The 101,211-nt window shown below is 41.6% G+C and overlaps 1 protein-coding gene across 1 annotated transcript; it reads left to right on the top strand.

Moving 5' to 3' along the window:
* Window positions 1-1,179: 1,179 nt before the first annotated feature.
* LOC106576893 (phospholipid phosphatase 4-like) lies at window positions 1,180-72,754 on the top strand. The gene is made up of 7 exons (XM_045701753.2): window positions 1,180-1,187; window positions 3,157-3,265; window positions 14,067-14,157; window positions 52,369-52,432; window positions 52,928-53,052; window positions 63,582-63,752; window positions 70,395-72,754. Exons 1-7 carry the CDS (start codon window positions 1,180-1,182, stop codon window positions 70,604-70,606), a joined length of 780 nt encoding a protein of 259 aa, XP_045557709.2. The 3' UTR covers window positions 70,607-72,754.
* The last annotated feature ends 28,457 nt before the right edge of the window (window positions 72,755-101,211 follow it).

Genomic DNA, 101,211 nt, shown 5'->3' on the forward strand with positions numbered 1-101,211 from the left:
TAAAATATTATATTGTCATTTAAAGAATTATAGATTTACATCTCTTGAACGCAATCAACTTGCCAGATAACCTTACTGGGAAATCACACTTTGCAATAATCTGAGCACTGCGCCCAGAAAAATACGCGTTGCGATACAGACTAGCCGCCATGTTGGGGAGATCTAAAATCGAAAATACTATGTAAATAATCCATTACCTTTGATTCTCTTCATCAGATGTCACTTCCAGGTATCACAGGTCCATAACGAATGTAGTTTTGTTCAAAAAAGCTCATCATTTATGTCCAAAAATCTCCGTCTTGTTAGCACATGATCTAAGCCCGCCGGACTTCACTTCATGAACGAGGGGAAAAAATATATTTCCGTTCGTTCAAACATGTCAAACGTTGTATAGCATAAATCATTAGGGCCTTTTTTAACCAGAACATGAATAATATTCAAGGTGGACGAATGCATTCTCTTTTATAACGTATTGGAACGAGGGTACCCAACATGAACTCGCGCGCCAGGTGTCTAATGGGCCATCATCGTTCCATGGCTCTTGTTCGGTCAGATCTCCCTCCAGAAGACTCAAAACACTTTGTAAAGGCTGGTGACATCTAGTGGAAGCAATAGGAAGTGCCAAAATATTCCTCAGCTCCTGTGTTTTTCAATGGCATAGGTTTAAAGGTAATACAACACATCAGGTATCCACTTCCTGTCAGAATCTGTCTCAGGGTTTTGCCTGCCAAATGAGTTCTGTTATACTCACAGACACCATTCAAACAGTTTTAGAAACTTTAGGGTGTTTTCTATCCATATATAATAAGTATATGCATATTCTAGTTACTGGGTAGGATTAGTAACCAGATTAAATCGGGTACCTTTTTTTATCCAGCCGTGCAAATACTGCCCCCTAGCCCTAACAGGTTAAGTCCGCAAGCTAGATCCCTGCAATTTCTCATTGAAGATCTATATAGCTTTTCTGTACTCTCTGGACTTAAACCTAATTATGTGTGTGTACAATATTACGTATTGGATCCTAAAAAAATACAACTTTTACATTACCCTGCAGTTTACCTATAAAATGGGCTGATGGTGAAGTAGACATACTTGTTATTCATATCCCAAAATATATAAATAAGCTCTCCACAATGAATTTCAATAGTAAACTTGTAAAATAGACAGCATCCTGCAACCATGGAGAGGTAAATAACTGTCTATTTATGGAAAAATTGCCCTGATTAACTCCTTAGTTATATCTCAGTTTACTCACTTATTTATGGCGCTGCCTACTCCTGATGATTCGTTTTTCAAATCATATGAGAAAAAAACACTTTGCTTTACCTGGGACGCTAAACCAGACAAAATAAAACGTGCCTATCTATATAATGAATATGAATTGGGTGGGTTGAGATTATTAACCTGTTGTGGTATAGGGGGCAGTATTTTCACGGCCGGATAAAAAACATACCCGATTTAATCTGGTCACTACTCCTGCCCAGATACTAGAATATGCATATTATTAGTAGATTTGGATAGGAAACACTCTAAAGTTTCTAAAACTGTTTGAATGGTGTCTGTGAGTATAACAGAACTCATATGGCAGGCCAAAACCTGAGAAGATTCCATGCAGGAAGTGCCCTGTCTGACAATTTGTTGTCCTTCTGTTGCATCTCTATCGACATTACAGCATCTGTGCTGTAACAAGACACTTTCTAAGGCTTCCATTGGCTCTCTAAAGCCGCCAGAAAGTGGAATGGGGTGTCTGCTGTCTCTGGGCAAAGTACAGCAGCAGAGTTTGTAAGTGGTCAGCCTGGGGACAGTGAGACTGAGATGCGCTTTCACGAGACTTCTCCATTTTTTTCTTTCAGTCTTTGAATGAATACAACGTGGCCCGGATGGAATATTATCGCTATTTTACGAGAAAAGTAGCATAAAAATTGATTTTAAACAGCGTTTGACATGCTTCTAAGTACGGTAATGGAATATTTTGACATTTTTTGTCACGAAATGCGCTCACGCGTTACCCTTCGGATAGTGACCTGAACGCACGAACAAAACGGCGGTATTTGGATATAACTATGGATTATTTGGAACCAAAACAACATTTGTTGTTGATGTAGAAGTCCTGGGAGTGCATTCTGACGAAGAACAGCAAAGGTAATCCAATTTTTCTAATACTAATTCTGAGTTTAGGTGACCCCGAAGTTGGCGGATGTCAAAATAGCTAGCCGTGATGGCCGAGCTATGTACTCAGAATATTGCAAAATGTGCTTTCGCTGAAAAGCTATTTAAAAATCGGACATAGCGATTGCATAAAGGAGTTCTGTATCTATTATTCTTAAAATAATTGTTATGTATTTTGTGAACATACCCACCACTTTTCCGTTTTTATTTTTTAGAATGTTTTGAAAGAAGTAATTTTTTTCATTTCACTTCACCAATTTGGACTATTTTGTGTATGTCCATTACATGAAATCCAAATAAAAATAAATTTAAATTGCAGGTTGTAACGCAACAACATAGGAAAAACACCAAGGGGGATGAATACTTTTGCAAGGCACTGTATATGTCCAAAATACAAAAATATTTACTCAGCTTTCTTAAATCTCCTAGATATAGGACAGACACTTCGAAACCTTATTCTTTATGATACATTTTTTGACTGTCTGTTTATCCATTTTTGAATGTGTTACTTAATGCGTTTATATGGGCTATTGTAGTAAAGGTCAACGTCAATATTTTATCAAATAATGTTCTAATATTGAAAATCTAAAATTCAAATATTCAAAATCAACAGCTAAATGATCTATGGTATGACCATCTTAAAACGATTTAATATGTTAGCTTAGTAGAACCCCCCCCCCCCCCCCCCCTAAAGGCTTAGACTTTTAGAGATTTGAACAGTTAAAAGTGTAAAATCGTGTTAAGTCCAGTAAAAAATATTGAATCCTTTTCAAAGTTCTGTACATACAATGTTGGAGCGCCAGTTTTCTGTCTAATGTATCAAAGAACAAAAAACTTGGTATTACCGTAAAGAGATCGTGTGGTCCTGTAGAGCATGGGGCTTGCAAAGTCAGGATTGTGGGTTTGATTCCAGCTGGGGCCACCCATATGAAAATAAATGTATTGTGAATGACTGAGAGCTAATGTGCATATGTGTGTCTCCCTCAGATTCACAGAGTTCCTGGAGCCTTTTGAAAGAGTAATCCAACCAGAGGAGCTCTGGCTCTACAAAAACCCCTTGGTGGAGTCAGACCACATCCCCAAGAGGGTCATGTTCGTAAGTGACACACACACACACAGACAGATGGCCGCACACACACAAGAGCACACACCATCATCATCACCATCATCCTCATCCCACTCATTCGATTACCTCTCAAGTGAGACTCAAATGCAAGATTTCAGATGGTCTGTGAACTGGAGAAATTAGTCATTCAGGATAATCAATTACTTGTAAGGCGTCAAATTCTCTATTCGCATATGTTCTAAGCATTAATCAAAAGATATGAAAAGTTCCTCACAGAGCCATATTGATCAATCGTCCTTAAAGAAATTGCCTGCAAGTCTCTACGGAAAGAATACGGGCAGTGGAGGTCCATGGAGGACATTGCCAATCAATTTTCACAAACATAACGTAGCAAAATCTCCAGGACATGTTTTTCAGTTGGAAGCATATAAAACATAAGAAAATCAACTACTGTAAATCAACAACAACAAAAACTCCTTAATGCTGATTGCCAAGCAGAGACGCATCGGGTCCCATTTTTATGGTCTTTGTTATGACTTGGCGCCAGGGATTGCACTCCAAACCTTCCAATCTCAGGGCAGAACATAAGGCCACTGAGTTGGCTCTTTCATGTGTATGTTAGTGCTGTCTTATTGTTGAGGGATATGTTGTACTTTAAGGTCATGTACAGTCATGGCCAAAAGTTTTGAGAATGACACAAAAATTAATTTCCACAAAGTTTGCTGTTTCAGTGGCTTTAGATATTTTTGTCAGATGTTACTATGAAATACTGAAGTATAATAACAAGCATTTCATAAGTGTCAAAGGCTTTTATTGACAATTACATGAAGTTGATGCAAAGAGTCAATATTTGCAGTGTTGACCCTTCTTTTTGCAGACCTCTGCAGACCTCTGCAATCCACACTAGCATGCTGTCAATTAACTTCTGGGCCACATCCTGACTGATGGCAACCCATTCTTGCATAATCAATGCTTGGAGTTTGTCAGAATTTGTGGGTTTTTGTTTGTCCACCCGCCTCTTGAGGATTGACCACAAGTTCTCAATGGGATTAAGGTCTGGGGAGTTTTCTGGCCATGGCCCCAAAATATCTATGTTTTGTTCCCCAAGCCACTTAGTTATCACTTTTGCCTTATGGCAAGATGCTCCATCATGCTGGAAAAGGAATTGTTCGTCACCAAACTGTTCCTGGATGGTTGGGAGAAGTTGCTCTCAGAGTATGTGTTGGTACCATTCTTTATTCATGGCTGTGTTCTTAGGCACAATTGTGAGTGAGCCCACTCCCTTGGCTGAGAAGCAACTCCACACATGAATGGTCTCAGAATGCTTTACTGTTGGCATGACAGAGGACTGATGGTAGCGCTTACCTTGTCTTCTCCGGACAAGCTTTTTTCTGGATGCCCCAAACAATCGGAAAGGGGATTCATCAGAGAAAATGACTTTACCCCAGTCCTCAGCAGTCCAATCCCTGTACCTTTTGCAGAATATCAGTCTGTCCCTGTTGTTTTTCCTGGAGAGAAGTGGCTTCTTTGCTGCCCTTCTTGACACCAGGCCATCCACCAAAAGTCTTAGCCTCACTGTGCGTGCAGATGCACTCACACCTGCCTGCTGCCATTCCGGAGCAAGCTCTGTACTGGTGGTGCCCTGATCCCACAGCTGAATCAACTTTAGGAGATGGTCCTGGCGCTTGCTGGACTTTCTTGGGCTCCCTGAAGCCTTCTTCACAACAATTGAACCGCTCTCCTTGAAGTTCTTGATGATCCGATAAATGGTTGATTTAGGTGCAATCTTACTGGCAGCAGTATCCTTGCCTGTGAAGCCCTTTTTGTGCAAAGCAATGATGACGGCACATGTTTACTTGCAGGTAACCATGATTGACAGAGGAAGAACAATGATTCCAAGCACCACCTTCCTTTTGGAAGGTGGTCTGGAAGCTTCAAACTGGAAGCTTCCAATCTGGAAGCTTCAAACTCAATCAGCATGACAGAGTGATCTCCAGCCTTGTCCTCGTCAACACTCGCACCTGTGTTAAGGAAATAATCACTGACATGATGTCAGCTGGTCCTTTTGTGGCAGGGCTGAAATGCAGTGGAAAGGTTTTTTGGGGGATTCAGTGACAAAGAGGGACTCTGCAATTAATTGCAATTCATCTGATCACTCTTCATAACATTCTGGAGTATATGCAAATTGCCATCATACCAACTGAGGCAGCAGACTTTGTGAAAATTAATATTTGTGTCATTCTCAACATTTTTGGTCAAGACTGTAGAATAATAGTGAAGACATCAGATAATAAAGATAATAGTGAAGACATCAACACTATGAAATAACACATGGAATCATGTAGTAACCAAAAAAGTGTTATTATTAGATTAAACGAATTAAAGCCACCCTTTGCCTTGAGGACAGCTTTGCACACTCTTGGCATTCTCTCAACCAGCTTCACTTGGAATGCTTTTCCAACAGTCTTGAAGGAGTTCCCACATATGCTGAGCACTTGTTGGCTGCTTTTCCTTCACTCTGCTGTCCAACTCTTCCCAAACCATCTCAATTGGGTTGAGGTCGGGTGATTGTGGAGGCCAGGTCATCTGATGCAGCACTCCATCAATCTTCTTCTTGGTCAAATAGCCATTACACAGCCTTCTGGTGTGTTGGGTCATTGTCCTGTTGAGAAACTAATGATAGTCCGACTAAGCACAAACCAGATAGAATGATGTATCGCTGCAGAATACTGTGGCAGCCATGCTGGTTAAGTGTGCCTTTAATTCTAAATAAATCACAGACAGTGTCACCAGCAAAGCACCCCCACACCATCATATCTACTCTTCCATGCTTCACGGTGGGAACCACACATGCGGAGATCATCCTTTCACCTACTCTGAATCTCACAAAGACACGGTTGAAACCAAACATCTCTAATTTGGACTCATCAGACCAAAGGACAGATTTCCACCGGTCTTAATGTCCATTGCTTGTGTTTCTTGGCCCAAGAAAGTCTATTCTTCTTATTGGTGTCCTTTAGTAGTGGTTTCTTTGCAGGATTTCCACCATGAAGGCCTGATTCACGCAGTCTCCTCTGAACAGTTGATGTTGAGATGTGTCTGTTACTTGAACTCTTTGAAGCATTTATTTGGGCTGCAATTTCTGAGGCTGGTAACTCTAATGAACTTATCCTCTGCAGCAGAGGTAACTCTGGGTCTTCCTTTCCTGTGGCAGTCCTCATGAGAATCACTTTCATCATAACGTTTATGGTTTTTGGGACTGCACAATTTTCCAGATTGACTGACCTTCATGTCTTAAAGTAATGATGGACTGTTGTTTCTCTTTGGTTATTTGAGCTGTTCTTGCCATAATATTGACTTGGTCATTTACCAAATAGGGATATCCTCTGTATTCTTCCCCTACCTTGTCACAACACAACTAATTGGCTCCAACGCTATAAGAAGGAAAGAAATTCCACAAATGCTAAAAACTTGTTAAAAACAAGGCACAGCTGTTAATTGAAATGAATTCAAGGTGACTACCTCATGAAGCTGGTTGAGAGAATGCCAAGAGTGTGCAACGCTGCCATCAAGCCAAGGGTGGCTACTTTGAAGAATCTCAAATATAAAATATATTTTGATTTGCTTAACACTGATTCCATATGTGTTATGTCATAGTTTGGATGTCTTCACTATTATTATACAATGTAGAAAATATAAAAATGTAAGAAAAACCTAAGAATGAGTAGGTGTGTCCAAACTTTTGACTGGTACTGCATACCTTTTTTTGCATATATTTAACCCCTTATTTTTGTTTGCAGAAAACTACCTCCATACTTCAATTAATTTCAATGGGTTACCTTTAGACGAGTCCATTGACACTTGTGGAGGTTGTAGAGCAAAACGGAGAAGAGGTTCTCTTTTCTATAGAGTGGTCATAGTTTTTCGTAGGCCAAACCGTTTGAATGCTACAGACATTTTCGTGAGAAGACCGATTTTCGGGATGTCTGCTGGTCTGTAGCTCTCCCACTTTCCACCGCAGATGCAGGAGGGAACATAGGCAGATGCAGTGAATTGATACCATGCCAAAAATCAAATCACTCTAGATTTAACTTACATATTTTGATGGGGATTTTTTTATTATGTTACTTAGATTGATGCATGGGTGCCTCAATAGACATGTCCATCTTATCTCCCATTGGCACAAAATACTAGGCTACTTGCCTGCTTGCAGTGCAATACACCCACCACTTGAAACTGTGTGTACGCATGGTCTGAAGTTTATGTACATTCTTACATCAAGTTCAATTTTTATAAATGACAACTTTGCATTACAACTTGCACATGCATGTTTTGGGATTTATTTTATGCCCACGCATGGTTTATAAATGTGACCCGTTTCAGGAATCTAGAAGTGTGTATCGGGTCATTACTTCACAGAGCCGTTTGAACGGAGCCGTTTGAACATCATTTTTTTTATCATGACGTTACTACCCTGCATGAATCTGCAGCCAGTCAGCCTACGTTAACTAGCTAACAGTACACTTTAACTTGAAATTTAACCACTTTCTGTCGAAATTACAAACGTGTAATATCTGAAAATGACTATTTTACCTGTATACATCATCGATGGACAAGTGTTTTCTCCATCTCCTTAGCTATCATACTTGAATTCCACTGATTTCAAAACTTGGTCCTGCAGAAAGTGGAGAGCATACACATAATGTTAGCTAGCGAGCCAGCTAACATTAGCTAGATAACAGTACACTTTAACTTGACAGTAGGCTTATGCAGTTTAATAGTAATAGTTGGCATTATGGTTCATTGTTTGGCTAGTTAGCTAGCTAGCTACATGTCTTAACAACAAACTCCACTATGCAAGTATCCCTTTAAATAGAATGTCACTGCAACAACTGTTGACAGACATACTAGCTGGTAAATTTGCTCTGGTTATCTACTGCAATTTCAGACCACAGGTAAGATAGTCTAGCTGACTACATTTTCAGATATTACACGTTTCAAATTTTGACAGAAAGTGATTTCATTTCAAGTTAAAGTGTACTGTTAGCTAGCTAGCTAACGTTATCTGGCTGGCTCGCTATCTAATGTTACGTGTATGATCTTCTTATTCGTATCTCAGACCCATTTGCTTGACTAGTTATAGCCTAATGTTAGTTAGCTAACATTAAACCTGGTTGGTAAGCTACCTGCAGATTCATGCAGGGTAGTAACGTCATGAGTTAGGATTATGGTTCATTGGTTCAACTAGATAGCTACATGCCTCAACAAAAGACTCTTGTCAGAGTGTGCAAGAGTGCAGAATAACTGATGAATTTACGAATGCTCAACACCCGTTGAATATGGCCGGTGTCAGTAAACGTTGGCAAAAAAGCGTAATTAAAATTGTGGATAACATGGATAACATGAAAACAGCCTAACCAGCTCTACTTTGGTGAGTAAAATGGTCAGAGCGGGGTGTTCTCTCATTATGGAAGTAGCTAGCAAGCTAGCCAATGTTAGCTATTTAGCTGTGGTGCAGCTGCATGTGTGACATAACTCCACCAATCCTATTTATGATATCATTCACTAGAATTATACCTTTTTTAAAATATTCTTCATAAAAATATGTTTTTTTAATCAATTAGCATATTTGAGTTTAACGAAAATATTTGTTGTATTATTTGTTCTGTCTTTTCAGGTGGATTAAATTGAAATTGCAACCAACTTTCTAAGGCTTGTTTAAAAAAGAAGGATATTTTGGAGATTATTTCCTTTTCAAACAACTGAAAGTAAGGAGGTGTAATCTGAATAAAGAGGAAAAGGCCATTCTTGAACATAGGATGAGACATTCCTACCAATTTACTAGAGACCAGTTTGGATTTAATTATAACTTTTGTATGACTGATGCCTTTAGTGAGGTCTAATATTTAATCATTTCTGCCCTCCGAATTCATATTCGTTATATAAATAGGCACTTTAAATTTTGTCTGGCTTGCCATGCCAAATAAAATTGAATATTTTTTGTTCATATAATTTAAGAATTTAAGAAGCAGGTCACTATGCGGAGGTAAAACCATAAGCAAATAGGTAAACTGTGATATGACTAAAAAGTTAATCAGGGTGATTTTTCCACAAATAGACAGGTATTTTCCTTTCCATGGAGCAAGATCTTGTCCATTTTTGCTAACTTTCTATAAACATTTATTGAGTGAAATAATTTCTTTCTTTTGGGATTTGTATACCTGTCACGGATCCTTAAGGGCAGGAGGAAGGGGCAGAGTCAAACGTAGGAGACTTATGTCCAGTAGTGCCGAAGTTAATTTACACCGAACACTCGGTGGTCAAAAAGGCACAGTACCCAAAAGGGAAAACAGGTAATCCACGAATGAAAAATACGCACGGGGCGCAGCCCGGCAATAATAATAATTCAACGTGTTCCGCTACTGGGAACACACAACAACAGCATACACAAACACTGCCCGCTGACATACAATTAATCCCGCACAAAAAACAAACCCAAAGGACCAAACTAAATACCCCCCCCCCCCCACTAATGACAGACAAGAAACAGGTGCGGACCTAGACAGACAAAAACCAAAGAACACAGAAACATAGATCGGTGGCAGCTAGTAGACCGGCGACGACGACTGCCGAGCGCCGCCCAACCGAGGAGGGGCGCCATCTTCTGTGGATACTGTGACAATACCGAGTATGTCCACATCTCCGTCAGACCATTTAATTGGTAAACTACACGGTAAAGTTAAATTTGCATTTTTTAGGGTTACAATACGTAATATGGTACACATCATAATTTGGTTTTAATCCAGAGAGGATAGCAAAGTATCTAGATCCTCTATGAGGCCGTGGAGAAATTATAATCGTGGTTTTAAAAGAAAACATGAATCATCAGCATACAATGACACCTTAGTTTTTAACCTCTTACATCTAGACGTTCCGCTAGCGGAACACCTGCTCCAATATCCAATGATAGGCGTGGCGCTAATTACAAATTCCTAAAAAATACAAAAACTTCAATTTTTCAAACATATGACTATTTCACATCATTTTAAAGACAAGACTCTCCTTTATCTAACCACACTGTCCGATTTCAAAAAGGCTTTACAGCGAAAGCAAAACATTAGATTATGTCAGCAGAGTACCAAGCCAGAAATAATCAGACACCCATTTTTCAAGCTAGCATATAATGTCACCAAAACCCAGAAGACCGCTAAATGCAGCACTAACCTTTGATGATCTTCATCAGATGACACACCTAGGACATTATGTTATACAATACATGCATGTTTTGTTCAATCAAGTTCATATTTATATAAAAAAAACAGCTTTTTACATTAGCATGTGACGTTCAGAACTAGCATACCCCCCACAAACTTCCGGGGAATTTGCTAACAATTTACTAAATTACTCACGATCAACGTTCACAAAAAGCATAACAATTATTTTAAGAATTATAGATACAGAACTCCTCTATGCACTCGATATGTCCGATTTTAAAATAGCTTTTCGGTGAAAGCACATTTTGCAATATTCTCAGTAGATAGCCCGGCATCACAGGGCTAGCTATTTAGACACCCAGCAGGTTTAGCACTCATCAAAGTCAGATTTACTATAAGAAAAATGTTCTTACCTTTGTTGTCTTCGTCAGAATGCACTCCCAGGACTTCTACTTCAATAACAAATGTTGGTTTGGTCCAAAATAATCCATCGTTATATCCAAACAGCGGCCTTTTGTTCGTGCGTTCTAGACACTATCCTAAAGGCTAAATAAGGGTGACGATCATGGCGCAATTCGTGACAAAAGAATTCTAAATATTCCATTACCGTACTTCGAAGCATGTCAACCGCTGTTTAAAATCAATTTTTATGCCATTTTTCTCATAAAGAAGCGATAATATTCCGACCGGGAATCTGCGTTTAGATAAACAGACAAAGGAAAAGAAAGCATTCGGTCGAAGCGGGCACGCGCCTAAGCCCATAGTACTCTGAGTGGCCACTTGCCAAAAGCGATAAAGTGTTTCAGCCAGAGCCTGCCTCGATATCGTTCAACGTTTTCCCGGGCTCTGAGACCCTATGGACGACGTAGGAAGTGTCACGTTATTGCACAGATCCTGAGTCTTCAATAAAAAGAGCCAAGATTAAACACTACTTCTCAGACAGGCCACTTCCTGCTTGAAATCTTCTCAGGTTTTGGCCTGCCATAGGAGTTCTGTTATACTCACAGACACCATTCAAACAGTTTTAGAAACTTTAGGGTGTTTTCTATCCAAAGCCAATAATTATATGCATATTCTAGTTACTGGGCAGGAGTAGTAACCAGATTAAATCGGGTACGTTTTTTATCCAGCCGTGCAAATACTGCCCCCTATCCCCAACAGGATAATTGAACAATGAAAAAACTGCAACATGTCAGCTAAAGCGATTGAATTCACAAATGCATTTGACTGTTTTTAATATTGGCTGTCAAACAAAAACACAGAAGTTGGCTTGAAAACTATGTCAATTTTGTCTGTTCTCTTTGGTCGCAATGTCATTTTATTTTAGATAACACAGTTCCCATTCAAAAACGAGCTGTTTAAGAGTGGAGTTTTGTGCGGGTTGATGAGTACTGGAAAGGTGTGACTCCAGGTTACTATAGGCCATAAATATACAGCAGATCGCCGATTGTCCTCACCTTGATTATGCTGTAACAACATACTGTAGCATGACCAGGATCTCTATTCATTTAAGTGAACAGATTATGGCTTTCAGGAGGAAAGGAAAATCTACTGGAGACATTTCAAAAATACTATTATATTGGGGGATTATGTAGCTGAGATGTACAGTAGTTGAAATAAACATCTGCATTTTGTATTTTTATCATTCTTTTATTAACAAAAGCATAAAGATGTTGATGAAAAAATACTGTACATTATATGCTTGATCCAACATTTTATCTCATTTTAATGCAGGGTTAATAATAATATAAATAATAATAATAATAATAATAATCGTTGGATAACAGATCGGCTCTCGGAACTCATTAAGAGGCAGCATCTATCCACCATCTACCATTAATGGTCGTAGCATAAACTCAAAACTTTTAAAGGAAGAACCACTGTAGTCTAGCTCTCCCCTCACTTGAGAATATCAATCACCTCCAGCTCATGGCTTCAGCCAATCAGACTGACCCCATGCACCCCACACTGGCCCCATGCACTTATCATGCATCCTGTGATTGGTCAAATGCTCCTATCAGTCTAGTCAATCTAGTCCTTTGCATGCTCCCTCAAACGTATAAGTATTAGCCAGGCCTGAACCATGTTTTCTGGTCTGAGAACGTGAGTGGACATGTAGGCATGGGATGTGTACTCAAAGTAAGTTGTTGTCGATGTTGTTGTCATTGCAGTATGTGCAGAGTAGCATTATTCTATGTAGTTCTCATTCCTGTTATTACTACGTTACTACTACTGATATTATCTGCAATGATTAGTCACTGTTTACTACTTCCTATTTCCTATAGATTTAAATACAGTCCTTGCTCTTGAATGTTGGTGTGCAATAGCCTACTATATGCAATATACAGTCCTTGCCATTATTCTTACTGTCCTATTGCCATGCTAGTCATTAATCTGGTGTTACTATGTAATACATGGTAATTATTAGGTCAATATTAGATACAATCCTTGTTGTTCTATCCCATATCCCACTCTATCGTACTGCATATTTCCATTCAGGCCAGTGTATTTATCTCCTGTATAGCATATTCATTCTACAGTATCTCTGTTTCTGTCCGTTACAGAATCATCCCCATGCATATGCCCATGTTCATCTCCAGTGTGTTTAAATAAAGTTCCTGTGTGTGTTAATTCTTTGGCTGCCCCCATCTAACTGGGGACGTGTGTCACAGGTCAGCAAATACGCAGAGTGACAGCGGCTTACTGCTGTCCCCTGATACACATTGAAGAAGGTTAACACCATAATGTCTGTGTAACTTCCTCCCCTGCCTTCTATAAAAAGCAAGGGAAATTATATTGAAAAAACTAAAAAGGAACTCTCTCCAAAAAGAAATGTTATTGTCATGACAAAATAACATATTTGTATTGACAAAGCACTAATACACAAACTTTGCTTCTCCATCTATCGCTTTTGTGCTTCACACAGACAGGGCTGTGCCTATCCTGTATCTAATCCATAGTCATCCTTCATCCCAGAAGTTAAAGAGCCCTACTCAGTCTGACCTCTTATAGACCCACTATGATCTCCTGGGTGAGGTTATAATTGCCAGAGAGCGATAGTGATTTTGATACAGATTGCTTAACTGATACGATACATTTGAATTTAAAGACTTAAATGGTCCAATTATTGCTATCTCAAGGGAAATTCGATGTGCTGTGAACATCAATGTGCTGCACATCTTATGAATCAAGTGTTTGCAGATTTTGAAGGAAAAACAGGATTATTGAATTGGGTCTGAAAGTAATTAATTAACACTTTTTGAAGCAGAAATAATAACCTGGTATCTGCGATGGCCCAAGTCTCCTATGGAGTGACAGCCACTGAACACCAAACAGAATGCTCCCTTTAGTGCAAGAGATTCCAGAGCACGATAAAGAACCTTGTCGGTGGCAGCTCATTTTGCACTATTTTGATTAAAACTTTTAACGGTAGATTCCACACTGCACACTCCCAGTGGAAGGAAAAGTAATTTTGTATCAAGCCAGGAAAATCGCTCTAGTGGACCTCTTTGGGAAATGATTAAGAGTTCCTGTAATCGACAACAATGTCAGTGATACTGTACGTAAGTGTGTTGTTGTATGTCTTTAGATTGTGTTTCTTCTTGTTTTTGTCACAGGCAATTTCGTTTCTCACTCCTTTGGCTGTGATATTCGTGGTAAAGATCATTCAGCGGACAGATAAGACAGAAATCAAGGAAGCGTGTCTAGGTATGTATGTTTTGGACCCTTAAAATGACTCATCATTTTCTTGAAACTATTATCATTATTTACATCCTGCAGAAATGCTGTGAGTATGATTAAATAAGTGGTTGTAATGCAGGCCATACCACATCTCAAATCCAATAGGAGGAATAGTAGTTGGTAAGCTAACATCTAATGGGGATCCGAATAAACAACTTTAATAAGGTTAATTACATCATCCTCCTTTCGTTCTTCATATTCACCATTATCCTGAATCTGTGTTTTATTATGCCAATTGTTGGTCACACTATAAACAAACTACAACTTATAAAGGCTTTATATAGCATACATAAAGTCATCAGAAGCATGACAAATTCTTCACACATCATCTATAAGCTTATGTCATACTATGTATATATGCTGTATAAAGTGTGACATAACAGTGATGTTTCCTAATGCGGACTTGATGTGAAAGAAATACGGTAGGGTGCTTGAGTTGTGATGACTGGTCTAATGTATGGGAATGAAATCAGTGAGTTGATATGTCCATATTAAGTGCATATCATGTATTTTGCATTACTGATGCATAGAAATTGTGGGGGGGGGGGGGGGGTGCTAAGCTGACATATGGAATTGTTTTACGATGGTAATCCTATGGATCATTTAGCTATTTGATTTGGAATTTTAGGAACCCTTTAGATATCACTAAAATAAATATGGGGTGGCGTTGGACTGGTAACCGAAAGGTTGCAAGATCAAATCCCCAAGCTGACACAAGGTAAAAATCTGCCGTTCTGCCCCTGATCAAGGCAGCTAACCCACTGTTCCTAGGCCGTCATTGAAAATAAGAATTTGTTCTTAACTGACTTGCCTAGTTAAATAACGTTAAAAAAATTATTTGATAAAATATAGATTTTTTGCTTTTACTATTAAAGCCCATGTAAAGCATTGAATAACACGTTCATAAATGGCATAAAGGACAGTCAAAAAAGGAATAATAAGAAACAAGGTTTTGAAGTTTCTGTCCTAAATCAAGGATATGTATGTACAGTATTGTCATGGGAATTGTTCTATCCCAATGATAATAATTAACAATCAATAAGCCTTGACTAATCCCCAAGGTTTGTAAGACACTGGGTTAATAATAATTAGGCAAGGACTCAGCTTTCTGCAAAAGGTCTGTACAGTTTATTCAGAGAACGTTCTGAGGTCCAAATAACAATGACATTAATTTTATGCTAACTCTCCACTTACACACATACCTCCACACAAACAGTAGGTGAGTTGTATCCCTCCCTGGAGTTCCCATCACTGTTAATTACTACCTAGTGCTGTCTGTTCCTTTCCCCGGAGATTAGAGAAACCCCTAGAGTTACTCCCTTTCTCCTCTAAGTTACTCCAAGTTCCTCGGCTGCCGGGTCAATCACAGTCTACTTGTTGTTATCTTAGGCCCACTAAAACACACACACACACACATTTTGTCCAGGGCCTCTACTAGACCTTATGGGCCTGTCGATTAGTACTTTAATTATTCATTATACATGCTACATAACTACTAATTACTAATTGGTTACGTGACAGGATTGGATTCTTTATTCATTTACCTTTATTATATAATTCCCTTATCAAGTATATATATGTATATGTTTTTACAAATATTTAACCCCTTTTTTTGGGTAGGCACAAAACTACCTTCATACAGTACTCGTTTTTAAAAAACGGTACCGGTTACTTTCAGACGAGTCCCGTGACACTTGTGAGAGTTGTAGAGCAAAACGGAGAACGCATCAGGTAACACTTTACATCAAGTGCACATTAATTAGTATGAAACTAAATAGTAATAAATGTACTCATAACATAGTAGTTACATGTATATGTTTTAGAACACCTACACATTCAATGGTTTTTCTTTATTTTTACTATTTTCCACATTGTAGAATAATAGTGAAGACATCAAAACTATGAAATAGCACATGGAATCATGTAGTAACCAAAAAAGTGTTTAACAAATTCTTCTTCGAGTAACCACCCTTTGCCTCGATGACAGCTTAGCACACTCTTGGTATTATCTCAACCAGCTTCACCTGGAATGTTTTTCCAACAGTCTTGAAGGAGTTCCCACAAATGCTAAGCACTTGTTGGCTGCTTTAATTTCATTCTGTGGTCCGACTCATCCAAAACCATCTCAATTTGGTTGAGGTCGGGGGATTGTGGAGCCAGGTGTATGTAATAAGGGTTAAGCAGTATAGGTTATTACACAAGTGGAACAAAGGTATGTAGTTACAAACCAGCTTGTCTGAGATTATTCCACATGTGTAATTACTCATGATTTATGTAATTACAAGATGTCTTGTTCCAAATGTAACTAACATGTTCTGTAATTACACTTTGCAGTCCCCTGTGTAGCATATGTAACCTTGTTACATGTAACTACATAAATCACTCCCACCAAAATAAGCTAGGCTAGGACTCCGCCAGCTACTGTAACAATGCACACCCTATCATTAACTAAAGCTAGAGTTATCTTATTTCCATATTATTTGGCTTAAAGGATGTATTGAATTAAACCTGGTCCCGACTGAGTCCGAACGCTCCTTGGTGACAACACCACCAGGCTCCAGAGCATCGAAGCTGTAAAACAGGAAATAAAAAACAAACAAATTGAAGACATTACAACCTTGCATAACATCAATTCACCTCCCAAGTTTAGATAGGAAGAATAACCTCATACAATGCAATGAAAATGATATTCACCTGAAGTGCTGGTACTGCTTGATCTGTGGCAGCGGCCTGAAGTACGGAGTCAGGTGTTGTTGCCAGCCATAGCTTTCCACCAGTACCGTACCATCCTCCAGTCCAATCAGCTGTAGGATGTTGATCCCTGTCACAGTGCTGTCCTTCACAACACCAGAAATCTCAGACAAAGTGTTCACTCTGGTCTTTCTGGAGCACTGCTTGATGAGGCTGAAGCACCAGTCGGGGGCAAACATGGTGTGGCCTGTGATCAGGAAGTGAAGGTCCAAACTGTGCTGGAGCTTGTGCATGGTCCGCCAGGCACAATACCAGAGCACAAACTTGTTCTTGCTTTTGCCACTGCAGTTATCACAATTCAGGTCCACACGTTTCCCCTATTCCGTGGTTGGTGAAGAAACGGCGCATGTAGTTGATGACTGCGCTGCTGCCTTTGCTGGAAGACATCAATCAATGAAGTAGTTGACTTGTTGTGGTATTCCTTCACAGCAGACACCAAACAAGCCACACTTGCAAGGAGTTAAAAAGTAGATGGGACATGGCTAATTGGGGTCAGAATGATAGTGCACCTGCAAACAACAAAAGAACATTAAGATACATTACAATTAATTGTCTCACCCCTGTCAATCTGTCTTTCCATCTCTCAGTGAAAGGTATTTGCCTGCCTCCCATATACAGACGTGCTCAAATTTGTTGGTACCCCTCCACAAAAAACAAAGAATGCACAGTTCTCTCTGAAATAACTTGAAACTGACAAAAGTAATTGGCATCCACCATTGTTTATTCCATATTTAATAGAAATCAGACTTTGCTTTAGATTTTTTATTAAACATTATATTGTAAATAATAAAACAAATGAAAATGGCATGGACAAATATGATGGGACCCTTAACCTAATATTTTGTTGCACAACCTTTAGAGGCAATCACTGCAATCAACATTTTCTGTAGCTCTCAATGAGACTTCTGCACCAGTTAACAGGTAGTTTGGCACACTCTTCCTGGGCAAACTGCTCCAGCTGTCTCAGGTTTGATGGGTGCCTTCTCCGGACAGCAAGTTTCAGCTCTTTCCATAGACGTTCGATAGGATTCAGATCACGTCTCATAGAAGGCTACTTCAGAATAGTCCAATGTTTTGTTCTTATTCATTCTTGGGTTCTTTTAGCTGTGTGTTTGGGGTCATTATCCTGTTGGAGGACCCGTGACCTGCGACTGAGACAGAGCTTTCTGACACTGGGTAGTACGTTTCACTCCAGAATGCCTTGATAGTCTTGAGATTTCATTGTAACCTGCACAGATTCAAGGGACTCAGCAAAGCAGCACCAAAACATAACCGAGCCTCGTCCATGTTTCACTGTAGGTATGGTGTTCTTTTCTTTGAAAGCTTCATGTTGTCGTCTGTGAACATAGAGCTGATGTGACTTGGCAAAAAGCTCCAGTGTTGACTCATCTGTGCAAAGGACTTTCTCCCAGAGGGATGGTGGTTTGTCGATATGCATTTTAGCAAATTCCAGTGTGGCTTTTTAATGTTTTTCTTTCAAAAGTGGAGTCCTCCTGGGTCTCCTTCCATGGAACCCACTTTCGCTCAAAAAACGAAGAATGGTGCGATCAGAAACTGACGTACCTTCACCTTGGAGTTTAGCTTGTATGTCTTTGGCAGCTATCCTTGGTTCTTCTTCTACCATTCGCACTATCCTTCTGTTCAATCTGGGGTCGATGTTCCTCTTGCAGCCCCACCCAGGGAGGTTGGCTACAGTTCCTGTCACGTCCTGACCAGTAAAGGGGTCATTTTGTCATTGTAGTTGGTCAGGACGTGGCAGGGGTGTGTTTGTTTTGTGTTGTTGGGTTTTTGGGGTACTGTTCTATGTCATGTATTTCTAAGTTTGTATTTCTAGATAGTCTATTTCTATGTTCAGGGTTTTGGTTTGGCCTTCAATTGGAGCCAGCTGTTATTCGTTGCCTTTAATTGGAGGCCATATTTAAGTAGGGGTTTTTGTTTTGTGGGAGGTTGTCTCCGTGTATAGGTAGTGTACCTTACAGGACTGTCGTTTGTTTTCTTGTTTTGTTTCAGTGTTCACTAGTAAATAAAAGTATAAGTATGGACACTTACCACGCTGCGTATTGGTCCGATGATTTCTCCTCTTCAGTCGACGAACTTTATGACAGTTCCATGTACCTTAAACTTCTTAATAATATTTGCCACTGTTGTCACAGAAACATCAAGCTGCTTGGAGATAGTCTTGTAGCCTTTACCTTTACCATGCTTGTCTATTATTTTCTTTCTGATCTCCTCAGACAAATCTCTCCTTTGCTTTCTCTGGTCCATGTTCAGTGTGGTGGACATAATGATACCAAACAGCACAGTGACTACTTTTCTCCATTTAAATAGTCTGATTGGATACATGTGTGAAACTACTTAATTTACATCTAGATGTTCCGCTAGCGGAACGCCTCGCCAATATCCAATGATAGAGCGTGGCGCGAATTACAAACTCCTCAAAAATCAAAAAACGTAATTTTTTCAAACATATGACTATTTTACACCATTTTAAAGACAAGACTCTCCTTTATCTAACCACATTGCCCGATTTCAAAAAGGCTTTACAACGAAAGCAAAACATTAGATTATGTCAGGAGAGTACCCAGCCAGAAATAATCAGACACACATTTTTCAAGCTAGCATATGTCACAAAAACCAAAACCACAGCTAAATGCAGCACTAACCTTTGATGATCTTCATCAGATGACACTCCTAGGACATTATGTTATACAATACATGCATGTTTTGTTCAATTAAGTTCATATGTAACGGCCGTCGTCAGAATTAGACCAAGGTGCAGCAGAGGATGTGTTCATCATTGGAATTTTATTTCAAAAAACAAGAGAACACTACAAAAATGAACAAAAACGACAGCAAACAGTCCTCTTAGGAAAATACTCAAAACAGAAACAATTACCCACAAAACCCAAAGGAAAAACATGCTCCTTATGTGTGACTCCCAATCAGCAACAATGACCTTTAGCTGTGCCTGATTGGGAGCCACACACGGCCCAAAACAAAGAAATACAAAAACATAGAAAAAGGAACATAGAACGCCCACCCAATGTAACACCCTGGCCTAACCAAAATAAAGAACAAAAACCCCTCTCTATGGCCAGGGCGGATATAATATTTATATCAAAAACCAGCTTTTTACATTAGCATGTGACGTTCAGAACTAGCATACCCACCGAAACTTACGGTGAATTTACTAAATTACTCACGATAAACGTTCACAAAAAACATAACAATTATTTTAAGAATTATAGATACAGAACTCCTTTATGCAATCGCAGTGTCCGATTTTAAAATAGCTTTTCGGCGAAAGCACATTTTGCAATATTCTGAGTAGATAGCCCGGCCATCACGGCTAGCTAATTTGACACCCACCAAGTTTGGCCCTCACCAAACTCAGATTTACTATAAGAAAAATTGGATTACCTTTGTTGTTCTTCGTCAGAATGCACTTCCAGGACTTCTACTTCAACAACAAATGTTGTTTTGGTTCGAAATAATCCATAGTTTTATAGAAATAGCTCCGTTTTGTTCGTGTGTTGAGGTCCCTATCTGAAGGGTGACGCGCGGGCGCATTTCGTGACAAAAATATTCCATTACCGTACTTAGAAGCATGTCAAACGCTGTTTAAAATACATTTTTATGCGATTTTTCTCGTAAAATAGCGATAATATTCCAACCGGGCGAAGTTATATTCACTCATAGACTGAAAGAAAAACATGGAGTCCTCTCGTGGATGCTCACTCCAGTGTCACTGTTCTCAGCCTGACCATTCATAAAAACTCCTGCTGTTTTTCGCCCAGAGACTGCAGAGACGTCATTCCACTTTCTGGCGCCTTCTGAGAGCCAATGGAAGCCTTAGAAAATGTCACATTACAGCAGAGATGCTGTATTTTTCATAGAGATGCCCCAGAATGATAACAAATTGTCAGACAGGGCACTTCCTGAATGGAATCTTCTCAGGTTTTGGCCTGCCATATGACTTCTGTTATACTCACAGACACCATTCAAACAGTTTTTGAAACTTTTGAGTGTTTTCTATCCAAATCTACTAATTATATGTATATTCTCATTTCTGGGCAAGAGTAGTAACCAGTTTAAATCGGGTACGTTTTTTATCCGGCCGTGAAAATACTGCCCCCTAGCCCCAACAGGTTAATGCAGACTGAGAAGAGCTCCAACTTCTTAATCATAGCCTCAATTTTGTCCCGCACATTGAATATATTTCTATTTATTTTTTATTTCAACTTTATTTAACCAGGTAGGCCAGTTGAGAACAAATACTCATTATCAACTGCGACCTGGTAAAGATAAAGCAAAGCAATGCGACAAAAAACACTACACAGGGTTACACATGGGAAAAACAAACGTACAGTCAATAACACCATAGAAAAATCTGCAGTTGAAGGAGGAAGTTTACACACACATTAGCCAAATACATTTAAACTCAGTTTTTCACAATTCCTGACATTTAATCCTAGTAAATATTCCATCTTAGGTCAGTTAGGATCACCACTTTATTTTAAGAATGTGAAATGTCAGAATAATAGTGGAGCTAATTATTTATTTCAGCTTTTATTTATTTCATCACATTCCCAGTGAGTCAGAAGTTTACATACACTCAATTTGTATTTGGTAGCAATGCCTTTGAATTGTATAACTTGGGTCAAATGTTTCAGGTAGCCTTCCACAAGCTCCCACAATAAGTTGGGTGAATTTTGGCCCATTCCTCCTGACAGAGCTTGTGTAACTGAGTGAGGTTTGTAGGCCTCCTTGCTCGCACAAACTTTTTCAGTTCTGCCCACACATTTTCTATAGGATTGAGGTCAGGGCTTTGTGACGGCCACTCCAATACCTTGACTTTGTTGTCCTTAAGCTATTTTGCCACAACTTTGGAAGTATGCTTTGGGTCAAAGTTCATTTGGAAGACACATTTGTGACCAAGCTTTAACTTCCTGATTGATGTCTTGAGATGTTGCTTCAATATATCCACTTAATTTTCCTGCCTCATGATGCCATCTATTTTGTGAAGTGCACCAGTCGCTCCTGCAGCAAAGCACCCCCACAACATGATGCTGCCAACCCCGTTCTTCACGGCTGGGATGGTTATCTTTGGCTTGCAAGCCTCCCCCTTTTCACTCCAAACATAACGATGGTCATTATGGCCAAACAGTTCCATTTTTGTTTCATCAGACCAGAGGACATTTCTCCAAAAAGTACGATCTTTGTCCCCATGTGCAGTTGCAAACCGTAGTCTGGCTTTTCTTTGGTGGTTTTGGAGCAGTGGCTTCTTCCTTGCTGAGCTTCAGGTTATGTCGATATAGGACTTGTTTTACTGTGGATATAGATACGTTTGTACCTGTTTCCTCCAGCATCTTCACAAGGTCCTTTGCTGTTGTTCTGAGATTGATTTGCACTTTTCGCACCAAAGTACGTTCATCTCTAGGAGACAGAACGCATCTCCTTCCTGAGCGGTATGACACCTGAGTGGTCCCATGGTGTTTCTACTTGCGTACTATTGTTTGTACAGATGAACATGGTACCTTCAGGTGTTTGGAAATTGCTCCCGAGGATGAACCCGACTTGTGGAGTTCTACAATTTAATTTTCTGAGGTCTTGGCTGATTTCTTTTGATTTTCCCATGATGTCAAGCAAAGAGGCACTGAGTTTGAAGGTAGGCCTTGAAATACATCCACAGGTACACCTCCAATTCACTCAAATGATGTCAATTAGCCTGTCAGAAGTTGCTAACGCCATGACATAATTTTCTGGAATTTTCCAAGCTGATTAAAGGCACAGTCAACTTAGTGTATTTAAACCTCTGAGTGCCAAATCAGGATGTTTTAGCCATTTGCAATATGATTTCATAGGAAGTCAAAAGTCGAATTCAAAAGTCATTGAACCATTGCCAAATGCCATAAGAAATGTCCAAATGCAATATGAAAGTAGTGAAAGTGCCAAATCTGGATGTTATGTCCATTTGCCATGTACGATCATAGGAAGTCGGTTTCCAAACCCAAAAGTCAGTGAACCATGTCCAAATGGCATTTATACTGCCCAAATGATATATAGCACTATGTTAACCTCTATGGGCTAGGTGGGACGCAAGCGTCCCACCCGTGGTGCACTCCATCAACAGCAGGTGCATTTCAAGAGCGGCAAATTTGAATCCAAATAAATGTCAAAATTCAAATTTTTCAAACATACAACTATTTTACACCCTTTGAAAGATAAACATCTCCTTAATCTAACCATGTTTTACGATTTCAAAAAGGTTTTACGGCGAAAGCATACATTTAGAGTATGTTAGGACAGTACATTTACAAGAGTTGTGTGTAATGTTGTGCCAATTCAAAGACAGGCGTCACCAAAACCATAAATCAGCTAAAATGATGCACTAACCTTTTACAATCTCCAACAGATGACACTCCTAGGACATTGTGTTAGACAATGCATGCATTTTTACTTCTATCAAGTTCATATTTATATCCAAAAACAGCGTTTTACTGTGGCGTTGATGTTCAGGAAATCGTTTCCCTTCAATAACCGGCAGTCAAGTCAGCACCACAAATTAAATAATTAAAATTCGAAAACATTGGTAAAATATTATATTGTCATTTAAAGAATTATAGATTTACATCTCTTGAACGCAATCAACTTGCCAGATTTAAAAATAACCTTACTGGGAAATCACACTTTGCAATAATCTGAGCACTGCGCCCAGAAAAATACGCGTTGCGATACAGACTAGCCGCCATGTTGGGGAGATCTAAAATCGAAAATACTATGTAAATAATCCATTACCTTTGATTCTCTTCATCAGATGTCACTTCCAGGTATCACAGGTCCATAACGAATGTAGTTTTGTTCAAAAAAGCTCATCATTTATGTCCAAAAATCTCCGTCTTGTTAGCACATGATCTAAGCCCGCCGGACTTCACTTCATGAACGAGGGGAAAAAATATATTTCCGTTCGTTCAAACATGTCAAACGTTGTATAGCATAAATCATTAGGGCCTTTTTTAACCAGAACATGAATAATATTCAAGGTGGACGAATGCATTCTCTTTTATAACGTATTGGAACGAGGGTACCCAACATGAACTCGCGCGCCAGGTGTCTAATGGGCCATCATCGTTCCATGGCTCTTGTTCGGTCAGATCTCCCTCCAGAAGACTCAAAACACTTTGTAAAGGCTGGTGACATCTAGTTGGAAGCAATAGGAAGTGCCAAAATATTCCTCAGCCCCTGTGTTTTTCAATGGCATAGGTTTAACCTCTATGGGACCGGCGGGACGAATTCGTCCCACCTACGTAACAGCCACTGCCAGCCTGTGGCGCGATTTTCAAAATCTTCAAAATCCTATTACTTCAATTTCTCAAACATATGACTATTTTACAGCCATTTAAAGATAAGACTCTCGTTAATCTAACCACACTGTCCGATTTCAAAAAGGCTTTACAACGAAAGCAAAACATTAGATTATGTCAGCAGAGTACCAAGCCAGAAATAATCAGACACCCATTTTTCAAGCCAGCATATAATGTCACCAAAACCCAGAAGACAGCTAAATGCAGCACTCACCTTTGATGATCTTCATCAGATGACAACCCTAGGACATTATGTTATACAATACATGCATGTTTTGTTCAATCAAGTTCATATTTATATCAAAAACCAGCTTTTTACATTAGCATGTGACGTTCAGAACTAGCATACCCCCCGCAAACTTACGGGGAATTCGCTAACATTTTACTAAATTACTCACGATAAACGTTCACAAAAAGCATAACAATTATTTTAAGAATTATAGATACAGACCTCCTCTATGCACTCGATATGTCCGATTTTAAAATAGCTTTTTGGTGAAAGCACATTTTGCAATATTCTAAGTACATAGCCCAGGCATCACGGGCTCGCTATTTAGACACCCGGCAAGTTTAGCACTCACCATAATCATATTTACTATTATAAAAATGTCATTACCTTTTGTTGTCTTCGTCAGAATGCACACCCAGGACGTCTACTTCAATAACAAATGTTGGTTTGGTCCAAAATAATCCATCGTTATATCCGAATAGCGGCGTTTTGTTCGTGCGTTCCAGACACTATCCGAAATAGTAAAGAAGTGTCGCGCGCTTGGCGCAATTCCTGACAATAAAATTCAAAGTATTCCATTGCCGTACGTCGAAGCATGTCAACCGCTGTTTAAAATCAATTTTTACGTCATTTTTCGCGTAGAAAAGCGATAATATTCCGACAGGGAATCTCCTTTTCGGCAAACAGAGGAAAAAATCCCAAAGGCGGGGGCGGTCGGGGTCACGCGCATAAGCTAGTGTCTCTTGATGGGCCACTTGAGAAAGGTGATAATGTGTTTCAGCCTGGGGCTGGAATGACGACATTCTCTTTTTTCCCGGGCTCTGAGAGCCTATGGACGACGTGGGAAGTGTCACGTTAGAGCAGAGATCCTTAGTAAATGATAGAGATGGCAAAGAAGTTCCAGAAATGGTCAGACAGGCCACTTCCTGTAAAGGAATCTCTCAGGTTTTGACCTGCCATTTGAGTTCTGTTATACTCACAGACACCATTCAAACAGTTTTAGAAAATTTAGGGTGTTTTCTATCCATATGTAATAAGTATATGCATATTCTAGTTACTGAGTAGGAGTGGTAACCAGATTAAATCGGGTATGTTTTTTATCCAGCCGTGTCAATGCTGCCCCCTAGCCCTAACAGGTTAAAGGTAATACAACACATCAGGTATCCACTTCCTGTCAGAAAATGTCTCAGGGTTTTGCCTGCCAAATGAGTTCTGTTATACTCACAGACACCATTCAAACAGTTTTAGAAACTTTAGGGTGTTTTCTATCCATATATAATAAGTATATGCATATTCTAGTTACTGGGTAGGATTAGTAACCAGATTAAATCAGGTACATTTTTTTATCCAGCCGTGCAAATACTGCCCCCTAGCCCTAACAGGTTAATCAGGACAACAGTAAACAGCTGTGCTAACATAATTGCAAAAGTGTTTTCTAATGATCAGCCTTTTAAAATGATAAACTTGGATTAGCTATCACAACGTGCCTTTGGAACACAGGAGTGATGGTTGCTGATAATTGGCCTCTGTACGCCTATGTAGATATTCCATAAAAATCTGCCGTTTCCAGCTACAATAGTCATTTACAAGATTAACAAAGTCTACACTGTATTTCTGATCAATTTGATGTTATTTTAATGAACAAGAAATGTGATTTTCTTTCAAAAACAAGGACATATCTAAGTGACCCCAAACTTTTGAATGGTAGTGTATGGGTTTTGATTTAGAATCCACCATTACCATGCACCTGTCTTGAAACAGTGGAAAAAATACATGCCATCTATGCACTTAAATAGCGAATGGAGAACGCTTTTCCTGTGGTTCATTTTCATGCCAGCCAGGTAGGCTATACTCCTGTTGTAAAGATAAGCTATAGATATATTAGGCCTAGCCTATAGAATCCAATTGGATCCTCCTCTTTTAATAGAGGCCATCACTCTGTTTTCTTATGCAATTGCGTAGCCTATAGAAATGTTGCACAATATAAGCTCATGTGCTCTCATGAAGTGTTTGATTGCTGAGTACCAGACAGTTGGCAAGTTTGGTAGGCTACTAATGTCCATCATCAGCAATAGAGAAGCCTAATTTCCATGATTTAACAGTCACATGGAAAATGACTAACTTCATGACAGGTGGCCACTGGTGTGGAATTAATACGGTTACCGCAACAGACCTAGTCATGGGTGGGTATCTCTCACCTTCATTTGAAAGGCATGCTGGGGAAATATGTAAATAAGGATTTTCAACCTACAATATTAAACAACAGGAAAGGGAGTCTTTCCTAGTTTATGTGGGATTCAATGACATTATAAAGGGCAGCTCAGAATAGCTGAATATGAATTTTAAAGCTCTGATTGTGTCACGCCCTGACCTTAGAGAGCCTTTTTTATTCTCTATTTTGTTAGGTCAGGGCTTGGGTGGGCATACTTATGTTTATTTTTCTTTGTTGGCCTAGTATGGTTCCCAATCAGAGGCAGCTGTTTATCGTTGTCTCTGATTGGGGATCATACTTAGGCAGCCCTTTTTCCCACCTGTGATTGTGGGATCTTGTTTGTGTGTAGTTGCTTTCTGCACTGCATGTAGCTTTACATTCGTTTTTGTATTTTGTTGTTTTTTTCCGGTGTAATTTTTAAATAAAGTAAAACGTATGCCTACCACGCTGCACCTTGGTCCATTTCTAACGATGACCGTGACAGAAGATCCCACCACCAAAGGACCAAGCAGCATGCCCAGGAAGAGCAGGGATCCTGGGCCCGGGAGAAAAGGGAGTGGAGGACATCCTGGACCTGGGAGGAGGTAATGGCAGGGGACAAGACCCTGCCATGGAAGCAGGCAGAGGCAGCGAGAGAGGAACGGCGATGAGACCAGGAATCAAGGAGATGACGGAAACCCGAGAGGCAGCCTCAAAAAAATTTTGGGGGGTGGGGCACACGGGGTGGCGAGCGGAGCAAAGGTGGGAACAAGAACCAACTCCCTGTAATTAAGATGAGGAGTTGGTCACGGTTCAGATACCATGCTTTGCGGAGATACGCAATGTGTCTCCAGTGCGCATCCACAGCCCGGTGCGTTCTGTGCCAGCTCCTCGCACTTGCCGTGCGAGAATGAGCATCCAGCCAGGATGGGTTGTGCACTCCTGGTCAGCACTCCTAGTCTCCAGTACGCCTCCTCGGTCCAGGATATTCTGCGCCGGCTCTACGCACTGTGACGCCAGTGCACCTTCACAGCCCAGTGCGTCCTATGCCAGCGCTCCGCACTTGCCGGGCTAAAGTGAGCATTCAGCCAGGACGGGTTGTGCCAGCTCTACGCTCTAGACCTCCAGTGTGCCTCCACGGCCCAGTATATGCTGTGCCAGCTCCGCACACCCAGCCTCCAGTGCATCTCCCCAGCCTGGTATGCCCTGTGCCGGCTTCATGCAGGAAGCCTCCAGTGATGATCCATGGCCCGAAGCCTACAGTGATGATCCATGGCACGAAGCCTCCAGTGATGATCCATGGCATGAAGCCTGCAGTGATGATCCATGGCACGAAGCCTCCAGTGGTGATCCATGGCACGAAGCCTCCAGTGGTGATCCATGGCCCAAAGACTCCAGTGGTGATACATGGCCCCGAGCTTCCAGTGGTGATCCATGGCCCAGAGCTTCCAGTGATGATCCATGGCCCGGAGCCTCCAGTGATAATCCATGGCCTGGAGCCTCCAGTGATGAGCCAAGGCCTGTAGTCTCCAGGAACGGTCTGCAGTCCAGAGCCTTCAGCGACGGTCTGCAGGCCAGAGCCTCCTGCGACGGTCTGCAGTCCAAAGCCTCCAGCAATGGTCGGCAGTCCAGAGCCTCCAGTGGCGGTCTGCAGTCCAGAGCCTCCAGAGACGGTCGGCAGTTCAGAGCCTCCAGTGGGGTTTCCCAGTCCAGAGCCTCCGGGGACGATCTACGGTCCGGTTCCCCCGGGGATGATCTACGGTCCGGTTCCCCCGGCAACGATCCACGGTCCGGAGCCTCCGGCGACAATCCACGGTCCAGTTCCATGGAAATGGGGGGCGCCTCAAGCGGAGCGGGGTCTGCGTCCCGCCCCCGGAGCCTCCACCGAGAGGAGATGCCCACCCGGACCCTCCCCTATAGGTTCAGGTTTGCAGCCGGAGTCCGCACCTTTTGGGTGTACTGTCACGCCCTGACCTTAGAGAGCCTTTTTTATTCTCTATTTTGTTATGTCAGGGTGTGACTTGGGTGGGCATATCTGTGTTTATATTTCTTTGTTGGCCTAGTATGGTTCCCAATCAGAGGCTCTGATATCTCAATCGTTATCTCTGATTGGGGATCATACTTAGGCAGCCCTTTTTCTCACCTGTGATTTTGGGATATTTTTTGTGTGTAGTTGCTTTCTGCACTGCATATAGCTTTACGTTCGTTTTTGTATTTTGTGTTTTTTTTCCAGTGTCATTTTTAAATAAAGTAAAATGTTCGCCTACCACGCTGCACCTTGGTCCATTTCTGACAACGAGCGTGACAGATTGGGTCACTACTTGACACCAATAAATGCACCATAGTATCGGGCCCTCTGCCCTCCCTAAAACGTGGCATTGAACAATTCAGCAGACTTTTAGCTCTCCATAACTCGCTACGAGACTATTGCAGGTCTGTGGGTCAAACATTTATTGACAATTTTTATATCTTCTGGAAACAAAGCTCGTATTATAAGGAGGATGGGATCCACCCAAATAATTTGGGTTCCTGGATCCTTTCACAGCATTATAAGGCTGCGTTGAGAAAATGACTTATCAATGACCCAAGCCCAGCTCATTTAATCCCTACCATTGTGTTGCTGAATTGTCATAATGCTTCAGCAAATGTACATTATCCCAGGGGCGTTGGAAGACACAATGTAAGTAACCTAATTGATGTCCCTCTTACTGCCCTGCATGCCTCTCCTGATCCCACAGCTATTGTATGCAGTAATCATGTGCCTATGAACCAGAGTCATACTATTAGCACTGAGGTGATGTGCTCTAGTAAGAGGTCCACTGTGTGCAGCTCACCCTGCACTAACATAAATAACATGAGCATGTTTACCTCTGCTAAGCTTCCCAGTAAAGCAATAAAAACAATCAAGCATCCCAGAAAAGTGCTAAAAATAGCCCACGTTAATACATGACATCAATAAATTGCTAATAACAGATGGAGTTCATATTCTGACTGTCTCTGAAACTCACTTAGATAATTTGATGATAGATTGGTAGCAATACATGGTTATAAGATCTACGGAAAAGACAGAAATGCCAAAGGTGGAGATGTGGCAGTTTATATTAAGAACCATATTCCTGTAAAGCTTAGAGAGGATCTCATGTTAAATACTGTTGAAGTAATATGGCTACAGGTTAATCTGCCTCACCTAAAGCTCATTCTGGTGGGAAGCTGCTATAGACCACTAAGTGCTAACAGTCATTATCTGGATAAAATGCTTGATAATGTGTGTGATATCAACAAAGAGGTATATTTTCTGGGTGATTAAAATATTGACTGGCTTTCATCAGGCTGCCCACTCAAGAGAAAACTTCAAACTGTAACTAGTGCCTGCAACATGGTTCAGGTTATCAGTCAACCTACCAGGGTAGTTACAAACAGCACAGGAATGAAATCATCAACATGAATTAATCACATATTTACTAATGAAGCAGAAATGTATTTAAAGCAGTATCCAAATCCATCAGATGTAGTGATCACAATATAGGAGCGATATCTGGGGAAACAAAAACCAAACCTAAGACAGTGTATTAGAGGTCATACAATACGTTTTGTAGTGATTCCTATGTTGTTGATGTAAAGAATATTTGTTGATCCGTGGTGTGTAATGAAGAGCAACCAGACGCTGCACTTGACACATTTATAAAATTGTTTATCCCAGTCAGTAATAAGTATGCACCCACTAAGAAAATGACTGTAAAAACTGTTAAATCCCCGTGGATTGATGAGGAATTGAAAAATTGTGTGGTTGAGACGGATGAGGCAAAATTAATGGCAAATACAGTGAGGGCAAAAAATATTTGATCCCCTGCTGATTTTGTACATTTGCCCACTGACAAAGAAATGATCAGTCTATAATTTTAATGGTAGGTTTATTTTAACAGTGAGAGACAGAATAAAAACAAAAAAATCCAGAAAAACGCATGTCGAAAATGTTATAAATTGATTTGCATTTTAATGAGGGAAATAAGTATTTGACCCCCTCTCAATCAGAAAGATTTCTGGCTCCCAGGTGTCTTTTATACAGGTAACGAGTTGAGATTAGGAGCACACTTCTTGGGGCTAGGTGGGACGCTAGCGTGCCACCCGTGGTGCACCCTATCAACAGCAGGTGCATTTCAAGAGCGGCAAATTTGAAACCAAATAAATGTCAAAATTCAAATTTTTCAAACATACAACTATCTTACACCCTTTGAAAGATAAACATCTCCTTAATCTAACCACGTTTTACGATTTCAAAAAGGTTTTACGGCGAAAGCATAAAGTTAGATTATGTTAGGAGAGTACATTGACAATAGCTGTGTGTAATGTTTTGTCAATTCAAAGACAGGGTCACCAAAACCATAAAACCAGCTGAAATGATGCACTAACCTTTTACAATCTCCATCAGATGACACTCCTAGGACATTATGTTAGACAATGCATGCATTTTTAGTTCTATCAAGTTCATATTTATATCCAAAAACAGCGTTTTACTATGGCATTGATGTTGAGGAAATCGTTTCCCTCCAATAACCGGCAGTCAAGTCAGCACCACAAATTAAATAATTAAAATTAGAAAACATTGGTAAAATATTATATTGTCATTTAAAGAATTATACATTTACATCTCTTGAACTCAATCAACTTGCCAGATTTAAAAATAACCTTACTGGGAAATCACACTTTGCAATAATCTGAGCACTGCGCCCAGAAAAATATTTTTTGCTATACAGACAAAGGGCCATGTTGGAGAGATCTAAAATCGAAAATACTATGTAAATAATCCATTACCTTTGATTCTCTTCATCAGATGTCACTTCCAGGAATCCCAGGTCCATAACGGATGTAGTTTTGTTCAAAAAAGCTCATCATTTATATCCAAAAAGCTCCGTGTTGTTAGCACATGATCTAAGCCAGCCGGACTTCTCGTCATGAACGAGGGGAAAAAATATATTTACGTTCGTTCAAACATGTCAAACGTTGTATAGCATAAATCATTAGTGCCTTTTTTAACCTCTATGGGACCCCTTCCCGTTCTCATCCTGTTAACGGGATTGAGGTTGACAACAGCCAGTGGAAAATCAGAGCGCCAAATTTAAAACAGCTAAAATCTCATAATTCCAATTTCTCAAACAATCAACTATTTTACACCATTTTAAATCAAATTTCAAATGTATTTTTATATAGCCCTTCGTACATCAGCTGATATCTCAAAGTGCTGTACAGAAACCCAGCTTAAAACCCCAAACAGCAATGTTCAGAAATTCACAGAAGGCGCAACAGCATAACACAATTCTCATCCAAATTAGAAACTATAGGCTACTTTAGTCCTAGTGCTAACTGGGGAAATAGTGAGCTCCCACAAGGAGTCATAGTTGGCTAACTCTCGACTGACAGAAATCATAATATGAATTAGCTAGTAGCAATTACTGTAAAACTTCAATTAAACGCTGAGTCTCAATAGCCGCCTGTCCCTTTTTATAGCTGGGCAACGGCACATATTTCAGCAAATAAACTCCTGTTTAAAATAAACGACGGGTCTAAATGGATTGTTTATGAGTTTATCATGAATTACTCTGAATTGTTTACAAGGTTTAATGTTTTATTTGTTACATTAAATAATTCAGTAATGACTCCAAAAAATTATGGCAATCATCCGTTTTTATCGCCAGTCAGAAACTGCTAGCCGTTGGCGGCTGAGAACTGAGAACTGCTAGCTAACTGGTGTCGTGACGTGACTAGCACTATCGTGATGACTGCTATTCATTGAATAATTACCTACTACGCTTAGTTATTACTTGATTAAATTAATCACGTAACAATTAACTCATCAGGAATTTGGGGCAACACGGGAAATGTTAATTTAATGAGTTACCATTTCCCGAATTAACTCAAGAATATATAGATATCATACCAGTCATCAATCAATAATTTCCTCATATCTGTCTCATTCTGAACGTCACTGACTTCGTAAATCTGCACGAACCCTAACCTAAGTGGTGAATCATCGATACACAAATTGGCTTAATTATTTACTTACTAACTAACAAAATAATCACACAGAAATACATAAACACACACACACGGTATACATAGGTTATTGATTACTAACATAATGCATTGAAAAGTCCCTAGTGGACTAACCAGATATGATGGCTTGTTACCCAATGGAAAGGGGGTGAGGAAAGATAAAGAGCGGGAGAGACAAAGGGAGCGGACTTCTTGTACATTGATTTGGAAACTACGCTCACCGTAAATGTTAATATTTATCACCCTAACAACCACTCATTCGGATTTGAAATGCAACATATTTATACGTAGAAGTCTTTCCCTGTTGTCTTTCTGTTGAAACCACTCGGTCTCTCTATGAGAAGTAGTTCGATGCAAGTCTCTGGTTGTCCACCACAGGTCACAATGTCCTTCTTAGCTGTAGGCTTCTTTTGTTCTGGAGTGTTCTTAGAATGGACACATCTGATATACCACACTGTGGTGAGAGGGATTTGTTCTTCCCTCCAGTCTTGGTCAATTGTCCTAGACTACAGTACTTTGCATGCAGAGCTGCAGATGGTGTATGTTTTGGTCTAGTCTTCACATTCTTCACTCGTCGAGAGTTTCAGAGGGTCTTACCATTTTCTGATATTGTAGTTATAACCATTTCAACGTGTGGACCACATCCTCACGTTCTCTGGTCTGTACTTAAATTCTCAACAAGTCCTTTTAAGCACTATGGCCTTGGAAGGCAGTTCCATCATGTTGACACAAACTCTGACCTCATTCGGGGCGTGATTTAGTTAGTGTGCCACAGACATGAAAACCCATTATCTCATTAGAATACTAAAATCACATTTCTATCATATAAGTTTTACAACATTTAGATGTAAATCTGAAATATACTGTATGAAAGCTCTTAAAGTTACAATGTTCCTGTTATAACGTCTTTCTGATCATTTTAATGACATCACAAAATATACATTAATTTCCCATGTTCCATTTCTCATCATTACCAACATTCAGAGGATGAAATATATTGTCCCTGTGTACTTTCCCGAAGTTGTTGAAGTTCTTAGGCGGTGACCTGTTCATAAGTCACACAGACATTCCAAGGGAATCATCTGCTGCCTATGATTTACAATCGAGTGAGGTGTCATAAAACCCCCTCTTCCCCTCTGTGGGAGAGAGAGAGAGCGCTGTAGAGCTGATCCACTGTAACCTGATCTTTTGGATCCTCAGAGGAGAGTCATGACACTGGCAAGCACAAAAAAAGTTCAACAACTTCGGGAGTACAGACCCCTATAAATCATCCAATTGCCCTCTAGTGGTGAAAACAAGAACTGGCGAAAAGTCATAGAAGATAATCATTATTTTGTCAAGGATTTTGTTTAAATATATATACAGTACCAGTCAATACCCCTCAAGGGGTTTTCTGTATTTTTTTATTTTCTACACTTTAGAAAAATAGTGAAGACATCAAAACTATGAAATAGCACATATGGAATCACATAGTAAACAAATAAGTGTTAAATAAATCAAAATATATTTTATATGTTAGATTCTTCAAAGTAGCCACCCTTTGCCTTGATGACAGCTTTTCACAAACTTGGCATTCTCTCAAACAGATTCATGAGGTAATCTCCTGGAATGCATTTCAATTAACCTGTTTAGGATAGGGGGCAGTATTGACACGGCTGGATAAAAAACATACCCGATTTAATCTGGTTACCACTCCTACCCAGTAACTAGAATATGCATATACTTATTACATATGGATAGAAAACACCCTAAAGTTTCTAAAACTGTTTGAATGGTGTCTGTGAGTATAACAGAACTCATTTGGCAGGCAAAAACCTGACAAGGTTTCAGGCAGGAAGTGGCCTGTCTGACAAGGTGTCGTTCTTCTTGTCTCTGTTTATTGAAGAGTGAGGATCTTAGCTGTCCCGTGACACTTCCTACGGCTGCCATAGGGTCTCAGAAGGCGGCAAAAAGCTGAATCGTGGCTTTGCAGGCTCTGGCTGAAACAAAGTAGCGCGTTTGGGTAGTGGCTGGTTACAGTACTGTGAGACTCAGGCGCGTGCCCGCGTCGACCGAAAGCTTTGTTTACTTTCCTCAGTTTAGCTAAATGGACATTCCCGGTCGGAATATTATCGCTTTTTTACGAGAAAAATGGCATAAAAATGGATTTTAAACAGCGGTTGACATGCCTCGAAGTACGGTAATGGAATATTTAGATTTTTTTTGTCACGAATTGCGCCATGCGCGCGACCCTGATTTACCATTTCAGATAGTGTCTGGGACGCACGAACAAAACGCCGCTATTCGGATATAACAATGGATTATTTTGGACCAAACCAACATTTGTTATTGAAGTAGCAGTCCTGGGAGTGCATTCTGACGAAGACCAACAAAAGGTAATCAAACTTTTATAATAGTAAATATGATTATGGTGAGTGCTAAACTTGCGGGGTTTCTAAATAGCTAGCCCGTGATGCCTGGGCTATGTACTTAGAATATTGCAAAATGTGCTTTCACCAAAAAGCTATTTTAAAATCGGACATATCGAGTGCATAGAGGAGGTCTGTATCTATAATTCTTAAAATAATTGTTATGCTTTTTGTGAACGTTTATCGTGAGTAATTTAGTAAAATGTTAGCGAATTCCTCCGGAAGTTTGCGGGGGGTATGCTAGTTCTGAACGTCACATGCTAATGTAAAAAGCTGGTTTTTGATATAAATATGAACTTGATTGAACAAAACATGCATGTATTGTATAACATAATGTCCTAGGGTTGTCATCTGATGAAGATCATCAAAGGTTAGTACTGCATTTAGCTGTCTTCTGGGTTTATGTGACATTATATGCTAGCTTGAAAAATGGGTGTCTGACTATTTCTGGCTTGGTACTCTGCTGACATAATCTAATGTTTTGCTTTCGTTGTAAAGCCTTTTTGAAATCGGACAGTGTGGTTAGATTAACGAGAGTCTTGTCTTTAAATAGCTGTGAAATAGTCGTATGTTTGAGAAATTGAAGTAATAGGATTTTTAAGGTTTTGAAAATCGCGCCACAGGCTTATTAAAGTGGCTGTTACGTAGGTGGGACGAATTCGTCCCGCCTAGCCCATAGAGGTTAACAGGTAGTATACAGAAGATAGCGCTATTTGGTAAAAGGCCAAGTCCATATTATGGCGAGAACAGCTCAAATAAGCAAAGAGAAACAACAGTCCATCATTACTTTAAGACATGAAGGTCAGTCAATTCATAAAATGTCAAGAACTTGAAGTTTCTTCAAGTGCAGTCGCAAAAACCATCAAGCGCTATGACGAAACTGGCTCTCATGAGGACTGCCACAGGAAAGGAAGACCCAGAGTTGCCTCTGCTGCAGAGGATAAGTTCATTAGAGTTAACTGCACCTCAGATTGCAGCCCAAATAAATGCTTCACTGATTTCAAGTAACAGACACATTTCTACATCAACTGCTCAGAGGACACTGTGTGAATCAGGCCTTCATGGTCAAATTGCTGCAAAGAAACCACTACTAAAGGACACCAATAAGAAGAAGAGACTTGCTTGGGCCAAAAAACACGAGCAACGGACTTTAGACCGGTGGAAATCTGTCCTTTGTTCTGATGAGTCCAAATTTGAGATTTTTGGATCCAACCGTCGTGTCTTTGTGAGAAGCAGAGTAGGTGAACGGATGATCTCCGGATGTGTGGTTCCCACCATGAAGCATGGAGGAGGAGGTGTGATGGTGTGGTGGTCACCAAGGTGTTCCTCACCAGTTGGCTAAATGTAGTGGCCTCCAAGTGGCCGAATTGGTAAATTGATACATTTTCAAGAACATAACTATAGAGAACATACAAAAATGCTATGCTAATAAAAAATATAAGTTTACACACTCCCAGTAATGTCATACATGATGGATGATTAGATTCCCTAAATAAAAGGAACTAACAGGAGACGCGACAAGAATGCTGATAAAATGTCTTCAAACACAGAAGTGAAATTTTAAGATAAGGGCCAAGTAAGCAGCTAACATTGATTGTATGTCATAAGTGAACACACCACAAACAAATTGAAAAATGTATATATATATATATATATATATATATATACATGTACATATATACAGTTAAAGTCGGAAGTTTACATACACCTTAGCCAAATATATTTAAACTCTGTTTTTCACAATACCTGACATTTAATCCGAGGAAAAATTCCCTCTTAGGTCAGTTAGGATCACCACTTTATTTTAAGAATGTGAAATGTCAGAATAATAGTTGAGAGAACGATTTATTTCAGCTTTTATTTCTTTCATCACATTCCCAGTGGGTCAGAAGTTTACATACAAACAATTAGTATTTGGTTGCATTGCCTTTAAATTGTTTAACTTGGGTCAAACTTTGCGGGTAGCCTTCCACAAGCTTCCCACAATAAGATGGGTAAATTTTGGCCCATTCCTCCTGACAGAGCTTGTGTAACTGAGTTACAATTGTAGGCCTCCTTGCTCGCACTCGCTTTTTCAGTTCTGCCCACACATTTTCTATAGGATTGAGGTCAGGGCTTTGTGATGGCCACTCCAATACCTTGACTTTGTTGTCCTTAGCCCTTTTTCCACAACTCTGGAAGTATGCTTGGGGTCATTGTCCATTTGGAAGACCCCTTTGCGACCAAACTTTAACTTCCTGACTGATGTCTTGAGATGTTGCTTCAATATATCCACATAATTTTCAGCCTCATGATGCCATCTAATTTTGTGAAGTGCACCAGTCCCTCCTGCAGCAAAGCACCCCCACAACATGATGCGGCCACCCCCATGCTTCACGGTTGGGATGGTGTTCTTCGGCTTGCAAGCTTCCCCCTTTTTCCTCCAAACATAACGATGGTCATTATGGCCAAACAGTTCCATTTTTGTTTCATCAGACCAGAGGACATTTCTCCAAAAAGTACGATCTTTGTCCCCATGTGCAGTTGCAAACCGTAGTCCGGCTTTTTATGCCAGTTTTGGAGCAGTGGCTTTTTCCTTCAGGTTACATTTACATTTACATTGACGTCATTTAGCAGACGCTCTTATCCAGAGCGACTTACAAATTGGTGCATTCACCTTATGATATCCAGTGGAACAACCACTTTACAATAGTACATCTATATCTTTTTTTGGGGGGGGGGGGGGGGGGGTTAGAAGGATTACTTTATCCTATCCCAGGTATTCCTTAAAGAGGTGGGGTTTCAGGTGTCTCCGAAAGGTGGTGATTGACTCCGCTGTCCTGGCGTCGTGAGGGAGCTTGTTCCACCATTGGGGTGCCAGAGCAGCGAACAGTTTTGACTGGGCTGAGCGGGAACTGTGCTTCAGCAGAGGTAGGGAGGCGAGCAGGCCAGAGGTCGATGAACACAGTGCCCTTCTTTGGGTGTAGGGACTGATCAGAGCCTGAAGGTATGGAGGTGCCGTTCCCTTCACAGCTCCGTAGGCAAGCACCACGGTCTTGTAGCTTCAACTGGAAGCCAGTGGAGTGTGCGGAGGAGTGGGGAGATGTGAGAGAACTTGGGAAGGTTGAACACCAGACGGGCTGCGGCGTTCTGGATGAGTTGTAGGGGTTTAATGGCACAGGCAGGGAGCCCCGCCAGCAGCGAGTTGCAGTAATCCAGACGGGAGATGACAAGTGCCTGGATTGGGACCTGCGCCGCTTCCTGTGTAAGGCAGGGTCGTACTCTGCGAATGTTGTAGAGCATGAACCTACAGGATCGGGTCACCGCCTTGATGTTAGCGGAGAATGACAGGGTGTTGTCCAGGGTCACGCCAAGGCTCTAAGCACACTGGGAGGAGGACACAATGGAGTTGTCAACCGTGATGGCGAGATCATGGAACGGGCAGTCCTTCCCGGGAGGAAGAGCAGCTCCATCTTGCCGAGGTTCAGCTTGAGGTGGTGATCCGTCATCCACACTGATATTTCTGCCAGACATGCAGAGATGCGATTCGCCACCTGGTTATCAGAAGGGGGAAAGGAGAAGATTAATTGTGTGTTGTCTGCGTAGCAATGATAGGAGAGACGATGTGAGGATATGACAGAGCCAAGTGACTTGGTGTATAGCGAGAATAGGAGAGGGCCTAGAACTGAGCCCTGGGGGACACCAGTGGTGAGAGCACGTGGTGCGGAGACGGATTCTCGCCACGGCACCTGGTAGGAGCGACCTGTCAGGTAGGACGCAATCCAAGAGTGAGCCGTGCCGGAGATGCCCAACTCAGAGAGGGTGGAGAGGAGGATCTGATGGTTCACAGTATCAAAGGCAGCAGATAGGTCTAGAAGGATGAGAGCAGAGGAGAGAGAGTTAGCTTTAGCAGTGCGGAGAGCCTCCGTGACACAGAGAAGAGCAGTCTATATTGAATGACCAGTCTTGAAACCTGACTGATTTGGATCAAGAAGGTCATTCTGAGAGAGATAGCAGGAGAGCTGGCCAAGGACGGCACGCTCAAAAGTTTTGGAGAGAAAAGAAAGAAGGGATACTGGTCTGTAGTTTTTGACATCAGAGGGATCGAGTGTAGGTTTTTTGAGAAGGGGTGCAACTCTCGCTCTCTTGAAGACGGAAGGGACGTAGCCAGCGGTCAAGGATGAGTTGATGAGCGAGGTGAGAAGTTCTCCGGAAATGGTCTGGAGAAGAGAGGAGGGGATAGGGTCAAGCGGGCAGGTTGTTGGGCGGCCGGCTGTCACAAGTCGCAAGATTTCATCTGGAGAGAGAGGGGAGAAAGAGGTCAAAGCATAGGGGAGGGCAACGTGAGCAGGACCAGCGGTGTCGTTTGACTTAACAAACGAGGATCAAATGTCGTCAACCTTCTTTTCAAAATGGTTGACAAAGTCATCCGCAGAGAGGGAGCGGAGGAGGAGGAGGATTCAGGAGGGAGGAGAAGGTGGCAAAGAGCTTCCTAGGGTTAGAGGCAGATGCTTGGAATTTAGAGTGGTAGAAAGTGGCTTTAGCAGCAGAAACAGAGGAAGAAAATGTAGAGAGGAGGGAGTGAAAAGATGCCAGGTCCGCAGGGAGGCTAGTTTTCCTCCATTTCCGCTCGGCTGCCCGGAGCCCTGTTCTGTGAGCTCGCAATGAATCGTCAAGCCACGGAGCAGGAGGGGAGGACCGAGCCGGCCGGGAGGATAGGGGACATAGATGATAGGATGGAAGAGGAGAGAGTAGTAGGAGAGAGAGAGCGAAGGTTGCGACGGCGCAATACCATCTGAGTAGGGGCTGAGTGAGTAGTGTTGGAGGACAGCGAGAGGGAAAAGGATACAAGGTAATGGTCGGAGACTTGGAGGGGAGTTGCAGTGAGATTAGTAGAAGAACAGCATCTAGTAAAGATGAGGTCAAGCGCATTGCCTGCCTTGTGAGTAGGGGGGACGGTGAGAGGGTGAGGTCAAAAGAGGAGAGGAGTGGAAAGAAGGAGGCAGAGAGAAATGAGTCAAAGGTAGACGTAGAGAGGTTAAAGTCACCCAGAACTGTGAGGGGTGAGCCATCCTCAGGTAGGGAACTTATCAAGGCGTCAAGCTCATTGATGAACTCTCCCATTGATGAACTCTCCAAGGGAACCTGGAGGGCGATAAATTATAAGGATGTTAACCTGTTAGGGCTAGGGGGCAGTATTTGCACGGCTGGATAAAAAAAATGTACCCGATTTAATCTGGTTACTAATCCTACCCAGTAACTAGAATATGCATATACTTATTATATATGGATAGAAAACACTCTAAAGTTTCTAAAACTGTTTGAATGGTGTCTGTGAGTATAACAGAACTCATTTGGCAGGCAAAACCCTGAGACATTTTCTGACAGGAAGTGGATACCTGATGTGTTGTATTACCTTTAAACCTATGCCATTGAAAAACACAGGGGCTGAGGAATATTTTGGCACTTCCTATTGCTTCCACTAGATGTCACCAGCCTTTACAAAGTGTTTTGAGTCTTCTGGAGGGAGATCTGACCGAACAAGAGCCATGGAACGATGATGGCCCATTAGACACCTGGCGCGCGAGTTCATGTTGGGTACCCTCGTTCCAATACGTTATAAAAGAGTATGCATTCGTCCACCTTGAATATTATTCATGTTCTGGTTAAAAAAGGCCCTAATGATTTATGCTATACAACGTTTGACATGTTTGAACGAACGGAAATATATTTTTTCCCCTCGTTCATGACGAGAAGTCCGGCTGGCTTAGATCATGTGCTAACAAGACGGAGATTTTTGGACATAAATGATGAGCTTTTTTGAACAAAACTACATTCGTTATGGACCTGTGATACCTGGAAGTGACATCTGATGAAGAGAATCAAAGGTAATGGATTATTTACATAGTATTTTCGATTTTAGATCTCCCCAACATGACGTCTAGTCTGTATCGCAACGCGTATTTTTCTGGGTGCAGTGCTCAGATTATTGCAAAGTGTGATTTCCCAGTAAGGTTATTTTTAAATCTGGCAAGTTGATTGCGTTCAAGAGATGTAAATCTATAATTCTTTAAATGACAATATAATATTTTACCAATGTTTTCTAATTTTAATTATTTAATTTGTGGTGTTGACTTGACTGCCGGTTATTGGAGGGAAACGATTTCCTCAACATCAATGCCATAGTAAAACGCTGTTTTTGGATATAAATATGAACTTGATAGAACTAAAAATGCATGCATTGTCTAACATAATGTCCTAGGAGTGTCATCTGATGGAGATTGTAAAAGGTTAGTGCATCATTTTAGCTGGTTTTATGGTTTTGGTGACCCTGTCTTTGAATTGACAAAACATTACACACAACTCTTGTAAATGTACTGTCCTAACATACTCTAAATTTATGCTTTCGCCGTAAAACCTTTTTGAAAACGTAAAACGTGGTTAGATTAAGGAGATGTTTATCTTTCAAAGGGTGTAAAATAGTTGTATGTTTGAAAAATTTGAATTTTGACATTTATTTGGATTCAAATTTGCCACTCTTGAAATGCACCTGCTGTTGATGGAGTGCACCACGGGGGGGGACGCTAGCGTCCCACCTAGCCCATAGAGGTTAAGCTTGAATGGGCTAGTGACTGTGACAGCATGGAATTCAAATGAGGAGATAGACAGATGGGTCAGGGGAGAAAGAGAGAATGTCCACTTGGGAGAGATGAGGATTCCAGTGCCACCACCCCGCTGACCAGATGCTCTCGGGGTATGCGAGAACACGTGGTCAGATGAGGAGAGAGCAGTAGGAGTAGCAGTGTTTTCTGTGGTAATGCATGTTTCCGTCAGCGCCAAGAAGTCGAGGGACTGGAGGGTAGCATAGGCTGAGATGAACTCTGCCTTGTTGGCCGCAGACCGGCAGTTCCAGAGGCTACCGGAGACCTGGAACTCCACTTGGGTCGTGCGCGCTGGGACCACTACGTTAGAGTGGCAGCGGCCACGCGGTGTGAGGCGTTTGTGTGGCCTGTGCAGAGAGGAGAGAACAGGGATAGACAGAAACTTAGTTGACAGGCTACAGGAGAGGCTATGCTAATGCAAAGGAGATTGGAATGAAAATTAACTAAACAACTGGGGAAGCAAGAGCGCAGGGCCTCCCTCACTAACCATTCACTGAAACACTCATATAACTTTTCCAACTTTTCCAATCAAATCAAATCGTTCCGTTGTAATGTAATGAAATGTAATGTTACCCGCGGAGCAAAGTACAGCACGACTACTCACTCCAGCATCCGGTCCATTGGTTATATCGATATAGGACTCTTTTAACTGTGGATATAGATACTTTTGTACCTGTTTCCTCCAGCATCTTCACAAGGTCCTTTGCTGTTGTTCTGGGATTGATTTGCACTTTTTGCACCAAAGTACGTTCATCTCTAGGAGACAGAATGCGTCTCCTTCCTGAGCGGTATGACGGCTGCGTGGTCCCATGGTGTTTATACTTGCATACTATTGTTTGTACAGATGAACGCGGTACATTCAGGTGTTTGGAAATTGCTCTCAAGGATGAACCAGACTTGTGGAGGTCTACAATTTTTTTCTGAGGTCTTGGCTGATTTCTTTTGATGTTCCCATGAAGTCAAGCAAAGAGGCATTGAGTTTGAAGGTAGGCCTTGAAATACATCCACAGGTACACCAGTGAAAAACTCGTTTTAATGACTCCAACCTAAGTGTATGTAAACTTCCGACTTCAACTGTATGTATATATATATATATTGTGGCAAACCTCTTCAAAGTTAGGAGCGTTTGTCACAAATTAAGTGGGAAACTGTCACCAAAGTCAGCTCCGAATGAAAGTTCTTTCAAACATGACAGTACCTGTGTGTTTGTTTCGCTGTCCTGGTCCACCCAGGCCGCAGGTAAGGTCAAGGATAGCAGGGTTCGGTACACAAATCTGGTTCTCGGTAGGTCCAGGTCTAAACGCCAACAGGTAAGTCCAAAACAGTCCAGCTCGTACACGGTAAATCCAGCCAATGTAGATTGTCTCTTTCTCTATGGTTCATAGATCCTTCCCACCCTCTCTCTCTCTTCCTGGTTTTTCTTGACCTTTTATCTGTGGGTCGGCTCCACCTTCTGAGGGTTCCCCTTGCTTCTGGGAATTGTAGTTTTGGCAGTCGGCCATTTTGTGATCTGTAGTTCTGATCGGGGTGGCCATTTTAGTGATCGGGCAGAGCCCGTTTATTAGTTCTGCCCTCACATATCTGCCATTTATCACTTGACCCCCTTCTTTGCCACAATATGTATATATAAAAAAACATCTATTTACACACTATTTACAATTATGGTATTTAGAACACCCTGAGTCCTCTACACAAGATTGTGCTGCTGATGCCAAGTCCAATAGCAGTTTCTTTCTGCTGTAAAGCACTTACCATCCTACACATGGCTGGGTGGGGGTGGGTGTGGGTGTGGAGCCATTTGCATGAGTGGGGGATGGAGACTTGACTGTGGTCTCTTTGGAGTTAGCTCCCAGAGGTTATATCTGAGTCTTTACCACAATTGATTTTTTTTTTTATTAAGTAAGAACTCAAGTTTACTATTACTTATTTTATTGAACCATTATTTTAGCAGGGGCGTTACAGATGAGCCCTGCATCAATACATCAAATAAACAACATATATCTATAAAGATATATTATATAGAGTTTGGGGAACAAAATGATTATTATGAAATATAATCTCGTCCAATAATTTTGTCCAAATCTGTACAGTATACTTCATCTTCGATTGAGTTTTTCCTGTTTTATTAGCCATGTTCTACTTTCTAAAATAGCAATTAAATTGGTGTAACTAATCGAGCATGCGTGCGTAATACCAGTCCTGCTTTCTTCTCTCGATAATCTCTGCCGAATGATGGCTGTTGGGCTCAGCAAAATGTTTTTTATTCACACAAAGGACCATCACGTACTCCTTTAAAGCCCAGCTCATTGGCTATCTACCTAGGTTTCAAAACGATAGTTGGTCATTGGACTAAAATACAGTCAATCAAGTGAACACCGCCCGTCTCATTGGTGTGCAATGAGGTCATTGCTTGGTATTCTTAAATCTGTTTTTTTCCCCATCTACACTTACCATGGAATGAACCAGCTAATCAGCCATACCAGTGATTGTCAGAGAGGGGAGTATTCTCCTCTCTCCAGCTCTTGTTAATAGTCTGACTTTGAATCCCTTTACACACACAGCTGCAGCCTGGTGATGTTCTGGTCTAGTCTGGGAGGTGAGTTTATTCACCTTTTATTTTATTTATCTTTATTTTACTAGGCAAGTCAGTTAATTAAGAACAAATTCTTATTTTTAATGACAGCCTAGGAACAGTGGGTTAACTGCCTTGTTCAGGGGCAGAATGACAGATTTGTACCTTGTCAGCTCAGGGATTCAATCTTGCAACCTTTCGGTTACTAGTCCAACGCTCTAACCACTAGGTTACCTGCCGCCCCTTGTGTTGAGGTTCAAAGTTCCAACCGTTTCAAATGTGTAGCCACGCTCCACTCTTTTCTGGTCTAATGTTAAACCTGTTGGGGCTAGGGGGCAGTATTTGCACGGCCGGATAAAAACGTACCCCATTTAAACTGGTTACTACTCTTGCCCAGAAACAAGAATATGCATATAATTAGTAGATTTGGATAGAAAACACTCTAACATTTCTAAAACGGTTTGAATGGTGTCTGTGAGTATAACAGAACTCATATGGCAGGCCAAAACCTGAGAAGATTCCATACAGGAAGTGCCCTGTCTGACAATTTGTTCTCCTTCATTGGCATCTCTATCAAAAATACAGCATCTCTGCTGTAACGTGAAATTTCCTAAGTCTTCCATTGGCTCTCAGAAGGCGCCAGAAAGTGGAATGACGTCTCTCCAGTCTCTGGGCGAAAAACAGCAGGAGATTTTGTGAGTGGTCAGGCTGAGAACAGTGACACTGGAGATGCGCGTTCATGTGAATTCTCCATGTTTTTCTTTCTCTCTTTGAACGAATACAACGTCGCCCAGTTGGAATATTATCGCTATTTTACGAGAAAAATCGCATAAAAATTGATTTTAAACAGCGTTTGACATGCCCCGAAGTAAGGTAATGGAATATTTTGAAATTTGTTGTCACGAAATGCGCTCGTGCGTCACCCTTCGGATAGTTACCTGAACGCATGAACAGAACGGAGCTATTTCAATATAACTATGGATTATTTCGGACCAAAACAACATTTGTTGTTGAAGTAGAAGTCCTGGGAGTGCATTCTGACGAAGAACAGCAAAGGTAATCAAATTTTTCTTATAGTAAATCTGAGTTTGGTGAGGACCAAACTTGGTGGGTGTCAAATTAGCTAGCCGTGATGGCCGGGCTATCTACTCAGAATATTGCAAAATGTGCTTTCGCCGAAAAGCTATTTTAAAATCTGACACCGCAATTGCATAAAGGAGTTCTGTATCTATAATTCTTTAAAAAATTATGTATTTTGTGAACGTTAATCGTGAGTAATTAAGTAAATTCATCGGAGGTTTGCGGTGGGTATGCTAGTTCTGAACATCACATGCTAATGTAAAAAGCATAATAATGTCCTAGGAGTGTCATCTGATGAAGATCATCAAAGGTTAGTGCTGCATTTAGCTGTGGTTTTGGTTTTTGTGACATATAGGCTGCTTTGAAAATGGCTGTGTGATTATTGTTGGCAGGGTACTCTCCTGACATAATCTAATGTTTTGATTTCGCTGTAAAGCCTTTTTGAAATCGGACAGTGTGGTTAGATTAACGAGAGTCTTGTCTGTAAAATGGTGTAAAATAGTCATATGTTTGAGAAATTGAAGTTATAGCATTTATGAGGTATTTGTATTTCGTGCCACGCGATTACACTGGCTGTGGCCCACCTTGCCCAGGGAGCTTAATCTCTTTAACAATCCTTTTATGCACTCTGGCCGAAGGGGATGGTTCTGTCAGTCTGACACGTTCTCTGACCTCACTCGGGGCGTGGATACTTACTATGCACAGTTTATAGGAGATAGATTCTCTTATGGCTCCTAAAATCACATTCCTATCTTAACAAAACTACTTTCATAATTTTTATATTTCATTTACAACGTTAAGGATGGAAACTTGACAGATAAACTTTCCAAGTTACAGTATTTCCTTTATAACCTTTTTAATGACATTACAAAATAAAAACAATTCTATAGATTATCTCCGACCATTCATATGTTAAATTTTTTTTCTCCAGTATTTGCTTTAGAAACTGTTAGAGTTTCGGTGGGAAGACTGTCTGTTAACAAAGCCATTCCTACTGGATCTCCCCTCCTTTAATTTACGACAGGGTGTGAGCTGTCAAACCGGCCCAGTTCCCTCCTCCCTTCTGTGGGTGAGAGAGGGCCTGGTTACTGTCATCCACCGCCAAGCTGATCTGACCCATTGGATACTCACAGGACAGTCATGGCAGCACACTTAACCAGCATGGCTACCACAGCATTCTGCAGCGATACCCCATCCCATCTGGTTTGCGCTTAGTGGGACTATCATTTGTTTTTCAACAGGACAATAACCCAAAACACCTCCAGGCTGTGGAAGGGCTACTTGACCAAGAAGGAGAGTGATGGAGTGCTGCATCAAATGACCTGGCCTCAACAGTCACCCGACCTCAACCCAAATGAGATGGTTTGAGATGAGTTGGACTGCAGATTGAAGGGAAAGCAGCCAACAAGTGCTTAACATATGTGGGAACACCTTCAAGACTGTTGAAAAAGCATTCCAGGTGCTGCTGGTTGAGAGAATGCCAAGAGTGTGCAAAGCTGTCATCAAGGCAAAGGGTGGCTACATTGAAGGATATAAAATAGAAAATATATTTTGATTTGTTTAACACTTTTTTGGTTACTACATGATTCCATATGTGTTATTTCATAGTTTTGATGTCTTCACTATTATTCTACAAAGTAGATAATAGTAAAAAATTAAGAAAAACCCTTGAATGAGTAGGTGTGTCCAAACTTTTGACTGGTACTATATATATATATATATATATATATATATATATATATATATATAGAGAGAGAGAGAGAGAGAGAGACATGACAAAGTATGTAAACGAAAACACATTGGTGCAGGAAATTGATTAAAATGCTGGAAGTGAATGCTGGAATTAAACAATTAACTATGCAAATGAGCAGTAGCTGTGTGAATTAAGGAAATAGAAACCTGACTCAAAAAGAAGCCTTTTTCTTATAAGTGCCTGTTGTGTTCAGTGATTTAAGCAAATACATGCCTATGCTATTAATTTAAGTTTCACGGTACTATTTATAATTCATCACATTACGGGTGAGCTCACACAGCGCTCAAAATAATTTAGTAAAACATTTTCTAGAAGTCTAAAGTAATCCGACGGTGGGTAGAGTTTGTGAGTGCCTGTCACGGCTGTCGAAAGGAGCTGACCAAAGTGCAGCGGGGTTGTAGTTCCACATTTGATTTAATCCGTGAAACTTTGCAATAAATAAATAACTGAATTGACAAGACAACAAACCGTGACGCAGAGAGAAACAAACGCTACTCAAAATATAATGGAGAAAAACCCCTACTTAAATATGATCTCCAATTCGAGACAACGAGGACCAGCTGCGTCCATTTGGAGATCAACCCCCAAAAAAACAACATAGAAATACTAGAACTTAAACATAGAAAAACACAAAACACCCCCTGTCACGCCCTGACCTACTCTACCATAGAAAATAACCTCTTACTATGGTCAGGATGTGACAGTACCCCCCCCCCCCCCCCCCCGCCCCAAAGGTGCAGACTCCGAATGCTCCTAAACAAAAACAAAAGGGAGGGTAGGGTGGGCAACTCCTGTTTATGGCGACTCAAATGCAGTCCACATAACCTTAACCTCCAGCAGAGGAGGCGGTTCGGGGCGTAATCCCCGCTCCAACCGCTGATCCTTCTGCTTTATTATCACCGGACCATGGATCATCGTCGAAAGAACCGGACTGTAGATCATTGCTGGAGGTTCTGGGCTGCAGGCCGCCACTGGAGGTTCTGGGCTGCAGGACACCGCTGGAGGCTCCGGACTGGAGAGCGTCGCTGGAGGCTCCGGACTGGAGAGCGTCGCTGGAGGCTCCGGACTGGAGAGCGTCGCTGGAGGCTCCGGACTGGAGAGCGTCGCTGGAGCCCCGGACTGGGGAGCGTTGCTGGAGGCTCCGGACTGGAGACCGTCTCAGGAGGTTCTGGACTGGGGACCGTCGCTGCAGGCTCCGTGCCATGGATCATCACCACAGGTTCGGCGCCATGGATCATCACTGGAGGCTTTGTGCCATGGATCATCACTGGAGGCTTCGTGCCATGGATCATCTCTACAGGCTCCGGGCCATGGATCATCCCTACAGGCTTCTTGCCATGGATTATCCCTACAGGCTTCAGACCATAGATCATCACTGGAGGCTTCTTTTGTGGAGCTGGAAGCTCCGGACTGTGTAGTCTTGCTATCTAGGATTTTGTTTTGGCTTTCTCATTTGCCTAGTTGACAGACAGTACCTTTTCATCAAGATCTATGTTTGTAAACGTGGGTTAACTGTCCTGTTGCGTAAGAATACAATTTTGGAAAAGTGAGCACATTCTGACATCACACTCATAAAAAACTCATGCTGGGGGGACCATTAGAGATATTTGTAACTCACGCATGAAAAGGTTAAAAAGTATACTGCCTACTGTGCTCTTGGTATGTGCACTCTAGCCAACAGCTCACAGATACAGTGCTGATAGGATGTGCGGGTAGGCTAGTCAACAAAATTAGATTATTGTGGATAAGAGCGAGAATATTTTTATTTGTCAAACGGCAGTAAAGCAGCACTCATCATGTCACCAGAATAAGTCCCTCAATATTTATTGGAAAGGAGAATCAAGATCATCACCGTGCACAGTCACCACCCTGTGAAGTTCTAACTTAATTCATTTGTAGCCTAATAAACCGCATGGATTCCTGAATAGTAGTGGGAGGACTACACTCCATATCTCAGCGTGACTCCAAGTTTACATTAATATGATGGTTATTATATTAATATTTGCACATAAAGGCATTTTAATTTTACTGACACAAAAAGATCCAACCATGTCAAACGAACAAATTATCTGTTGGCATATATAAAATTGGACCGAAACTTCCTGTTTCCATCTTTTTTTTATACGGCATGAATTTATTTGCACAAAAACTGTAGATGGAAACCAGTGGTGGTCAGTGCCATTTAAGATTATGGAGGATTTTTTTTTATGACCATGGTCTTATTTCTATTATGTTCTATTTATTTTTTATTTAACCTTTATTTAACTAGGTACTTCAGTTAAGAACAAAGTCTTATTTACAATGACAGCTTACCAAAAGGCAAAAGGCCTCCTGCAGGGATGGGTGCTGGGATTAAAAATAAAAATGTTGGACAAAACACACATCACTACAAGTGAAACACCACAATAATACATAAAGAGAGACCTAAAGACAACAACATGGCATGGCAGCAACATATAACAACACAGCATGGTAGCAACACAACATGACAACAACACGATAGCAAGACAACTTGGCAGCAGCACAACATGGTAGCAGCACAAAACATGGTACAAACATTATTGAGCACAGACAACCGCACAAAGGGCCAGAAGGTAGAGACAACAATCCATCACATGAAGCAGTCACAAGTGTCAGTAAGAGTGTCCATGATTGAGTTTTTGAATGAAGAGATGAAGAAAAAACTGTCCAGTTTGAGTGTTTTTTTGCAGCTCGTTCCAGTCGCTAGCTGCAGAAAACTGAAAAGAGGAGCGACCCATGGATGTGTGTGCTTTGGGAACCATTTACAAGAAAGTGACTGGCAGAATGGGTGTTGTATGTGGAGGATGAGGGCTGCAGTAGGTATCTCAGATCCAGGGGGGAGTGAGGCCTAAGAAGGTTTAATAAATAAGCATCAACCAGTCGGTCTTGTGTCAGGTATACAGAGATGGCCAGTTTACAGAGGAGTATAGAGTGCAGTGATGTGTTCTATAAGGAGCATTGGTGGCAAATTTGACGGCCGAATGGTAAAGAACATCTAGCCCCTCGAGAGCACCCCTACCTGCTGATCTATAAATGACATCTCCGTAATCTAGCATGGGTCGGGTGGTCATCTGAATCAGGGTTTGTTTGGCAGCTAGGGTGAAAGAGGAACAATTACAATCGAGGAAACCAAGTCTAGATTTTACCTTAGCCTGCAGCTTGGATATGTGCTGGGAGAAGGACAGTGTACCATCTACCCGTACTCCCAAGTACTTGTATGAGGTGACTACCTCAAGCTCTAAACCCTCAGAGGTAGTAATCACACCGGTAGGGAGAGAGGCATTCCTCTTACCGAACCACATTACCTTTGTTTTGGAGGTGTTCAAAACAAGGTTAACTTACATGTAGACGTTCCGCTAGCGGAACACCTGCTCCAATATCCAATGATAGGCGTGGCGCGAATTACAAATTCCTCAAAAATCCAAAAACTTCCATTTTTCAAACATATGACTATTTTACACCATTTTAAAGACAAGACTCTCCTTTATCTAACCACATTGTCAGATTTCAAAAAGGCTTTACAGTGAAAGCAAAACATTAGATTATGTCAGCAGAGTACCCAGCCAGAAATAATCAGACACCCATTTTTCAAGCTAGCATATAATGTCACAAAAAACAAAACCACAGCTAAATGCAGCACTAACCTTTGATGATCTTCATCAGATGACACTCCTAGGACATTATGTTATACAATACATGCATGTTTTGTTCAATCAAGTTCATATTTATATCAAAAACCAGCTTTTTACATTAGCATGTGACGTTCAGAACTAGCATTCCCACCGAACACTTCCGGTGAATTTACTCACGATAAACGTTCACAAAAAACATAACAATTATTTTAAGAATTATAGATACAGATCTCCTTTATGCAATCGCTATGTCCGATTTTAAAATAGCTTTTCGGTGAAAGCACATTTTGCAATATTCTGAGTAGATAGCCTGGCCATCATGGCTAGCTATTTTGACACCCACCAAGTTTGGTACTCACCAAACTCCGATGTACTATAAGAAAAATTGGATTACCTTTGCTGTTCTTCATCAGAATGCACTCACAGGACTTCTACTTCAATAACAAATGTTGGTTTGGTTCCAAATAATCCATAGTTATATCCAAATAGCGGCGTTTTGTTTGTGCGTTCAAGACACTATCCGAAGGGTAAAGAAGGGTGACGCGCCCGGCGCATATCGTGACAAAAAATGTAAAAATATTCCATTACTGTACTTTGAAGCATGTCAAACACTGTTTAAAATCAATTTTTATGCGATTTTTCTCTTAAAAAAGCGATAATATTCCGACCGGGAAACCCTGTTTTCATTCAAAGACGAAAAAATAAAAACATGGCGTCTTCTCGTGCACGCGCCCCCAGTCTCATTGTTCTCAGATCGACCACTATCCAAATGCGCTACTGTTTTTCAGCCATGGCCTGCAAAGTCATCATTCCCCGTTCTGGCGCCTTCTGAGAGCCTATGGGAGTGTTAGAAAATGTCACGTTACAGCAGAGCTCCCCTGTTTTGGATAGAGATGATCAAGAAGGCCAAGAAATAGTCAGAGATGGCACTTCCTGTTTGGAATCTTCTCAGGTTTTGGCCTGCCAAATGAGTTCTGTTATACTCACAGACACCATTCAAACAGTTTTAGAAACTTTGGAGTGTTTTCTATCCAACGCTAATAATTATATGCATATTCTAGTTTCTGGGCAGGAGTAGTAACCAGATTAAATCGGGTACGTTTTTTATCCGGCCGTGAAAATACTGCCCCCTATACCACAACAGGTTAACTGACTTGCCTTGTTAAATAAAGGTACAAAAAACATATCCCTTTAATGTTCTGTTTTTTTACTACATCAACTGCAGAATAACTGGCACAGATCCAGAATCTCTACCAGAGTGGCAAAGAAAACCTCACAATGGAGCTCAAATCTTGGCACGCAACTTATTCCCCATAGATTATCATTCATCTGTAATAGATGCATGCTTGCCCTCTGACTCAGGTATATTATTGAGGTTGTAAGTGCTGTGTCACCCCCGGTTGCTCAATCATTTTGCTGTGTTGTTTTCTACTCTGTGTCTCTGTAAAACCTGTTTCTGTCTCTGATTCTTTCTCTGTCCTGCAGCTGTCTCACTGGCTCTAGCCTTGAATGGAGTCTTCACAAACACTATCAAGTTGATCGTTGGCAGGTAAATACATCATTGCAGTACACCAAATAGACTCAAAAACTGTTTGGGGAAGGTTGAATTATATATCAATGAGTACCTTATTTAAATTGGCATTCACTACTCAGTTATGCAGTGTGGCACTTATTTTTATTTCTTTTATTTTTATTTAACCATTATTTAACTAGGAAAGTCAGTTGGGAACAAATTTCTCTTTACAATGACTGCCTATGGGACTCCCAATCACGTCCGGTTGTGATTTAAATAATGAACTAAATGCCTTGACATGTACTTAAAGTTAACTCTAGGTGGCATAACTTTGTGTGGCTCAGTTGGTAGAGCATGGTGTTTGCAATGCCAGGGTTGTGGGTTTGCTTCCCACGGGGGACCAGTACGGGAAAAACAAATGTATGAAATGTATGCATTCACTACTGTAAGTCACTCTGGATAAGAGTGTCTGCTAAATGACTAAAATGTAAATGTAAAATGACTGAAATGTCTTCTTCATTTTCTCTGCAGACCCAGGCCAGACTTCTTCCAGCGTTGTTTCCCAGATGGACAGGTGAATGTTAAGATGCTGTGCACCGGAGAACCATACCTGGTGTCAGAGGGACGCAAGAGTTTCCCAAGCAGCCACTCTTCTTGTGAGTATCAGTCAGTCAGTCAGCCACAACACTGTCGATCAGTATGTTTTAGGGATCAGTTTGAGCCAGGCAAGGCACAGAATCCCTAATCTTGATCCCAGCAAACCAAAACGGGTTCTGTGTAAGTTCTCAGAACATCGGTTAGGTTGTAGCAAGTGTATGCTTTCCACATTCTGGAGGACAGAGTTTTGAAATGAGTGGAATTCGAGTACGATAGCTAAGGAGATGGAGAAAGCAAGGATTACATATTCAAACTAAGGGCAACCATCCGACAGGAGACGCGTCCGTCCATGATGTATACGGGTAAGATAGTCCAACTTGCTACATTTTCAGATATTACCCATTTCTAATTTTGACAGAAAGTGGTTTCATTTCAAGTTAAAATGTACTGTTATCTTGCTAACGTTAGCTGGCTGGCTCACTAGCTAATGTTACCTGTATGATCTTATTATTTGTATCTCAGAGCCATTTGCTTGACTAGTTATAGCCTAATGTTAGCTAGCTAACATTGAACCTGGTTGGTTAGCTACCTGCAGATTCATGCAGGGTAGTAATGTCATGAGTTGGGACTATGGTTCATTGTTTAGCTAGCTAGCTAGCTATGTGTCTTAACAAAAGACCACTATGCAATTATCCATTTCAACAGAATGTCACTGCAACAACTGTTGATAGACGTACAAGCTGGTAAATTTGCTCTGGCTCTCTACTCCGATTTCAGACCATGGGTAAGATAGTCTAGCTAGCTACATTTTCAGATATTACATGTTTCTAATTTTGACAAAGTATTTTCATTTCAAATTAAAGTGTGCTATTAGCTAGGTAGCTAATGTTGGCTGGCTGGCTTGCTAGCTAATGTTGCGTGTATGATCTTATTTTTCGTATCTCAGAGCCATTTGTTTGACTAGTTATAGTCTAATGTTAGCTAGCTAACATTGAACATGCTTCATTAGCTACCTGAAGATTTGGTATTTTCTATTTTACAAGGATCCCCATTAGCTGTTGCAAAAGCAGCAGATACTCTTCCTGGGGTCCACACAAAACATGAAACTTAATACAGAATGACATAATACAGAACATCATTAGACAAGAACAGCTCAAGGAAAGAACTACATACATTTTTAAAAAGGCACACGTAGCATACATATCAATGCATACACACAAACTATCTAGGTCAAATAGGGGAGAGATGTTCTGCCGCGAGGTGTTGCTCTATCTGTTTTTTGAAACCAAGTTTGCTGTTTATTTGAGCAATATGAGATGGAAGGAAGTTCCATGCAATAAGGGCTCTATATAATACTGTACGTTTTCTTGAATTTGTTCTGTAATTGGGGACTACGACAAGACCCCTGGTGGCATGTCTGGTGGGATAAGTGTGTGTGTCAGAGCTGTGTGTAAGTTGACTATGCAAACAATTTGGGACTTTCAACACAATGTTTCTTATAAAAATAAGTGATGCAGTCACTCTCCTCAACTCTTAGCCAAGAGAGACTGGCGCGCATAGTATTAATATTAGCCCTCTGATTACAACTAAGAGCAAAACGTGCCGCTCTGTTCTGGGCCAGCTGCAGCTTAAGTAGGTCTTTCCTTGTAGCACTGGACTACACGACTGGATAATAATCAAGATTAGACAAAACTAGAGACTGCAGAACTTGCTTTTTGGATTGTGGTGTCAAAAAAACACAGTATCTCTTTATTACGGCTAGACCTCTCCCCATCTTTGCAACGATTGAATCTGTTTTTTGACCATGACAGGTAACGCCAAGTAATTTAGTCTCCTCAACTTGTTCAACAGCCATACCATTCATTACCAGATTAAGCTGAGGTCTAGTACTTAAGGAATGATTTGTACCAAATACAATGCTCTTAGTTTTAGAGATGTCCATGGCCAGTTTATTACTATCCACTGATTCCAAAACAGACTGCAACTCTTTGTTAACCTGTTAGGGCTAGGGGGCAGTATTGACATGGCTGGATAAAAAACATACCCGATTTAATCTGGTTACTACTCCTGCGCAGTAACGAGAATATGCATATAATTATTGGCTTTGGATAGAAAACACTCCAAAGTTTCTAAAACTGTTTGAATGGTGTCTGTGAGTATAACAGAACTCATATGGCAGGCAAAAACCTGAGAAGATTTCATGCAGGAAGTGGCCTGTCTGACAAGGTGTCGTTCTTCTTGTCTCTGTTTATTGAAGAGTGAGGATCTTAGCTGTAACGTGACACTTCCTACGGCTGCCATAGGCTCTCAGAAGGCGGCAAAATGCTGAATCGTGGCTTTGCAGGCTCTGGCTGAAAAAAAGTAGCGCGTTTGGGTAGTGGCTGGTTACAGTACTGTGAGACTCAGGCTCGTGCCCGCGTCGACCGAAAGCTTTGTTTTCTTTCCTCTGTTTAGCTAAATGGAGATTCCCGGTCGGAATATTATCGCTTTTTTACGAGAAAAATTGCATAAAAATTGATTTTAAACAGCGGTTGACATGCTTCGAAGTACGGTAATGGAATATTTAGATTTTTTTTGTCACGAATTGCGCCATGCGCGCGACCCTGATTTACCATTTCGGATAGTTTCTGGAACGCACGAACAAAACGCCGCTATTCGTATATAACGATGGATTATTTTGGACCAAACCAACATTTGTTATTGAAGTAGCAGTCCTGGGAGTGCATTCTGACGAAGACAACAAAAGGTAATCAAACTTTTGTAATAGTAAATCTGATATTGGTGAGTGCTAAACTTGCCGGGTGTCTAAATAGCTAGCCCGTGATGGCTGGGCTATGTACTTAGAATATTGCAAAATGTGCTTTCACCAAAAAGCTATTTTAAAATCGGACATATCGAGTGCATAGAGGAGTTCTGTATCTATAATTCTTAAAATAATTGTTATGCTTTTTGTGAACGTTTATCGTGAGTAATTTAGTAAATTGTTAGTAAATTCCCCGGAAGTTTGCGGGGGGTATGCTAGTTCTGAACGTCACATGCCAATGTAAAAAGCTAGTTTTTGATATAAATATGAACTTGATTGAACAAAACATGCATGTATTGTATAACATAATGTCCTAGGGTTGTCATCTGATGAAGATCATCAAAGGTTAGTGCTGCATTTAGCTGTCTTCTGGGTTTTTGTGACATTATATGCTAGCTTGAAAAATGGGTGTCTGATTATTTCTGGCTGGGTACTCTGCTGACATAATCTAATGTTTTGCTTTCGTTGTAAAGCCTTTTTGAAATCGGACAGTGTGGTTAGATTAACGAGAGTCTTGTCTTTAAATAGCTGTAAAATAGTCATATGTTTGAGAAATTGAAGTAATAGCATTTCTAAGGTATTTGAAAATCGCGCCACTGGATTAGACTGGCTGTTGCGTAGGTGGGACGAATTCGTCCCGCCTGCCCTAGAGAGGTTAACCTCTATGGGCTAGGTGGGACGCTAGCGTCCCACCCGTGGTGCACTCCATCAACAGCAGGTGCATTTCAAGAGCGGCAAATTTGAATCCAAATAAATGTCAAAATTCAAATTTTTCAAACATACAACTATTTTACACCCTTTGAAAGATAAACATCTCCTTAATCTAACCACGTTTTACGATTTCAAAAAGGTTTTACGGCGAAAGTATGTTAGGACAGTACATTTACAAGAGTTGTGTGTAATGTTTTGTCAATTCAAAGACAGGGTCACCAAAACCATAAAACCAGCTAAAATGATGCACTAACCTTTTACAATCTCCATCAGATGACACTCCTAGGACATTATGTTAGACAATGCATGCATTTTTAGTTCTATCAAGTTCATTTTTATATCCAAAAACAGCGTTTTACTATGGCATTGATGTTGAGGAAATCGTTTCCCTCCAATAACCGGCAGTCAAGTCAGCAACACAAATTAAATAATTAAAATTAGAAAACATTGGTAAAATATTATATTGTCATTTAAAGAATTATAGATTTACATCTCTTGAACGCAATCAACTTGCCAGATTTAAAAATAACCTTACTGGGAAATCACACTTTGCAATAATCTGAGCACTGCGCCCAGAAAAATACGCGTTGCGATACAGACAAGCCGTCATGTTGGGGAGATCTAAAATCGAAAATACTATGTAAATAATCCATTACCTTTGATTCTCTTCATCAGATGTCACTTCCAGGTATCACAGGTCCATAACGAATGTAGTTTTGTTCAAAAAAGCTCATCATTTATGTCCAAAATTCTCCGTCTTGTTAGCACATGATCTAAGCCCGCCGGACTTCACTTCATGAACGAGGGGAAAAAATATATTTCCGTTCGTTCAAACATGTCAAACGTTGTATAGCATAAATCATTAGGGCCTTTTTTAACCAGAACATGAATAATATTCAAGGTGGACGAATGCATTCTCTTTTATAACGTATTGGAACGAGGGTACCCAACATGAACTCACGCGCCAGGTGTCTAATGGGCCATCATCGTTCCATGGCTCTTGTTCGGTCAGATCTCCCTCCAGAAGACTCAAAACACTTTGTAAAGGCTGGTGACATCTAGTGGAAGCAATAGGAAGTGCCAAAATATTCCTCAGCCCCTGTGTTTTTCAATGGCATAGGTTTAAAGGTAATACAACACATCAGGTATCCACTTCCTGTCAGAAAATGTCTCAGGGTTTTGCCTGCCAAATGAGTTCTGTTATACTCACAGACACCATTCAAACAGTTTTAGAAACTTTAGAGTGTTTTCTATCCATATATAATAAGTATATGCATATTCTAGTTACTGGGTAGGATTAGTAACCAGATTAAATCGGGTACATTTTTTTTATCCAGCAGTGCAAATACTGCCCCCTAGCCCTAACAGGTTAAGGGTATCGGTAGCTAACTGTGGTTTCTGGTGCGTATGTGGTTGAATCATCAGCATACATGGACACACATGCTTTGTTTAATGCCAGTGGCAGGTCATTGGTAAAAAAAAGAAAAGAGTAGAGGGCCTAGAGAGCTGCCCTGAGGTACACCACACTTTACAAGTTTGACAATAGAGACGCTTCCATTAAAGAAAACCCTTTGAGTTCTATTAGATAGATAGCTCTGAATCCACGATATGGCAGAGGTTGAAAAGCCGTAGTACTTAAGTTTTTTCAAAAACAGGTTATGGTCAATAATATCAAAGGCTGCACTGAAATCTAACAGTACAGCTCCCACAATCTTCTTATTATCAATTTCTTTCAACCAATCATCAGTCATTTGTGTCAGTGCAGAACATGTTGAGTGCCCTTCTCTAAAAGCATGCTGAAAGTCTGTTTGTTAATTTGTTTACAGAGAAATAGCTTTGTATTTGGTCAAACACCATCTTTTCCAACAGTTTGCTAAGAGCTGGCAGCAAGCTTATAGGTCTGCTGTTAAAACCAGTAAAGGCCGCTTTACCAATCTTGGGTAGCGACATTACTTTGGCTTCCTCCCGGCCTGAGGACAAAGACTTTCTTTTAGGCTCAAATTAAAAATATGACAGATAGGAGTGGCTATAGAGTCAGCTACCATCCTAAGTAGCTTTCCATCTAAGTTATCAATGCTAAGAGGTTTGTCATTATTGATCGTTAGCAATAATTTTTCCACCTCTCCCACACTAACTTCACAAAATTCAAACTTGCACTGCTTTTTATTCATTACTTGTTTTTTTATACATGAATATAATTGCTCACTGTTTGTCATGGGCATTTCCTGCCTAAGTTTGCCCACTTTGCCAATGAAATAATCATTCAAATAACTGGCAACATCAAATGGTTTTGTGATGAATAAGCCATCTGATTCGATGAAAGATGGAGTTGAATTTGTCTTTCTGCCCATAATTTAATTTAAAGTACTTCAAGGTTTAATCTCATTTATCTTGGCCTCATAATAAAGTTTGTTCTTTTTTTGTTGTTGAGTTTAGTCACATAATTTCTCAATTTGCAGTAAGTAAACCAGTCAGATGTACAGCCAGACTTATTAGCCACTCCTTTTGCCCCATCTCTTTCAACCATACAGTTTTTCAATTCCTCATCAATCCATGGAGCCTTAACAGTTCTAACATTCATGCAGGGTAGTAACATGAGTTGGAATTATGGTTCATTGTTTACCTACATGTCTTAACAAAAGACTCTCATCTGTGTGCCAGAGCGCAGAATAACTGATGAATTTATGAATGCTCAACACGTTAAATATGGCCGGTATCATTAAACGTCAGCAAAAAAGGATAATTAAATTGTTGCCAGCAGCACAGTAGCAGTCACCAACGCTCTGGATAATATGAAACCAGCCTAATCAGCTGTAAAATGGTCAGAGTGGTGTGTTCTCTCATTATGTGTCTGGAAGTACCTAGCAAGCTAGCCAATGTTAGCCAATTAGCTTGGGTGCTTGACTGCCGTTGCGAAGTCAGAAAGTTCGGATCAACCCTACTCATCAGCCAGAGCATCCAGTGTGCACTCTGAATGCTGCTAGAGCGAAACACCCGGAATTTACGAACAGACAATCTGACAGCACAATTGCAGTCACCAACACTCTGGATAACATAGTACATTTACGTCATTTAGCAGACGCTCTTATCCAGAGCGACTTACAGTAGTGAATGCATACATTTCATACAATTTCATACATTTCATACATTTTTTTTATATATTTTTTTATCTGTGCTGGCCCCCCGTGGGAATCGAACCCACAACCCTGGTGTTGCAAACACCATGCTCTACCAACTGAGCTACAGGGAAGGCTGTACCCTAACCAGCTCTGCTAGGGCGAGTAATGTTCAATGAGTTGTTCTCTCATTTGTGTCTGGAAGTAGCTAGCAAGTTAGCTTGGGTGCTTGACTGCTGTTGGTAGTACAGAATGCTCGGATCAACCCTTAAAGAGATGGGTGGGGCTAAATGGGGCAAACGTCTTATTCACGTCGGCCACGAAGAAGAAGAGCACACAGTCTTGGGTAGCAGGCCGTGTCGGTGGCACTGTATTGTCCTCAAAGCGTGCAAAGAAGTTGTTTAATTTGTCTGGGAGCAAGACATCGATGTTCGCGACGGGGCTGATTTTTTGTTGTTGTAATCTGTTTGATTGTCTGTAGACCCTGCCACATACCTCTCATGTTTGAGCCATTGATTTGCGACTCCACATTGTCTCTATACTGACGCTTTGCTTGTTTGATTGCCTTACAGAGGGAATAACTACACTGTTTGTATTTGGTCACGTTTCCAATCACCTTGCCATGATTAAATGCGGTAGTACGTGCATTCGGTTTTGCGCGAATGCTGCCATCAATCGACGGTTTCTGGTTAGGGAAGGTTTTAATAGTCATAGTGGGTACATAATCTCCTATACACTTCCTTATAAACTCGCTCACCGAGTCAGCGTATACAATGTTATTGTCTGAGGCTACCCGGAACATATCCCAGTCCACATGATCGAAGCAATCTTGAAGCGTGGAATCCGATTGGTCAGACCAGCGTTGGATAGACCTAAGCACCGGCGCTTCCTGTTTTAGTTTCTGCATATAGGAGGGGAGCAACAAGATGGAGTCATGGTCAGATTTGCCAAAAGGAGGGCGAGGGAGGACCTTGTATGCATCCCGGAAGTTAGAGTAGCAATGGTCGAGTGTGTTACTCGCTCGTGTACTGCAATCGATATGCTGATAGAATTTAGGTAGCCTTGTTCTCAGATTAGCTTTCTTAAAATCCCCAGCTACAATAAACACAGCCTCAAGATATATGGTTTCCAGTTTGCATAAAGTCAAGTGAAGTTCCTTGATGGCCGTCTTGGTATCCGCTTGCGGGGGGATATACACGGCTGTGATGATAACCGAGGAGAGTTCTCTTGGGAGATAATACAGTCGGCATTTGATTGTGAGGAATTCCAGGTCAGGTGAACAAAAGGACTTGAGTTCTTATATGATGTTACAATTACACCACGCTTGGTTAATCATGAAAAATACACCCCCACCCTTCTTCTTACCAGAGCGATGTTTGTTCCCCTTGGTGTGATGCACTGAAAATCCCATTGGCTGTACGGACTCCAACAGCATGTCCCCAGCAAGCCATGTCTCTGTGAAACAGAGTATGTTGCAATCCCGGATATCTCTTTGGAAAGCAACTCTTGCCCTAATTTTATTGACTTTGTTAACAACTGGACATTAGCGAGTAATATACTCAGAAGCGGTGGGTGGTGTGCGCACATCCGAAGCTTCACTAGATGACCGCTCCAGCACCCTCTCCTCCGACGGCATTGTTTTGCATCTCCTCCTCAATGGACTGCACCATATTTGCCAATTCTTACTGTGAGATGTTACCCCACACTTCCACCAAGTTCCCAGACATTTCTGGGGGGAATGGCCCTAGCCCTCACCCTCCGATCCAACAGGTCACAGACATGCTCAATGGGATTGTGTTCCGGGCTCTTCGCTGGCCATGGCAGAACACTGACATTCCTGTCTTGCAGGAAATCACGCACAGAATGAGCAGTATTGCTGGTGGCATTGTCATGCTGGAGGGTCATGTCAGGATGAGCCTGCAGGAAGGGTACCACATGATGTCTTCCCTGTAACGCACATCGTTGAGATTGCCTGCAATGACAACAAGCTCATTCCGATGATGCTGTGACACACTGCCCCAGACCATGATGGACCCTCCATCTCCAAATCGAACCCGCTCCAGAGTACAGACCTCGGTGTAATGCTCATTCCTTCGACGATAAACGCAAATCCGACCATCACCCCGGGTGAGACAAAACCGCAACTCGTCAGTGAAGGGCACTTTTTGCCAGTCCTGTCTGGTCCAGCGATGGTGGGTTTGTGCCCATAGGCGACGTTGTTGCCGGTGATGTCTGGTGAGGACCTGCCTTACAACAGGCCTACAAGCCCTCAGTCCAGCCTCTCTCAGCCTATTGCGAACAGTCAGCACTGATGGTGGGATTGTGCATTCCTGGTGTAACTCGGGCAGTTGATGTTGCCATCCTGTACCTGCCCCGAAGGTGTAATGTTTGAATGTGCCGATCCTGTGCAGGTGTTGTTACACGTGGTCTGCCACTGCAAGGATGATCAGCTGTCCGTCCTGTCTCCCTGTAGCGCTGTCTTAGGCGTCTCACAGTACGGACATTGCAATTTATTGCCCTGGCCACGTCTGCTGTCCTCATGCCTCCTTGCAGCATGCCTAAGGCACGTTCACGCAGATGAGCAGGGACCCTGGGCATCTTTCTTTTGTTGTTTTTCAGAGTCAGTCGAAAGGCCTCTTTAGTGTCTTAAGTTTTCATAACTGTGACCTTAATTGCCTACCGTCTGCAAGCTGTAAGTGTCTTAACGACCGTTCCACAGGTGCATGTTCATTAATTGTTTATGTTCATTGAACAAGCATGGGAAACAGTGTTTAAACCGTTTACAATGAAGATCTGTGAAGTTATTTGGATTTTTCTGAATTATCTTTGAAATACAGGGTCCTGAAATACAGGGTCCTTGTGTGCCCATGCTCGTTTCTTGTGTGCCCATGCTTATTCAATGAACATAAACGTTTCTTTTTTGCTAGGTTATAAAGTATTTTTCGCCAGATCCTAATTGGTATATCAAATTTTATGTTCCTTGTGATGGCATAGAAGGCCCTTCGTGCCTTGTCTCTCAGATCGTTCACAGCTTTTTAGAAGTTACCTTATATTTAGGCCGAGGTATGTATCGTTTCTTGTGTGCTCTAGGGCAATGGTATCTAGATTACATTTGTATTTGTGGTCCTGGCAACGTTTTTGGAACACCAGTATTTTTGTCTTGCTGAGATTTACTGTCAGCGTCCAGGTCTGACAGAATCTGTGCAGCAGATCTAGGTGCTGCTTTAGGCCCTTCTTGGTTGGGGACAGAAGCGCCAGATCATCAGCAAATAGTCGAAATTTGACTTTCTAGTAGGGTGAGACCAGGTGGTGCAGACTGTTTTGTTGCTCTCGCAAATTCGTTGATATACATGTTGAAGAGGGCGGGGCTTAAGCTGCATCCCTGTCTCACCCCACAGCCCTGTGGATAGAAAGGTGTGTGTTTTTTGTCAATTTTAACCACACATGTGTTGTTTGTGTACATGGATTTTATAGTGTCATATGTTTTTCCCACAACACAACTTTCCATTAATTTGTGTAGCAGACCCTCATGCCAAATTGAGTCGAAAGCTTTTTTGAAATCAACAAAGCATGAGAAGACTTTGCATTTGTTTTGGTTTGTTTGTTTGTCAATTAGGGTGTGCAGGGTGAATATGTGGTCTGTCAGTCCTTGGTTCCAAATATTGGGGAAGATGCCAGAGCTAAGAATGGTGTTAAAGAGTTGAAGTTTTGCCAATTGGAATTTGTTGTTTGTATATTTCATCATTTCATTTAGGATACCATCAACACTACAGGCCTTTTGGGGTTGTATTTTGTCCTGTAGTTCATTCAATGTAATTGGAGAATCCAGTGGGTTCTGGTAGTCTTTTATAGCTAATTCTAAGATTTGTACTTGATCATGAATATGTTTTTGCTGTTTGTTCTCTCTCTCTTCTTTGCACTCCCCATCTCCCTCTCCCTGTCTCCCCCAATCCCTCAGTTGCATTCTCTGGCTTGGGCTTCACCTCCTTCTACCTGGCTGGGAAGCTGCATTGCTTCACGGACCAGGGCCGCGGGCACAGCTGGCGTCTGTGTGCCATGTTGCTGCCCCTTTACAGTGCTGTGATGATCGCCCTGTCCCGCACCTGCGACTACAAACACCACTGGCAAGGTCTGTCACAGTCACGCCACATCCAAATTAACCAGCAGATAAACCATTTAGGTCCAGGAGTTTTTTTCTGACCATGTGACTTACAGGCTGTTGAATTCAGTCAACTTTATTATCCAATGTGCGGGAATTACTTTTGCAATATTCCTTTAACTATCCCCAAATTCCCTGGTTTTCAACTAATCCAGGAATCTTCCAAATAGGATTTCTGGAAAACCAGGGAATTGCATCCCTATCATCACAATGTACACGGAAGATATAAAAAGCTAAAATCAACATGAATGTACTTAAAATTGTAGGCTTACATAAGATTACTAGAATACACATAAACTCGGTTTCTAAGGCCCAGAGTTTTTCCTGGTACATACAGTATCAGTCCAACATTTGAACACACCTACTCATTCAAGGTTTTTTCTATGTTCTACATTAAAATAACAGAAATGGAATCATGTAGTAACCAAAAAAGTGTTTCAGATTTTAGATTCCTCAAAGTAGCCACCCTTTGCCTTGATGACACCTTTGCACACTCTTGGAATTCTCTCAACCAACATTCTTAAAGGAGTTCCCATATATGCTGAGCACTTGTTGGCTGTTTTTCCTTCAATCTGCGGTTCAACTCATCTCAAACATCTCAATTGGGTGGAGGTCAGATGATTATGGAGGCTATGTCATCTGATAGTGTGTGTCAAATCGGAGGGCCTGTTGTCCGGACCTCTGGCAGTCTCTTTGGGGGTGCCACAGGGTTCAATTCTCGGGCCGACTCTCTTCTCTGTATACATCAATGATGTCGATCTCGCTGCTGGTGATTCTTTGATCCACCTCTAAGCAGACGACACCATTCTGTATACCTCTGGCCCTTCTTTGGACACTGTGTTAACCTCTCTAGGGGAGGTGGGACGAAATCGTCCCACACTATTTAACAGCCAGTGACAAATCAGAGCGCCAAATTTAAAACCACAAAATGTCATAATTCAAAGTTCTCAAACATAGGACTATTTTACACCATTTTATAGATACACTTAGCCTGAATCGAACCACGTTGTCTGATTTCCAAAAGGCTTTGCAACGAAAGCAAAACATTAGATTATGTTAGGAGAGTACATAGACACAAAAAACCACACAGCCATTTCCAAGTAACTAGCATACATCACAAATACCCAAAACACAGCTAAATGCAGCACTAACCTTTGATGATCTTCATCAGATGACACTCCTAGGACATTATGTTATACAATACATGCATGTTTTGTTTAATCAAGTTCATATTTATATAAAAAAATAGCTTTTTACATTAGCAAGTGTTGTTCAGAATTAGCATACCCACCGAAAACTTCCGGTAAATTTACTAAATTACTCACGATAAACGTTGACAAAATACATAACAATTATTTTAAGAATTATAGATACAGAACTCCTTTATGCAATCGCTATGTCCGATTTTAAAATAGCTTTTCGGCGAAAGCACATTTTGCAATATTCTGAGTGCATAGCTCGGCCATCACGGCTAGCTAATTTGACACCCACCAAGTTTGGGACAACCTAAACTCAGAATTACTATTAGAAAAATTGGATTACCTTTGCTGTTCTTCGTCAGAATGCACTCCCAGGACTTCTACTTCAACAACAAATGTTGTTTTGGTTCAAAATAATCCATAGTTATATCCAAATACTGCCGTTTTGTTCGTGCGTTCAGGTCACTATCCGAAGGGTAATGCGCGAGCGCATTTCGTGACAATTTAGAAATATTCCATTACCGTACTTAGAAGCATGTCAAACGCTGTTTAAAATCAATTTTTATGCTACTTTTCTCGTAAAATAGCGATAATATTCCAACCAGGCAACGTTGTATTCATTCAAAGACTGAAAGAAAAAAATGGAGAAGTCTCGTGAATGCGCATCTCCAGTCTCACTGTCCCCAGGCTGACCACTTACAAACTCTGCTCCTATACTTTGCCCAGAGACAGCAGACACCCCATTCCACTTTCTGGCGGCTTTAGAGTGCCAATGGAAGCCTTAGAAAGTGTCACGTTACAACACAGATGCTGTAATGTCGATAGAGATGCAACAGAAGGACAACAAATTGTCAGACAGGGCACTTCCTGCATGGAATCTTCTCAGGTTTTGGCCTGACATAAGAGTTCTGTTATACTCGTGAAAATACTGCCCCCTATACCACAACAGGTTAACTAACCTCCAGATGAGCTTCAATGCCATACAACTCTCCTTCCATGGCCTCCAACTGCTCTTAAACCTGTTGGGGATAGGGGGCAGTATTTGCATGGCCGGATAAAAAACGTACCCGATTTAATCTGGTTACTGCTCCTGCCCAGTAACTAGAATATGCATATAATTAGATTTGGATAGAAAACACTCTAAAGTTTGTAAAACTGTTTGAATGGTGTCTGTGAGTATAACAGAAATCATATGGCAGACCAAAACCTGAGAAGATTCCATGCAGGAAGTGGAAATCTGATTTGTGGAATCACCTGTGCCTTTGAAACACACCGTGAGTTAGGATTCATTTAGCACTTCCCAATGCTTCCACTAGATGTCAACAGTCTTTACAAAGTGGTTGGAGTCTTCTCCGGTAGAAACTGACCAAAAGAGAGGCTTGGAAAGTTGGTCACAGGGGGAGGGCCATTTCTACTATGACGCGGACGCCCATGGGAACCCTTTTGTTCCGAAACGTTTAGTAAGACAATGCAATCGTCCGCCTTGAATATTATTGAAGCTCTGGTTGAAAAAGGCCCTAAAGATTTAAATTATACAACGTTTGACATGTTTGAACGAACGTAAATATATTTTCTTTGCACATTCGTGACGACAAGTCCAGCGTGCCTCGTACATTATGAGTAGCCTTCGGAACGTGCTAACAAGAAGGAGCTATTGGGACATAAATTATTCACTTTTTCGAACAAAACTACATTTGTTGTGGACCTGGGATTCCTGGAAGTGCCTTCTGATGAAGATAATCAAAGGTAAGGGAATATTTACAATAGTATATTTGATTTTAGATGGTTCCAAGATGGCGCTAACATGTATCGCCTAGCCTATTCTTCTGAGCATAGCACCTCGTTTATTGCAAAGTGTGATTTCCCAGTAAAGTTATTTTGAAATCTGGCAATGTGGTTGCATTCACGAGATGTTAATCTATAATTCTTTGAATGGCAATATTATAATTTACCAATGTTTTCGAATAGTAATTTTGTAAATTGTAGCGCCGATTCACCAGAAGCATTTGAGGGAAAATATTTTTTGAACGTCATGCGCCGATGTAAAATGCTGTTTTTATATATAAATATGAACTTTATCGAACAAAAAATGCATGTATTGTGTAAAATGATGTCCTAGGAGTGTCATCTGATAAAGATTGTCAAAGGTTAGTGCTGCATTTAGCTGTGTTTTGGATATTTGTGATGCATGCTAGTTGTTTTGAAAATGGCAGTGTGATTTTTTTGGGCAGGGTACTCTCCTAACATAATCTAATGTTTTGCTTTTGCTGTGAAGTCTTTTTGAAATCGGACAATGTGGTTCGATTCAGGAGAGGTGTATCTATAAAATGGTGTAAAATAGTCATATGTTTGAGAAATTGAAGTTATAGCATTTATGAGGTGTTTGTATTTCACGCGACGCGATTCACTGGCTGTGGACTAGGGTGGGACGCAAGCGTCCCAGGTTCCCAGACAGGTTAAATACAAGTAAAACTAAATGCATGCTCTTCAACCGTTTGCTGCCCGCACCTGCCCGCCCGTCCAGCATCACTACTCTGGACGGTTCTGACTTAGAATATGTGGACAACTAGAAATACCTAGGTGTCTGGTTAGACTGTAAACTCTCCTTCCAGACTCACATTAAACATCTCCAATCCAAAATTAAATCAGTCTGTGTAGGTTTAGTTAGGAACCTAAACCCTATCTATAAATCATTATTCCCACATGAAGAAATTCTACCGTTTACTATAGTAAACTGTGATATACTACAGAATACTATACTTCACATGGTTGTATCCATCGATCATGTGTAGAACTTATTATAGAATGTTGTAGTATACTGTAGAACACTATAGTAAATACTACAGTATTATCTGCAAAAAGCACTGTAGTAAATGCTACAGTAATGTCCTCAAAAACACTACAGTCCGCAAAAACACTACACTTTTTAAACTATAGTAACTACTAAAGTATTTAATTTGCATATACCCTGCCCATTCCCCTCCCCATATTGTAATTTGTGCCACCCATAACTGAGAAACCTACATGCCAAGTATAGACCATATGCGGTATTACATTGTATATGTTATAGAAAAAAAGCAAAAGAGATTAATTATCTGTTTAGACCCCAGTCCTATTTACAGGTTAGGGTAAGTTTGCTTTTTTAGTATGTCTCTAGTTGGTTTCTTGAAGGAGAAATCCTCCACTTTTATGTCAAAGATAATAAATCAAAAGCGCTATAGTAAATACTAGGGCACCGAGTCTCCAGGTCTAAAAGGGAAACCTGTCTCTCTCTCTCTTTCACACACTCACACAAACAATCACACAAACACACAAACCCTGCCAGACACACACACAGGGGTAATTAGAGGTTTGTATAAGGAAGAGGGTGATAAGTGTGTGAATCTCAAAACATTGGCGATGACAGTGAGGTAACACATTTTCTATGCTGTCTTAACTGCCGTCTGTTCCTCCATCCCCACCAACATGGACAGTAATGTCCAGAAAGAGAGGGATAGAGAGAGAAAGACAGAAAGCAAGCACACAGCATTGAGTCATTATTTCCAGAGAGAGAGTGATAGAAAGAACCAGAGAGGGGGGAAAGAGAGCGATTTGATGTCCAGTGATAAAGTGACAGCAGAAATTAGGCGTTAGGCGACATCGCTGTCAGACACCACTAATTACTTTTAGAGGGATCGCAAATGAAAGAAAAATAGAGTTTACTATAGAATACTACAGTATATACTATAGAATTATGTAGTAAACTGTAGTATACCGTAGAATTCTATACTATACACTAGTATTTATCGATCATGTGTAGTACTTACTATAAAATGTTGTAGTATGCTGTAGAATACTATAGAAAATACTACATTAATGTCTGAAAAAACACTACAGTCTGCAAAAACACAAAAAACATGTATTATAGTAAATACTAAAGTATTTAATTTGCATATACCCTGCCCATCCCCCTCTCCCATAGCCCAATTTGTGCCACCTATAATTTAGAAACCTACATGACAAGTATTGATTATATATTGCCTTCCCTACAGGTTATAGAAAAGAGTGCAAGTGATTAACTATTTGTTAAGTCCTACCTAAAGTGGCCTTTTAGTATTTCTCCAGTAGAATTTCTCAAGGAGAAAGCCTCCATTTTATGTCAAAGATAGTAAATACTAAAGTAATTTCTGCAATAAAAATACAGTATACTACAGTCTGCAAAAAAACACAGTAAATACTGCAGCATATTTGTCCAGAAATACTACAGTATAATACAATCTGCAAAAACACCACATTAAAGTGGAACTGACAGCGTTTTAGCAACATTAAATCTTATTCAAATCTGTTCATATACTGTACACCCCCAGGAAGAATATTACACCTTTTTTATGTACATTTTCTAAAGCAGGAAAAAAAAGAAGGATGCAGCAGCGGTTTGGATCATTAAACTTGAGGGGCCCAATCTCCTATTACCCTGCTCTGTGAACAGGCTGCGTGGATAACATCATGCACTCTTCCCCATTAAGGGATGCTGTAGCCCCCCGGGTCCTTTGTAAATGTCTGGTTTCAGCTCCAGCATTGGAGAAGGGACACGTACTGAAGCATCAACACCATCAACATTTAGATGACTCTGTACATATTATGATGCATTTCAAATCACCAGCTCAGTGACAGAGCCTCCACATCATTAGTTTGTAGTATCCCTACTTTTAGAATAGTCATCCATCTCGACTGTATAGTTAAACTATTTATGGTGCAGGTGTTAACTTAATTTTATCCAGCTGGATAGATAAATAATACTTTCCAAAATCTTTTTGAGTCTAGTTCAGCCAGTCTAACTAATGCATTAGTTATTCATTCTCTCTACAACATTACAATGTATTTGTTTGTGAAAAATTGTTTTTATTGGATCACAAATCAACATTACAATTTAGCACTTATTTTCAAACATTGATCATGACTAGGAAATAATTTTGGTCTCAGCTATGGTGACAAAGTGACAGATGGTCTGTCCAAGCCAGGGACATGATGAGACTCAGCCAGGCCCAGTAGTGACATCAGCCCAAAGTTCAACCGATCTTAGCACAACGTTCACAAGAGCAACTGATGAAACTAAATTAGCTGACATTTCCAATATAAACATAATTAATTAAGTAAATCATCAATGATTCATCCACTGTATAAATAACTAAGTACCCACATTTATTTCCTACGGTAGATTTCTGAGACCTGAAGTGCAATCTAGCAATACTCCTGTGTGTGGTAGAGTGTGGCTCATTTGGTAGGAGTGTGGCACTAACTGTTGTGGATATCACTCACATAGACATACAGAAAATGTATGCACTCACTATACTGTAACTCGCTTTTGGAAAAAAAACATCTGCTACGGTAAGTAGCATATGTACATTATTAATATATTATTATTATTCCCCAGATGCCTTTGTTGGAGGGGTGATCGGCCTGCTCTTTGCCTACATCTGCTACCGGCAGCACTACCCCCCGTTCCAGCACATGGACTGCCATCTGCCTTACGCCAGTCTGGCCAAAGCCCCCCACCTCGTCTCTGCCCATGGCAATCCCCTGGTCCTGCCCACCGAGAACACCACCAGCATGCCTCTGAAGGGGCTGACAGTGGGGCCTGTATGACTCCTGCCACCCCTACACCCAGACCTGGCCCCTAGCCTCACACCCACCCAAGGAGCACCTAACCCCCTCTCACTCACACAGACTGAGATGTGGACAATACTGTACCCCCTCTCCCACTCTCAACCTTTCTCCCAGCCTCTTGCCTTCCTCCACCCTCACTCTTTGTTGGTTTTACCTGCCTGAATCAGGAGCATTTCAGTGGTATACATTTAGAGAGGCTGCGTATGTGTAGGAATATAGGACAACACTGCTGGAGCAAAAAGGCACTAAAAGTATGAAAAAAGGAAATTAAGGGCCAATTGTGCGAAATCAACATAAAACGGTTATGACATACATACGGAAATTATTCAGACCACTTGACTTTTTACATATTTTGTTACATTACAGCCTTAATCTAACATGGATTTTAAAAAGTAATTCCTCAGCAACCTACACACAATAACCCATAATAACAAAGCAAAAAATCAACAAAAATACCTTATTTACATAAGTATTCAGACCCTTTGCTATGAGACTCGTAATAGAACTCTGGTGCATCCTGTTTCCATTGATCATTCTTGAGATATTTCTACAACTTGATTGGAGTCCACCAGTGGTAAATTCAATTGATTGGACGTGATTGGGAAAGTGACACACATGTCCATAGGTCGAAGGAATTGTCCGTAGAACTCCAAAACAGGAATGTTTTGAGGCACAGATCTGGGCAAGTGTACCAAAATAGATTTCTGCAGCATGGAAGGTCCCCAAGAACACAGTGTCCTCCATCATTCTTAAATGGAAGAAGTTTGGAACCACCAAGACTCTTCCTAGAGCTCGCCACCCGGCCAACTGAGCAATCGGGGGAGAAGGGCCTTGGTTAGGGAGGTGACCAAGAACCTGATGGTCACTCTGACAGAGCTCCAGAGTTCCTCTGTGGAGATGGGAGAACCTTCCAGAAGGACAACCATCTCTGCAGCACTCCACTAATCAGGCCTTTATGTACAGTGGCCAGACGGAAGCCACTCCTCAGTAAAAGGCACATGACAGCCCGCTTGGAGTTTGCCTAAAGGCACCTAAAGACTCTCAGACCATGAGAAATAAGATTTTCTGGTCTTATGAAATCAACATTAAACTCTTTGGCCTGAATGCCAAGTGTCACGTCTGGACGAAACCTGGAACCATCCCTACGGTGAAGCATGGTGGTGACAGCATCATGCTGTGGGGATGTTTGTCAGCGGCAGGGACTGTGAGTCTAGTCAGGATCGAGGCAAAAATGAATGGAGCAAAGTACAGAGAGATCCTTGATGAAAACCTGCTCCAGAACTCTCAGGACCTCAGACTGGGGCAACTGTTAACCTTCCGACAGGACAATGACCCTAAGCACACAGCCAAGACAATGCAGGAGTGGGTTCGGGACAAGCCTCTGAATGTCCTTGAGTGGCCCAGCCAGAGCCCGGACTTGAACCCGATCTAACATCTCTGGAGAGACCTGAAAATAGCTGTGCAGCAATGCTCCCCATTTAACCTGACAGCGCTTGAGAGGATCTGCAGAGAATAATATGAGAAACGCCCCAAATACAGGTGTGCCAAGCTTGTAGCGTCATACCCAAGAAGACTGAAGGCTGTAATCGCTGCCAAAGGTGCTTCAACAAAGTACTGAGTAAAGGGTCTGAATACTTATGTAAATGTATTTTTCTGTTATTTCTATTTTATACATTTGCAAGACAAAATACAACCTGTTTTTGCTTTTTTGCTTTGTCATTATGGGGTATTATGTGTAGATTGATGAGGATGAGGATACCTTTAAGAATAAGGCTGTAACGTAACAAAATGTGGAAAATGTATAGGATTCTGAATACTTTACGAATGCACGGTAAATGATACCAGTGGGTTGATAAAAGGTTATGGTACAACGAGGATGCTCATTATAAGTTGTTGGTCTACAATTGCTTCACTGTTCTCATCAGTAGAATGAAGTTAGCTTGTATGGCAGCTGGTATTAGTTGATGTGGAGTTGGATGGAAAGCAGAGCAGCTGGTGATAATCCCATTAAATGTCACAGCAATAGAGAGCAATAGTAATAGCTTCTTTTTGTAGTCACTAACGGAGGCCATGGCTCGTTGGCCAAAACCTATTGGGTAAGGAATGGAGTTTCAGAGGGTTTTTGGATTAATGCAAAAAATAAGGTCTGTGGTAAACTCAGGTTTAGGAGATTTTATACGTTTGTTGTACAAGATAATCTCATCAGTTTACATAAGGTTTTATGAATTTTGAAGCATTTATGTAATCAAAATAAGTTAAACTCTAATGATGTGTTGACATGTAAAACATTTTTAACTACACCTCAGGTTGCATGCCTTATCAGACGGACCCAAAGTCTCCTTTGTGCAACATTGTTCGGGAACCAATAAAACAAGCACTTTCCCGCTAAATCGATATGGTTGCAGCCTGGCGCAAAACAATACACCATCCTTGCTTTTTCATTCGAGCTGATAAGAAAAACGCTAACTAACTTTTGGTGGAATTTAGCGTATACTTGTATGCGTGGTTGGTGCAGTGACATGAAACACTTTGCAACTAATGTTGTAGTTCCATTTCTCCAACAGTTAGCGACTCGTTCGCAACTGACTTATTTTGAGCACATAAAGGCTTCAGAATTCATAAAGGTCATGTTAACTGACTGGCATTATCTCATAGAACAAAACATATAAGATCTCCTAAGCCTGTGTTAACCTCAGATGTTATTTTTGGTGTATATCCCAGAACCCCATTAATTTCCCTCATAGGAATGCCAAATGAACCAGAGGCAAAAAATGCTAACTAATTTCTAGTTTTTAGGACGACAAGCTGAATAGCTATATGGAGCTCTCGTTACGGTAGATGTCACAGCTCCCCAATTTGATTAATGAGTATCTAATCCAGTGGTCGAAAAAGTAACCAATCGTCATACTTGAGTAAAAGTAAAGACACCTTAATAGAAAATGACAAGTAAAAGTGAATGTCACCCAGTAAAATTCCACTTGGGTAAAAGTCAAAATGTATTTGATTTTAAATATACTTAAGTATCAAAAGTAAATGTAATTTAAAAAAAAATGCTTAAGTACCAAAAGTAAAGTATAAATCATTTAAAATTCCTTATATTAAGCAAACCAGTTTCTTATTTATTTACAGATAGCCAGGGGCACACTCCAACACGCAGACAATTTATAGACAAAGCATGTGCTTTGAGTCCGCCAGATCAGAGGCAATAGGGTTGACCAGGGACGTTCTCTTGATAAGTGTGTGAATTGGACCATTTTCCTGTCCCTCTAAGGATTCAAAACGTAAAGAGTACTTTCGGGTGTCAGGGAAAATGTATGGCGTAAAAAGTACATTCATTTCTTTAGGAATTAGGAATTAAAAATAATAAAGTAAAGTACAGATACCACAAAAAACTACTTAAGTAGTACTTTAAAGTATTTTACTTAAAAGTACTTATTACTCCACTGATCTAACTGCTTGGGCAGTGAGGGAATTCAGACTACAAAATCTGATAGCTAAAACATTTCTAACTTTGAGAGCAGACATGACCTAATGTATGGTCACTAATGTTGTCCAAACTGTATTTTATTGTTATTCTACTAGCCTATGCCTTGGTCTTAGACCCACAGAGGTTGCTATTGCATTGTTGCCATCTCTCCTGTTGCTGCTTCTCCATGGCAACATAAGGATAAATATAGCACCAATACATACATGGAGAGAAGCACCGTTCAATGACAGAACAATCTTCTACCCAGTCCTGTGTTCATTTATCTTTTCCCAATTCCTCCCATTCTTTCTATCCGTTTCTCTCCATCCAGTTTCTCTTTTTCCTCAAATGTTTCTCATGGCATCTTTCTCATCCCTCCATGACACTTCTCTCTATCGCTTCTATTTATTTTCCTCTCTCTTTTTCTCTCTCTCCCTTTTTCTCTTCTCCCTTCTCTTTCTCTTTCGATCTCTCTTACTCTTTCCTTATCTACCACCCTCTCTCTCCCTCCTCCATCTCCTCCCGCTCCCTCTCTCACACTCTCTCTCGCTAAGTAATCTCTCCCTCTTGCCATGACGTGGGCTGACTGGGTATTTAACGTTTCCTGCACTGAGGTAGATTTGAATACAGATTAAAGTTCAACGAGGGCAATTGATAGCGGGCAGGTGGAATTGGTATGGTAGAAGAGCGTTGAGCCAGGCACAAACTCCAATCTGATACTGCATTAATCCTCATTATGTTCGGTTAGGCAGCACTGCTTGTGATGACATTAGGGTCAAATTAAAACTAAGCAACCCCAAAGACAGCCCAAGCATTGCAAATAGGTTTTAGTCGACATTGGCCTCACAAAATAAATAGACAATCTGCACATTACTCTTTACTGGGTATTGAGTTATGCCAAGCCCAATTTGAGTGCCAATTTACAGAGAAATACCAAGGATGGTTATTTTCCAGCAACTGATAGTGTTCTGTGATGTAAGCAACTGGAAGTTATTTAGTGAGATAACATATTCCTCCTTGTTAGTCATCAAACTGATTTGCATAGCCCCACTAAGCAGATGTAGTTCAGACTAAGATGAATTGGCATATTTTCCATACTGCTGAAGCATACCATACCATTGTTGTGACATTATATGGATGGGCTGAGCTGAGTTTCTGCATTTTACTTAAAACCTCTAAAGGCTCCAACCTTTTTTTTCAATGTTCGCCAAAAATGACATACCCAAATCTAACTGCCTGTAGCTCAGGACCTGAAGCAAGGATATGCATATTCTTGATTCCATTTAAAAGGAAACACTTTGAAGTTTGTGGAAATGTGAAATTTTTGTAGGAGAATATAACACATTAGCTCTGGTAAAATATAATACAAACAAAAAAACATGCATTTTCTATTTTCTTTTTTTCATCATCTTTGAAATGCAAGAGAATGGCCATACATTCAGATTGGAATTTAGATTTTGGCCACCAGATGGCACCAGTTTGAGTGCAAAGTTTCAGACTGATACAGTGAAGAATTACATTATGACACAATATTTTGTATCACGTCTGCCAGGAGTTTGCCCAAATGTCCCGAATTGGTCAATTGATACATTTTCAAGTACATAACTATAACTATAGAGAACATACAAAAAATGCTATGCATCCCTACTCTGGACGGTTCTGACTTATGTGGACAACTATAAATACCTAGGTGTCTGGCTAGACTGTAAACTCTCATTCCAGACTCATATTAAGCATTAAAAATAGAAACAGCAGTTGTTCAAACTGTAGGACCCAGTTCCTACATTTGAATATAAAAATAGATTTTATCAAACAAAACTATGCTACATTTTATCTCTGGGGCCCTCAGGATGACAAATCAGAGCAGAATGCTGAATGTAAGCACATTATTTACCTTCAGAGGTGAATGTATCAAACCAGTTGCCGTGATAAAAAGTGTTTTGTTGTTGTGCACTCTCCTCAAACAATAGCATGGTCTTTTTTCACTTGGACACTGCAGTTAGATTGTGTGTGTGTGTGTGAGTGCGTCATAATTCTGTGATGTTGCTGGGAGCGTTGCCATGACATATCAGAAAACTATTGGGAGTGTTTAAGTGATGTATGGACCTATGGATTGCCTATTGGAGCCACAAAGTACTGGAACTTGATCATTTTCCATTTTATTGGTTATTTTCCTAATGTAAAAAAAAAAGTGTGGCAAAAAAGTATTTATGTCTCTTGAAAATATATATCAAGTGAGAAAAAAAGTTGATAATTAAAAGTGATTGTGGATAAATATGAAAAAACTAAATTGCTGTTCATGAGAGTACAATCATGTTTTGCTTCATTTTATCAACAATGTTTTACTTATCAATTCCTTCAGACCGATGTTGAATAGCCATCCTTTAAGTAAAGTATCATTATTGACCATGGCATGACAATACCATTTGTGAAAAGACACTGTTGCATATGGATAAGTATGTCTGGCTTGAGGGCAATATGTGTTTTGCTGTTTATATACTTTAGGTGCAACAATGAACTGGATCCTGATGTGTGCTTTCTTCGGTGACAATTGGGACTCTACAGATCTTTCATTTGTGGCTAAGGAAACCTATTCTTTAACAACATCAACTAGTAGCCATTTTGGGAACACGACATAAACCTCAAACTTTGAGGATGTTAATAGAAACTACATTTGGAGAGATTTTATGATATATATTATTACAACATTCTATATTATACTATATTATGTTATATAATATGCAACTGAACAATTGTATAGTGCATGTCCACATTTGAAATAGAATATGTCCTCAGTTCTAACCTGGTTGGATATGGTCGTTTTTTTTTTTCTCCAACAGGACTCAGTGTCAGATGAAAATGTAGAACTGAAGGAGACTTGTGTGTGTTACTCTCTGTTCTCAGTGAAGGTGTATGTTGTGTTGTTCTACATCAGTACCGTTGCACTCCTGTTTGTGGTGTTTCCAATAAACATCAGCATATGCTTATTAATATGGTATCTTTGATTTTGTGTTCACATGTCAAGACAAAATGTAGGTATTTTGCAGTGTGTTATGGACTGGGTGTGAGTATACTGTGTTAGAAGTATCTGTGTATATGGCATGAACAGTTTATGAGTGAGGCAGGGCAGGTCAATTCCATCTACAGTATATTATTTCTACAGTGTGTCTCTGTATATACAGTGGAGAGAACAAGTATTTGATACACTGCAAATTTTGCAGGTTTTCCTACTTACAAAGCATGTAGAGGTCTGTCATTTTTATCATAGGTACACTTCAACTGTGAGAGACAAACTCTAAAACAAAAATCCAGAAAATCATATTGTATGATTTTTAAGTAATTAATTTGCATTTTATTGCATGACATAAGTATTTGATCACCTACCAACCAGTAAGAATTCCGGCTCTCACAGACCTGTTAGTTTTTCTTTAAGAAGCCCTCCTGTTCTCCACTCATTACCTGTATTAACTGCACCTGTTTGAACTCGTTACCTGTATAAAAGACACCTGTCCACACACTCAATCAAACAGACTCCAACCTCTCCACAATGGTCAAGACCAGAGAGCTGTGTAAGGACATCAGGGATAAAATTGTAGACCTTCACAAGGCTGGGATGGGCTACAGGACAATAGGCAAGCAGCTTGGTGAGAAGGCAACAACTGTTGGTGCAATTATTAGAAAATGGAAGTTCAAGATGACGGTCAATCACCCTCGGTCTGGGGCTCCATGCAAGATCTCACCTCGTGGTGCATCAATGATCATGAGGAAGGTGAGGGATCAGCCCAGAACTACACGGCAGGACCTGGTCAATGACCTGAAGAGAGCTGGGACCACAGTCTCAAAGAAAACCATTAGCAACACATTACGCCGTCATGGATTAAAATCCTGCAGCGCACGCAAGGTCCCCCTGCTCAAGCCAGCGCATGTCCAGGCCCATCTGAAGTTTGCCAATGACCATCTGGATGATCCAGAGGAGGAATGGGAGAAGGTCATGTGGTCTGATGAGACAAAAATAGAGCTTTTTGGTCTAAACTCCACTCGCCATGTTTGGAGGAAGAAGGATGAGTACAACCCCAAGAACACTATCCCAACCGTGAAGCATGGAGGTGGAAACATAATTCTTTGGGGATGCTTTTCTGCAAAGGGGACAGGACGACTGCACCGTATTGAGGGGAGGATGGATGGGGCCATGTATCGTGAGATCTTGGCCAACAACCTCCTTCCCTCAGTAAGAGCATTGAAGATGGGTCGTGGCTGGGTCTTCCAGCATGACAACGACCCGAAACACACAGCCAGGGCAACTAAGGGGTGGCTCCGTAAGAAGCATCTCAAGGTCCTGGAGTGGCCTAGCCAGTCTCCAGACCTGAAACCAATAGGAAATCTTTGGAGGGAGCTGGAAGTCCGTATTGCCCAGCGACAGCCCCGAAACATGAACGATCTGGAGAAGGTCTGTATGGAGGAGTGGGCCAAAATCCCTGTTGCAGTGTGTGCAAACCTGGTCAAGAACTACAGGAAACGTATGAGCTCTGTAATTGCAAACAAAGGTTTCTGTACCAAATATTAAATTCTGCTTTTCTGATGTATCAAATACTTATGTCATGCAATAAAATGCAAATTAATTTCTTAAAAATCATACAATGTGATTTTCTGGATTTTTGTTTTAGATTCCGTCTCTCACAGTTGAAGTGTACCTATGATAAAAATTACAGACCTCTACATGCTTTGTAAGTAGGAAACACTGCCGATTTTGCAGGTTATCAATTACTTGTTCTCCCCAATGTATGCGCATGCTGTGAAACAATGAATAGAGGGGTGTAGTATCTCTCTCTCTCACTATGTGCCCCGGTAAGCCTATCCCCTGGCACACCTCCCCCTGTGAGGATGACCTGTCCATAATTCTTCATTATCAGCTGCACACCAAAGTGACCCACCACAAGTCTCTAGCTGGCAGGAAGGACCAGAGAAATTAGATGAACAACAGTGGCCTTCGTTGAACACATTTAGCACGCGTTCCAATTGGAACCCTATTCACTTCATAATGCACTACTTTTGACCAAGACTGATAGTACTCTGATCAAAAGTGGTGCACTATATAGGGTGTCATTGGTACGCACACTTAGATCCACAAACCATTGAGCGACCGGAACTGTAGATATGTTGCACCTCATTAGTGTAGACGGCATCCTAGAAATTTAATCATCAGTCAGATTCCAATGACATTCCATTTTACACTCACAGATGTAGGGCAAAGGATCATTTCAGTATCACCAAACTGTAGAGGGAATTATGTATTTTTTTATTTGTTTGTTTTTATGGAATAACATACACATTATCGGTGGTCTGTGCCAATGTTTGTTTAGGACACTATTTTCTTAAAGAGACTTGAAACGCCGGACACAAACAACCCTAGGGCATTTCCATCAAAAAGGAACCATGAGCATGAACCATGTAAAGTTCATAGGAGCATATCAAATTGGGTTTCAAATGAAAGCTAAGAGTCTATATTTTTGAGAAATGAAGGCATGATACATTTGTCAACCATTTTCCATCTTAAAAATTATGGATAAGTAAAGGCTTTGATTTCTGGATAAACAGATGGAAAAGGGGTCCTAGGAAACAACTACCAGAAAATGTCTGAAAAGCAATCAGAAATACATCAAACAATGTGTTTTTTACCCCTTTTTCTCCCCAATTTAGTGGTATCCAATTGGTAGTAGTTACAGTCTGGTCTCAGGTGAAGGTCGAAAGCCATGCGTCCTCCGAAACACAACCCAACCTAGCCGCACTGCTTCTTGACACAACGCACATCCAACCTGGAAGCCAGCCGCACCAATGTGTCGGAGGAAACACCGTACACCTGGCGACCTGGTCAGCCTGCACTGCACCCGGCCCGCCACAGGAGTCACTAGTGCGCGATCAGATAAGGATATCCCTGCCAGCTAAACCCTCCCTAACCCGGACGACGCTGGGGCCAATTGTGCGTCGCCCCATGGACCTCCCGGTTGAGGCGGCTGCAACAGAGGCTGGGCTCAAACCCAGAATCTCTGGTGGCACAGCTAGCACTGCAGTGCCTTAGACCACTGCGCCACCCGGGAGGCCATCAAACAGTAATGTTGGCGTTAGGACCCCTGCCAACTAATATCAACTGTTACAGTTAGTTTCAAATAAATGTTTTACCGTCTTTAACCTCTATGTGACCGGCGGGACGAATTCGTCCCACCTACGTAACATCCACTGCCAGCCTGTGGCGCGATTTTCAAAATCTTCAAAATCCTATTACTTCAATTTCTCAAACATATGACTATTTTACAGCCATTTAAAGATAAGACTCTCGTTAATCTAACCACACTGTCCGATTTCAAAAAGGCTTTACAACGAAAGCAAAACATTAGATTATGTCAGCAGAGTACCAAGCCAGAAATAATCAGACACCCATTTTTCAAGCCAGCATATAATGTCACCAAAACCCAGAAGACAGCTAAATGCAGCACTCACCTTTGATGATCTTCATCAGATGACAACCCTAGGACATTATGTTATACAATACATGCATGTTTTGTTCAATCAAGTTCATATTTATATCAAAAACCAGCTTTTTACATTAGCATGTGACGTTCAGAACTAGCATACCCCCCGCAAACTTACGGGGAATTCGCTAACATTTTACTAAATTACTCACGATAAACGTTCACAAAAAGCATAACAATTATTTTAAGAATTATAGATACAGACCTCCTCTATGCACTCGATATGTCCGATTTTAAAATAGCTTTTTGGTGAAAGCACATTTTGCAATATTCTAAGTATATAGCCCAGGCATCACGGGCTCGCTATTTAGACACCCGGCAAGTTTAGCACTCACCATAATCATATTTACTATTATAAAAATGTCATTACCTTTTGTTGTCTTCGTCAGAATGCACACCCAGGACGTCTACTTCAATAACAAATGTTGGTTTGGTCCAAAATAATCCATCGTTATATCCGAATAGCGGCGTTTTGTTCGTGCGTTCCAGACACTATCCGAAATAGTAAAGAAGTGTCGCGCGCTTGGCGCAATTCCTGACAATAAAATTCAAAGTATTCAATTGCCGTACGTCGAAGCATGTCAACCGCTGTTTAAAATCAATTTTTACGTCATTTTTCTCGTAGAAAAGCGGTAAAATTCCGACAGGGAATCTCCTTTTCGGCAAACAGAGGAAAAAATCCCAAAGGCGGGGGCGGTCGGGGTCACGCGCATAAGCTAGTGTCTCTTGATGGGCCACTTGAGAAAGGCGATAATGTGTTTCAGCCTGGGGCTGGAATGACGACATTCTCTTTTTTCCCGGGCTATGAGAGCCTATGGACGACGTGGGAAGTGTCACGTTAGAGCAGAGATCCTTAGTAAATGATAGAGATGGCAAAGAAGTTCCAGAAATGGTCAGACAGGCCACTTCCTGTAAAGGAATCTCTCAGGTTTTGACCTGCCATTTGAGTTCTGTTATACTCACAGACACCATTCAAACAGTTTTAGAAAATTTAGGGTGTTTTCTATCCATATGTAATAAGTATATGCATATTCTAGTTACTGAGTAGGAGTGGTAACCAGATTAAATCGGGTATGTTTTTTATCCAGCCGTGTCAATGCTGCCCCCTAGCCCTAACAGGTTAACTTCTTCAGGCTAGGGAGCAGTATTCGGAAGTTTGGATGAATGAGGTGCCCAAAGTAAACTGCCTGTTACTCAGGCCCAGAAGCTAGGATATGGATAAATATTGGATAGAAAACACTCTAAAGTTTCCAAAACTGTTAAAATAATGCCTGTGAGTATAACAGAACTGATATGGCAGGCAAAAACCCGAGGACAATCCATCCAGATTTTTTTTCTTCAGCTCACCTCTGATTACAATGGCTGGGAATGGGAATATAAAATGAGGTCCTCCAAGATTGCAGTTCCTAGGGCTTCCACTAGATGTCAACAGTCTTTAGAAAGAGTTTCAGGCTTATTCCTTGAAAAATGAGCAAGAATTTGTAGTTTTTCTAAATGGCTCCCATTTTGGTTGTAGTGTTTGTAGCGTGTTCCGGTGAGTGCGCATACTTCGTTATTTATCTCCGGTAATGGTCTCCGGTACTCTCCGTCTTAAATTTGATTGTTTATTTACATAATAAGGTACCTGAGGATTGATTAGGAACGTTGTTTGACTTGTTTAGAAGTAGTTTATTGGTAACTTACGGGATTCATTTTTTATGTGTTTTGAACGAAGGAAACCGGTGGATTACTGAGTCAAGCACGCCATTGAAACATACTTTTTTGGGATATAAAGGACTTTATCGAACAAAAGGACCATTTCTTATGTAGCTGGAACCCTTGTGATTGCAACCAGATGAAGATCTTCAAAGGTAATTGATTTATTTTATCGCTATCTCTGACTTTCGTGGTGCACCTACCTGGTTGGAAAATGTATGTAATGCTTTTGTGTGCGGGGCGCTGTCCTCAGATAATTGCATGGTGTGCTTTCGCCTTTTTGAAATCTGACAAAGCGGCTGGATTAAAAAGAAGTTAAGCTTTTAAATGATGTATTTTCATGAATGTTTAATATTACGTGTTTCTGAAATTTGAATTTGGCGCTCTGCAATTTCACCGGATGTTGGCCAGGTGGGACGGTAGCGTCCCAATGATCCGCAAGAATGAAGATTTAAGAATTATTGCCTTGTGCCTTGTAATTCCGTAACCAAAAACCCACATATATTTAAGAAATTTTCTCATTAATGGTAGACCTACCAATCTGTTATAATGATTTAGCTGATATCAATTTTGTTTATTTATTATAAAAGAATTATAGCAAAATTACCAAAAAATCTGAAATGGAATTACTGCAACTGAGTTGGCTACAATGGGAAATCATTATAGTCAGACCACAGTTGGGTCACCTGCTACTGTCATTGATTTCACTGGCATATTGTTATGTTCAGCTGATAACTGTTTTCTTTCTGTTTCTGTCGTCTGGTGGACAAACCAAGATTGGAAAACCCATCCCTCTCTCTCTCACTTTCTATCTCGCTGTCACGACTTCCGCCGAAGTCGGCTCCTCTCCTTGTTCGGGTGGCGTTCGGCAGTCGACGTCACCGGCTTTCTAGCCATCGCCGCTCCGTTTTTAATTTATCCATTTGTTTTGTCTTGTTCCCGGCACACCTGGTTTTCATTCCCCAATCACACTACATGTATTTATTCCTCTGTTCCCCCTCATGTCTTTGTGTGAAATTGTTTGTGTGTTACGTGTTTTGTACGCACTAGGCTCACGTGCGTTTTTTCCCGTGTTATTTCACGAAGCCTGTTTGTATTGTTATACATTTTATGTTTTGTGACTGTTTTGCGCGCTTTACACTTTGCCTTGTCGGCTGGAGGTTTTTTGACGCAGCTGCGTCCGTCTGTATCTCTCTTCTGACGAAATAAAGTGTGCGCCTGTTCACAATTCTCTGCTCTCCTGCACCTGACTTCCCCACAAGTATGCACACGCCTGACAGAATTTCATACCACCCATGGAGTCAGCAGGAGCAGGTACCCCGGTCAGAGGAGTCGAGAAGCGCTTCCAGGAACACGCGGCAATGCTGCATAATCTCGGTGCCATGATGGATCGCGTTATCAAGACCATGGACCATCGACCAGCGCAACCGGGGTTACCTCTACCCATCCAGTCCAGATCCAGTTCCAGTGGGATGCGTCTCTCCCTTTCCAGGGAGTATGATGGAACGGCAGCACAGTGCCAGGGGTTCCTCTTACAACTGGACCTATACCTGGCCACCGTTCACCCAGCTCCCTCGGGAAGGGAGAGAGTGTCTGCCCTCATCTCATGCCTCTCGGGGAGAGGTCTGGAGTGGGCAAACGCCGTGTGGGGAGAGGAAGACGCAGCGTTGGACCACTTCGAGGAGTTCACCCGCCGCTTCCGGGCCGTCTTTGACCATCCACCCGAAGGAAGAGCAGCGGGGAACAGCTCTTCCATTTGAGACAGGGGACGAGGAGCGCACAGGAGTTCACTCTGGAATTCCGGACCTTGGCCGTCGGAGCAGAATGGAACGACAGGGCCCTCATCAACCACTATCGATGCAGCCTGTGCGAGGATGTCCGACAGGAGTTGGCGTGCAGGGATGCCACCATCCCCTTTGACCAACTGGTGGATCTGTCCATCCGGTTCGATAACCTGCTGGTCACCTGTGGACGTCCTGAGGGGGCTCTGTCGGTTCCATCTCCCAGCACTCCTGCTCCGGTGCCCATGGAGTTGGGAGGGGGTGCGTGTAGGGAGGCTGGAGGAGGGGCCTTCACGTGCACCATCTGTGGCCGCAGAGGACACACTGCCGGTCGGTGCCGGGTTGGTCCCTCTGTGAGTCGATGCAGCAGGCAGGGCACTCTGGCGTCACCCCAGGTGAGTCTGCACCTCTCTCATCCAGAGACCTCTGTTGTCCACCTGTTTGTACCTGTTTGTTTCCCTGAGTTTTCCCCGCATTCCCAGCATAAGGCGCTCGTCGATTCAGGCACAGCTGGGGATTTTATCGACAGAGCGTTAGCCCTTAGTTTAGGGATCCCCATTATTCCTGTGGTTAGACCTTTCCCGGTCCACGCTCTGGATAGTCGACCATTAGGGAAGCCACCATCTCCCTGGCCATGGAGACACGGGGGGGTGACAAGGAGAGAATCAGTCTCTTTCTCATTGACTCTCCTGCGTTTCCCGTGGTACTAGGCCTTCCCTGGTTGGCTCGTCATAACCCCACCATTTCCTGGCAACAGAGGGCTCTCACGGGGTGGTCACGAGAGTGCTCGGGGAGGTGTGTAGGGGTTTCCGTTGGTGCTACCACAGTGGAAAGTCCAGACCAGGTCTCCACCGTGCGCATCCCCCCTGAATATGCCAATTTGGCTCTCGCCTTCTGTAAAAAGAAGGCGACTCAATTACCACCCCATCGACAAGGGGATTGTACGATAAATCTCCTGGTCGACGCTGCACTTCCCAGGAATCACGTGTATCCCCTGTTGCAAGCGGAGACGGCGGCTATGGAGACATATGTCTCTGAATCCCTGCGTCAGGGGTACATTCGGTCCTCCACTTCACCCGCCTCCTCGAGTTTCTTTTTTGTGAAGAAGAAGGATGGAGGTTTGCGCCTGTGCATTGACTATCAAGGTCTAAATCAAATCACGGTGAGGTACAGTTACCCGCTTCCTCTTATCGCCACTGCGATTGAGTCAATGGTGCGTATTCGGGAGGGAGACGAGTGGAAGACGCCGTTTAGTACCACCTCAGGGCATTATGAGTACCTCGTCATGCCGTACGGGTTGATGAATGCTCCATCAGTCTTCCAATCCTTTGTAGACGAGATTTTCAGGGACCTGCACGGGCAGGGTGTAGTGGTGTATATCGATGACATTCTGATATACTCCGCTACATGCGCCAAGCATGTGTCCTTGGTGCGCGAGGTACTTGGACAACTGTTGAAGCATGACCTGTACGTCAAGGCTGAGAAATGCCTTTTCTTTCAGCAGGCCGTCTCCTTCCTAGGGTATCGCATTTCCACATCAGGGGTGGAGATGGAGAGTGACCGCATTGCAGCCGTGCATAATTGGCCGACTCCCACCAAGACATCAAAACTATGAAATATCACTTATGGAGTCATGTAGTAACCAAAAAAAGGGTTAAACAAATCAAAATATGTTAAATATTTGAGATTCTTCAAATACGCAGCTTTTTCCTTGATGACAGATGACGGCTCTTCGCATTCTCTCAACCAGCATCACCTGGAATGCTTTTTCAACAATCTTGAAGGAGTTCCCACATATGCTGAGCACTTGTTGGCTGCTTTTCCTTCACTCTGAGGTCCGACTCATCCCAAACCATCTAATTTTGGTTCAGGTCGGGTGATTGTGGAGGCCAGGTCATCTGATGCAGCACACCATCACTCTCCTTATTCATAAAATAGCTATTACACAGCCTGGAAGTGTGTTGGGTCATTGTGCTGTTGAAAAACAAGTGATAGTCCCACTAATCCCAAATCAGATGGGATGGCGCATTGCTGCAGAATGCTTAGGTAGCCATGCTAGTTGAGTGTGCCTTGAATTCTAAATAAATCACAGACAGAGTCACCAGCAAAGCACCCCCACACCATCACACCTCCTCCTTGATGCTTTACGGTGGGAAATACACATACGTAGATCATCCGTTCACCCACCCCAATAATCTCCAATTTGGACTCCAGACCAAAGGACACATTTCTGTTGATGTTGAGATGTGTCTGTTACTTGAACTCTGTGAAGCATTTATTTGAGCTGCAAATTCTGAGGCTGGTAACTCTGATGAACTTATCTTCTGCAGCAGAGGTAACTCTGGGTCTTCCATTCCTGTGGCTGTCCTCATGAGAGTCAGTTTCATCATAGCGCTTGATGGTTTTTGCGACTACACTTGAAGAAACTTTAAAAGTTTTCCGTATTGACTGACCATCATGTCTTACAGTAGTGATGGACTGTAACTTCTCTTTGCTTTTTTGAGCCGTTCTTGCCATGATATGGACTCGGTCATTTACCAATAAGGCTACCTTCTGTATACCACCCCTACCTTGTCACAACACAACTGATTGGCTCAAACGCGTTAAGAAGGAAAGAAATTCTTCACATTCATTTTTAAGAAGGCACACCTGTTAATTGAAATGCATTCCAGGTGACTACCTCATGATGCTGGTTAAGAGAATGCCAAGAGTGTGCAAAGCTATTTGAAGAATCTCAAATATAAATATATTTTGATTTGTTCAGCACTTTTTTGGTTACTACCTGATTCCTTATGTGTTATTTCATAGTTTTGATGTCTTCACTATTATTCTACATTGTGGAAAACAGTAAAAATAAAAACCTTGAATTAGTAGGTGTTCTAAAACTTTTGACCGGTATTGTACATATTACCTCAATTACCTCTAGTAACAAGTGCCCCACACATTGACTCTGTACACCATGTACACCCTGTATATAGCCTCGCTATTGTAATTTTACTGCTGCTCTTTAATTATTTGTTAGTTTTATTTATAATTTTTATTTTGGTATTTTTCTTAAAACTGCATTGTTGCGTAAGGGCTTATAAGTATGCATTTCACTGTCAGGTTGTATTTGGTGCATGTGACAAATAATAAAATGTTATTTGATTTGATTTGATTTAAGTGATGATAATAGTTTCAACGGTTTTTAAAGTAGATAGGGAGCACAGAAAATGGCAGAAGAAGAATAATAACATTAGGTATGCAGAATAACAAGAGTGTTCTTTCTACTATGGAAACTTCAACTACATCAATGGACACTAAGATAAAGGCACTTGAGAAACAGGTGCCCAACCCCTTGCCCAACCCCTAACATGGAGGACCATGGACTGCTTTGTCTGCCTCCTACCCTTTGACCTAGTCGACTTGGTTTCACCTGCCAGGATTATAAATCCCCTCCGGCTTAGCTCTCAGGGTCATTGGAGTATGTAAGCCTCTCCACCGTGGCAAGGTGACAGTCCAAGAGAGGGGCAATTAGGTTTATCTTATTAATTGAAGTGTGCTGGAGCTCAAATATAAGGACCACTTAATAGTTAAACATTATTAAAGGAATTAGGTTGCAATCCTAAACCTTCAGGTTTAGTTATGTTATCATAATACACTTGTCAGCCTTGGAGATGTACTTTGTCGTGACAGAAGCTCTGGATATAAAACTATTCTCCTGCTCAACTTCCTCCACGGTTGTGTTGCCGGCATCAGACTGATTTCTGCCTCCCCATTTGTGCTACAGTTTAATGCCGGAATGAACAAATATTTGTTTTTGTATTCATTCTATTATTTTAAAAAGCATTACAATAGCATTTCTGCATAACACAAAAACAGTCATGAAGTAAAAAAATGACCTCACAAGAACATTCATGTGCCTTCGCATGAATAACGGAGATGAGAGGGTGCATTTTTAGAAGCTCCTCCAACTCTGGGCATATCTACACAACTTTCTGCAAATATGGCCAGCATTTGCGTGCAACATCGCAGCAGAAAAAGCCCATTGTGCCAGCAGAAGACAGCTCCTTCTGCAAGTACATTGAATAGGCATAAAGTGCATTTGGAAATTATTAAGACCCCTTCACTTTTCCCACATTTTTGTACATTACAACCTTATTCTGAAATGGATTAAATCGTTTTTTTGTTTTTTTCCTCATTAAAAAATATATAGAAATATCACATTTACAAAAGTATTCAGACTCTTTACTCAGTACTTTGTTGAAGCACCTATGGCAGCAATTACAGTCTTGAGTCTTCTTGAGTATGATGCTGCAAGCTTGGCACAACTGTATTTTGGGAGTTTCTCTCATTCTTCTCTGCAGATCCTCTCAATATCTGTCAGGTTGGATGGGGAGTGTCACTGCACAGCTATTTTCAGGTTTCTCCAGAGATGTTCGATCGGGTTCAAGTCTGAGCTCTGACTGGGCCACTCAAGGACATTCAGAGACTTGTCCTGAAGCCACTCCTGTGTTGTCTTGGCTGTGTGCTTAGGAATGTTGGCCTGTTGGAAGGTGAACCTTTGCCCCAGTTTGAGGTCCTGAGGGCTCTGGAGCAGGTTTTCATCAAGGGTCTCTCTGTATTTGGCTCCGTTCATCTTTCCCTCGATCCTGACTAGTCTCACAGTCCCTGCCACTGACAAACATCCCCACAGCATGATGGTGCCACCACCATGCTTCACCGTAGGGATGGTGCCAGGTTTCCTCCAGATGTGGCACTTGGCATTCAGGCCAAAGAGTTCAATCTTGGTTTCATCAGACCAGAGAATCTTGTTTCTCATGGTCTGAGAGTCCTTTAGGTGTCTTTAGGCAAACTCCAAGCGGGCTGTCATGTGCCTTTTACTGAGGAGTGGCTTCCGTCTGGCATCTCTACCATAAAGGCCTGATTTTGTAGAGTGCTGCAGAGATGGTTGTCCTTCTGGAAGGTTCTCCCATCTCCAAAGAGGAACTGGAGCTCTGTCAGAGTGACCATCGGTTCTTGGTCACCTCCCTGACCAGGGCCCTTCTCCCCCTGATTATTCAGTTTAGCTGGGCGGTCAGCTCTAGGAAGAGTCTTGGTGGTTTCATAATTCTTCCATTCAAAAATGATGGAGGCGGGGGACAAAATGGCGCTGTAGAGAAAACACTGTTTCAGAGAGCTCCCATGGCATTCGTTAGTTTCTCTCTTTATATACATTTTTCTGCTTGAAAAAAGTGGTAGAATTTGTAAAATAAGTTACCCTACAATGAGTTTTGAGGGCTATTTCTCAAAAGTTTCCGACGACATGCCCAACAGAACTACTAAGAACTTGACATAAATAACCACCCCTGTAGATGTGCAGGATGAGCGAAGCTAACTAACACCGTTGCAGATCCAGGCACAATGGACCTGATGATTCAAAAGATGACTGATAACATTACTAAAGTGATCGATGTCAAGATAGGAATGTTCTTGGAAGGAATAGCAGGCCCTTCAGCTGAACTACAGAAGGTTGTCAAGTGTGTTGTTGAGGCGGAAGGAAGAATTGCTACTGTGGAAACTTCAACTACATCAATGGACACTAAGATAAAGGCACTTGAGAAACAGGTGCGCGAAATGGCGGAGCAAAATGATGACTTAGATAACCGAGGATGCAGATGCAATATCCGTGTAGTGGGACTCCCAGAAAATGCTGAAAGGACACGTTCAGTTAAATTCTTAGAGGAATGGATTACTGGCTACCTACAAATGGATAATAAGGCTGGTTGTGTGAAGCTGGATAGAGCCCATCGCTCTCAGACATCGACACCCGGTCCCAACCAGCGCCTACGGCCAGTGGTTATAAAGTTACACAACTTCACCGACAAGCAGCACATCATGGATGCAGCCAGACGCATCGGATCTGACGGTATTCAACGCCAAGTTCCAAGGGTCTCATTCTTCAATGATTACTCCACAGCGGTTGTATAAAGACGCAAGGTGTTTGATGAGGTGAAGGCTCGACTCAAGAGAATGAAGATGGACTACGCACTGCTGTACCCAGCTACATTGAAGATAATGGTCAACGGAACGTCTAATAAGCTTTATACACCTGAAGAGGCTGCTGTGTTTATTGACTCTCTTGGGTAAATAACTTTAAGCTACACCTCCGCAGCATTGGATATCTTTTTTATTCAAATCTGGTCATGAAGTAGTGATGTGAGTGCTCTTGTTTAGTAACATTTGTATTTATATTATTTTTCTTGCTACTGTAACTGCCACCATAGCTCAGACTGAGATCTGTGTGAATCTATATCAGTGCCCCGGCTTGGTCTTAGGTGGAAGAGCCTCAATCTTCTTTTATTGATTTTCATTTTCATATGTATAAATGACGAGGCTATAGAATGGTTATGCAGACTTAAGAGTCTACATTGGAGAGTTGAAATCCCCTTTGTGTTAGCTAGCGGGAAAACCCCCTTCTGGAACATTACATGTTTATTTTTCAGGTGTAGTATAGTTTGGGTTCAGGGTTCATATAGTTTGTTTAGGCTCGGTGAGAATGGAGAGAGTTCAACACATGGGGAGAGTTCAACACATGGGGAGAGTTCAACATGTGGGAAAAGGTACCACCCTATCTTTACAGTAGGATTCAGTCTGCATATTGATTAGTCTAAGTGCAATGGCAGGTAACAGAATGCATTTATGTACATTGAACATTAGAGGCAGCCATAACCCCATTAAAAGTAAAAAGTACAATGTTTTTGGAAAAAAGCTAATATTGATATTGCTCTGAAGCAAAAACTCATTTGAATGATAAGGAGCATCTGAAATTGCAATAAGGGGGGTTTGGTCAAGTGTTTTTCTCATCATTTACATCCAGAAGTAGAGGTGTGGCAATTCTTGTGAAAAAGAACCTACCACTTAAGGTGTTGAGTTGTGTGAAAGATACATGTTGTTGTTTTGTTATAATTAAAGGTACTTTAAAGGGCAGGAAATTTCCATGACGAATATTTACTTCCCCCCAGCCCACCCCCCGATTTCCTCACTAAGATATTTCTAGACTTCTCAGAATTAAACTCAGACACTGCAGTGGTTGGAGGAGATTGTAATTGTTTGTTGAACCGCTTATTGACAAGTTTCCCAGTGGCACAGCTTCACCCTCTCCTCAAGCTAGGTCGCTTAAAGCTATTTGTGATGATCTGCCGTATGCTGTTATCTGGAGAACCTTTCATCCCTCCAACAGAGAGTTCACCTTTTTCTCTGCACCTCATGGATGTCAGACTAGAATAGATTACTTTTTAATGCCAGGATGTCTTTGCAGTCTGTTTTATCTGCTAATATAGGAAGCATAGTCATATCTGATCATGCCGAGGTGATCCTGGACATAAAACTCAAAGGGGCACCCAATCCATCAAGACATTGGAGATTGAATACAACCATTCTTAAAGACCATACATTTACATGATATTCTATTACAGAGTTTAAAGCATTTTTCACTATTATCTCTCAATCAACAGATAACCCCTCGCTCCTTTGAGAAAACTTTTAAAGCGTACGCCAGGGGTCTGATTGTCATACTCAGTCACTAAGAGGCAGGAAAAACATGAAAAGCAAACAACTTTAGCGGGTGAATTGGCAACTAAAGAGAAGGACAACATTAAAATGCCCACTCCTGCCCTATTAAAGGAAATATCAGTCCTTAGATCAACATTGAACTCTCTCCTAACACAGGACGCTGAAAAGAAAATGAAACTTGTCAGGCAAAAGCTATATGAACATGGCGATAAACCAGGAAAATATTTGGCGTACCTAGGTAAAAAGAGAGCAGACTCCCAGTCAATTGCTACTATTACTGATTCTGATGGCAACCGTATATATGAAAATGGATAAATTAGTTATTTAAGAAATGTTATGCAAATCTTTATGCCTCAGAACTGACAAATGATGCACCCAAACTAATGGAGGACTTATTTTCTAAGATTAAGCTCCCAACTATTTCCAAAGAACAGAGGTCTCTCCTTGATGGCCCTATTAGGGAAAGGGAAAAGGGGGATACCTAGTCAGCTGTACAACTGAATGCATTCAACTGAAATGTGACTTCCGCATTTACCCAGTCCCTCTGAATCAGAGAGGTGCAGGGGGCTGCCTTAAATCGACATCTCCGTCTTCAGCGCCCGGGGAACAGTGGGTTAACTGCCTTGCTCAGGGGTAGATAGATTTTTACCTTGTCAGCTCAGGGATTCGATCTAGCAACCTTTCAGTTACCGGTCCAACACTCTAACCACCAGGCTACTACCAAGGAAGAGATAATGTTTGCAATTGAGAAACTGCAAAATGGTAGGGCCCCAGGACCAGACGGGTTTTGTAATGAGTTTTATAAGGAGTTCAATGGCCTGATCCTTGAGCCATTGCTTGATATGTTTAACCCTTCATTTTCAAATGACCGCCTCCTTCAAACGCTGAGGGAAGTTAACATATCACATATTCTCAAAAAGGGAAAATGAACAGTCTTATTCCTCATACATACCTGTTGCTCTTCTGAACGTGGATAGAAAATAACTTTCTAAAATCCTAGCCACACGAATAGAGGACTTATTGCCACTAATTGTGAAAGGGAACCAAACTGGCTTCGTTAAGTGCCGTAACTCATGTAATAATGTCAGGCGGCTTCTTAATATCATTCAAGCCTACCAACGTAGTGCAGTGGATGGTCTTGCGCTCTCCCTAGATGCTGAAAAACATTTGACCGTGTGAAGTGGTCCTACCTATTCTTTGCTCAAACTACATTTGGTCTAGGTGACAACTTTATAAAATGGGTTAAGGTTTTATATGATGATCCTCAGGCTGCTGTCCTTACTAATGGGCTGAAGTCAAATAGCTTCTCCACACACAGAGGTACCAGACAGGGCTGTCCTTTGTCCCCTCTCCTATTTGCGCTCGCTATGGAACCACTGGCCGATGCCATCAGAATAACGCCTGCCATACAGGGTCTGTTCATTGATGACATTCATCATAAAATAAGCTTGTATGCTGATGATGTTTTGATATGCATCTCTACCCCAAGACTTCAATAACATCTCTTGTTAAAAGTATTGAATTATTCTGTGAATTCTCAGGCTACAAGATGAATTTAACTAAATCAGAGGCTATGCCACTTGGTAGTCTTCACTCTGTACCTACTACCTCTTCCCCCTTTCCTTTTAAATGGTCTCCCTCAGGTTTTACATGTCAGGGTATATTCGTAACTCCTAAATTCCAGCAAATGTACAAAACTAAATTTGTTCCCTTATTTGATACATTAAGACAGGATCTGGAGTGCGGGAACTCTCTTCCGATTTTCTGGTTGAGTAGAATATCCCTCTTAAAAATGAACATTTTACCTAGACTACTTTACTCAATCCAAATGATCCCAGTCTTACTTTCCAATAAGGTAATAACATATTTAAATGGCTGGTTAAGTTCCTTCATATGGAGTAAACGCAAGCCGAGACTTTAGATGGCAATATTGCAGCTGCCAGGTTCTATGGAGGGCTTGGATCTGCCCAATATCAGGTTTTATCAGTGGTGTGCTCACTTATGTTATATTTTTGACTGGATCACAAATGAAGACTCCTCTATTTTGTTAGACATCAAGACTTCTTTTTTAAAATACCCCTTGCAGGATCTTTTATTTTTCAGAAGCTTTAAGTCTGTAAAGATCACTGCAATAATCCCATTAGACTTAACACACTTAAAGCATGTTTTTTGAGAAAGTCCAAACTAACCTCTGCTCTTTCCCCGATTCTTAACAACACAGATGTTGTACCAGGATTGCTGAATGCTGGCTTTAGCATTTGGCTTAATAAGGGCATAGACAGACTAAATGATTTGCTCGCTGACCAAGATTTAACTGTCATTTGAGTAGATGGTTGAGAAATATTGACTCCCAAAGCAGGACTTTTTCCACTTTCTACAAGTAAGACATTATGTTTTGAAGAGCACCACCTTGATTGGCAACCCTGATGTGTCTGTCATTGAAATGATGCTTTTTTTCTCACAAAGGAAAATGTCTGTACGTTTATCTTATGATTCTTTGAGGTCCTTTTCTACTGTTGACACACAGAGGGTCAAGTGAGTGTGGGAGAAAGAATTGTCTGTTACTGTTGACAAGGAGATGTGGGAGGACATTTGGAGATATGCGAAAACAACATATCTATCTGTAATCGTACTAGAGCAATCCAATGAAGAAAAATACACAGTGTGACCCGTTTCAGGAAACTAGGCGTATGTCGCGTTTTTTTGTCAGAAATGCCTTCTTCAACATGTGAACTTACACGTTTGTTATTAAGGCACGTGTATGACATCTAAATACAAATACTTTTGTTAAATTACGAACCTAGTTGGTGAAGCCACAGAAAGAGACAGCAAGCCATGTTTTGAGGTAATGAGTGGGCTGGACATGTCGAGAGATGAGTTTGGGATTGGTCTGCCATATACAGTGAGGGAAAAAGGTATTTGGTCCCCTGCTGATTTTGTACGTTTGCCCACTGACAAAGAAATTATCAGTCTATAATTTTAATGGTAGGTTTATTTGAACAGTGAGAGACAGAATAACAACAAAAAATCCAGAAAAACGCATGTCAAAAATGTTATAAATTGATTTGCATTTTAATGAGGGAAATAAGTATTTGACCCCTCTGCAAAACATGACTTACTACTTGGTGGCAAAACCCTTGTTGGCAATCCCAGAGGTCAGACACAAATCTAAAATAAAGGAATGGAATTAAGAATATATAATATTTGGGCGAGCAGTGTTAGAATAGGACTAGGAAACAGTAGAATAGGATAGAATACAGTATATAGAGTTGAAGTCGGAAGTTTACATACACTTAGATTGGAGTCATTAAAACTATTTTTCCAACCACTCCACAAATCTATTGTTAACAAACTATAGTTTTGGCAAGTCGGTTAGGATTTATACAAGTAATTTTTACAACAATTGTTTACAGACAGATTATTTCACTTATAATTCACTGTATCACAATTACAGTGGGTCAGAAGTTTCCATACACTAAGTTGACTGTGCCTTTAAACAGCTTGGAAAATTCCAGAAAATGATGTCATGGGCTTAGAAGCTTCTGAAAGGCTAATTGACATCATTTGAGTCAATTGGAGGTGTACCTGTGGATGTATTTCACGGCCTACATTCAAACTCAGTGCCTCTTTGCTTGACATCATGGGAAAATCAAAAGAAAACAACTAAGACCTCAGAAAAAATATTGTAGACCTCCACAAGTCTGGTTCATCCTTGGGAGCAATTTCCAAATGTCTGAAGTTACCATGTTAATCTGTACAAACAATAGTACGCAAGTATAAACACCATGGGACCACACAGCCGTCATACCGCTCAGGAAGGAGACGCGTTCTGTCTCCTAGAGATGAACGTGCTTTGGTGCGAAAAGTGCATATCAATCCCAGAACAACAGCAAAGGACCTTGTGAAGATGCTGGAGGAAACAGGTACAAAAGTATCGATATCCACAGTAAAATGAGTCTTCTATCGACATAACCATTCAAAGGCCGCTCAGCAAGGAAGAATCCACTGCTCCAAAACCGCCAATAAAAATCCAGACTTCGGTTTGCAACTGCACATGGGGACAAAGATCATACTTTTTGGAGAAATGTCCTCTGGTCTGATGAAACAAAAATTGAACTGTTTGGCCATAATGACCATCATTATGTTTGGAGGAAAAAGGGGGAGGCTTGCAAGCCGAAGAACACCATCACAACCGTGAAGCACGGGGGTGGCAGCAACATGTTGTGGGGGTGATTTGCTGCAGGAGGGACTGGTGCACTTCACAAAATAGATGGCATCATGAGGAATGAAAATTATGTGGATATATTGAAGCAACATCTCAAGACGTCAGTCAGGAAGTTAAAGCTTGGTCGCAAATGGGTCTTCCAAATGGACAATAAACCCAAGCATACTTCCACAGTTGTGGCAAAATAGCTTAAGGACACAAAGTCAAGGTTTTGGAGTGGCCATCAAAAAGCCCTGACCTCAATCCTATAGAACATTTGTGGGCAGAACTGAAAAAGCGTGTGCGAGCAAGGATGCCTACAAACCTGACTCAGTTACACCAGCTCTGTCAGGAAGAATGGGCCAACATTCACCCAACTTATTGTGGGAAGCTTTTGGAAAGATCCCAGAAATGTTTGACCCAAGTAAAAAATGTAAGGCATTGCTACCAAATACGAATTGAGTGTTTGTAAACTTCTGACCCACTGGGAATGTGATGAAAGAAATAAAAGCTGAAATAAATAATTCTCTCTTCTATTATTCTGACATTTCACAATCTTAAAATAAAGTTGTGATCCTAACTGACCTAAAACAGGGAATTTTTACTGGGATTAAATGTCAGGGATTGTGAAAAACTGAGTTTAAATGTGTTTGGCCAAGGTGTCTGTAAACTTCCGACTTCAACTGTACATATATGAGATGAGTAATGCAAAATATGTAAACATTATTAAAATGACTAAAGTTCCATTTTTAAAGTGGCCAGTGATTTCAAGTCTATGTATATAGGCATCAGACTCTAATGTGCTAGTGATGACTTTTTAACAGTCTGATGGCCTTGAGATAGAAGTTGTTTTTCAGTCTCTCAATCCCAGCTTTGATGCACCTGTACAGACCTTGCCTACTGGATTTTAGCGGGGTGAACCGGCAGTGGCTTGGGTGGTTGCTGTCCTTGATGATATTTTTGGCCTTCCTGTGACATCGGGTGCTGTAGCTGTCCTGGAGGGCAGGTAGTTTGCCCCCGGTGATGCGTTGGGCAGACTGCACCACCTTCTGGCGATCCCTGCGGTTGCGGCTGGTGCTGTTCCAGTACCAGGCAGTGATATAGCCCGACAGGAAGGTCTCAATTGTGCATCTGTAAAAGATTATGAGGTTTTTAGGTGCCAAGCCAAATTTCATCAGCTTCCTGATGATGAAGAGGTAATGTTGCACCTACTTCACCATACACACCACACTTCACCACACACCACGTCTGTGTGAGTGGACCATTTCAGTTTGTCAGTGAAGTGTATGCCAAGGAACAGGAAGCTTTCCACCTTCTCCTCTGCGGTCCCGTCGATGTGGACAGGGGGTCCCTCTGCTGTTTCCTGAAGTCCACGATCAGCTCCTTTGTTTTGTTGACGTTGGGTGAAAGGTTATTTTCCTGGCACCACACTCCCAGGGCCCCCACCTCCTCCCTGTAGGCTCTCTCATCATTGTTGGTAATCAAGCCTACTATTGTTGTGTCGTATGCAACCTGATGATTGATGGCATGCGTGGCCACGCAGTCATCGGTGAACAGGGAGTACAGGAGGGGGCTGAGCACGCATCCTTGTGGGGCCCCAGTGTTGACGATCAGTGAAGTGGAGGTGTTGTTTCCTACCTTCACCACCCGAGGGAGGCCCGTCAGGAAGTCCAGGACCCAGTTGCACAGGGCGGGGTTCAACCCCAGGGCCTCAAGCTTAATGATGAGCTTGGAGGGTACTATGGTGTTGAATGTTGAGCTATGGTCAATGAACAGCATTCTTTCATAGGTATTCCTCTTGTCCAGATGGAATAGGGCAGTGTCAGGTAAGGTAGAAGTGATATGATCCTTGACTAGTCTCTCAAAGCACTTCATGATGACAGAAGTGAGTGCTACGGGTAATAGTCATTTAGTTCAGTTACCTTTGCTTTCCTGGGTAAAGGAACAATGGTGGACATCTTGAAGCATATGGGGACAGCAGACTGGGACAGGGAGAAATTGAATATGTCTGTAAACACTCCAGCCAGCTGGTGTGCGCATGCTCTGAGGAAGCAGCTGTGGATGCCATCTGGACTGGCAGCCTTGTGAAGGTTAACACGTTTAAATGTCTTTCTCATGTCGGCCACGTAGAAGGAGAGCCTACAGTCCTTGTTAGCGGGCCATGTCGGTGGCACTGTGTTATCGATAAAGCAGGCAAAGAAGGTGTTTAGCTTGTCTGGAAGCAAGGTGTCGGTGTCTGCAATGTGGCTGGTTTTCCCTTTGTTGTCCGTGAATGTCTGTAGACCCTGCCACATACGCCTCGTGTCTGAGTTGTTGAATTGTGACTCCACTTTGTCTCTATACTGTCGTTTTGCCTGTTTTATCGCCCTATGAAGGGAATAACTACACTGTTTGTATTCTGCCATAATTCCCAGTCATCTTGCCATGGTTAAATACGATGGTTTGTGCTTTCAGTTATGTGCGAATGCTGTCATCTACAGTATCCGCGGTTTCTGGTTTGGGTAGGTTTTAATAGTCAAAGTGGGTACAACATCTCCAATACACTTCCTGATAAACTCAGTCACCGTATCAGTGTATTTGTCTATATTATTCTTGGAGGATACTCAGAACATGTCCCAGTCCGCGTGATCAAAACAATCTTCAAGCGTGGATTCCGATTGGTCAGACCAGCATTGAATTGTCCTTAGCATGGGTATTTCCTGTTTGAGTTTCTGCCTATAGGAAGGGAGGAGCAAAATTAAGTCCTGATCAGATTTGCAAAAGGGCGAGGGAGGGCCTTGTAGGTTTCCCGGAAGTTGGAGTAGCAGTGGTCAAGTGTTTTAGCAGCGTGAGTACTACCGTTCCATTTTAGTCATTTAGCAGATGCTCTTATCCAGAGCAACTTACAGTAGTGATTGCATACATTTCATTTCATGCATTTTTTTTTGCACTGGCCCCCCGTGGGAATTGAACCCACAACCCTGGCATTGCACACACCATGCTGGCGTTGCAAACATCAATGCTCTACCAACTGAGCCACAGGGAAGCAGTTGATAGAAGCTCTGGAGCGTTTTTCTCAAATCTGCTTGGTTAAAATCCCCAGCTACAATAAATGCAGCCTCAGGATATTTGGTTTCCAGTTTGCATAAAGTCCAGAGATGTTCTTTGAGGGCCATCGTGGTATTGGCTTGAGGGGGAATATACATGGCTGTGACTATAACCGAATAGAATTCTCTTGGGAGGTAATACATTGGATTGTGAGGCATTCTAGGTCGGGTGAACAAAAGTTATCACAATCATACCATGAGTAGTTAATCATAAAACGTACACCCCTGCCCTTCTTCTCATAGCTAAATGTATTCCTGTCTGTGCAATGAACTGAGAACCCAACTGGCTGTATGGACTCAGACAGTATATCCCCAGAGAGCCATGTTTCTGTGAAACAGAGTATGTTACAATCCCTGATGTCTCTCTGGAAGGAAATCCTCGCCCTGAGCTTGTCAACTGTATTATACAGAGTCTGAACATTAGCAAGTAATATACTCGGAAGCGGTGGGTGGTGTGCACTTCTCCTGAGTCGGACTAGATGTCCACTCCGAGTACCTCTCCTCCGCCGACAATGTTTTGGGTCAGCCTCTGGAATCAATTCAATTGCCCTGGGGCGTACAAACAAAGGATCTGATTAGGGAAAGTCGTATTCCTGGTTGTAATGCTGGTAATGCTGGTGAGTTACCGCTGCTCTGATGTCACGTCCTGACCAGTATAGGGGTTATTTGTTATTGTAGTTTGGTCAGGACGTGGCAGGGGGTATTTGTTTTATATGGTTCGGGTTGTATGTGTATGTAGAGGGGTGTTTGGGTTATGTATTCCGGGGTTTTTTGTATTGTTCTATGTTAGTATATTTCTACATTCTGTCTAGTCTATTGTAGTTCTATGTTTAGTTTATTGGGGTTTGACCTTCAATTGGAAGCAGCTGGTTATCGTTGCTTCTGATTGAAGGTCCTAAAATTAGGAGTTTGTTTTCATGGGGTTTTGTGGGAGGTTGTTCTTGTATTGCTGTATGTTGCCTTCAAGACTGTTTTTCGTCGTTCTTTGTTTTCTTGTTTATAAGTGTTCACATTAAAAGTCTAATTATGAGCACTCAACCCGCTGCGCCTTGGTCCCTTCCTCACAACGAACGTTACAGAACCTCCCACCAAACCCGGACCAAGCAGCGGGCCCAGGAGGAGGAAGGATCCTGGACCAGGGAGAAAAGTGAGTGGAGGACATCGTGGACATGGGAGGAGATAATGGCAGGGGACAAGACCCTGCCATGGAAACAGGTTGAGAAGGCAAGAGGAACGGAGGAAGTGGAATAAAGACCAGGACATTTACTTGGGTACACGGTTGGCATTTAAGCCGGAGAGGCAGCCCCAATAAAAAAAAATTGGGGGGGGGCACATGGGTAGTTTGGCGGGGCCTGGATTGAGCTGCAAGCCAACTCCCCGTGCTTATTGGGGCCAGACTATTACTGGTCAGGTCCCGTGCGTTGGAGTGATGCACACGGCGTCGAGGCCAAGCATTTATAGGCCGGTGTGCGCAGTGCCAGCGCCCCGCATTTGTCAGGGGGAAGTGGTCATCCAGCCAGTAAGGGTGGAGCCAGTACTGCGCTTGAGACCACCAGTGCACCTTCACGGTCCAGTATGTCCTGTTCCCACTCCTCGCACTAGACTTGAAGTGCGTGTCTCCAGTCTGATACCTCCAGTACCAGCCCCACGCACTAGGTTTCCAGTGCATCGGCCCAGTCCAACTCGTCCTGTTCCTGCTCCCCGCACTAGTCCTGAGGTGCGTGTCTCCAGTCTGGTACCTCCACTACCAGCACCACGCACCAGGCTTCCAGTGCATCAGCCCAGTCCAACTCGTCCTGTTCCTGCTCCTCGCACTAGCCTTGGGGTGCGTGTCTCCAGTCTGATACCTCCAGTACCAGCACCACACACCAGGCTCCAGTGTGTCAGCCCAGTCCAGCTCGTCATGTCCCTACTCCTCGTACTAGCCCTGTGGTGCGTATCATTAGTCTGGCGCGTCCTAAGCCAGCCCCACGCACCAGGCCTTCCGGCAACAGTGCCTCGTCCAGAATTTCCAGCAACACTGCCTCGTCCAGAGTGTCCGACGACAGTGCTCCGTCAAGAGTATCCGGCAACAGTACCCCGTCCAGAGTATCCGGCAACAGCCTACAGTCCGGAAGCGAGTGAGATGGCCTACAGTCCAGAACCGAGTGAGACGGCCTACAGTCTGGAACTGAGTGAGACGGCCCACAGTCCGGAACCGAGTGAGTCTGCCTACAGTCCGGAACCGAGTGAGTTGCCCTACAGTCCAGAGCTCCTAGAGTTGCCCTTCAGTCCAGAGCTCCTAGAGTCGCT

Source organism: Salmo salar, chromosome 18, assembly GCF_965601325.2.
Source record: "Salmo salar chromosome 18, fSalSal1, whole genome shotgun sequence".
In the NCBI taxonomy this organism is placed as follows: Eukaryota; Metazoa; Chordata; class Actinopteri; order Salmoniformes; family Salmonidae; genus Salmo; species Salmo salar.

Bases quoted from the DNA above. Each gene is read 5' to 3' on its own strand.
- LOC106576893 (XM_045701753.2), top strand. The intron at 3,266-14,066 runs GTAAGTGACACA...TTTTTGTCACAG, and splicing joins TCCCCAAGAGGGTCATGTTC to GCAATTTCGTTTCTCACTCC. The intron at 52,433-52,927 runs GTAAATACATCA...TTTTCTCTGCAG, and splicing joins ATCAAGTTGATCGTTGGCAG to ACCCAGGCCAGACTTCTTCC.